General features: G+C 43.1%; 1 protein-coding gene across 1 annotated transcript; it reads right to left on the minus strand.

The window, feature by feature from the left end:
• Positions 1-10,562: 10,562 nt before the first annotated feature.
• On the minus strand, positions 10,563-76,601 carry FOXO1 (forkhead box O1). The gene is made up of 3 exons (XM_061994133.1): positions 75,934-76,601; positions 15,117-16,461; positions 10,563-14,728 (listed from the first exon to the last, which is right to left on the minus strand). Exons 1-2 carry the CDS (start codon positions 76,525-76,527, stop codon positions 15,130-15,132), a joined length of 1,926 nt encoding a protein of 641 aa, XP_061850117.1. The 5' UTR covers positions 76,528-76,601; the 3' UTR covers positions 10,563-14,728; positions 15,117-15,129.
• Between the last annotated feature and the right edge of the window lie 27,893 nt (positions 76,602-104,494).

The raw sequence follows: 104,494 nt of genomic DNA on the forward strand, positions 1-104,494 counted from the left end.
ACACAGGTTCCAAAAAATGTCACAGTGCTGCACAGTCTAAAGATGGGATGGATAAGGGGTAGGGGCAGCAAAAAGCCTCAGTCTTCTACTCCAAACAGACTTTTCTCTCCAAAGGAATTATGAGGAGCTGGGAGTGAATTTGTGCATCAGAATACATACAGATAATCTTATTTTGCACAGTTCCATCCTAAAAAAAGCTAAAGAACCTCCTGGAAGTCCCTCTGTACTGAAAATTATGCATATGTTGGTTTCTTCTAGTTTCCCTACAGTGTTAAACTATGGGCCAGAGCTGCCAGAGGGTGGGAGAGTGGGTGGAGAGAGTATGTCAATTGTCACGAATTCTCTCAAACAAATGGAAATGAGACCATAAACAGGGCTAGACTTCTCAAACCAGCATTGGAAGAACAAACACTGGGAATTTTCCATGCCAAGAGTAAGTTTAGACCCCAAGTCAGGCAGGACTGACTGCATTCACTGGAAAATTTAAACTGCTAAATCTTCAAGTGTGTTCCAGTTTTAAAGTTTCAGCTTCAGCACTTGTTTAGCTTCCAGTCAGCTCACTCTCAACTAAAATAGGTTGGTAAAAGGATAAAAAGAAGAAATTACTCCAAAGCTTCTAGACCAGGAGCACTCTTTGGAGTTCTCTTAATCGAACGGATATAGCTTTGCAGAGGAAAGAGATGCAGGAGGCATGGGCAGAGTAATATTTAATGTGCAGTCCTTCAGGTGTTTTGGGAACTGTTGCAGGCCTCAGCACCTGCCTTGGAGGCTGGATAGTAATGTCTGGCTTTTTCTATGCCTTGCTTTAGAGGAAGTACTGACATAGCATAGCTCCATCTCTTAGCCATGGCTGCTTTTCTCCAACTCCATAATGTCCAAGACCTCTTTTCTGGCAAGTCAATTTTTGGCTGAATCAGCTCCCTGAGCCAGTTGCCTGAGCAGCTCACTTGCGTGGTCAGCAAAAGGGCCACGACAAGCAGCCAGAATCACTCACACCCTGCAGTCACTAGTGCGTGGAGCCACAGACAGTGCTGGGTTTGGCCAGCACAGGAAGATGTAACTCAGCAGTTTGGTTTTGCAGGTGACTGACAATTTACACAGACCACTAATAGCCCCATCTCAAAACTCATCACTTGCCATATTAATCCCATTTCCAGTCTCCCTAAAGATGAGTAGAAAACCAATCCCACAACAGCCTTGACAACAGGTCTCTGAGGTGTGCTTGCATCCACCATTTTCTTGAGACCATCTACCTAAGCACCATAAATTCATTCTCTGATTCTGTGAGCAAATAGATACACATTAAAAGCTGATACAAAGAGCAAAGATGTGTTCAGGAAAATCTGAGATTAGATTTGATGCCTTGAAAACCAAACCCAAGATGTATCCTTGCTTGTAGCCCTAGGGATTCAGGCAACATTTTGTCTTTAAGTGCTGCTTTCAGTTCTAAATAATCTCAATTTCCTTGCCATCTGCCTCATTTCCACTGATACCACACTTGCACTGGAAACGCCTCTACCTGGCATCAGGCACTCCCAATGACTGAGAATGTGTTCATTTTCATGGTTCACACCTGACCAGTCACATGAATACTGCTAATGACTCTTCCAGGAGCTGGGAGTCCATGGTTCCCAGCAGCCCAGTGGCCAAACGCTCTCCATATGTAACCTAGACTATTCATTTTATACAGGACTGCTAATTTACACCGTATTACACAGTTGTTAATTCAGCAAGGAATACCTCTATTAAGCTCTTTGGTTTGGGTTACTTTATCAGCTTTAGCATTGAAAGTGTATACTCCAACATAGGATACACTGTCTAAGAAGCTGCACTGCCTGGCCATGTGTCTGAGATCACAGTTCTCAGGAATTTTTGCTGGTTCTCTGCATCAGAGTAACTCTCAGATCTCAGGTACATGTTGCCCAATCACTGATTTGAATGCCTGGTAACGTTCCCAGCAATATCTGTTCTACACTGATCAGCAACTGAGTCTGTTCTCTCCCATTTCTTTCTCCACCTGGCCCTCACCTCTCCTCTATAATCCCATTTTATTTACCTCCATTCCTTTCTGCAATTCATGTCCTTTTTGTTTTTCCCTCCCCTTAGCTTCTCTCTTTCTAAACGCACCAAAATCAAATATGAAAGACTTGGATCATAACACTGGTTGCCAGAATGCTACTCAATCCATTTCTTTGTTTTTCCTTTTCCCACCCTGCTTCCCTTTCCACAACAAAGACCATAAAGACTGCAAATCAGAGATGATTTCCTGAAGCAGGTTTTTCCAAAACCCAGCCTAGTGGGGCCCCATTCTGCCATATACATTGATAATAAGTAGGAATATAAATCACTTCAAAGAGATGAAGACCATAGCAACACATTTGCGACCTGATCTAGGTGAACCTGCTTCTGCAGGGGGGTTTGACTAGATGATCTCTAAAGGTCCCTTCAACCCCTACCATTCTGTGATTCTATGATTCTATGAACACAATAAAAAACAGGTACCCAGAAGCATGGCACCCCTTGATTTCCATCATCTGTCAAGATACAAGTTTATGTCTGTGCTTCACTTTCTTGGATATTGTTTGGACTGTGTCATACTGGAAGAAAGTCAACTATTTCTCCACACAAATCTAATAAATAAGATGTGCCTTGTTCAAATGTATATGTAAAATGTGGTTCAGAAATAACTATAACTCAAAATGGCACAAACAAGAAGTATTTCTTTTAATTTAAAGTCACCAGTTCACTATGGTTTTGCCTTGTCTTGAGAAAAATAAGTAAAAAAATTGCTTCCCCTCTCATTAAACTGTTCCTTTCAGTACATTAAACCGTTCCAATCTGATTTTCAAACATAGGAAAATGCAGCCATCAGCAGGGGCTCTGTGTGTGCAGCTCCCAAGAGCTGGCACTGCGATAGGGGCTGATCTCAGCTGAGAGCAGCCTTTGGAGCTGGGGAAAGCTGAGGGCATTAGCAGTAAGCTGGGCAAGCCTCCATTTGCCAGGGCTCCTGCTCTCCCCTCACACTGTGGGTAGGAGTCACGTTCCAGCAATTAGCACGGCATCAGAAGGGCAGCACGAGCAGGGCTGCCTGCCTGGGACCCTGCGCCAGCAGATCTGCCAGCTGGATTGCATCCCCTTGGCTGCCAGAAGCAGCTTCATATCATCACTCAGTTAACTACTGCACAAAAGGCAACTGTATTGTTGGTATGCAATTGCCTCTTAAATTAGGGGATTATGAGGCCTTTCTCAGTCTAACTATGAGGATGCATAGAAACGAATCAGGGACCTCTAACAGTCACAACTTCTGCTTGACAGAAGTTACCACTTCTCCAAAGAGATGCAATGTAAATATCACCAGACCATTGCATGAGAGACAAAAAAAACAAAAGTTCATACAAACCACCTCCAAATTAAATGCATTCAGAGTTAGTAGGTTCACATAGAATCACATAATGGTAGGGGTTGGAAGGGATCTTTAGAGATCATCTAGTCGAAAACCCCTGCCAAACAGTTCCACATAGATCAGGTCACACAGGAACATGTCCCAGTGGGTCTTAAAGTCCTCCATGGAAGGAGACTTCAAAACCCCTCTGGGCAGCCTGTGCCACTGCTCCGTCACCCTCGCAGTAAAATAGTTTTTCTTATGTTTAAATGGAACTTTTTGTGTTCCAGCTTCATCCCATTACCCCTTGTCCTGTTGCTAGATACAGTAGAAAAAAGGGATGTCCCAACCTCCTGACACCCACCATTTAGATATTTGTAAATATTAATGAGATTCCCCCCTCAGTCTCCTCTTCCTAGACTAAACAGCCCCATTTCCCACAGCCTTTCCTCATAAGGAAGATGCTCTAGTTCCCTGATCATCTTGCTGGCCCTGTGCTGGACTCTCTCCACAAGTTCCCTGTCCCTCTTGAGCTGAGGAGCCCAGAACTGGACACAGGACTCCAGATGAAGCCTCACCAGGACAGAGTAGATGGGGAGCACAACATCCCTCAACCTGCTGGCCACACTCTTCTTGATGTATCTCAGGATGCCATTGGCCTTCTTGGCCACGAGGGCACATTGCTCATGGCTCATGATCAGTTTATTATCATCAGGACTCCCAGGCCTCTCTCTGCAGAGCTGCTCTTCAGCAGGTCAACCCGCAGCCTGTACTGCTGTATGGGGTTGTTCCTCCACAGGTGCAGGACTCTGAACTTGCTCTTGTTGAACGTGTTTCACTTTGAAATAAAAAAAATACATGCACAGCTTTTCAAGTGGGTGGCAGTGCTTCCTGAAGCTCTTTTAATGACCTCAATACATCTTAACTTCACTAATGGCTAATGCAGCAAAAAAAAAACAAAAAAACCCCAGAGTTAAGGATAAACTAGTGGATTTTGAAGAGAGACATAGCTGCCCTCAAAACTGGTCATACTGAAAACATTGCTTACTGTAAACTGTCACTTGCAAGTTTCTTCAGAACAGGAATATTTTCATCATGTTTGAAAAAATGCTTCACATCTTGTGAACATTGCTAAGGAGAAGCTTCTAAATAATAACAGATCCCAATGAAAACACAAACAAGGTCTGGATACCGCACCTCTGGTTTAGGCATCTCCTGGCCAAACCTATTGGCAAGGAAAAGGTGGGTGAGCAAAGACAGAAGAGGGAATGGATAAATAAGCCTGCTTGATAAATAAGCCTAACCAAGCATTTGATAAAATGCATGGTTGTCTATTATTCAATTTTAAGTACATTAAAAAGTTCACATTCCAGTGAGTTGAGGTGCCAAGCATTAAGTTAATTTAAACATATGAGCTGCATTTGTGGCGCTTTAGGTACCTCCATTTTCTTTTAATGGTGGAAATTTAGAGAAAATAACTCCTTGCAGTTGAAGGGGAACATACAGAGGTGACAGCTTTCTTAAAAATTCTTTTTGAATGTTTTGAAAAGAGTCAGCATTCATCAGATTTCACATTTCAAAGTCTTGCAGAGGAAGCATCTTTGGACACAGATCTAAGGAAAGAAAGCTACGTTTGCAACGCATATGGTAGTCCATTAGCATTATGTTTTCTACACTTGAGTGAAGTCTGTGATTTCCTGCATGTTGACTGGTAAGCTAAAGCATAAATTCACTCTCACCCAGTATTTATAGCTGCCAGCATTTAAGACTCATTGTGATGTCTACTCAGTGTCTCTTCCCATGAAGTCCTATAATGGGCTGTCTCAGCTACAGGCAGGATAACAAGCCTTACCTTTCCTTCTATCTTTAGGTCAGCACTTCTTAATCACTTACAGTGAGTTAAGAAGCCTGGTGTCAGTCTGTTAACATATAAAGAAAAGAGCTCAGATGATGGATCCAGCAAGAAAATGCTGTTCTGTCCTCCACTACAACTCCATTCTACATCATTAAAATATTTAGAAAGAGACAAAACTGCATAGTTCATATCTTTTTTTTTCTGGCTGACCTCAACTGTCAGCACTGAGGAGGCTGCTACCACTGACACACCATAACTTCTAGACCAGTTCTGCTAGGCTCACTGTCCAGTACCACTGCACTGTTGACTATCTTTGAAAAGCTTTCATATTCCCACACAAATGACTTTAACTCCTTATCTGCCAACTAAAACAAAAACAATAGTGCTTTAGTCATGGCTGTGGAAGGGTGACTGGGATTTGTAACACACTATCCTATCCCTGCCCTGAGCTTAGCCTCCACAGAGATGCTTGGGAAGAGCTGCTTGAGGACAGAGATTTTAGTTCTCTCTGGTCTATCTTCATTTTGCATGTTTTTCTGCCCAGAAAGCTTACAAATCTAACCAGGTATTTTGCATTTGTTATATTGCAGCTTATTATGGCGAGAACATAATATCAATTGATACCGTCCAGTGAAAAATATCAAGACTCCCAACACAAGAGACAGTCAATCCATGACCACTGCCAGAGACCTGAAAAGGGACAAGTGGATGTTTGAAACCTCCTCACAGAAGACTGTCAGACAGCTCTTTCTGGTTGTACCTGTTACCATCTCAACTAAGAATCTGAAGACACCTTGTGAGGTCAGATTAAAGGTCCACTTACACTGATGTCCGGTCCCTGACAGTGGCCAGCGGCGGATGCGTGGGAGTAAAGAGCATACGGAACAGGCCATGGACTGAGTAATCCCCTCCCTGGTACATACTCCAAGCTTCCAGCAACTGGTCATTTAGAGACTTCCTGAGCTAGAGGCCGCATCCGGACCATTGTGTTTAATAGCCATTGATGGATCTATCTTATATTAATTTGTATAATCCTTTTTAAACCCATTCATACTTTTGGCCTCCACAACATCCCGTGGCAATGAGTTCAAAATTGTAATTATGTACTGTGCGAAAAACTATTTCCTTTTGTTTGTTTTAAACCTATTGCCTGATCATTACATTGGGTGTCTCCAGTTGTGTCACAAGAAACACTGATTAATTATTTCCTATTCACCTTCTCCACAGCATCCACAACTTTACAAACCTGTATCACCTCACCTATCCACATCTATCCTTACTGATCCCTTCTTCTATTTAGTTTCTGCCCCTAGCTCTTCGTAGCCCTGCAACACCCTCTTTGAAAACCAGAGTGTAATATTTATGATATAGGTACATTTTGTGTGCAAGAAGTAGCAGAACAGAGGTTTCCCATCCTCTTCTTCTACTCTTATTTCTACTTTGTCTTTTTGTCCACAGCTGCTTGTGAGCTGAGACTTGTAAGAAATCCTTCCAATGACTTCAAGATATTTCTCGTGGTGGTAGCATTTAATTCAGGGTTCATTACCCATCTGTATGCACTAGATTTACTTTTCCCTTCTCCCCTGTGCATTAAGGCACACTTACCAACACTTAATCATATCTGCTGGTTTATTAGCTAGTCAGAAAATATTCTGAAGCTGTTCCACAGCTCTTGGCACAGCCTGACATTTTACTGTGCGGTATAATGATGCACTCAGTGATTTAGGTCACCGACTGCTTCTACTGATCATTGTTCAAACTCATTGAGCAGCACAGCTCCTTAAGGGAAGGCAGCAGCAGCTTCCATAGTTTGGAAAAGCCAGTGTCCCACAACTCATCCTCAGGTGGCTAACCCTTTACAGCAATGTGGGCACTGAGAGTATCTTCACTACATCTGAGTTGTCTCAGGAACCTCAGTGTGGAAAATTTCTGAAGTCACTGAAAATCCAAACAGGTTACACTGCTCACCCGTGTCCACACGCTTGCTGACTTGACCAATTTTGTGAAACGCAGCTCCCTCCATCATTGTTCCCCTCATCACACCACACTGTTTCAAAGTCTGTGTTGCACCTTCTGAGAGGTTACCCTGCATCGAAGTCAAACCCAACTGCTTTGATTATGCTAGCACCTCATGCAAAAACCAGCATCACTTAATTTTTTTACTTCATTTATCTGTCCCTCAGTTGTATGTCAGCAATGGATCTCCCAGTCATTATATTGGAGTCCACCTTATTCAATACAACTGAATAATTGAATAAAATAGCATTATTTAATGTTGTTTTTGGAGTGAGTACTAGCCCCACGACCTGGCCTGGTGCTCAGTCATCAGCAGACCTACTGTACCGACTGCACCAGGAACACTGAGAAGAAGAGAGAGAGCTGCTCAAAGAGTTCGTAGGTGGGAGGGCTGCACTTTAAGAAGTTTATTAAAAAATAAACTTCCATATGCATAGGCTTACACTAGCAGAGGTTGTCCACATCAGAATGAGACATCTGGGCTGAGGAAACCCAGCTCAGAAATCCCTTACATGAAAGCCTTGCCTTGCAGACCAACAAAGCTCAGTGCAAGGGTTAAAGGACAGTGAGGCAGGGTGGCAGAGTGCCAGTGGTGGGGCAGCTGCACCATCCCCAGACAAGCCCCTTCCCCAGGACTTCCTTTACCATCAGGCTATTTTCCATTTAGAAGCCCCCCAGCAGGAGGCCACAGGCAGATGAAATGTCCCACCTCAAAAGGTTCCTGGAGTCATCCGTGGGCTGAATCAGCTTTGACTTTGGGGCTAATTTGGGTGTTAATTTAAGAAGTCTGTTGTATGGGCCGAGGGAGGAAGAGGCAGAGAACTTCTGTAACACAGCCATCACCATTGGGACTGAAAGAAGGACACAAGGCCTTGCTGAGCCCAGCTCCTCTGAGCTGGGTGGAAAGATTAAAAAAACTACCCAAACAGCAACCCAGTTCTCAAGTGCTGTGAACTGGGGGGGGTGAAGAGGGAAGAAAGGGAGGAGCAGGAAGTGGTAACATATTTGGACTCCTGAAATGAGACTCCAGCTCCCACAATGTTTCACAGCTCATTACTTGTTTTCACCTGGTCTAAAAGTCCAAAGCAACACATTGGCACGAGCTGTGTCGTCTGCAACTGCTATGCGGCATAACTTCAAAATACAACAGAAAGAAAGCTCTTTTCTTGCTACATTGAGCCCTTACCCCAGAGAAGTCCACCTTCCTTTGCCTTTCAAGCAGCCACTTTCCCTGCTTCATCATCCCAGATACAGCTCATTATATCTACAGAATTTCTCATCCTCCTCCCTTTCCAATGCATATGCACACACTTTTATAATGGGCTTTTCCATAAACTCCTCTAACATCAGCAAGATTCCAGTTGTTTGAATGTTTCAGAAACAAATTAGACATTCCTGAAAAACTCCATAGTTCTCTGAAAACCCAGCAGAGCTCTTTTCCAAGCTCTGGGCAGTTGACTGCTCAGGTAGTGTCACTCTAGGGTACTGAGAAGGAAATGCAACCACTCAGAAAGGGCTCTTATTTAAGGATGGCATAAGTACACAGAAAGGATGTAAAAGGATGTTGAGGTTCCAAGTTATGAACAAGCTCCTTGTCAGATTCTTCACTCCACAACCCTATTATACCCACCAGAAACTTCCTGCAGTGCTCCTCCAGTTGTACTGCATGAAGCTTTCATCCCTTTTCCCATCATCTCAGTGATAAACACCCACGCAAGAAGTTTACTCATGAAAAAAAAAATACATGCAAAATTTCTCAATGCCCCAGGGTCTAACAGCAAGCAGAAAAACACAAAATAAAATAAGATGGGGCGCTGTCCCTGCCTCCTCATTTTAGCTATCATTTTGGCACATGCCGGAACATTACCCCAGGCAAAACATCACCAGGTAATGAACAGGCATTTGCATGCGATTCCAGCAGTGGGCATGACCACAGGCACTGCTCAGTGCAAGTTTTTCCTTCTCAAAGTCTTCTCAAAACTCATCTTTACACACCAGCTGCACGACAACATCTAATGCTATTTGTACTTTTAACTGGATTATCAATTGATGTCACATAATAGCCGGTGTTTCTGCACAAAAACATGTTTATTACATTGATGCAGAACTGACTCAGAGAACAAGGATGCTTTGAGGTTTCTGTGCATGATCAGCAGATTCAAATCCCTTGCTGCCAGATTGGCATAAATTGCTAGCCAGTCCCTTCCCAAGAGACAAGCTTTGACTGTCTCTCCCGACAGCAGTAACTAGTCATGTACCAATTAGATGCGCATCCTTTCCAACGACAGCTTTGCAAACACCCAAAGAGAGTATCTTTGGATCTTAAAGCCCTCTCATTCCAGAAGTCAGGCTTTTCAAAACATGAGGAAAGATATCCTCAGCTTCTTCCTTTTGCCTAAATGTGCAAAACCCCCTTCCAAAATGAACACTGAAGAAAAGCTAAAATAAAGATGGACCTGCAAAGTACAAGGGAAAATTGTTTTTTAAAATGTCTTTCATGATTCCTATTTTTAGTGCAACAATATCCTTGTGTTCTTTCATGCACTTTAGGTCTACCTCTGCTCACTTTTAAGATCAAACTGGCATTTTTGCCAGCGATTCATTACAAGCTTGTTCTCTGCCACCCCTCTCCCTCCCCACCTGCAGGCAAGCAGGGATCTGGGCCTCACAAGACTACTGTGGTGTGGGTGTTTTTGGCTGTCTGTTTTGGCAGCCTCTTCTCCTTTCTTCCAACTCAGTTTTGAAATGCAATCTAAATTTAAAAACAAATCAAAACAAAGAAAAAATACAATTAAATTCTGCTTTAGAATCCAGACATTCCTGCTCTCTGCTCACATCAGCGTTCCTGCTGCTGCTTGGCTGAGAAAGAAGCAGCACCATGCAGGTTGGCCTACATAGCCCAAATGTAAGAGAAAACTTACTCTGAGAAAGGGTGCATACTTCAGGAAGGCAGGAGGGGCTGGGGGAGGCAAGAGGTGAAAACAAGGGAAAAGAGGACCAAGAGGACTTTGGGAACCATCTCGCTTTGGGAACCATCTCGCTTTGGGAACCATCTCATTTTAACAGGGCGAGCAGAAGGAAGAGAAAAATGCCTCTCCAGAGCCATCTCTCTCTCACATTTAATAGCATTAGGATCTAACATGTAATTTGGACTAAAAGACTAATCCTTTCCTGAGGTTTGATGGATGTTAGCGTCCCTTTTTTTCTTCTTCTTCTTCTTTCACAATGTATTACATAACATTCTGATACACTAATTACCATCTCATGTCATAGCAATTTTATTAAGAGATTATACTTACAAATACCCATTCTGAAAGGATTTCAGGACTTTTCTTTTTGTAATTTTCTCTGAACTAGGCTTGTTGAAGCACTGGCACATGGTCTGATGCTGCCTAATGCAGCTTCCAGTAACAAAGCATCTCTACACAAAGATCTCTCGCGAGCCCTAAGAGTCAGGCATGGATTCTTCTTGCGTTTAGTCTCAAAGACTTGTAAACAAGTTACTTTTAGCACACTATGTTGTGATAAAAACATTGGTAACACAGCCCTATTAGGTTCCTGTACCTGCTATGGTTCCAATTCGAGAAGCAATGCCAAGAGAGAGAAATTCCTTTATACCAAGTAATGGAAAATTTGTTAACTATTCTGCAGTTAGTGTTTGCTCGTTTATATGGTATCACCTTGCCAGGCAAGACTCGGTACCATGAGGTATTTTTCCTTATAAAATTGCTAATGTCATCAGGATTGTCCAAATGGGATCATCATCATCATTAAAAAGATTACGCGGGTTAAGGAAAGTGATTACGACAAGGTCTGAGTAGAAGGATTACTAATCACAAGTAGAATCCTGGTACAAATCTCATTCTGAGTATACAAGAAAGGACACAAAACCTTTTAAACATAATTTATATACATTTATGGCTTTATACAACAAACTGTCAGGGATTGTTCTCGTGTGTCTGTAGAAGTACATCAGGCACTTTTTTTCTGAAAATATCCACGTATGAATTTTAATTCTGCAACGTGACTAAGTCAGAGCAGTGAAGCGTTGAAGAGCTGTCACACCACTCGCAAGTAGAGCTAGCAGTATGTACACGCCAATCTCTCACGATATTGCTGGTTTGTGGAACACCCTCAAAAAGGAGGCCAGTTTTAATGCCGAGTAATTTGCTTTTTGCTTGCATAAACCATGCTGCTTTTTACATTGTGATTACCAAAATAACAATAATAATAACAATAATAATAATAATAAATGAGAATACCTTATTTAAAATCAGTCATAAATTAAGGATCCTAGCAATTGCCTAATGAAAATAGGAATTTCAAATCAGTAAAAAAATAAAAAAGTACTAACATACATCCAGTGGTTTAACAAGTGCAAATTTTATACTGTTTTATATAATTGGTCCAATTTTAACTTCTCTTCTTAGGGATGCTCTGTTGACTTAAGCCAATAATAAGCAATATGACTTTTGCTTTTAAGTGTAGACAAATTGTCAGTTTATCGAAGCAGAGCTTTCCAATTAATGCATCTACTACCTAAACATATATCATATAGCTATACTATGGAAACAATACATCTTTATATTTAAAATATCTGAACAGCTCTATAATACAATAAACTTTTAATAACAGTACAAACCAGAGAAAAGTCAAAAACAAGGCTGCATAGGTAAGATCATCTGCACAATTCACAAACCAATCATTTACAACAATTCTGACAAACTAGGTTACTCCAGAAACTTGGTACTTTTACTGAAAAAGGATTTATTACTAGAGGTCACATAATGTTTGCTTTCAAGACAGACAACATGCCCCTTCACCAGACTTCACAGTATTCCAGAACTGCAATCGCAAAATATTAGAATGGCACCACAAAAAGAAAAAACTTTAAAATTGACCACACAGCCCAAACCTCTGATTATCTACAACTGTTGCCTCACAATAATTAAAAGGGGGTTCCTACAGGCCGTTGTGATCAAGGAACGGCTACATTTACTTGATCCATTAGAAATGTAGAAAATATCTGTTTACAGGAAGATATACAGTAGCAGTAAATAATAAACAGGAGGTATATTGTTAAATGTCGCATGTTCAGCTGCAACTCCATGGAGTTTAGCATTCAGTACTGCTTTCTTTGCATGCAGAGGTGAATTTTGTGACTAGTTTGGCCTATGCATATCACCATTTGTGAGCAAACATTTTTGCACACACCGCAGAAAGAAGGATCTTCAGAAATCCATATGTGAGCCCTCGGCTTGCTCCACTGTCAGGATTTGCCATCATGTTTCAGAGATTGAATTTGGTGGCAAAGATGCTACTAAAGATATCTGTCTGTAAAAGCACATGGCTTCATTGAGGCTTCAGCGCTAAGGACATTTCATTTTGCTCAAGAAAAGTTCAAAGACCGATTTCACGCTGCGGGAGATCCTGTATCACAGGACAGCTTAACATCAGCCTCTGGAACTGCTGACAACTGTAATAGGATATCTAAAACAGTAGGACCAGCTGTAATTAGTAGTGATTTAAGCCCAACAGGGAGCTAAATGCTAGCACATCAATAAATCCATTGCAGAGCCTTAGGAAAGTCATAACAGGATCATTAAATATATGGCTTGTTACTAAATTTCATTTTCTTGCCACATTCCATGTCTTTCTCCACCATACACCGTCACTACAGGGAAGATAAGTTTCAAATAGAACATTTTCCAGTTACGGGCTAAGTAGACAAAGTAAAAAAAATAGGTGGAAAAATATTCACTTCTCCTCTTCTTCACAACAGCCATCCCTAGCACAAAAGATACTCATCCTGTCAGTGTATAAAAAGTCCCCAAGGCTTTCTGTAACAAAAATGACGTGTAGCAACCAGTGGAAAGACAGGTAAAGCCTGTTATCCACACATGCAAGAAAACCACAATGTGGCATTACAAAAACTCAGAAATCATCTACCCAAGACCCAATCCTGAAAATGATCATGGAAGATGCCTGGGCGCCTACTCCTCCAACAAGAGCAAGTTCTTCCACAGGAACAAGGCATCTGTCATTAATGCTTTCCCCTGACCTAAAGCTCATGTATTTGTATAACTTTGCCACTTTATCTTTCTTATTTCAAAAACCAGTAATGTTTTATCCTGCAATAGGGTGTCACACAAGCTTTAACCTCCCACTCAAAAACAGAACTTTTGCCTTTTCATATGTACTGCATGACAACAGAAACACAGACCCTAGAACAAGTGCTAATTAAGACAAACGACAGTTTTGTCATTAATTTTACTAAAATTACAAATTTTCTCCAAAAAGTCCAGCTCTTGAGTACCCAAACATTATGAGACCTCCATGAAATAAATATAAGTGTGAAGCATTGTACAAGCATCTAACAATGAATACTTAACACTTTGTGGTAGTCCGAGTTAAAACGATAGTAGAATCAGATGACATTTCTAAAAATGCATATATAAAACTGATTAAATATCTCCTAAACATAAAGTTGTCTATATTTATACATCACACAACAAAAAAAGGGACAGAAATGTTTTGTATTCAAGATCCTTATTACACTTTTCTTTTATTAGCGCTCCCAAGTGCTAGGGAAATTTATATTAAAAAAAAAAGTACTTAATCCAGTTAAAATACTGTACAAAACGAAGAGGTTATGAATGCTGCCAGATCTCAGATTTTTTTTTTTTTTATGTTGCCTATGTAACAAAAGTAGACTTTAATTATAAGAAAAATATCTTGGAAAGGTACTCCAAAAATTATCTTAAGTCTAACAACAAAGTCATTAGTTTGACAATGAAATCCAGATATATTCTTGCATAAATTTACATGAATACAGGTGGCATTCAACCTACTGTTTGCTTTGAATAGTCAATGAGTTTAGCAGGATCATATTTAACAGGCTATTCTGTTCCCATATGAAATGTGTGGCAATTTTGAGGAAAATAATGCAGTTTGTACTGCTGCAAGGCAAGTCCACAGTCATCTCAATTCATCAAAACACAGGTAACATCAACAAAGGTTAAACTTACTTAGATCATCACAGTATTCTTACAAAAGTTTATAAACTTTTCTTGGACCAAAACAGATAGTCTTAAAAAACAATTCTTCTTCTACAGATCATACTGTACAAAACCGAAAGCACAACATGATGTAAGTAAAGAGTCTTTGCTGTGATTATATGGTGTAGTGAATTTGGCACTTCTGAATAATGACATTTCCAATGGCACAGTTCTTATCTACAGCAGCACATAACCTGCAAACCTTGGGCAAACATCCTGTACAGGAAAATACTCTGTCTGCTGCCAACTCTGACGAAAGGAAGAAAAAAAGAAGACGAAAAAAAAAAATACCCCAAAAAAAAGGCTAGTGCATGCGCACAGCTTTATCAAGAAAATTAAAAAGGAAGGTGAAGGACATCTTTGTACTGCTTTTCTCAGTTCCTGCTGTCAGACAAGTCTGCAGAATTTAACCGTAGCCTAGGAAGAAAAAAAAAACAAAACAACAAAAAGAACAAATTAACATTCACACTAAAGGATTCAGTCTATTAAAATACACTCAAGCTAGCTTCAAGATACCTTAAATGAGTAAAAAAGTGTACTCCTCAATTGCCAGTTACCAGAGAGATTTTCGTTTAAAATACTAATGACAAAACGTTACTGTTCCACAGGAAGCAACAGAAGCTGGTACAAGGCAATCCCAACGCACCGGTGCAAACCTGATTTTCACACTAACAAAGGACTGAAAAGTTGACTGTAAGAGAGGCACTTCTCGTGCCAACACAGAAGACCACCCAGCTTCTAAGCATTTGCACATCTCTTTTCCCTTTAGCTGTTTTTCAGATTTATTATAAAAAGCACAGCTTACCTCCTACCACATCCTAGCCTGACACCCAACTGTGTGTGGTTGTCTTTACGCTGTGCTGAAAACTTTGGTTAGGCAATACACTGTCAAAGTTAAAATCTAACGTTTCGCCATCCATAAGGTCATTACGGATAATCGACTCCATGTCACAGTCCAACCGTTCTATTAACATGTCATCTAAGTCACTGGGAAGCTTCTCCTGGTGGAGGGAAACCCTTCCGTAGCCATTGCAACTGTTAACAGGGGCGTACGGGTTCATAGCGTTCATCTGCATCGGGTGACTCATAGGCACTTGTAACGAAGTCTTCACTGTCGACAAGCGATTTAGACCTGATGTATGTGACATGTTCACTGTGTGTGACAAGGCACGGCCGTTAACTGCAGGCGTTGGCTGGTTATGTCCTTGGTGAGGGCGGGCATTAGGGTTCATCATTTTGTTGTGGGGCGGCTGACTGCCATAAGTTGGCATCACCGAGTTGGCCACCATCAGCACACTTTGTCCCAGTGCCCTGCCACCAGCCTGGGAAACACCAGTGTCTACTGATGCCAAGATATCATTGTGCGGTGGAGAATCGGAGGTCAGTAACTCCTTCAGAAGTCCTGCAGGACAGTTATATTGGCTCATCGATCCATAGCTTGATTTACTGTCTTGAAGAGCCTGCATAGGAATCTGGGGCAAAGAGTTCATGCTAGCTTGAGCATACGTAAATTTCCTGTAGTCTGGATTTGGTGAACCTATACTGGTGGTCGAGGATGCAAAAGAGTAACCTGGTGTTTGCTGCATCAGAGTAGCAGACGAAGACTGGGTTGACACAGTCATTGATGTATTAGGCGACAAGAGATTAAGGTTATCCAAAAGATTTTCCATGTTCTCAGAATTACTCATCTCTGAAAGGCTGGGCAGAGTAGAAGTCATTTTGGTGGCCGATGACGGGTATACCATGGAGTGCACGTCCCCATCTCCAAGATCATCTTGCTCTGGCAAAATAGGAGAAAGTCTTCCACTAATCGTACTAGCGTTAGAGCTAGTTCTAGGTCGAAATGTACTCCAGTTATCAAAGTCATCATTACTGTGAGAACTGGGGCTTGCAGGCCACTTCGAGAACTGCGATCCGGGGCTGTCGCCGTTTCCCTCTTGACCAGACTGAAGGGAAGCTTTTTTCTTGGCAGCTCTGCCTCTGCTTTTGGCGAACTTGCTGTTGTTATCCATGGACGCCGCTCGCCTCCTAGGAGATTTGCCACTCTTTCCTCCTTCAGGGTTGAGCATCCACCAGGAACTCTTCCCTGTTCCCTCATTCTGAACTCTGATGAACTTGCTGTGCAGAGACAGGTTGTGACGGATTGAATTCTGAAAAAAACAAAATAAGGTGTAAGAAATGGAGGAAATATGCATCTTTTATGGCATGCTAGAATGTGTCTTTGAAAACATACTCTCATTTTGTTAGAAAACATAGGGATAAATCATGCCAATCTGGAAACCTCTTTTATCAGCTCACCACTCAGAACTGTCTGAAACGAGCATGGCAAAGAGTTGCCATGTGCCCAATCACAACTGATATTATAAAAAGTTAAATAAAATACTGAAGGAGCTCTTCTGAAATAGAAATTCTTCAGAAAGGATCAAAATATACTAGAAAATCAAAAGGATAACTGATGATCTCATCAGCTTCACTCTAATGAGTTGAATCTGATTTAATGATTCTCGTTTTTTAATTGTTTTACTCAAAGTTCAGTTCTATGGTCCTTTCAATGGGTTCTCACCCTGCACATCCCTAAACCCTGCAAACATTACAGCCTGAGAGTATTGCCACTGAGCATTAGTGAGGTTTTTGTTACTCGTGTTTTGTCAGAAAACACATATAGACAACCAGCTGAGGATTAAGTTCTAATTTTTATAAATAAACAGTACAAACCACCTAAGAACTCATAAGGCAGAAGGGAATGCAAACAGCATAGACAAATCTCAGTCTTAAAACTTCAAAATCAACATTATAAAATGCAAAATTGAGCTTTCAAATACCTGAGGGCACAAGATATCTAGAGTCAAGACTGACCAGAGGTACTGAAGATTTTCATAATCTCTGTACCACAAGTAATGTTTCATGTTTTGCTCTTAAATACACAAGAAAAAAAATCCAAAACTCCAAAATCCAAGCCTACAGGTTGACCTCTTAACAAGAGACTATCTTTTGCAATACCCAGCTGTAAATAAACATTTTTTCCCTCGTAATTTTCTGTTGAGCACATGTAAAGAACATTACATTGACAGAAGAGCTGACACATACTTTGATGCAATTGCTAAGAAAAGGCCACAAGTTCAAAGAGTTCTGAAACAGACAGCCATCAGAGCAGAGCAATCAGTGATACAGTAGCTGTCTTCCATTCACAGTCACTTTCAGCAAGTTGTCTAAAGAAAAGTTTAGGGGAGCAAAAATGGAAAGACAGTTTCTAGAAAGCAGCAGTAAGAGTGATCATGACCATCAGTTCAGTAGGCAAATTATCTCAAAACACTAAATGGCTGTCAGACCTACAAAAATGCCATGTTTTTCACAGTTTTCCACCTTTTTACTCTTATCTTTCTTACATTTTTTAATCTGACTCTCAAGACCCACTACAGCATCAAACCATGATGATGATTTAGCTCCTGGAGTCTTGTATGCCTTGTGAGGCAAACCAGAGGGTGATAGACCAGCCACTGCTCTGGTCTCTGGCTGTTTTTGCTGTAGTTCCCAACTCAGAGTGCTGCCTATGACAGCAACATCCCCAGAAATGTCTTGCTTCACCTCCTCTTTTCAATCTGTTCTCCTGTGTACACCTGCTTTCTCAAAAATGCACATCTTTCCCTATTGTCATCCTGCTGGCAGAAGAAAAGGAGCAAAGATCATAAGGAGGCACGTCAAGTGAGAACAGTCAACTCATGAGGCCTGGCTCAAATCAGAGACATCGGGCTCAAAGTCCCTGCCAGGGCCATGACACACTGGGGACCACAGAAAGCTCATCAGCCAAAGCAGGCCTAGCCACCTGCAGAGCTCAATAGAATGGTTATTCTGGGCTTGAAGATGAGGGCAGCAAGGAGGTGTTACACTCCTGTCACCTTACAAGCAGCAGTGTCCTGAGACTACCCCCACAGGTGTGCAGCTTCATCCCAAACAATCACAGAATGGGAGGGTTTGGAAAGGATCTCTAGAGATCATCTTGTCCAAACTTCTGCTAAAGTAGGTCCATCTCGATCAGGTCACTCAGGAGCATGTCCAGGTGAGTTTTGAAAACCTCCAGAGAAGGAGATTCCACACCCTCCCTGAGCAATCTGTGCCAAGGCTCCCTCACCTGAACAGTAAAACAGTTTTTCATTAAGTGGAAATTTATGTGTTCCAGCTTATCTCCATTACCCCTTGTCCTGTCACTGGACACTACAGAAAAAAAACTGCCATCCCATCGTCTTGACATCTGCCTTTCCAATACTTGTATTAATGAGGTCCTCAAACAGAGCACAAGGTACTCTTGGATAGCAGAAGATGGCAGAACACGGCCTCATGGCAGCTCACTGTTCAACCGGCACAGCCAGGATGCAAACCATGCACCTAAACCTCAGAAGCCTTTCCAAACTCTCCTTCTTCTCCAAGGAATCACCTGTAAGAAACTATCCCAGTTAAACACCAGCAGCAGTTTGAGCATTTCCTTACTCAATTTTGAAGGGAAGCCATTCGCACAGTAGCTAATTAATGTAGGAGCAATGAAAATATCATCCTTTATCTAGATCCAGGGCTTCAAGGAAGGCCTTGAAATTCTATTTTCACAAGGTGCAGCTAACACATCAGAGGGTAAGCCCGAAAATCCATCTGTAGACTTTCCCCCAAGGGCTGACCAAGAAGCCTTGTGAGGCCAGTCTGGCACAGTCTGTTGTTTTCACTCAAGGGCCACAGAGACGAATCTCCGGCTGACACAAGTCCAGCTCTAGAAATGTCGCAAGAAAGTTGTTCTGCATGTCTGTTGATTAAAAAACCTCCTGCACCAGTTCATTTTTTTTTTACTGTATTTTGTAAACATACACAGTTGGCTCAGGCTTACTGTTTACTATCAAAATAGTCATATCAAACACACAAAACATCAGGCAGAGAAAATACCGTGCTAAGGCTCAGTTCCCTCTTTTCTGCAACAGAAGTGTTAAATATTTAAGAAATTGCCGCTGTTCCTTAGTCATCAAAAATGTTATAATCTGGTATTATTGTACCGAGGACATCTGAGGTCGCTCTTTGAGTAACAGAGCTGTCTCCTAACTCTGCCAGCAATGAAAAAAAAATTTTCCTAACAGGAAAAGGCTTGCGGCCCAGAGCTTGTTACATAAATTCCTGTTTTTCACACAGCCAGCAGGACATTAAAGAAGCTCTGATTTACTAACTTGGAAAAAAGTATTGAAGAGGTAAATCTTGCAAAAATATGCACTGCTCTTAATGATGTTGTGTCTACAAATCTTTGCCAGACACAAACATGACCTGATAAAAAAGTACAGTTTCAGCAGTGCATCTTGGCAGCCAGAGGAGCTGCACGGCATGGCTGTCAGCGGTTAGGGCACTTGGTGGCACCGTCAGCCCCAGCACCCTGCAAGATGCTTTCAGCCACAGCTGTCGGCAGGACTTTGAAGAGAAGCCTCCCAAAACCTGGCCTGAATGATGCAAAAAGCAAGCAGCTGCATCGTGAGGCAGGTTTCCGCAAAGCCGTGACGCACGTCAGACTGCTCTGACAGCATCCACGGTGGAATCTCATCACAGTCTCATTAGGATGGCAGCAGGGCTGTTGCCACCTGTGGGGTCTTTCCTCAGATTGAGTTTCCACTTTTTGAGGTAAAGTGCAGAGAGCCCACTCGCCTCTTTGGTCTGAAACCAACTTTGTGTCGTAACTTCAACATATGGACTAGGAACTGTGGATACACTTATTTCTACTTTCTGATTTAAGTGCCAAAATATGCAAAATCAGTATCTACTAAATGCAGTGTGATGAGCGCATACCAGCTAATAAAACTTGCAAAGCCAAGAAAACAGCTCCTTTGAATCTACACATTTATATCATTCAGCTGCATTTCCAACATTCCCTACATCAGAACAGCACTTCTGTGAGAAAGTCCCACTTGCTGATCTTCTAAGCTACAAAAAACCTCCATCTGCTCTATGCTTTACAACAATTAAATAAATAAATGTCTCAAGACATTTAATCCCTGTATGCAAGTAGCTCTGCTGATATTTAATACTGCATTTAAACCCAAGATATTCCTACTAAAACATACAACTTTAGTTTAACTTGACTAGTTGTTGAATAAAACCATATTCCCGTTACAATTACAGTTGAGGTATTTATTTTTTCAATCAACTGTTTTGGTGTTTTACTAAAAAGAAATGCCTGAAAACACAGCAACTTTGTTAAACTTGACAATCCTGTAGGCCTGTTCTTAGAGAAGCGAGATCATACAGTCACGTTGGCCACTTTTCCCCAACCCTGGCCCTTGGAGCATGCAAGGGAGAAGAAAGCAGAGCACAGCTCCTGCTGCAGAGCTCCTGTTTAATCCCACTGCCAGGATCTAACTGTGGATCTATGAGTAACCAGAGAGCTGCAAGACTCAAACTTTGTAAAAGGACCCATAAGTGACCATGGTCTCTCCTACCCTCATACATTCACACATGGTACAGACAGCACCCACTGAGCCACACCGCTGCAACAACCACTGAAGAACCAAGGAACGAGTGCAATAGTCAATACACTTTACAAAAATGGGTGCATATGCAGTCAAGGTGCATATATATGTTGATGGTACTGCAATAAAGCACATCATGACATCTTGGAAGAGAGATGCACTAGTAACTAGTAACAAAGGCAGGAGGAGTTTGCCTCTAGAGGCAGATGCAGCCATGACAAAGTGGGAAGCCAAAGGAGGCTGTAAGAGCAAGACCACTTACATAATACACAGGTCATGCATTTCTGTTGAAATTAACAGCCTAATGACTGCCAACCAATTTTTCATTCAGAAGACAGCTCAACTGTCCACTGCTTCCTACATCTCATCCAACTGGACAGTCTACATATATTGCAAGTCAGTTTGTACTATCATCAGCTTAAATGTCTACAAAGATAGATGGGGGCACAGTATCTGACTGTAATTCTCAGATCTCTCCAAACAATGTGTGAAATGGATTTGGGAGTTGGAGAGAAACTTCCAGGGATTACAACACTCAAGACTGTATCTGCCGTGACCCTCAAAGGTAAACACAATTTTTTAAAAAAGACCAAAAAAAACCCCACACAAGAGGGTAGATTGATTTTTATTGATGAAAAACATTGCAATAGCAACATGCTTGTCAAAAAAGCCAGTGTTGAGGACTGGTAGGAGTGAAGTTCAGAGATCTATCAGCTAACATCACAATTGTTGAGAGGTGTCTGTTGTGATCAGTTGTGATTGGCATATGAGGCAGCTGTGTTACTGTGTCCTGCTACTGACAGTGCAACAGTAAGATTCAGAACCAGAAGAAGCCTTCTGTGGAGGCAACATGAAAGCAAAAGCTTTGCAGCTGAGAAAGGAAGACCTCAGTACTTCCATATGCTGCTACAGAGGACACCAGACCTGTCTCTCAAGGTGTGTGAATGGGGACTCTACAACAGGTCCAGATGTTCAAATCACCCTGCTCTTGGAGCCTCAGTGGCAATCACTATGCTAAAAAGAAGCCATAAAAAAAGCCCTCCTAGGAAAATATGCAAAGGACCAGAAGCCCACCAGTGCACTTGCTATGGGTTCCTTCAGCATTAATGGCCAGGCAGCAGCAGCAGGAGCTAACTGTGGCAAATGGCACCACGTAGTATCTATCCAAGGCTAAGTTAGACCATCCCTGGTGAAATAGGCAGGTCTGCCTGGAGTAATTACACTGCTTGTGCCTGCTTTGCTGTGGTTTCCAACCATCACCCCAAGCATGCAGTGACAGGGTGAGGAACATTCATCGCTCCAGATGTACCAAAATTTCCTTTAGTACAATAACCTGGTATAAGGCAACCCTTTGTCTTATCTAATGACCATGAGATACAAGAAAGCTCAGATGCAGACACTGCACATGGAGCTTGGATTTGCCTCAGAGCTAGTGTTGGCCACTCAAAAGCATTTTGTCAACAGATAGCACACTTGTTCATAAAAAAGCCTTAGCCATACCTCTCTCTCAAAATGGAGATAAATGAAAAACATATCCTAATGCCACAGTGTTTGCCAGTGCAGCCACACATCTGGCTGTAATGTCACAGGCTTCAAATGCTAACAAAATAGCTCTCTTTGCCACCCAATTGTAGCATTCCTTGATTAAAAACCTTCTCTATTTTCAGATAAGAGCACTGACAGAAAGCATGTCACTTAGCTTCAGGTCAAAGAGTCTTTTTTAGAAGATGCTGGCAATTTGCCACATGCAGCTGCATGAAGGTGGAAGGGCAGGATTTCCTCTCAAACAGGTCATGCTTTTTTGGGTCCTTTGTTCTTGAGGGTTGCTTTTGGTTTACTTCGTTTTTGTCCTGTGCTGTTAAGAAGTGCTAAGAAGTGTCAGCTGGAAAGAGTGCAGAAACCCTTCCATTTTACTAGAAGGACCTTGCACTGTTTCTCTGTGCTTTTCAGTACAGTGTCATAGTGAGAGTCTTTCCCAGACCATCACTCAGGAAACACCATGTCCAAACATGGAGATACTGTCATAGATAGTGTCATTTGATAAAATTGCAGCAATGCATCCTTTGTTCCAGGCATGAACGTACCAGAATAGGACAGACCGTATGTTATCGCTATATGGTCACTATACACATCTCCACAGAGTGGGGTCTGCTGTGACCACATATCAGTGACATTAATCTAAATGCTGCACATTCTACAGCTAAGCCCACTGATTTATACTTTCCTATGTTACTTTCTCACAGGTGCAGAAGATGAATAAACTTTTGTACACTAAAGAGGCTTGGCCATCCTCCAGATTGCATCCTGCTGCATGGGATTTCACAACCACTGGAACATAGTATGTCATAACAGAAATATATGCACAGCTCCAGACACTGATGTTGTTTATGGGACTTGGCTATGCATACTTACATGTCACAACTGGTAACTCTACTGACATGTATTTGAGTAATTCACAGTTGCAGTCCCCTGATACCCTTCTCTCCATTCTAAGCAAACTCCTTTGAAGCACTTTTCCATCATGGCTGTTTGGACATTTCTAATGAGAATATAACACCCGCCTACTTTCCCTACACAGGCATTTAGAAAGAATAAATGTAAAAACCATAAACAAGGTGAAGTATAGTATGAGAAGTATACAGGGCAAGCACACACCTGGATACTGTTTCGCATGTGATGACCCCAACAAAAACTTATGTCCACCCTTATGTTTTCTGTTCCTCTGAGAGAGAGACAGTCACAAGCAGGTTAAGGATCACCTACATCAATGTCAATACTCTGTTTTATAACTATATTTATCTCTGTAACCACAATACAGGCATGATATAATATCAACACAGCATACACCAAATATATAAACATTTGCTAGCACTTCAAAGCCAAGGAAACTAAGTGACACTGATTAGGAAAAACAACAGACGAAGATGCATATGAAAATTGTGAGATTTTTTTTAAAGGGATTTGTCAATTGGAACTTTTTCCCACTCTGGTAAAACTATCTGGGAAGCCGAGGCAGCCAACAGGTTTATCTAAAATCTATCGGTTTTCATGGGTGAAAGGCAAAAATCAGAAGGCAGCACAGTTGTATTATTTTAAAAAAAAAGCAAATCATCACCAAGATAAAACAAAAGTTGTGAAGTCTAGAAAATAGGGGAAGAAAGAAATACCAGATGAAAAAATTCAAAGCTAGCAGGGAAAACTATGCATTTGGTGGTCCAGACAAATCCTAATACTGCCTTTAAAAAACTCACACTGTAAGCTTTCCATTCCAACAGATGGAAAACAACTGTTTGACAAATATAAGGGTTCCACATTTGTACATAAGCATTTATGTTTTCCACAAATATGGAACATATATAGATATGCATATGTACATATACAGCTTATGATGAGGAAACATTTCACTAGTTACACAAGGAGACCAAGAGTGAGGCCTCAGTGAAGAGGAACACTTCAAACCCAAGTTTCCCTTATAACTGGGTTCTCTCCTCCTCCTTTAAGAGCCCTCAGACCTTTGGCCTTCACAAGCAACCTGTTCTGCCAAAGAGCAAAGCTGTGTGCCTTGACATCAGTCCCAGGTGCTACCGTAGAAAAGGTGATAAAGGATTCAGTTAATAAACCACCAGAGATCAGGGGTTTAATTAGTGTCTTTCAAAACTGTCCCACAGAATATGCACAAGAAAACTATATCTTTTGTTCAGGAAAGGTGAGAAAACACCTGCAGATATGCCAATGCCACACCAAATGACAGTGCAGGCAAGATTAGCACCATGCACCACTGCTAATGTGCGCTTATCAAAGTGATTAAAACCATTAAAATCATCTGTAGTGTAATAAGCTGTGAGGGAAGCTGCTGTGATTTGCGGTGGGCAGGTAGTCCTCTCAAAATTATTCACTGCATAGGCTCTAACACAGCAACCAGGAATGCAACAGCTTAGGGGACACGGGAACCACAGCAGAGGTAACAGTTAGAGGCAGTGCACAAGCAGGTTATTGTGAGGAGAATATGAATCACAGTTATAAGAAAAGTTTAGTAAAATAAATAAAAAATTGGAGTAATAAAGTAGCAGTTCTTCCATACAATGCCAGAATGACTAATAGCTCAAAATTTTATTCTGCAACTATAGTAATGAGGGACTATGAGGTGTTTATTTTTTTTTTTCAGCCAGTGGGAATAATTATGATCAGCAGGACAAAAAATGTTAATCACTCGTTTCCTGTTTAACAGACAGCCTGTTTCACCTCTGCCACCCTCCATGGTTACACCCAATTTATCACAAAGACTACAGCACTGTTTATAGAAAGCTTCCCCCTTTTTTCTTTCTAAAGCTGCCTTTTATAATGAAGAGGTGCAAATGTGTATACATGCTAAACATATTGATACCAGTTAGACCACCTTAAAAGGAGCACTAGAAACACGTTCCTATTGATAAGAAGCAATAAGGTGAAAAATAGGCCAAAGTCTTGGTGTAAACCACAGAAGTGAGAAATGTCATAGTCCGAAAACACGGCTCCTTCTTTCCATTGGCCTTTGTGGACAAGAAGAGAACTTCCATTATTTTAAAAACAAAACAAAAGGAGTGTGGTGAAAACCAGATATGATTACTCCAAAAGCTTTAATAAGTGAAACAATTGGAAAGATCCCTGTCTGAAAAGTCACATAAGCTTTACAAGCTAGAAGTTCTGCATAATCACTAAAGCGATCATTTGCCTCTTGCCTAGGAAAAGGCTCAAGCAGACCTGATCCTAAATGTTTGGATTTAGTTGGATGCTTTACTAAGGAGCCACACGTCTCTTCATCTTCATGGCTTAAGACTATTTAGCTTTCACAAAATCACTGATAACCCAGAGGGTTGGAATGATTATCACAACCTGATGGATTTACAAGTAATGGGTCACCCACAACAGTGAAAAATTAGTTAAAACCGAGGATGGTAAAGCAAAGCAGGATGCACTGGAGACATGGGCTAAGTCCACAGCATTTGCCCCATTCGCTGTGCTGGGCTAGTCATGACTGCAGAGACTTCAGGATTTATTTCACCCACAAAATCAATGCCCACAAGCCTTACCACAGGCAATTGCTTAGGGACACAGAGCCAGTTTGCAGCCATGAATCTACAGAGAAGAGAAGAGAAGAGAAGAGAAGAGAAGAGAAGAGAAGAGAAGAGAAGAGAAGAGAAGAGAAGAGAAGAGAAGAGAAGAGAAGAGAAGAGAAGAGAAGAGAAGAGAAGAGAATTGTCTTGTTACATTTATATCAGTATAGCAGAGGGAGCTTTTTCCTTCAGCATGCAAAGGACTCAAATTCTCCGGACATGGGTGTCACTGAATACTAGTTTTTCAGAAACAAAGAATCAATGAAAGCAGCAAGCTTCCTTTGCAGCAGGGCTAGCTGTGCCCCACAGGAAATCCCTGGCCAAAGGAAACTGCAAGTTTTGTAAAAAGAAGGGCAAAGCCTTCCATTTACAGGCTGAACACTATCTTACGCTACATCTCACTACGCATTTGATCTTTATTTTGACTACACCAAGTGCAAGAATAGGCTAGCAAGATTTTAGTATAGTCCTCAAAACTACAAAAAGGAAAATAAATCAGAGTTGACTGGGATTTTTTGTTTTACTTCATCTTCAGAGACTCTTTAATGCATTTAGTGGTAAAGATGCTGAAGGTTTCATGTTTGTGAGGGGGACAGTGTCAACTTAAAAATAACAACCACCCTCTGGATTTCACCTAATGTTATAAATATCTGATGTTGTCATAGTAACCAAGAGAAACTGAGGAAAGAAGACAGGATCATTTCTCTGCTTTAGTTGCTTTTGCACATGAGTAGTCCAGTGTGTAAAGTCACTGTTTTTACTACTTATTTTCCCACTAGATTTTTCTCCCTTTATCTGTCTCACATATAAAAATCAAGTAAAAGATAATGTTTTTGTTAACAAAGTATTATAAACAGATTTCTTAAGTTTTTATTAAAGTGGCTTAAACGAGATCAGATTTAAGTTCTCTTTAAACTATTGCATCACTTGCGATAGATAAAGGGTATTGCTTTGCACAGAAAGTATTTGTCTTTTTTTTTGCGTGTGTTCTGTTTTTCTTTGTTCTTTATTCCAAAGTTACAAGGAGCAAGTACCCATTTCCAATTACTCCTCTTTGCACATCCTAAGGAGGCAGCACATATACTAAGTATTGTGTTTCCACTCAGCTTCTCTGAACAGAATTTACCTTGGTAACTTTTTCCCCCACTACAGCAGCATGCCAGACCACCAGTGCACTCCCTTCACGACAGCTCCTTCAAATTCAAGCTTGCTCCCATAGCCTAGTAGGTTTTATATAACATGATTTACTACCACAATGCCCACAAAAAAAAAAAAAAAAGGCTCATCCAAGTTTCATTAAAGCCTTGAGCTATATTCCAGTGAGTATTGCCCCTCTCCACTATCTGATCAGTTGCAGTCACCCTCTTCCACGTAAGGTATGGTTTATACTCCAAGGGTTTTTTAGTTTATTTTCTCACAAGAGGGTCTCACAACTCAAAGACTCCTGACGGGTGGTTGTACTGTTCATGCCAGTGTCTTCTCAAATGCTGCTTTCCATGACGTTGTCCAGGCTGCAGTTTCAAGAAACGCTGGCACTTATCCCTGGGTTTTATGACATCTGTTCAGCATTATAAAGCCACAGTCACCCAATCTTGCAAAATGTGTAGCATTAACTCCAAACCAAGTTATCCCCAGACACGCTCACAATTTTCAGTAGGCTGTGGGAGGCAGAGCATTATTTCTCAGAGCAAGCTGGGTGCACAGAAGAGGGAAACCTAAAGGGTAATTTCTTCCCTCACTCTCGTTTTGGAAGCATTCCTATTTCCTCACTACTGTAGGCTGTGCTCGGTACTTAACAGACCCTTATTAAATCAAAGAACTATTTACAGTCTACATACTGGCAAGTTCACATTCCCATAGAATGTCATCTGGCAACACTGACTTAAACCATCAGCTCTGTATTTACTTGCTTTCCCTCTTCCCAAACAAGAAAAGTAAAAAGGACAAGAAAAAGCTATGTTTTTAATGACAGAAATGTAATGAACAGCATAAAGCCCAAGAGATCTGGTACATCAACATTCATCAAAACACCCAAACATCAATTTTTTTAAAAAACAGTAGAATATTACAATGAGGACAATAAAAAGGAACGTAAGCCATACCATTGTGGCTTGAGACTTTTGCATTACTCACCTGCTGCTAGAGAGGTGCAAGACCATGCTGTACACAAACTAAGACAGCTCCCAGAGTGGGATGCTGTCACTCAAAAATGGGCTTTGTTAGGCATTTTGGGTGCTGTTTTTCTCCTGTTAACTAGGTCTAATTAATCTCCCTATATTACTACTACTCTCTATCTGATTTATGGAAGGAGACTGGCCTCAGCACAGATGCTTAGAGCAGACCTCACCCATTCTTGCATTCCCCTGGACAGAGTCTGATACAGGGAGGCTCAGGGCATATCAGGGACTGCAGGTAAAACAGGAGGTGTCTCAGGAAGAACATTGCCATCACCCTCATCTGTTCATAGAAGAAAACACTGTTTTGAAAAGCCTTTCATACCCCTTAACCAATCCCTCAATCATTCAGAAAGCTCTTACCAACTTTCAGATCAGGTTCCCTCTTTCCAGAGGTCAGTCTTCACTTGGTGCAATTTTCACCATCACCACTCACATAACCCCTCAACGAAAATCCCACAGGTAACTAAGCAGCTGGAGTCTGCCTGGCTAGTTATTCAGATTTAAGGACTGCAACATCCAACTTCACAATCACAAAGGCTGCTATGACTCTCCCATCCCTGCCATGCCTTTGCCCAAAGATAAGGAAGGCAGAGGAGCTCTCCTCTAGCTTTCCCCAAACATGCACTAAAGTGCTGTGGCAAAAGTACAGCCAAGATGGGGAGTTAAAATGTCCTAACCAATTCAAAGGACTGCAACAAGGAAGTCTGGAGACACTCTACAGGGACTTGTTCAGTATTTGTCTCCTGACAACTTCTGCTTAAGTACCACAGTTTAGTTTTCCCTCTCGCAGATGTTCAGAGAGAGAGGCAACGCATATCCCTGTGCAACTCCAAAGATCTGCAAGCTCTTTTATTGAGTGAATTGGTTTGCTAGGTCAGAGCAGAGCACTCTTTTAAAAAAAATAAATAAATAAAAGTACCAGGACATAAACTTACATCAGATTAAAAATAGCAGGACTGTCAGCATTAGGAGCTGTCATTTGCAATAGTTACCAAGACACAGGAAGTTATTTATTCTGTGGATCACATAAAGGCCTCTTTAAAAACAAGGATGAAACAGAAAAAGGCAAGAATGTTTACTGAGGCATGTTTTCCAATATTATTTATCTGCCCAAGTTTGTTTATGAAGTTTTATAATAACTTGTCATTCATACATCTATGGGTTTATGTCCACAGATTCATAAAACTGCTGGCAAACTCCAGCAGACCCCGTTGCTTTTGTGTAATTTTTGGATTCTTTTCAGTTTTGAATATATTGCAGGGAATATCTCCACATTTTCATTTTGCTTTAAAAAGGACTCAAAGTCTTCCCCCAGAAAGTCAGGTGTTTTCAAGTATTTTGTTTGTTGATTATTCATGTAGTCATAAACTATGCAGAGTATTTGGCAGGCCATGTCTCTCTCTGTTAAAATGTTTGGGTTTACTTTTTCAAGTTATTGTTTAGATCTTGGTCATAACATGCTTCAGGTTGTTTTGAGCAGCCAAGAGGAAATAAGCAATATTTTAACTTATATCACACTGTGACAACCTTAAGTGCCTATGGAGCAATATGCTGCCTATTCAATATTTTCAACTTTCTTCCTGTCCACTGCTGACTTACAACAGCAAGAAGATAGTTCATAATTTTACAAGTTGCAGCTTTGGAACCTGTAAACACAGATATGATTTAGCTCACAAGCATGAACAGAAGGAAACACAAACAAAAAGGAACAAGAAACGACCTTAAAAAAAAAAAGGAGCTGAATATAAAGTAACCATATTTGCTGAAAGTTGGTTTTGAAATCATAGCAAAACCAACAGAGCTCTTCTGGGGTCAGCTCACATGCACCCAGGCAATGTAGGCAACATAGCTGGAAGAGGCAGAGCCCCAGCAAGGCAGTGTTTGCTTACATTCACCCTGACACTAAGGCAAAAAGTTAGAAAGGAGACTTTGAACTACATGCCATACCTGCAGTTCATCAGGATCGTGGTCTGCTGCAGACACGATTACTAACTTGGCCTGGTTCCTGAGAATATACCCTCTGGATTACAAAAAGAGAGATGTCAGTTCAGAGTTACACCATTCATACAAAACAGTCTCTGCACCAAAGCAGAAATTACTATATTTCAGGAATTTCTCAAGGATTTTTTTATATATAGGTTTAAATTGGACATTCAGTTCTCATTCAGCAGGGTTTCTGCTTCTCTTCCGTTACAGAAGTCTTAGGAATCCTGGTAATTAAGGGGGAAGAAACATGATTGTTTCATTATACATTTTTCTTTATCTTTTTATTTATTTTCTTTATGAAAAAAATATGTTCAAAAGTTAAGGGTTTGAGTTTTGACAAATTACCATATTCATGATTCAAGCCCTCCAAGCACACAAGCACAAAAAATAACTCTTTTTGTTCTCAAAACACAGAGTGAATGACTCCACCTAAAAACACTTTATTTTGGATCCCCCTAACATGAACTTTGAAAGACTCCAGTTTCTAGGAAAATACAGACTTCTGACTCAAAAATAAAGGTGCTCGCAAGATAACTCCCTCTCCTCACAGACACCTACAGTCTACTCAAGCAAACTCAGTGTGCTACAGCCATCCAAAAATATCCTTCTTTTGGAGGCGGAACACATTTACCAATTTACCTGAAGAACATTTCTTGGAAACCAGCAGCAACAAAAGAACTCCTCCCATCTCCAAATTTCAAGTGTGTAACTAAAGTACAAAGAGACACGCAAGAATGAGCAGATCTTCTTGTCTATAAATCAGAAGAGCTCATGGACCTTCTCAAGCTGTAAACTTCCAAAGTTGCTATGTCAGCCCCTGAAACATAGCAACTAGAGATGGGGCTGAGCCAAATTACTGCCAACTGGGGAAAAAATAGTTTTCCTAAAGATTCTTCTTCCCTTTCTCTCCCACCACCAGTTGTATGTATGCCAGGCTTGACACTAGGCATCACCATTCTCTACTTTTACTTTAAATTAAATTCAAGTAGGTCAGCTTGTCAAAGTTACAAAGGAGACTTTGCAATAGAGCAATGTTGTACTGGAGTCTCTGTCTGACAAAGTTGGTATCTGAAGCTTCATAAAAGCAGTGGTAGAAGAGTAAACATAAATATTTGCAGTTTATCTGCACTTACACTCAGGCAATATAGACGGTATTTACCTCACAGTACTTGGCCATATATAATAATAAGAAAGCTTACCAACCCTACCCCTTCACTGTCTTTCCATCTTCCCTTACTCCCTATTTCCCCCTAGGAATAAAATTAATGAAATCAGGGAAGATAACAATAGAATAATTATCTGCTCACAGAGTCTTGAGCTCAATGTTTACAAGCCGTTTGTTGTTTGCCACGAGATCAAGATTGTGTCTCTTACAAGGACTACAATTAACAACTTCTCTGATTTCACTACCTGTTGCTAGCAGGAAAGAAGAAAATTTCTTCCAAGACTAGCTTTGTAAAAAATGTACTTCCGAAACTCAGCTTTTAGAAAGGAGTGAAGGATCTGGACCTAGTACCTTGAGACATCTAGGCACTAATTACTATTTTAACAAAGCCTAGTACCCCCTTAGACACTCTTCTTAAACAAATGCTCAAGGCATCAGCCGAGTTCAGATTCTATCACTTAAAACACATTGCACACATCAGGGTCAAATAATGGAAAATGGCAAAACGTCCATGGGCTCAATCCTCCTTTTTCCTCCTCCATCAATAATTCAAGGACCCCTCATTCACTTCTCCACTGCTATCCGCTCCCCTCAGCTCCAGGCACCTCTGGGGCACCTGACAGGGAAGCTCCGAGTTATCTTGCTCAAAGTTTGTCTAACAACAGTTGCCACCCAACGCACACATACACATTCAACACATTTGACTGATTTTCCAAGGAGAGTAGTAGCTGAGTAATTTTGACCACAAAAATACAAATCTTTGTGTTCTATAGTTCTAAAAAAAAAAAATAAAGACATATTTTAACCACAAAAGATTACATTTTTATCAATTCGCACTTATTTACCTCTGTTTTTTCTGTTAAGTATTCAAATTTGAAAAAACATTCAGGATTGAGTGTGATCAACCAAAGCATCAAGATACACATTCATGCTTAAGGACAACTGTAGAGAAGTCTGTGATTCGTATAAATCCCCCAGCTGCAGCAATTTGTATGCAGCATGTCTGGCTAGCAAAAGCCACAGAAACACGTTTAAAGGCCTTTTGCCCTAAGAAAGAGCTTGCCAGAGAGCAGCAGTGATGGGGTGTTTGCTTCCTGGCACAGCTGAGGGCACCTCACAACTTCTGCATCAGCTTGCATGACTCCTCTGCAAGGGCACTCCACTGAGGCAGCCCACTTCTCAAATAGCCTTACCCACTCAGATCTTTAATTTTTTGAATCAAGGCTATTAGCAAATTCATATCCTTTCTACTGTAGCTTTTCTCAGCTTGAAGCCCAAAGGCTCTTAGGGCCTCCAAAATATTTTTTAAATCCTTCATAAGGCAGATAGGGGACACAGTGGCAGTCAAATGTCCTCTCTCTGATTACCCTGGCTTTCCAGTAATCCTGGCTTAAATACACCTGCGCCACAGGAAGAAAACAGACAATTTTAAGTTGCTGACTCTAGAAAAAGAGTAAAAACCACTTAAGATTAAACCCAGCCCTAAGACTTTGTCAAAGGCCAATTTAAATGATAAGGCCAAAGGAGATTAAAACAAGTACGATGTCAAAGTACACTCAAACAGCAACAGCTTCTTAACAAACCCTGAGGGGTCATAAAAACCAGAACATTTAAGAAATCAACACTGCAGAGTAGAATTCACAATCTTGCAGTCTGTACACAAAGGAAAGCTCTCTGAGACCAAGTTCTGGTGCCTGGTAAACTCCAGCAAATAGTTTTGATTGTAGTGAGGCAGCAGAAGTCACTGAAACTATAACCAGAAATGAAGGCAATCCAAATGACTTTGGAGCAAGAAAGTCCTCTCAATGGAGAAGGCGATACTGTCATTCTTCCATGCACTTTGAGAACTTGTGGTTCTCCTTGTAGCTTCCAGGAGCCAGGGAGAGATGGAGTAGCAGAAAAGTGCACAGTTTAGAAGGAGAGATCCACAAACCCATCAGTAATGTTAGTAAGGGACAGAGAAAGAGGTGGACTCATCTGCCCCCTCTCATTACTGCTATGAGGAGCAAGAAGCTTTGGGGATATTCCTACAGAAAGATCTGTTGGTCCCTCACATATGGGGAACAAACATAAGCAGGTTAGGAAGTTCTCCCAGTTTGTGGTCCTCTGCCTACAAGAGTGAAGACAGAGTGGAAATAACCCCCACTGACAGCATTAAAAACCATGACTTGTGTTGTACAGCAGTTTCCTCAGACTTGCTCTACTGATGAGTCACAGTAGATACCAGTCATGGGCTTACATGGTGGTAGGGGCAAAGGTTGCCACTCAAGTTAAGCTGTTTCTGTTTCATATGAAATCACAAACTCACAGTCTCAGCAGTAGGTTTAAAATAGGAAGGTTGCTTCTTCAAATAGATGCTTAGAGTGCATCCAAGGACTAGAGGTAATGGACAAAAGCTGGAACACAAAAAGTTCCACTTCAGGAAAAAATTCTTTCCTGTTCAGGTGAGAAAGCCCTGGCACAGGCTGCCCAGGGAGGATGTGGAGTCTCCTTCTCTGAAGGTTTTCAAAACCCGCCTGGACACGTATGCAACCCAATCTAGGTGGACCTGCCTGAGCAGGGCGGTTGGACTGGATGATCTTTAGAGTGCCTTTCAACCTCTACCATTCTGTGATCCCTATGAGAGCTTCATCTGAACACAATCCTGATCCCCAAGCACTGCTCACTAAGAAATGTGGTCAATGCAACAAGAGCTTCCATGTACATCTCCACACCTCAGCTGCCATCACTTGAATCTCCACGTTACGGGGCTCAAGACCATCACTGACCAAAATTTTCTTCCTTCTCATTCTCCTCCGGCCCACCTCAAGTTTACTTTATTTCTACTGAAATTATATTAAAAGGATTGTGGTTATTAGGTAGAGAGATGTTCTCCTCTCCTGCTACTCTGCCCTCATGAGACAGCATCTGGAATATTGTGTCCAGTTCCGAGCCCCTCAGTTCAGGAAGGACAGGGAGCTGCTGGAGAGAGTTCAGTGCAGGGTCACAAAGATGATGGAGTGGATCATCTCCCTTATGATGGAAGGCTGAGGGAGCTGGGGCTCTTTAGCTTGGAAAACAGGAGACTGAGGGGTGACATCACTAATGTTTATAAATATGTAAAGGGTGGGTGTCAGGAGGATGGAGCCAGGCTGTTCTCAGTGATGCCCAATGACAGGACAAGAGGCAATAGATATAAGCGGGAACATAAGAGGTTCCAAAGAAACACAAGGAAGAATTTCTTCACTGTGAAGGTGACAGAGCACTAGAACAGGCTGCCCAGATGGGTTGTGGAGTCTCCTTCTCTGGGGACATTCAAAACCCACCTGGATAAGTTCCTGTGGTCCTGCTCTGGCAACGAAATTGGACTAGATGATCTCTAAGGTCCCTTCCAGCCCTTGAGATTCTGTGATAACATCTCCAACACCGGAACTAAACACTGGTAATTTTCCCAACAAAGAAAACAATTCCCAGCAGCAAAAGCTGTCAGTAAATAAGTTTTAATGACTCAATATATGGACAGAACTTATGTTACTCAAGTCAACAGAAACATACCATTTATTTCTCTATGTCCAACACTTATTTTCTATTGAGAGCATTAAAATATTGCAATTAACATTGCTTGTTCTACCATATGAAGACTTGCTCTGCTTTGGTGCTGTTTTTTCTTTGCCTACATTTTGATACAATATGCTTGTATCTTTTTGTTTCTTTTTTTTTTTTTAAGATTATTTGTTATCCATTCTATGAGCTCCAAGATGAGACAAGGCAGTAAAGGCGGTATAAAGAGTGCTAGTGAAGATTAAAGACCATAATGACAATCGCAGGTCATAGACAGAGAAAGTTGAAACTCCCTCTGATATTTTGGTGGCTGACTCTCTTAATGACTTTGCAAAAGTCATTAAGAGCAATAACAAAGACCCATGAAGAATAAATTTCTTTCCCATATGCAGCTCTCCCCAATGAATCGAGGCACAAAAGCTTGCAACATAGCAGTAGGCTGCCCTCCCTTATCTAAGGCACCACTGGTAACAGGTGTTCCCACCAGCCTGGCACCTACTTGCATGTGGAAAGGCGGAGGGAGGAGGGAGACAAAAAGGTGCCTGGCACCTTTGTCAGGCGTTTGGAAAACACAATTTTCTGTAGCACAGAGAAGGAAGCAAACGGCAAGCGCCGCAAGCACCATCCCTCAGCCATGGCAGCATGCACGCACATGCTCACGCATTTCCTCCAGCCTCACAAAAACAATGAAGTGTGGGGAGGCCGGTTCTTATACAAAGTACGTACTAGCTATATATATAAAATTAGGAAAGCAGCTGCTTCAAGAGTTCAGTCACCCTTTTATCATCAACAGGGCTTTAATTAGTACCCATCTGCTTCCTGTTTTACACTACAGAACTAACTTTCACCTGTTTCAGCAAAAACACCCCTTCCCCCAAATGCAAGAGTGCATATACATACAAACACACGCAAAAAGTTAACAGACACTGTCACGCTTCAGTAATTAACATCAGAAGTCCTTGTTCTGAGTATCTGGGCTATTCATTTGGTTTTTAAAAAAAAATAAATACACTTTGCCAGAGTTATCAAATTTCACAGCCCACACCTTACAATCACACACATTATACTCTTCACCATTAATATCAATTCTTTAGCACTCAGGGACCCCAAAGGGGGACAGGAACCCTGTTGTACTGGCACTGTACTACAGGGAGCGTGCCCAGAGGACTCACAATGGAAGTGTGGGTTTTTCCTGAGGTCCGTCACACACATGAAAGGATTTATGAATAAACAATGGCAAGGCTGATAGTTAAGAATGGATTCAAACTCACCCCATTGTTTGAGGAGAAGAAACAACATGCAGAAGAAAAATATTACAGAGAGAGGAAATAGCTTCACCTTTGAATTTCCTGACATTTTTCCTCCCACGCTTTTCCCCTTCATGCATTGATTATTTATTTATTTTGCAAGGAGAAGACAAGTGAAAGTTAAGCACACCAGCAAGGCTACGTGCTGTCAGACCTGCCTACCTCCCTTGCATGAAGGAGCTACCAGTGCTTGAAAGCTTGCCAGGCATGTGCTATCCCAAAAGCAAAACAAGCAAAGCACCGGGAGAAAGAATTGCTCAGGAATGGCTGAGCAAGGAACACTGCTTGCCTGCTCCTAGGCCCAGCTACAGGAACAGGGGCAAGTGCCTAAATGAACAGTATTCTTAGGATTCTACACGAATTTTATGAGTATGCAAAGCTTTCTCAAACTTAAAGCCACTCATCATGGAAAGGAGCTTTTCTTAGCACACCTTTAGCATCAGTCACCACCTCCAATGCGGCTTCTGCCAAAATAAGCCTGGCAACGACTTGACTCATGCCCCACTTTTGGAGCGGGAGGAGATCATTCTCTCTTTACAGTTAGAAATCTCATCTGCAACAGCTTTCCCAGACATACAAAGCTGACCTAAATCTAATTAGAGTTTTCTCCCATAGCATCTTAAAGCTGCTTCCCAAGGTTTTGGACCTGCTTGTCTGCAAGTTCCATGAAATTCAGCTCCAGAAGGCTATTTTGAAAGACTTGAGAATTCTTTTTCATTCATTTGAAATCTTAAACCATTTGCCAGGTTGAGGATTTTACTTTTCAGAGACTTACAATTAAATAGGACAGCCATGAGAACATCTAAACAGGTCGGCTGTTAAGACTCAGAGTATTCAAACTAAGTTCCCTAAGAAATTTATTTGTAGCATACTGCCATTTGTTATTAAAACACGCCAAAGTACTATCTCTGTACGTATATATACCTGTGCAATGGAGAAACTTGTCCAGCATCACACAAGTCTAAATAAGAATTGTCGATCAAAAGTAATGACTGAACCTTGTTTTCAAACCTCCAACTTGTAAAAGTTCTCACCAGCTCTTCCGCTGTATCATTGTCTAGCAAAGGCAGGATTGTGTACATGAACTAAGGGAGATATTAGTGAAAGGAATGAGCTCTGTCTCTAGAGGAAAACAAATGAGATGAAAACAAAGGGCTTCCAGTCACAATGAATGCTCTGAGCATATGAAATCAGTGAGAAAGGATAGAGCAAAATGAGCACCAAATGTAAGAACTCGAAATATTCCTTTGAAAAGAAAAGGTTACTATTTTCCAACTCAACTGTTGCAATAAAGTATGGAAAGAATAGGTGCACTAGAGTCTTGGGTTTGTTGTTTTGGTTTATTTGTTTCTTTTTTTAAATATATTTTCTAGATTTTGTTCACCAATAAAATCAAATAATCAATGTTCTACTAAAAAAAATATATAACCTTGTATTTTCACCTAGAAGATTATACCACCACTTAGATATTTTTTCCATGATATCTCAAACAACATATTACAAAACTTCATCCAGGACTGAAACAACAGATTGTCTCAAGAGCAAATGACAAAATATTTGTACCAGAAATCCTGGCAGCCGTGCATGCAGATGGGTTTCTGAAAAATGGGGTTCCAAGAATAAGTCACCCATGGTTCCAAAAATAAGAGTTAAATTCAAACAAAAACTGGATGTTCATTTAGCAGGGCACTGCTGTCCCTCCCCAGGGTCCCACCCTCACCACACACACAAGACACTTGCTAACCACAAGCCTGTGAAGTCTGAGCTTCAGCTAAACACACACGAGCAGGGGAATGCAATCAAGTCCAACGTCCTGGCCACATAACCCAGAAAATGGCACGCTACAGTGCGGCCAGACATTTTACTGCCAACGGACTCGAACCTGCGCATTGGAGTGCCCCAAAATTGCATGGCTACCATCTACAGGGGCTCTGAGCTGCAGTAGGAGAGAGATCACCCCTAGCAAGCAGGAGCCCGGAACATCTCTGCCTGAGGTTGGAGATGTGGGGATGCTGGGTCAGATCTCTCAGCCTGCCAAGACACAGCTGGGACCACCTCCAAAATGTTTGCCCTCCACAAAACAGCGGGACAGGCACCATGTGAACTGAGGCACAGAGACATGTCACGCTTCGGTGGGGGAGCACCAGAGCATAACTGCACCACAGCAGAAATAGATGTCTGAGACAACTCTTATAAACAGGGATGGAGAAATTTAAAACATGCAGGTTATTTCTCCTCCTCCTCTTTTTTTTTAAGGGGAATCAGAAGCAAAGTTGGTTGGACAGTACTGACCTTTCTTTAAACGATTCGTGGGTTTTGAGTTGCTCTGCCTTCAAGACTCTGTTTGGTTTTGAGAACCTTACTCTGCCAGACAACAATGTTTACTGTATTGTTTTGTTTTGTTTTGTTTTCCTTCAATAGCTACTGATCTGATAGATAATTCCAGCATATTTTGAAGCAAGAGTGAAAAAATGAAACCATGTTTTAAAATATATTTAGTCAATATATTCCTGAACCCTATAATCCAGTGCCTTCAACAAACTACTCACCATTAGCTCGTCTTCCTTCACAACAGTCAGCTTCACGTATATAAATACTGTTCATAAAGGCTATGCAAAACTAGCAATGTTTGGTAGGAGACAGCCACACATCAACAGTTGTAGCCTGAGATGAAAAAGCTAACACAATTTTTTTTTAATTCAGCACTCAACCGAGACCAAACTTTTCCGTTAAGATGATTAAATAACTGGCTTGACATATTTTGCATATAAGACTTTAAAACATAATATGGATATAGGGGAAGGAGAAGTGAAACAAGAATGGGATAATGATATTACATGATAACAAAGAGCATTACAGTCTGCTGCACATAAGCAAACAGTGCCATTCCTTTCCTTTCTTCCCCTCCACATTTCTCTCTATATATGAAGTTAATGTAACTTTAAAAAAAAAAAAAAAAGCTTAGGAGATGACATAAAAAAGCTTAAACTAAAAGCTTGGTCATAATCAAGAGAGCCCAAAGGAATGTGATAAGCAGAACAGAAAACCACAGCACCTCATAACTTCAGCAGATACAGTATTTGCCTGTGCTTTTTGTTGTTATAATTACAAAGCCACACACTCATTCTCTGACATAGCCTAAGTTTCTATCTTACCATCCTGAGTTTTCAAGAAAACTGTTAGTGTTTCAAAAAAAGCTGTTAGTGTTACATCAGCAGCCATCTAGAGTAGATGCTATTCTCAACACACTATTATTTCAAATTAAAATTAGACCAAAACTTCGTTTCTGGCCCTCAAAAAGTCAAGAAGAATGCATCACACTGATGGCTTTTGAAACTCAACCGCTTTCTAGCATTTTACTGTCTTTCCATCATCTTCATCTTATTTCGACCAAACACATTTATTCGCATTGTATAGTTAAGTGCAGTGTTTGTTACTTCAATACGTTTAAGGTTTATTTAAATTGTAATTTCTCTTAAAAGAAGACGTGCATCCACACAAGTTAGTTTTAATTAACACTCATCCAATACAACTTTGTTTTGATCAAGTCAAATCACTGGACAGAATCTGCAAGTAACCATACAGATTACTGCTGTCATGAGCTATGTCTGAATTCACAGGTAGCATTTTCTGCCACAATGTTTTCCTGTATCTAAGTGTTCCTTTGTTTCTTTTAAACAATCTGCTTATTCAGGACCAGCAGTATTAAACACCAATTCAAAGTTTTATCAAACAGAAGTAGTCAAAACTTTCTAGCAGTTTTAAACAAAAAAGTTTACTTTAAAGATCTCCTCTTTTCTTTCTTGAAAATTAGGCTAAATGAGAAAAACAAAACATGCAGCTTTGCACGTTTCTAATAAGGAATAAGGGAGCTACCAACATGAGCACAAGAAAACCTGCAGGGACTCAAAGGCCGGTGACGAACAAAGAGCCAAACTCCACCTGATATTTTTAGAAGTATGAGAAAGGTCATTCAGTGACAAACCAAATGGTAAGTCTGCAGTCCTGCTGGACCCCATGGAAATGCAAACTCCGCTTCAGAAGCTCTAGATTTCATGGGAAGTGGAAAGAAGCTTCCCTGCTAAAGAGGAGAGATGGCAACATGATCAAGTAAGACTACATACTGCTCCATTCCTACTTCACCCAGGGTCAAAGTTCGGCAAAACTAGATAAGGTTAAAAACTGGCAAACTGAAGATGACCTCCCTTAACTTCCTTCCTGATGTGAGGAAGGGCAGAAGACAGACCCCTAAAGCATGCATATGCATGCAAATACCAGCTGTAGGAGGACATCGGCAGCTTCACATTCATCCTGAAACCTCCTGTCCATAGAGTGGCTAAAATAAGCAAGTGAGCTCCTGTATGTTTAACTTCTAACAGCAAAAGAATGACCTTCCACCACTTTTCTTAATTTTTGCATCTGTACATTGCAATAAGAATAAAACCAAAAAAAACCAAATCAATAACAAATATATTTCTTAGAAATTCCAATCTTTTAAAAATACCGAGTACATTAAAACTAGAGCCATCAGTGCAATAGCAATCTTAGTGATAAAGCACTGGTAACCCTCAGTTCAGTCACAAGTTATTTCTTAATGAAGACCAACCCTTTAAAAGGAGCTCAGATGTCCCAAGACGATATTTAACTGTCGCTGTGTCTCTATGACTGCTGATATACTCCAAAGTTTGATTTACTGCTAGTAAAACTCTTAAGCACAGCTGTGATGAGACATCTTTCTGGATACAATGATAAAAGTGACTTTTAAATTGATTAATTTAACTTCAGTGTCATTTACTTCTGTAGTATCTCAGCTACAGCAAGAAAACATTTCTGCTTCAGGCCTCAAGCAGATGATACGCTATAGAAAGGAAGAAAGAAATTCCTTTTCTATAGCGATGCAGAAGACACTCACTTTCTCTATCTAGTGATATTACATATGTTACACCTCTCAAAAAGGGGGAAAACATCTACAAACTTTGTTACAGCAGTCCTTGGATGCACAGCCTCTGAATCTTGACAACTGGTGGGTGCTTTGCATTACAAACACAACCACGGACAAGACGAGGCAGCACCTATGGTCCCCAAATTCAGCTGGTCATGACACTGAGTCCAGCGGGACCACCTCAATCCATCAGCAACTTCATTACCTTTCTCTGCCTCCAGTCCAAGCACAGGCAGATTACTGCCACCAGAAGTACAAGGATGATTTGGGCAGCACAATTGCCCAAAAGGCAGGGATGGAGTACATCAATGTACAGACACATCAAGTTACGCCTAAATGTCCAGCAAACAATCTTGCTCTATTTTATTTTCAGTGGGCTTCCTCTGTCTGATCTTCCTCAATAATCCTACCCAAACTGATACAGGGTGGCTTTGCAGAGATCAAATCACCTCACAGCTGCTCTGTTCCCACCACACCCAAGGCCAGACTGTAGCATTTCTCAGAGTTCAGATCTCTTCATCTGACAGAGGTCATCTTACAAGACTACTTAAGATTCTTCTGTTGTCCCCTTTTATATGCTTTCACTTTAATCCTTAAATCTGTCTGTACCCTTTGGAATAGAGAGCTCTCTACATAAGGGAACTGTTCATACAAGTTCACCTAGATAATAAATCAAGTCTCTACATCATAGATCTCCATCATTTTCTCGTGTTATCCCATCAACACAGGCATTGCATGTCATTCTACCGGGCCTTCTGCAGAGACAGAATTTAGCCACAGACAACCAGTGACATGACAGAAGCATAACATTGAATCGACAAGGGAATGTGCATCTGCAACAGAGTGGTAGGAGCACACCAGCAACCCAGCCTGTTACCAAGGTCTTTAAAACACTGCAAAGACTTGAAATGGGCTTTTGAATGAGGATAATGATGCAAGTTTTGGGGAGGTTTCTCTCCCAGCAAGAGACCACCAAAACAGGTTTTGTACAGACGCATCAAGTAGGCAATGGCGATGCATACTGCAGGCAAATTGGAGGCTGGTGTGAATATCTCAGCAGTGAGTAAAATGGAAGGGAAAACAACAGTAGGTTAAATGGGGCCCTGAAAGTGATGAGACACTCAGATTTGATGCGATAGACAGAGGAAGGGGGAGGAGGTGGCTGGGCAGGACCTGGCATGGCCCAGTAAGGGATATGGGGTGTGTCTTCATAACTGCACTGTGAATGGACATGAGCACGGCAAGAATGCTTGGCTCATGGTTAAAGACACAGTGCAAACACAGAGCAGCTTCTGGCTTCTCAACAGTGATCTCCAATGTATTTGAAATGTGCTTTCATAACAGCACCTCATCATGTCCCTGGCACTATCTCTCCTTTTCCCTAGGGGATCATAATTTCCCTATTTAAAGAAAAAACACCTTTTCTGTGATGGTTGTCAGACAGTGGCAAAAGTTGCTCAGAGAGGCTATGGACTGTCTACCCTTGGAGATAATTCAAAACTCAACTAGACCTGGTCTTGAGTACAGTCCCAGATGAGAGCAAGGGGCTGGACTTGATAATCTCCCAGAGATATCTTCATGTCTCAGCTACCTTGTGATTCTGTGATCACTTCCTTAGCCTGTCTCCACTGACGGTGGTCTTAAGTGCCCTGGGGACTCTAGTACTGCCATAGGAGGGATGGTCTTGTATCCTGTCTTAAATCGCACTTTGATCCACACCTCCTCTGTGCTCCTTCGACAACTTGGCCCACAGCAATTCCAAAGGAATTGCACTCTCTGTATTTTATGAAAAGCATAGAAGACTTTCAAATACCTAAATGGAAAATTACAAGGGACCTCATGTTCCTAAACCATCTTGGACACTGACTCATCAGTGTCCGAGCCTTCCAAAACCACATCACTGCAGCTCCAGCATACACTATTCACTCCTTAAAGGAGAGTGGAACAAGCAGAGCTTTGGTTTACACTGTTCTGGAGAAGATTTTGATGAGATGATGGACTTTCTCTGTGGAATGTAATCATGAAACAACAACTTCTCCATAGAGCACCGGACGGATTGAAGAGCAGATAGGTTGAGGAGATGTTACTATCTCTATACTTAGAAAAGAGCATTAAGATGCAGTAATTATAAGCTGTATTTCAGCTACTGTGAATAAAGTTTCAATCATCCTTAATAGGCACAGACACCTATGAGCATGCAGCAGAGGATCTCTGCTCAAAACAACAGTAAGCCTCTCCTTGCTCCCTCTATGCCCCCAGCAACATCCCTGAGCTGCAAAGCTCTTCTGAGAGGATCTGGGGTACTTTGTCAATGGGGTGTCCCGCTCTTCTATCTTCCACCTGCAAGGAAGATGTTAGGAGGTATGTGGGGTGCTTTGTTCCTGGTACTCTGGAGCCACAGGACAGCTTTACAGTCACAGGTTCTCATTCAGGCAAAATAAAGACTGCAGAGAAATTAACACACATGTCAAAAAGCTGATGAAGGCATTGGCAAAGCAACTAGTGCTTCAAGTAAGGGGAGTTCACCTAAAACAACATTGAAGACTGCAAGTATTAACATTCTTGTAGTTTATACTTATAAACTTTTTTTCAGCATGCTAAAGGTCCCTTCCAACCCCTACCATTCTATGATTTTATGCATGTGTCCCAAAGAAATTAGGCAGAAAAAAACAGAATTCTTACAAAGTAATATCCATCAATAAGCATGGTATGCATTAAGCATTCTGAAAGCATTTCTTTTTCTGAAGAAAATGTTCAGTATAAACTCTAATTCATTTTCAGTTCATTACTTCCCAATGCATTCAAATGCCACTAACAAATACAGACAAGAAAGAAGAAGTATTGTCTCACTCTTCCCTCATTCATCATTATGGAAAAAAAAACGGAAGGGGAATCAAATCCCAAGCTATAGCAGGCATCCAGAACAGAGTATAATTCTTAATGAAAGGCTTGCAAATAGCTGTCATAGATAGTTTTCACAATGGACTAATTTATTAATTTATTTTTAAAGCAAGATCATAGGAGAGGGAAAAAAATATCTTTGACACTGAAATCAATCAAAATATCATTTTGATTAACCACAGCCACAACTAAGACTGGGCAGTATTACTACAGATTTCTGAAAGAAAATTCCAAGCATGTTCACAAAAATCAGACTATTTTGATTTTTTGCCAGACAGGCTACCTTCCAAGAATAAAAGTGTGGGAAAAAATGCTAGTACAGTGACAGAACAACATCCCACTTCTCACTCCTAAAAAAAAGAGAGACAAACTGAAGATAAAATGAAAGGGTTGACAATTACTTGGTGGTTCTTAAAGCTCATGTATTCCAAGAACCAAGGTGTGATAGTAAGTGATGTCATCTGGAGAGAAAGGATGAAAAGATGGAAAAGAGTGTCTGAAAAGCACCAGCATTTTCCTCATCATTTATCCGTGGCAAATATTAGAACATTTATGGATAAAGACATTTTACTATTCAGTACTCCAAAAGAAAAAATACTATTAAACAACACTTTCATTGCCACAGGTGGGGGTTTTTTTTGTGGTGAGGACCTAATAAATTGACTTCTTCCATTTCTTTTCCATGGGCAACACAAAGACATCTTTAATAAGCAATCTATGTACGCTCCACTGACCTACACTTCATCTTTTAAGAGTAATCAAATTAACGCTGTCTCAATCATTACCAAGTCCATAAATTTTTAAGCTGCTATAAAGCAAGAGTCACTTAATGCAACTTTTTGTTTGTAAGGAACCAGGCAGTACTCAATGGTGTAAACATGGCCACCTGTCTCTCTCTGAGGCTTCACGTACTGCGCGAGAGCCAGCGTGAACATTTGTTCGCCTAAAACGCTCGGCATATGGTTGAACTGACAATTTAATAATATCTTGATAAGGACGTTGCCAGATTTTTGGCGGGAGATAAGCATGTTTTATCGTTAAATATTTGTACTGCAGTAGCACCCGGAGACCTTGAGCAGAAAGGGGCCTCGTTGTGCCAGGCACAGAGGTTTATCGAGTCAGTGACCCAAAGAGCTAACAGCCCAGGACAACCAGGCTGCAAAGAGAGACTGAGGAGTGTATGTACTACAGTGGAAAGGAGTCTTCCTCCCAGATACACCTACACCTACCCATTAAGGCTTCTCTTACAAGTCATAATTGATCTGGAGACAGAAATCAGAAGGACCTATGCCGCACCAACCTCCCACCGTGCTGAGAAACTATAGTGACTTTCACAGGGAAGAGGGCTGGTTTATCTTCAAGACATTTTCTTCTGAAGGCAAAATCAAAGTGAGCATTCTTTTCCTGGACATAACAGCTAGTGTCTTCCTTAACAACACCACACACTCAAGCTTTGTTTCGTACAAAGCTTCCTTTAAAACGCTGCATGTGAACATTCTATCTGATCATTCTATCCGCAAAATTTATAGCATACTGTTATTTACAGCCCATAAACCAGCAAAAATCTGTCTTCATCTACTTCCATGAATATAATTTTTTTGTTACTGGAATATCTTCTATCCTTAACAACTCAGTGAAAAGCGGCAAGGTGAAACATATTCATGGTGAAATTGGGCCTTGGGATGCTTTCGTTTCAATCACACTGCTAAAGCCAAGTCAGTTATGTAGACAATACTGAAAGCAGTTCTCCCAGGCTGTGCATTAAAATCTAATGGAAACCCTGTAAAAACAGGAAACCATCCCCCGTATAGCACAGCACCTAAAGTCTCACCCTTCCAACAACACTTTCTGCTCAGTGACTACCTATGAAAATGGGCTCTATTAAATCATGTGCCAGGAGATGGAAAATAACTATGATCCACAGTAAAGAGTAAAGATGAGAGTAACAAAAGTTTATATTCAAAAAGAAATTGTATGTGTGGAAACTTAGCAGCAAGACTACAAAAACAAAAGGCCTCATCACCAGTAGAAGTGTCTCAAATTTGAATCACCTTAATCTTTAGACAATGACACAACACATTTCCTCCACTTTTACATCCACAACACGGAAATAACTGCTGCAGAAACAGGATTTTAGCATACAGATGCTACATCTCCTAAAGGCTGCATGCAATTAAAGCATCTGTCTTTGCAAGCCACACATTATTTGTGTATTGGCCATTCTACACTGTTTTGGTTTAGTTTTGGTTTTTAATATAAACACATCATACTCAAATTACCAACAAAGTACTAATATTTTATACATATAAATATTATACAGAGAAATTATATATATATATATATGTTTCCTTATATGTGTGTATATATATCTCCTTAGATACTTAGATGAGGTATCCTGCTGACTTATATTGCACAACAGCTGGTAAACCCTCCTTTTCACCTTCTCCACTCCCAAAGGAATAAGCAGCAGCAGGCTCAGATAACTTTCAGCCAAGGTTCATGCCAAGGCACAAATTCTAGAATGTTATTTTTTGCCTGGCATGTGTTTTTAATTGCTTTTTGTGTATCACACTTGCTCTGACTTCGTATTTAACCAAAAGTTTAGCTTAAGTAAGCCATAGTATTTTATTTTGCACTGTTCACAGCTGGTAAGTGAACTCTGTCCTTATTGCTACTTGCAGACGTGTCTGCACACGCAAGTCAGTCTTACTCTGCCTTATTTCTTCTAGAATTTGAAGTAGTACACATATCATTTGTAAGAAAGTTATAATGATTTTAGTGACAGCTACTCTAAAAGACCCTGAACTATATCCTTTTGTTTTAACAGCCATCAGGACACACTATTTAATGACGTTTTTGTGATTTCTTCTTGTTAACAAGAAATACAAATGAAAGCTTCAGCAGCAGCAAGCACCTTCTCAAAGATTCTCATCTTATAAAGTTTAACAAGCATTTTATGTACACCAATGACAGTAACACCACATTGTATTTTAGGAGCCTAATGTGAAACAGTTAGCAATATCCACTATTCATTTCATCTAGCATGACAAATTAAGAAAATGAAAATATAATATCTATGAAGATACATGTGGAACTTGAAAATTCAGTGCGCTGCAGCTATCCATATACTTTAAGTTATAATTACAGGCATTCCACTAAAGAAATTCAAAGCCCTTGCTTAAATGTGAAGGTGTTTCACTGGATAGTTGCAAGCCTTGATCTTGAACTCTAAATACAACAGGCTTGAGCAGAGAGGGGATTGGAGTAGAAGGATCTTAGGCCTAATTTGCTAAAGGTCATTTTTATACTCTGAAATTCACTCTTAAAATGTAATTTGGCTGCAGTCAGGTAGCAAACAGAGCCTGCAGGCAGACAGTGGGAAGTGCACTCAAATGAATTGTTTCTAATCCTAACATTAGGCCTGATGAGATGAATGTTTCCTGTTCTCACCAGCTCCATCTCACAGATTCCCTGCCATGGACTATCTCCTGCCTCATCCCTGTATATCAGTCCTTCCCCTAGCGTGTGAGAAAGTCAGCCACAGCATCTCCGGGACAGACAGCAATACTAGGGCGGAGAAATCCTTTTACGACTGGAGATCCTTCCCGCTCCTTCCCACTCCTTCCTCCTTGCATTGACTATCACTGTGCTATAAAACAAACTGAAGGGGGGAGATGTCGGGATAACAATCGCAGGAAGAGAGCTTGTGACAGCCTGGCCATAGAGTTATGGTGTCCCGAGACAGGAGGGCAGAGGTTCCCGCAGGAAACGAGGCTGAGACCAGGACCCTGCCCTGGCTGGCAGTGGGCCTCTCAGGGCTACAGGTTTTCAGGGGGTGAAGGGAAGAGGAGGAAATGTTTTTTTGCTCTTTACCACTTTAAAGAAATCAAAGTACACGGTGGCGTAGAGTGGCTATACAGCACGGGCTGCAGGATGCTTACATTTCCAAAAGATCTGAAGGGTTCAGACAGAAAAGTCCACTTGGGCTGGCTCTGCGCTGCTGCAAAGCTCGCAGCAGGTTCTGACACACAGTTTTAGCACCACATCAGGAATTCAAGTATCTCTCCAGCTCTAGTCAGGAAAAACTGCAGCACCATCTCCTGTAAGGGAAGAACTTCTCTGGCTCCCAAGATGACTTCCAACAATGGCAACAAGTTAGCCCTTCAAAGCAAAGCATTTGCCAAAACAAAGCAGAGACTTGCGGCTTCCAAGGGACTAGGATGTCTTTGAGAGCTGATGTAGTCTCCAACACCACTAAACCTTGACTACAACAGAAATCATGGAGTAAAGGATGGACTAAAAAGGATCTGTGAAAAATAAATTTATTTTAGAAGATTCAGAGTACTGTGTGCTCTAGATTTAAAAAAAATATATATATATATCCTGGTGAAAGGATTTCGTGTTTTGTTAAACCAAGTTATTATGCTCACTCCTTTTTACCGACAATGCTCTCTCTCACCTTCTGCTGGAGGAGAAACAACAACATCACATGCTGCACTGCAGGTCTGGGACAGGATAGCTGTTCATAAACACTCGGTCATGTGTCTGTCCTGTTTTCCACATTTCTAACTTCACGCCATTTATTTATGCATCTTGAAATTCCAATATAAACATGAATTTAAAATCCTCTAAAAGCTGCCCATTCTGGCAATAGCAGAGTTTCTGATTTGTTTACCTATATATACTGGAATAAAAATACAACTTTCACTTGTGTTTCTCTACCCCATTCCAGTCTAAACTCTGTTTGCCCAGGCCATATACAGCAGAAACACTAATCTTTGGCTGTGCATACTCTCATACCTCTGGTAACAGCTTCCCTCACATTTTACAGCCCCTCCAGTGAGCTACTGCAGCCAGTTACTCCAGGATTGGTTTTAAACTCAACCTCCCCACATAAATGCCTCTTTGAGAAGCTCTAGCCTGGCACCACTTTCATGCTGATGCATGTGATAGGGGCCAAAGTCTCAAAGCTATAAAACCCAGCAAGTTCAATCACCCGCCGGAGCAGCAGGCACAGTATTCTGCCCACACACTGCAGTAGAAAAAAGCATACCCAGACTTCCTGATCCGATTAGCAATTCTGGCAACAAACCCTCACCCAGACAAAGCACGTGTGACTGATACTTGCCTAGGACCAGCTCAAGGTTTCTCAACAGCATCAGCAAAGTTGAATGTGGTGACAAGTGGGAAGCTGAGAACAGCCCCAAAAAGGTGTTTTCACTTCCCTGCCACCGTGACATCCTCCATCCATCTTCCTCATTCACATTCTCACTGCAGCATACCCATCCTCTGTCTTCTCAAGCCCAGACTCAAGTAACAACCTCTGACCAAGGACTATTCCTCTACAAAATCTATTCATCCTCATCTTTGCCTTGCTGCAATGCTTAATCATGGTCAGGAAATTTTCAGGCTACTGTGTCAGTGAAGGACACACCAGGCTGGGGGTGTGTCTCTGCCTTGGGTAGCGGATGCAGTAGGAGAGGGCAAAAGCACCAGGACTGAGAGAAGGGTTTTCCTCTTTTGCTACAGCCTTACAAAGCTGGAGTGATGACTGATGCTGCTGAAGAGGGCTTTCCTCCCAATGAGGCAGAGAGTTGTGCAAAGAAGTAGTAAAATAAGCCATCTGGGCATCAGGTTGGTCCTCCCAGCCTCTGGTTCAAGCAATGCTCACAGCCATCACCCTGCCAGCTTCACCCATGCCATAGCATACCCTGACACTCCCACATGACTTGCACAAGGTCTACAGAAACCATCATTAGAAGGTCCACTTTCTGATAGGTGTAAAGAAAAAGCTGCTAGCTGCAACGCAGAGTCTCCTGGGAGCAGCTTCTTCAGATGAGCATTTTATAAGAGAGGGAAGGTAACAGCAATGCTGTAGCAAGGAAGAACAAATCGGTTTTTAATTTTAAAAAAAGAAAAAAAAAGAAAAAGATGGGGCACAGTTGGACAAAGCAATGGAGCTCTCCATCCCAAGAAAAACACTGTATGCAGGCCATACACGTAAAAAGAGAAAAGGATTGTTTCCATGTCCCAGAAAGAAAGAAGATTCAAAAGCACACCTAAATACTTCCTACAATGCAACTGCTTAAGACCTTTTTGCTGTCTCCTCTGATTTTCCACGGATATCACCTTGAGGGGCAGAGTCTTCTTACCTGCACATTTAGTGGTGGGTTCACAGAGCAAATAGCAGTTCAAGGAAATGAGCCATCGCATCCTGGTTTCTGAAACATTATATTTATTATAGAATCACAGAATGGTAGGGGTTGGAAGGGACCTTTAGAGATCATCTAGTCCAACCCTCCTGCAGAAGCAGGCCCACCTAGATCATAGTTCTGGTTTTCTCTGCACTGTGAGCTCAGTGCTCTCACTGCAGTCTTTTTAAAGAAATAATATGCTTCCCAGAAAGACCCAGTGAGGGGTGTGGAAAACTATCACAATTAGGCTGTAGTAAAATACCACTCACAGAATTTTTTCATTCTCCATCTAGGATAAATCCAGAACTGGTCTAATTATAAATATTTGCTCTTAGACAGGAGAAAAATATTTTTTATTAATGAATGCACATAAGCTTTCCCCAGAAATATGTGATAAAATATACATATATCTTCAACTAGTTTCTCAACAAAAATTCTTGTCATAAAGCAAATGGCTTGAGAGATGCCCACACATTTGAGCTTAATACGAATCTAGCTTGATGAGTTGATAGGAATATGGGACTTGTAGGATTTAATTCATTCTTAGCCTTAAACCAGTCTTTCATAGTAAGTGTGAAACTAATAATATCAAATAACTGCAGTAGAAAAATGCTTGGGATGTGTAGAGTTAATCATCAGTGCATTCCTGCTTTACAATTTTAAAAGTTGTTCATTACCCAGCACTGTGCATCTAAAGGCAGATGTAACCCCTGTATGTCTCTCTACTAACTTGGATGTAAGTATCTAGAATTTAGTAGTGCAACTCTCATTTTCATCTTAATTTTTTTTCTCCCGAAACATGTGCAATAACATCTTTGATATTTCATAAATAATTATTTTTCATCAGTCTTTTGAAGTTTAAAAGAAAGCAGCAAGCAGAAAACTCCCTTAGCTTACCTAGAAAAAGGCTTGTGTTAACAAACATGCAATGCACTGCTACAGCCAGACAAAGTAACAACAGCAAAGAAAACACAAAGTATTTTGACAACACAACAATCTTACTTAAAAAAAACCACCTTGTAACTCCCAAGGAACGCCTACTTACACATTCTTTGTTGATGTACATACAAGGGTAACTTCTTACTCTGAATCAGACAGCTCTTCCTACTTACACACTCATCTGACCTCAAAGAAAGCACCTATCAACTACAATTCTTATCTCTAAACCTGCTACCTGTGTCCCATAGAGGAGCTTCAGTGCCATTTACATGTTAATCCTGTTCTGAGAGAAGCTCTCTGGCTCTGCACACAAAATAGGCAAAGTCTGTTGAAAACCTTCCAGTTTTCCCTTCAACTCTAGTTCAGGCCAAATTTAAAATAATAATAATAATAATAACTATTCATTAAAGTAACTGACAAATTACCAACGTGCTTCATATGATAAAGAGTTCATAATATAAATTTTCCCTTGGGCCCACATCACCTTTCAATATATGTATTTCGTATAACTTCTTCCCATATTGATTTTTCAGATTACATATGCTAATATTTTATCCTATAATCTGGTATTTCCTCTTCATCTTAGAAGATCTGTGCACTTCCATGGCACTGGAAGCTCACAAGCCTAAAGAAAACCAATTAAGACTTTGGACAATTTAAGAACTACACTGGTTGCATACTTTGGTTTCTTCTGCAAGCAAATATGCAGAGATTTTGCATTTATGAAGAAGCATCTTAAAAGACAAGACTTCATATATAGAGCTGCCTTTCCTCAAAAAACAAAAGTAGAAGGAAAGCAAGGAGATCAGTAACATTTACTTACTAAGAAAACTGCACGTGTCCACCATCAGATGTTTTTCTCAGAGTCTATGCCTTCAGCTGTCATACATCCTTACACACACTAGAGTTTCAAAACAGCTAGTGAAAACTCCCCAGTTACTGTGATGAGCTACTGGTATCTCCAATTTTGCCATTTCCAAGGAGCGTGAAGCTATCAGACTCCCTCTGCTAAGTTTTAATTCATATGCTTTATTGCATCCTGGTTTTGACAACACATTGACTACCACACACTCCCTAAAAAAATGATTTAAAAACAAACCACCAGGCAGAATTTACTATGGAAACCTAACAAGCAGTCTTTTTGATGCCTTGCTCAAGTTACCCTGGCACAGCTAAGCAGGCAACCTGCATTGGTTAAGCAATCAATTATTTTGACTCCCATAAAATACACAATTTTTCACATATCCCACATTGTGAGACAGAAATGCCACAACACTGATGCACTTTCTGACCACCCAGGGAGGAAAGAGACAAAGTATTAAAATATGAGTTGAACGGAGGATCTGATGTTAAGCGGCAGGCTTCAAGAAGACGTGAGTAGTCTCCGCATCGAGAAGAGATGAGATGAAACAATTAAAGGGCAGTTTGAGAGTAGACCATGCAAAGCCTAACTTGTCCAGGAGAACAAACATCAAAAAGATAGCTCTTATATACACAGGAAGTCTCATTGAATCTTGATCTAGTATTTGTACTCAAACATGGACTCAGTATCTGGCAAGCAAAAGATTATACAGGCTCTGTCAGATGAACTCAACAGCAAATCTCAGCATAATCTTAACTCTGAGGTTAACTTCTCATTCTTCCTCATAAGAAAGCAATTCAAGTCCCCATATATGCTGAAGAGCAGCTCTGCAGAGAGAGACCTGGGAGTCCTGATAATAAACTAAACATGAGCCACCAATGTGCCCTCATGGCCAAGAAGGCCAATGGCATCCTGGAATGCCTCAAGAAGAGTGTGGCCAGCAGGTCAAGGGAGGTTCTTCTCCCTCTCTACTCTGCCCTGGTGAGGCCTCACCTGGAGTCCTGTGTCCAGTTCTGGGAAGTGCTGGAGAGAGTCTAGCGCAGGGCCACCAAGATGATCAGGGGACTGGAACATCTTTCATATGAGGAAAAGCTGCAGGAACTGGGGCTGTTCAGGGGCAATCTTATTAACGTTTATAAATATCTAAATGGTTGGGACATCCATTTTTTCTATAGTATCTAACAACAGGACAAGGGGTAATGGGATGAAGCTGGAACACAAAAAGTTCCACTTAAACATAAGAAAAAACTATTTCACTGTTCAGGTGAGGGAGCCCTGGCACAGGCTGCCCAGAGGGGTTGTGGAGTCTCCTTCCTTGGAGGTCTTCCAGACCTTCCTGGACATGTTCCTATGTGACCTGATCTAGGTGGACCTGCTTCTGCAGGGGAGTTGGACTAGATGATCTCTAAAGGTCCCTTCCAACCCCTACCATTCCATGCTTCTATAAAATAAAGGGGACAAGTTCTTCAGCCATGTCAACCAGTTCTTCTACCTGCAGTTGTCTCTTCCAAGTAACTTTTGCATGTGTTAAATGTGTAAAGGTACATCTGAATTACACTCCATTCATCACTCACTGACAAAAAACAAGTTGATACCAGAGTCTTTCAGCTATGCAGCTCAGGGAACACATTAGCCAGGTACCAGATTAAACCAACTGACCAGCAAAAACCAATCTATTGAATCACTAGCCACCGTCTCTCTCGGAAACACCAAACCTCAAGTCTCTGCTGTTAGAAGAAAGATTAATGAAATCCTGGCAGAGGCCTCATGTGTGGCAGGGAGTACAGTACCCACCTGTACACAGAACTGGTCATCTCATTGAGTAAGCAGGTCTTCCTCTCAACATGGTGGGATCAGGTTGTCTGAACACGAAGGCCCAGAGTAGACAACATTCTCAAAGTAGACCTGACTTTCTGACATATCTTCCTACTCTCTGATTTACTATTTATGTGGAGCTACGAGTTTAAGTACTCTAGAGACATCCAGCCACAGGTTGTCCACTGTGATGCTTTTGAATGAGCAAGAGAGCACCTATTATGCTTAAATAGCTATGTGGGAAGAACCTTAGCTCATCCACTAATGAGCATATCAATATTCCTTTCCCAGTCATCTTTCAACATTTATCTGTCAAAAGGCTGTGGATTTCACAGATGTCCTCATTTATCAGTAAATGCAATAGTATCCTCAGGCTGTTACTGCAAAAGCAGAGTACAAGATGATGTCACAGATATCATAGTAGGAGGAGCATTTTAGGAGTTGGCCAGCCAAACACTCAGATTCAGGTTGTTTTTATTCCCAGGCCATATATTTTGAAGTTATTTATACAAGCACTAAATACGACAGGACAGATGCTTTCACAAATGCAAAGAATGAACACTAGGACTTACGATCCAGAAATGCACCAGAGCCTTCCTCAGGCTACACACAAGGATAAAGTCAGGATAAAGTCACTCATACCATGTCAAAATACAGTTACCTCTAAGGTGCAATGAAGGAGCCACTCCACTTGAACACTACAGGATTGTTTATAAGAAAGGAAATGAAGCTCAACTTCTCCAGCTGAAGCTGCAGAGGAATTTGAGGCAGGCAGAAAGTAATTATTCAGCTGGAGTTTGGCCAGGATGCTGGAGTTAGCACTGCTGTTCTTGCAGGCTGTGTCGGGGGACTATGCAATGACCACCAGCGCTGCCTACTGAGTCGTCAGCACTGCCTCCTGCAGAACCCGGGTTCTCCTTGGAAATCTCCTGTGTCTGGATAGAGCAAGCCCACTTTGGGAGCAACACAGGACAAAGAGGAAGGGTGAGAAGTATAACTATTAGCGTCACTTTCAAGAGTAGTAAAATTTACATGGATTAAAGGGATGAAATCTTTATATATAGTAAAAAGGATAATTATAATGAAGGCATCTGTCTAGCTGGCACCACCTACAGCAAGACCTGCAAGCAGTAATTGTACAATAACAACGTGGTGTTTAGTGTGAGGTTTGGGACATTCTGCCAGGAAACCTAAAGCATCCAGGTTGTAAAACACTGTAATAAGTAGGTAATCCCCAGCCTGGCGTCCAAGTTACTGCCCTAACCTGTTCTTTATGATTATAAAATGTCTCAGTGTCAGCAGGTTCACTGTGAGTCAGAGTTGAAATAATAAATGGCTTATTTTCCATCCTGATGGAGGAAATACATCACGGCTCATTGTGGCTCACTTACTGAGGCTTTTTTTTTTCTTAAACAGGAAAATGTAAAAATAACCAAGTCATTCTGCCTTATTGCACTTATTTTTGATTAACAAAGCCCTTATTACAATCAAATTAGAAAAGAAAAAAAAGCATGTTTTCAATACGGTCTGCAAAAACAATACCTTAGGAAAAAATACAGGAGAAAAAAAGACTGCACAAACAGCCAAATATGAAATTTGTGACAAATAGCCTCTTTGCCAAAGTCATTCCATCACTTTGCTCCTGTAAACAATGTGTTGCCTGAGTTGAGGTAACGGTCTAGGCTCTAATTTTGCCTGCACTTTTGCTCCCAAGAAGCTGTCTTTAATCAAGTTCCATGCTCACAACTGCTCAGTCATCCCTTTGCACACTTAGGACCTCTGACTATAAACTGCAGAGGAAAGGTGCTATTTGTTGCTTTGTGCATTGCTAGCAAGCAAACAGCACTCTACTTCTGGCAGATCTACCCGAACACTACACACAAACCACACAAACCGTCCCAGTGGAAAGCATTAAGAGACAGATGAAACACCAGCATCCTTAAAACGCTCATCCTCTACCTAACACAGGAATATATAACAGCGGGAGCATTGAAAGCAAGATGCAATCAGTCCTTATACTATTTGCAAGCTAAAAAAAAAAAAACCTGTAACAAGCAGAAGAAAATAAGCACCATTATTTTACTGATTTAGACAAAAAGCAGACTTATGAAGATGGCTATTTCAAGCTCAAACTTGGAGCACATGTACTTCTATACACACGCATGGTGTGTATTAAATATGGATATAGAGTATAGAAAATCTTGAAAAATCTGCATGCAAATTATTTATAAAGGTCTTATGTAGTCTCTCTTTTTTAAAAAAGAAAGAAAAAATACCTAAAACAATAGAAAAAACCCCCAATACATCAGTATTTCCACAAACTGTAAAAGGAAAAACTCTGGGGTAAATATCACAAAGACAGTCCTGCTTGTTTCCAGATAAATATCTGTCTCAACTGTAAGCTCTACAACTCTATGTATTTGAACTATACAGTAATTGACATTAGACACCCTAAGAATGTAAAGTCCTTTGAATTAAAATAACATGTACCGAGAATATAAAATTTCTCCAGTATTTCACTGTAGGGGAAAAGAAATAACAGTTTTCTGCATTATATGTAGAATAACAAGCTGGATACTAATGCTTTACACTAGGGTATGAAAAGCAAACATTAAATCCCGGACTGCTTCTTCTAATAACCTGGTAATCAATAATTACTAATTTATTTATGACCAAAAGTCTAATATTGTACCAAAAAATCCAGATTAAAGTGCAAAGTTGCTTTTAAAGTGGTGTCTCTTGACTGCATACAGTTTAAATGTACAAATGAACAATTCCCATTTCTTGCATATCCTTCCTGCAGTTTCTTATGCATGCTTCAGTAACTCAAATTTATTCTAACATTTAAAACTTCAAGATCCTTTGGCTAACAGTGGTCAGGACTCAGAGGTACAGTTACAGCGGGCCAGAGTTTTTCTTCCCCTTACACGTTCTACTGTGCCTGTGAGACACACTGCAGTACTGGTTGCCATTCCATTTCCAGTTGAAAATCCCAAATAATTCTAGTTCTGTTCTGGTGTTATCCATCAGCCCTAATTCTTGGCAGCTATTTAAAAGCACTAATGGTCTTGCAATGGAGTCATGGGACTTTGACTCACAGTTCCAGATTCAGCTCCAGGTTCCACCACCAGCCCCCACGCCACTCCAATCCTCTCCTTTGCCCCGTGCTTCTCCACAGCTATCCCACCACTTCTTGCAAGGACACTGAATTCTCTCTCTTCTTGAGCCTCTCTAGGCTTTAGACAATTTTGTGGAACTTTCTGATATATTCAAGGTTGTCTTCGCTTGCAATTTCTCCTCTCAGCTACCCTGAATGCCATCAGATGCCAAAGCAAGTGAAAATACTGGCATGTGAAAGGTTGATATACAGAAGTCATCCAGGCACAACAAGCTGTGCCACAGTTTCCTGCCTACCTACCCCCCACGCCATGTCCTATATAGCTTCTCTTGGGCATAACCTCAACCCCAAGATCTGCACTCCCTTTATAACTTAACTACTTTCACTCCTTTATCTATTTCAAGTCCCCAAATACTACAAGCCCACGGAACATGGGCCTTAAACTCCACAGTACCCATTACACCTTCCTAATCAACATCCCCTGGGAGGTCCACAGCTGACTTGGACTGCCCTACAAGTTGCTGCCTGCCAGGAGCAAAACCATAGATCCCAAGAAAGTCTACTTAATTCTCAAGATGAATCTTCTTTTTTTTTATTGTTTGTCATGTTAGCCATAATAATGACTATCACAGTGATGAGCACAGAAGCTGGATTCATTATTGCCCTGTGACTCATTTAAGGTTTTTTCTAAACTGAGTAAAGTTTCCATAATTTTAGGGCCACATTTCACATCAGAGCCACACTTCTGAAAATGTTACAAATCAAAACAATTTCCAGGACAACACTACAGAGAAGCACAAGGACCTGGCATTTGGAACAGCAAGACATTAGGAGTTTTAAATAGCCCACAGATACGTTTAGAATCTCTTAATCCCTTTCGTGCTTTGAATTTCAACCCTTAAAAATGCAGCAAGAATGGTTCATTTGAAGCTTCTGGATTTTTAAAAAACTTTCTTTTTGTTTTGGCTTGTGATGTGAACAGATTCATCCAATGACATTACACAACACTGCTCTGAAAGCAAAAGTCTGGTTTTTTCTGTCCTACACCACTAAGAGAAAAAAAAAAACAAAAAACCAAACAAAAAAAAAAACCCCAATCTCTTCTGTCTGACCCAAACACCATGGAAAAGAACACATCTGTCTAAAGACAAGACTTGCAGACAGACATCATGCCCTGTACTGGACAGCAAAGTCAGAAAAAGCACACAAGCTTTGAATTACACAGGCTCTTCCTTTAACTTTTTATTATGCTAATTTTTTAGACATTTTCTTAAATACCAATTCATAGCAAGTCATCTTCTTTATTAATTTCAGCTCGTTTACAACATTCACTTAATTCTGTGTCTTTTTATTTTATTCATTCCCATTGGCATTTACAATATTATTGAAGAGTTCATGCTTCTGTTTTTTTTAACTAATAGGAAATCCTGTAAGGTCTTAGTGTTGCATTTTTTCTCCACAACAAGCCCTTCCATTACATAGCAAATTACATACCTTTAAGATATTCGCTTTCTTTGTGACACACATCATCTTCCCTTTAGACAGTAACGTAAAATTTTCCTTACTAAGTCTCAGCAAGAGAAAGTGGGATTTTACAAGGCAAAAGATGAGAAAAACACAACAACTCAAGGCATTCATGATTTAACTCACATTTCAAAGTCTTCTCATTTCCTCTCTCACCTTTTTTATAAACACCGCAACCAAAACACATTTGTTTGCTTTGATTTTCAAAGCTCTACTACTCCCAAATATGAGGAAGTTTCTCTGCAACTCACTGAGGTTATTGACACATTATAGCCTTTGTTCCTGTATAGAAACCATCCAACCTTTGCAGACTTTCTAGGAAGCACAAAACAACTTGCAGTTTAGATATTTCTTATGTCTGTCCTGGGAGCAGGAAAGCTCAAGACTGACAGATGTCACACCCATCGCTGGATCAAAGAGGGTATTTCATCATTTGCAACTGGCATGCACAGCGTACTGCTATCTCCAGTCTTGCTTTCAAAATGGAAAAGGGAGAGAACCTGCCAGGAATGCATATGCAGAGAAGTTACACTATTTATCTGAGGAAAAAAAAAGAAAATAAAAAACCACCACTTACACTGTGTGTGAACTGTGTCGTGCTCAGTCTGTGAGAGACTAGAGTTAAGGCTTCCAAGTGCTGACAAGCAAGGAATCAGGTACTGATTAAACACCACGTAAGACTGTCACCTTTCCACCTCCTTGGAGGAGCAAACTCTTCTCGCTACTGAAAGAAACTCCCGTGACTTCTCTACAGGCTAAGACATTCTTGCTTTTTTAATCCTTAGAGAATCTTCTTCCCAATCCTTTATTGGGCACTGTGGTATGGACAAGAAGATGCCCAGAGCTTCCAAATCGGTTTGCCAAAATAAAACCTGTAGAGTGAGACGCCCAGAGGTTCCTAAATTCTACATATTGGCATAACAGGGCAAACTGGGCCAACTCTTCAAAGAGTCAAAATGCAAAGTCCTCACAATCTGGAGACAATATGGTCTAAGGTACCATCTTAGTCGCATTCTCTCAAAACTACAGACTTGAATGTGATTAAGGTTATTTTGTCAACAACTGAAACTGGTCCTTGGTCTTTTCCCTCAACTAACAGTGTCTCATAGTTTGAGCCTAAATGGCTACCTTATTTCTAGGGAGTCATTCACCATGGCTGATGAAGTTTCTCATGCCTGACACTTCTCCTTGCAAACAGTCAGTGTAGGAATCTATTCTACCTCACCAACTACCAATCCCAAACAGACCAGCCTCCTAAGCTAAAAACAGACTATATAACCCTCTTCATATCAAAGCTGTCCTCTTTCCCTTCTCCTGTTACTCAAGGGCTTTTCTTGCAACACCAAGAGGTACTTCAAATCACAGAAGTCAACATACAGTAAGGAACCACTAGGCTTAACTAAAGGCAACTACAAGGCTTTCTAACTGTAGTCAACCTCACACAGAGTTCAGCAGAGGACTGTGGTCTACACACCAACTATCTGGCCAGGGACAAAGAAGAAACCTCTGTTTCCTACTTTGAAGCGTCGATGCTGCAGAGGAACCCCAGATCCTCATAGGTCTCTCACACAATCGGTTCCCATCAGCAGTTACACACAAGATCTTTATGTTGCCAGTACAAGATGAAAAGTCAAAACTTAAATAATAAGCAAGATCTATCTTTTACTGGTGCTACCTATGTGAACATTAATGCCAGACTTACATAGCAGGGAAAAAAAGATATAAACACAGAGAGACAATATTCAGGTCAGCACAAATATATGTTTTACTACTCTATTTTTATTCCTCATGTAATAAAATTCAATGTAAGAGGCAGTTTAGCAAATCAGGAACACAAGCAATATACCCAGTCACAAATTTCTGACAATAAAAGCATATTCTGCTCTTTGACTTTTACTTGTTCTTAAATTTGGAAGGAAGTTTTATATTTCAGTATAATTCAGACTCTGTTAAAGACATTTCCAGGAAAGGCACATTTCCTACAGCAAAGCTCATTTAACAATCACTTAACAGCAACAAATTGAAAGCCTTGGTTGGCAATTTCAATTTCTCCTCGGCATGATTCATTTATCCCTGGGATAGGACCTAGCAAGGGAATGTCTCAGCAGAAGACAGACTAATCAAATTATTTCAAGTCATTCAGGTATCCACTTTATGCCATCCAGCCCTGATGGCAAAATCTCTTGTAAAGGCAGATCTCCCAACATTAATTAAAAAAAAAAAAGAAATTATTCACAGGCTAAGCACTGGCTTAATCAGAGCCAAGAGGCAAAGCTCCTATAGCCAGAAAGGCATAAATGTTACCACTGTCTCATTTTTTGTTCTTAATCCTTCACACTGCATTGGAAAGTAGCTTATAGAGTGCATGTATGGGGCTTGGGTTTTTTTCAGACATACACTTGACGGAGCACAAAATTATCCCCACATGCAAGGCAGCATTACTACATTGTGTCCCAGTGGCTGGCATGGAGAGGACAGAATTTTGCAAGATGCTGAAAGTTCCTGGCACAGTGGCCAAAGACTCAAATCAGCCACCCCAAAAGTGTTCAGAAGGTAGCACAGCAAACACTTGTCCCCAGGCTGGGGCACTACAGAGACAGAGTTGGCTTGCAAAAATGACACACCACGCTGGGTGACAGCTGCAAATTCAGCTGGTGTATTACCCTGTTGTTCAGCAGAACAGCTGGAGCAGTTTGGAAACTTTTACCTCAGCAGAAGTCTCCCCAGGCACTGCACTGCCCAGGGTCACAGGTGAGATAACGTAAAAGGCTTGGAGACCTTCCTATGAGTCATGTTTTATGTATGCATTGTTTGCTGCTATTTTTACACCTAACCCGGTAATTCATTTTGGTGTAAATATTTCTTACCTCTGTCTCAACCTGGATTATTAACTTGAAAATTAGGGCATTTGGTGCACTTTCAATTCAGTCTGGTTTCCAAAGGACATACTATGCATCAAATCAACTGCCGGCAACTGTCTGGCCATAGAAAAACACAGGAAATACCAGCTCTTGCCCCAGAAGTAGATGGGAAACATGGGGAAATGATCAGGCAATGACGCTGATAACCACAATGAGTATTCTCTTCCCTTTCTCCAAGCTCCAATAGCTTCCATTTTTCTCCCTTGAGAGAGCCACTCAGCCCTCCACATCCCCTGGTGTCCCTTCCCCACAGCTACCAATAACACTCTGGCTCCGATTGTCTTTGAAAATGAAAGTGTTTCTTCTCAGCTACACGTAGTTTTGAAGTTGACAGCTCTTATTTCACACACAAAGAACATTGTACACACCTGAAAGCTTGCCAGCCTTTCCCCCAGGGTGCCCTTGGCTCTAAGAAAAACCACTGCCTCCTTTAAGAACATCATGACAACACCGTCAACGCCACTATTCCCTACGTGCTCAAATCCAATGCAGAGGGCAGTCACATGCTCCTGTTTATACATCCCATAATACAAGGCCCCTATTTATCAAAAAATGCCTTGAGGTGCAGAGCTAAGACTAAGGTAATAAAAAACTGTAAGGATTATCTGCTGGTGTTTCACATGAGCAACAGCCATGGCCAGGGAAAAGTGAAGTGAGGATGCAGCAGAGAGAGTCCAAAGAGTAAAGAGCAAAAGGAACAGACTGCTACAGGTAGGTGAAGAGTTAGGGAATGAAGAGAGAAGAGAATGCAACAGAAGTGAAGACATAGCTTTTTTTTTCCATTTTTTTCTTTTAAAAAAATAATCTTTAATTCAAGGCATTGAAGAACGACTTTAAAAACACAGAGACAAATGCAATGTTTTGCTCGGTAAATAACTAACCATTGGAACCTATGGCTGCAGGATAACTACTGGAAAATAACTTGCAGTGATTAAAAAGGGATTAAATGGGTTTTATAAACAACAGTATCTGTTGTTAAACATGCTAAAATAAAATTACAAGAGTTAATAACCCATTTGCTTCAGGGCATAAACTAATCCTCATCTAAGGGTAGCAGAGATCTGCCTGCGTGTTAGCTTAATATCTGGTGCAACAACTCCTCTCCATAGGCAACCAATCTTTGCTTTTAATTCCTGGCATTTAAAAATTGTCTGTCTTGCCTGAAAAAGAGAGCACGCTATTGTTCAGGCCTTCAACTGACCTCACATAATTAATTCTGGAGTTCACCAGATATATCATTCCCTTGAGGGGCAGGGGGTGAAAGGCAAGAAATGGGAGGAAAACAGTTTAATTGCTCCACACTTTAATATTCTGCTCTCAATTTCTTCAAATATGGTTTGTCAGGGCATAAAAGCCGAGCACATCAGATAAAATTCTTGTAAAAAGCTTAAAGGCCTGAACAAAGCACAAAATCTATTAGTACTTTTCAGAGCAACAGTTCACCAGCCAAATAAGTTTATGAGCAAATTAGATCTTTAGGCAGCAAGGGAGGATTTTAAATATATTAGAACAGAAGAATTTACTCTGCCTGGTAATAATGAAAGCATTATCTATTATCATAGCCTGTTCTCAAAGTCAGGATAGGGTTGAAGTACAAACTCCTTGAGATTATGATTCCAGCCCTCTCCAGACCCAAATCCAAACCCGTGAACCTTACTAACAGATTGGCTAGTCTCCCAAATAATTGCACACATTCAGTGCTCCACTGTGGTTATGAATTTTTGGTTTCAAATGCCAGCTTGCTTGATCTTTCCCCCAGGTAAGATGGCCAGGTGCTGGGGACACTCCTCCCCTCCCGTCCCCTGGCTCAGGAGAGCTCCTGGAAGAACAGGACTTGAGCATCAGACTGCAGAACTCATTCAACAAGTGACCTTGCCCTCTAAACTGCCAGGTTACTTAGTCTAGTTTCATTTGTCTACAACTTTCTTAATTTATTGCTATTTTATTTTGGAGGGGGGAAAATTACAGCTTTCTCAGTCCGGTGTTGGTCACTTTTAAAAGTACTTTGCAGTGCTCCATTTTGACTCACTAACAGGTCAGATCAAGCACGCCCTGCAACTTGTGAGTCTCTACAAAGTTTGGCACTGACCACCCAACAGAGCAATATCAGTGCTGGAGTCACATGTTAAACTGATAATCAAAGCAAGGACTATAAAATGCCTGCTAGGAAAAAAAAAAAAAAAGCTCAAATTAAGTTTTACAGTGAATGCAAACATACTGTTTCAGACCACTGTATGTATACATTCCCTGTCCTCCCCTGCTGCTGAAACAGCAAAGCATCCATGGCAGATGCCATGATTCATCTGAAAATTACTCTAGCAGCATTCTCTCTATTAGCCTCCAAGGAGTAAACTAGGATAAAAATATTCGGGATATTAACTTAAACCAAGCAGTTGTCATACAGAGTCATCAGGTCAACTTACTTGCTCACTTTGCAGAATTTTTCTTTCAATTGTCAATAAGCAGTATATATGGAGTTAGTATCATTTACTTGTTCTGCCTACTAGGAACTAGTCCAGGAGCAAGAAAAGAAGCAGCTGATGAATAAAATGGCTTATTTTCCCACACAGAAGTTAAAAAAGTACCAGCCAAAGTCAAGAGCCACAGCAAGCACATCATGTTAACAACAGCATCAGCCATTTCTGTCAAGATGAGATAGGTTCATCTCCTGGAGATCTCTCACTGTACCTGAGAGAACAACTTCCCACAGGCCAAGTTGCTGAACATAAACCTGCTCAGACGAAAAGATGGAAGGTATCTCAGAAAGTCTAGCTCGCGTCCCAAGGCATCCGCAATTACATCCAAGACGTTTGTAAGAAATTGCCTGGTAATAACACCCACTGCAGAAGCCAGCCCCAGTTGCAGCCCCTAGTCCACTCACAGGTTCACAGAGGACACAGGTAGCCACCAAACATCTCTGAACGGGTGAGTGAACGCAGCAAGGCACATCATGCCTCTGCTCAGTGCAATCTCATGCCGGGCTCCCACAGCATGACGTGCAGGGCAACTCGCCAGAGAAGTGACAAAAGATATGCCTGCGTCACATTCAGGGTCAAGGTAGCCTGGCCCAAAAATGCAGTTGGAGCACCATGAAATCAGTCCCCTCTCTTCACACAAAAGGCAAGAGCCAGCGCTGCCATACAAGAAATAAAAAAAACATAGGAAGTAAGGAACTGAGTTCCCTGCTGCAAGAAATGCTGAACACTCACTCACGGACCTGTTGGACTAGCACACGATGCCTCCAACTGAAACTTCATCACTCACTTGGAAAAAAAAAACAGCAAAAACCAAACAACCCCAGACACACACTTCAGATTATGCTGACAGTACAAAAACTCACTGCAGTGCAGAACACTTCCACAGAACTAACTACTGTAACATTGAAGTGCCACAAGAACAAATTTCTTCTTTTTGCTCCATCAACAATAATCCTCAGTCAACAGAAAGTGAATGTTTGGTGTGCTTTAATACCCAGGTTAACAAAGCAGGGGGTGAAGGGCACAATTGCCCTTGTCCTTGGGGAGAAGGTGGTGAAATTATGCTTAACATCATCTCTTCAGAAAAGGCGTTTTCTACACATGTACACGCTACCACGTCAGTCTCATTGCATAACCAGATTGTGCAATCATTGCAAACTCATTTACATCTTCATTTTTGCTCCAGTGCTCCGGAAGGGTAAAGGAGGGATCATTGTCAAAGGATGGGGGGACTTTGCAGAACTGGTCTACTCAAGCCACAGAATGATGGTCTGAAGAGGCATTGGAAGCGGTGGGAGGGCACTGGGACTTCCTCACTAATGCCACTATCACTCACTCAGCACAAACATTTGGAGTCTTAGTTAGAAACCTCAAAGCAACAGATGACTTCACAGCATCAGGGAATGACTAGCGTTGGCTTGGACTGCCAGCAGAGATTATGGTTTCTAGTTTTAATACTTATTACTATGTCATTGCCACAGATTGTAAAGAAGAAATAGGCAAGAGTGCAGTATCAGGTTTTCATAGACTGAACAAACTGGATTATTCAAGAGCGACTCAAGTTTCCTAACAAGCATGGAAAGGTCTACATTAAGATAGCACCTCTTTATTTTCCCAGAATCAATTGCAATGGGCTAGGCTTTAAAATATTGCTTTGAACTCCTGTCCTCGTTTTTACGTGAATAAGGCATTTATTGAATTTACTACAATTGGACATAAAGCCACAACAGACCAACAGCACCAGGGACCAGGCCCTAGGCCAGTTTTAATCCAACGACAGGACAAGGGGCAATGGGTACAAATCGGAACATAAGAGGTTCTGAAGAAACATAGGGAAATACTTCTTCACTGTGAGGGTGAGGGAGCACTGGAACAGGCTGCCCAGATAGGTTGTCAAGTCTCCTTCTCTGAGGACATTCAAAACCCACCTGGACAAGTTCCTGTATGACCTACTCTAGGTGGTCCTGCTCTGGCAGAGGGGTTGGACTAGATGATCTCTAAAGGTCCCTTCCAACCCCTAAGATTCTATGTTTCTGTGATTAATAATTCACCAGCTAGAATATACACTCATGTGATCTTGGGAGAGACATTGTGCACTGGCAGCAAAGGCAAACCCTCAGCCATAAAGATGTGAAACATTGTTTTACTCAAAGGCTATGTATATATTCACCGAGGAAGAAGGAGAAATAAGGCAAAAAAAAAATCTAATGTCCCCCAAGAGAAAGCTCCTGGTTCAACCCTCTCCGTCACTCTCTGAAGTTTCCGAGCACCGTGACACACACGTTTAAAATGCAGAAGTGTCTTCCAGCTCTGCCTGATGCCATCCCAAGCATGGCAGGGCCAAGATCCCATGACAGCTATGAAAAAGTGAATCTGCACCAAGTGAGGCATGCAGCCACACTCATGTGTTTTCATGCTTTAAAAAAAATTACACCTTTTTTCTGGTATTGCTTCCTTGACGATAGATTTCCAGATATTAATCAAGTTCTAAAAATATCTGGGTAGATAAAAATATGTGGTGCATTTTTATTTATGTTTCAATTATATAACACAACTTGATCAGATCACACGTTAGGCTGTATCCTCACCCTGAATTTCAAATAGCTTGTAGTTTGAGCTGCAGATCTGTCAGCTGAGCAGAGTTCAGCTCAAAGAGGCAGGGATGAACTAGGACAAGCATAGCAGTGGCAACAGGCAAAGAGCAACTGCAAATACCTGAACCGGATCTGGCTCTGGCAACTTAATCTTCCCTAACATCATCACAAAGCTCATTAAAAAAACATAAATAACACAATCAGTAATACACCTAAAAGAATCTAATCAATAAACATTTATCTTGGAACAATACTTTCACTTTAGTACAAGCATTGCTTTCCTCACCTTGAACTTCTAGAAAGGCTGGAACACCTGAATGAGAAAGAAACACAGCAGCACGATATCCTCTAGAGAGACCAAGGGATGTACCTAAGTAGCAAGGAACCTGTATGATGATTCACTAAGAACTTCTCCCTGTAACCAGTAACAGTGACCATGATTCCTTTCCCTGAGCTCCTGCTCATTCCTGCTGTTAAGGGAAGTTGGGAGCAGCCTTCAGATTTGGCCCCACAGGACTTTGCTGCAGAGGAAAGGGGCAAAGATGCAAGAAAATAAGAGGGAGAGTAACAAAACAGTTACAAATTCTACATGCTCGTTTCATATTTTCTAGAGGGAAGACAATAGCAAGAATAATCTCTCTCCCCCCAGTGTGCCACCAGGATGCCTTCAGAGCCAGTTTTTCTGGAAGAAAGGGTTGTGGGGGTTGCAAACAATTACATTTCATTTTGAAGGTTCATATTTGAAGAGAATATTCTTGGAAGGAGAAATCAACGCGTTAACAGTGAGCAGGAGTGCAGAGAACATAATCTTTTCACATCCTGACAGGGGAGAACTGCGGAGGCCTGCTATGAAGCATCTCTGAATAACAGCATCTTCATTTTTTGAATATCTAATTAGGAGTTTCTATATATTGCAAAGCATTGCTATAAGATATAATTTAGTTGGCAAACACTACAGATTTCTCAGTCTGTAAGTATGCTTTCGGCAATCAAAATTTAAATCTGGATATATATCCAAAATATGTATGGCACAGGTACTCTTTATTATTATTATTATTCTAACAATTACATTCAAATTAGCAGATTAACTCGAATCAGTTTTAAGCAAATGCAAGCTTCAAGCAAATCAGCCTCCACCACCACAACAGTATATTTTTGGGTTGTTAGTATCCTTACTCCCATTAGCAGCTTCAAATACATTTAACATATATTACAAGGCAGCAGACGAAGTGAAACAAGTTTTGTCTAAATTTAAGAAGCCTACAGATGCCAGAACTTAGCTCCGACTCGGACTTGAAACTCACACACGCCAAAAAAACATTTGCAATTGCGCTAATTCCCACTGTGGGAACTGAAAGGCGGCTCCATGTAACACAATGGGCAACAAATCCATTCCTTTAATTTCAGTCGCCAAATTTTAATTAATTTCCATCCAGGCAAACATTAAGCCTTTCTGCTGATCTTGCAGGATGTAAGCTCATTTGCACAATAAATGCGGTCTAACAAGTCACCACATTTATAGCAAGTTGCTTCAGTCTTATCTAACTGCGTAGTTTGAAAAGTCAGTGACGGGTAAGTGAAACTCCATCCACGTCAGTTTCTGGAGTTAAGCATAAGAAAAATGAAGAAACTGCTACGTTCTCATTACCAGTGAGACTGCCAACAGTATTTGGACAATCAGAGTCCATGTTCTGGACTGTGTGTGTAGTCTTTATTCAGAAAGGGGAAAAAAAATAGCAGGCACTTTGCACTTTTATTTTCTCCTACCAAAATGAATGCCCATATTCCAACACTCTAGAGCTCGCCCCTCCCAAAAAAACCCAAGTCAAAGACCCTCTGCTGTCCACTCATGGTAGCTGCCAAAAAGGGGGGAGAAAATAAAAAGGAAAACAAACAAAACTCAAATTAAATTGTATACATTTAAATAGGTCAGCATCTAAACAAAACAGCCACAAGTTCAGCGGGCACATATCCCTGCAGTATTAAAGCAGAGACCATCGGCAAGAACAGGGCTTCCCCAGAAGGGGGACCCACCAGCAGAAAGGGCAGCAAGGGAATCGGCACATCGCAGCTGCTGCCCATCTGCACACAGCTAGCTCCACTCTGGACATTTAAGCCCAGCTCCGAGTAAACAGCAGTGGTGTAGGGCCCTCCCAGGTATAGCACTTGTGCTCACCCACTGCCCTCCTCCTCTGCAACATCAGCAGCGGATAGAGAGTGAGGTGCCCTGGCTGCTCAGCTACTGAGCTATGGAGCTGTGGATCAGCCTCACCAGCAAGCAACTACCCTCTGCATCCCCTGTCTTTATGAAGATTCAGCTTTCCCCAAAACTGCAGTTTCCATGGAGAGCACAAAGGCTGCTCACATGCAGAACTCCTCCATGTATGCACACTGATCATTTCATTAAAAAAAAAAAAGTTTTCCATTTCCTGAATTCTGCACATGATGAGAATTTCATTCTGGCACTAACTAAATTAAAAGCTGGGGTGTAGGTGTCTCTAACATTTTTAGAGGAAGATGTCACGATTCAAGAAGCAGAGAGTAGCCCGCTCCACTCCTTCACACTGTTACAGAGGAGAAGCATGGAGGCCTGGCACCAAGCGGCCTCTAAACGATGGATATTAAAAAAAAATCCAATAATTAAGATGTTCATTGAATAAAAGATTTTAACATACAACAAAGCACAGCTAGGAGACATAATTTAGCTGGTAAATACTATGAGTTAAGGGCATCTCTGCTTGCAAGCACTTTTTTGGCAGCCGATCCAAATTTAAATCTGAATACATACCACTTTTGAGACCATGTCCCACACATAGACAGTACATTCTCTCAAGTACACACATGCCAGACCCCAGAACTTACACACCCCTTAGACCTAGGCCACAAAAACAGCCTTGACAATATGAAAAACGAGTCCCACACACTCACACCGACGTGAGCCTGGGCTGCAGTTAACACACCAGCAAAGCGCTCAGGGAAACACGGGCTGCTTAGAAATGCAATCACAGCCATCCCTGGCACGCTGGCTCCAAGTGGCAATGGGACTGAATACTCTTCCAGCTGCGTGGATTCCTAGCATTCCCAAAAATTACGTTTCCAAGGCTAAAACAAGAGAAGACTTGTACCTTTAAGTTTAATTAACTCTAGAATAAGATGTATTTTCAAACAGAACTATAACATCATTGATACTGTGCAGTGATGCAAGATGCCTTTAACAACAGTGAACTATCTGAGCAAACCCAGCGCTGCCCTCCACTCCTCCAGCGAATCTCTAATCTCTGTATGATGCAGCAGCTGTCAGAGTCCCAGGAGGTTTTCACCGACTACAGTTTTAAAATCTAACCGCTTCTGGTCCCATGTACCACAAAAGCAAAGCACTGCTAAACCTTTACCATTTACTGCAGAAGTGTCTCAAAACTGGCTACGTTTGTCTCCTTAGCTATTATTTTGCATGCTTTGGTAAAGATCAGTATCTGCTCTCAAAATGTAGCACAAGAAGGAGGCCTAATGAAGTTCTTTGCAGATAATCATCAAGCCAGTAAAAGCAGATGACTTGGTTCTTTTCATTCCTCCACCTCCTCCATTAGGAACAGAGACCTACCAAGAAACTTCATGATACAGCTCATACACTGCTAACTTAAGACATCTGCATACCACAAACTACAGTACAGCAATGCAGCACCTTTTTTTGATGAATACAAGTGAATAAGTATATTTAGAAACAATACTTAAATATGAGTAGCACTTGTCCTCAGAGATCAATTTAATTCGTGCTGAAGCTCTCTATGGAGTAGCAGAGCTGCTGTTCTTCAACATGTGATTCTTCCCAGCGCACTTCATTTCTGAAGCACAGCCTTTCGTCATGAAGAATAGCGTTTCCCCAATACTTAAAACTCATTTTGGCAATCAGGCTTAAAAATAAAATGCTACAAAATCCATTCAATTATAATACAAAATATGCACCAGTTGTGTAAGTAAAGGATATTTATTTTGGTAGTACTATGCCTTGGAAACTGAAAAAGGGTCTCCACAGACATCTCAGGAGTACGTAGTTTCTGGAATCTTATAAAAAATGTATAAACAAAAAACATTGCCTATTTTATTGTTGATAATTATATTATTTTTAAAAGTAAATAAATAAAAAACCCAACCAAAACCATCACATACCTTATCTAAACATTTTTATCCTCTTGTACCACTCTGCTTCTCCTTTCCATCCCAGGCCAGAAAAGCTCCAGTTCCCTAAACTGCCACCTTCACTGACAACTTGTGAAATAGCATAAGTGATACTAAAATAATGACACTAAGCAAGGAGATGAGCATGTCAGAAGGAATATCGTGGCAAAGAGAGCAGTTACTTCATTTTTGTATTTAAGTTCTTTAAACTTGGGCACTCAAGGAAAATTTAGTTCATCGTGTGAGTATGCAAAGCCACTCAGATGTTTTGTTCGGGCACTTAATCTCACCTATAATTGTACAAGTAACTGAACAGACATCACAAGAAACAAAAAAAGGGTGAAGAAAATTAAGAGTATTTCCAACACAGAATTCAAGGCCCTGATGGGAAGCTCAAAACCACCAATGCTGGGACACATTACATCGGACAGCACAATCCACTGGCAGCAGGCCCACCTTAAGCATTCTGGCTACCGAGAGGCAGTTTCGTCCCTCCTGGCCACAACCTGCCTGCAGCATGGGGCCAGGGAAGCTGACATACCACCCCAAAACCAGAGTAGCAACATATAGGTTTGAGATCAGAATGGGTTTTCTTTTTTTTCTTCGGGAAAGGGCTGAGGTCAAAATGGCAAACATAAAAAGAAACAAAATGAAGTTTCAAAGGAACAAACAGTTAAGGGTGTGCATCACGACACAGCTTCGTCACAAGTTGTTCAGGCGCAGGCGAGGAGAGCACCTCTCACCTGCAAAGATCAAGCTGAACTTTCATACCTGAAACTAAGTGAAATGCATCTGGTGACTCACAGACTGACAATGAAGGCCTCTACAAAGGACTTTTTAGTGGCAGTGAGCAGGTATGCAGGATACTAAATAGTAAAACTCACAACAGGGTGGGCAGAGGCTGGAACTGGTCTGATCATTTCCTCAAGGGTGTTTCCACTGAGACAAGACATTGTGGCAGAGTAGATGCAGCTACAGCTTCCAGTTGTTGAGGTTATTACTTGTGCCACATGCAAAAAGGTAATATTGCAATATCATTTAACTTGGCAGAATCTATAAATAGGAAATCAAACATATATACTTCACATGTGTATATGTATAATAAAATGCTTGATCCATATATTGCCTTGGGAAGCACCTAAAGGGACAGACATAAATGCCTCCAGGTGTGTAACCAGAATCGAGAGAACACATAGCAATTCTCCAAGGCAATCTTCAATTGTTACATATCCATGAAGGAAAAGAAATGTGTGTTAAAAACCTCACAAATGCACTCATTTCACTTTAAATAAACTATATAAATTTCCACAATTGTTCGCTGATCTACACTCAAAAGCTCTGGACAACTTCTTGAAGATTATTCTTGGTGTCTCCAAGTCTTTCAAACACTTCATACTACATGTGGCTTTCAAATCCAATACACCACAACCAGAACTTATTTTGCATGGAAACTGATTCACTACAGAACAGAGCCACCGTCACAGAGTTCTTCTCTGGTAAGGCCACCCAAAGCACTCATCTCACGTCTGTTTTATGCTTAGGCTTTTGGGCTTACATCCATTCATCCTTCTGCAGATAAATATCATCCATTCTCATTCCTTTGCAAAGGCAACAAACAAATTTAGGTGATCAAGTTTCCTTGGGACTAGAAATCAAGGAAGTGTAAATACCCATGCAACCTTAACACCTGCTACAGTGAAAAATAAACACCACGTCCAGCTCGAGATGAGTACCACCAAACTGTTTTCTGTCTAAAAAAAATGATAGGTTTTGATTTGAAGCCATTTTCAAAAGCAGGCAAAAAGGAAGCTTAACTCTGATAGCTCCTTTATGATAAATCTCAACGATCTTGCCATAAAGCAAAGACATCATGAAATATAACACATCATAGAGACGTTTTATATAGAATGATTAGTCAAAAAACTATCAGATTTGAGTAAAGGAAGAGTTATCTACAGCAGTGGTAAAGTTCTTGGGGGACTACAGACTGTCTTAAGCTCTGTGTCTTCCACTAGCACAGGTCAAGGAAAATGTTACTTTCACTTGACTGCTCCTAGGAGAAAAATTTCCTTCCTCCATGCAACTTTCACAACAATTTCTTTGTTATCTGTGAAACAGATCTTGTTCTTGTTTCAGCTTTCTCTGAGCAAGGCGGGTTGCTACCAGCATTCGTTCACATTCAACCATACAGCAGCAGGTCTGGCAGAGCCCATCCCAAGTGCTTTATTCAAGGTCGCTGCTGCAGGGGGGGATCTTGTGGACTTTGTTCCCCCAGACTTCTAGGGGGCGCTTTGTTTATAAAGCTCAGTTTGTGCTAAGAAAGTCTGAAATTAACTACTTTGTATATGCAACTGAGAATAATTTAACCTACTTTAATACACTGTTGTTAATAATCTTATGTTACTACCTTTAGCTTCTACTCTTTCTTCAAAGGCCAGTTTTATTTGAATGTTTTTATTCAGAAGAACTTGGACGTTATTTTGAGCTCCTAGCAGATAATGTTGACACGGTTGAACTTTTCAATTCAGCAAAAAATAAGAAAGCAGCTCAGCATAAGTGAAGCATACATTCACAAGCATTAGAGCAGCTAGCCCTTGTCTTCTGGGTGAGCAACTCAGCCACGCCACTACACAGAAAGTGCACATTCTTTTTAATTTCTTGTGCACTTCATGGGGTGGGGGGTGTAAAATTTGAAACATGACTTTCAAATATGCAAACTCCAACGAGGCTAAGCGTTGGGGGGGAAGAGGAGAAAAATAACACCAAATCAACCAAAAAAAGCACCCTGTCTTTCTCACACTGCGGAACACCCTCGCACAACGTAGTCCAAGCCCCAAGCCAGTGCCAAGCTCTAGCAGGAACCCGTGCTCCCTCTGTCAGCAGAAAAGTCCGCCGTGAATCTGTGCTCGTGGCTGGAGCGATGCTCCTCCTCTGCCGGGACCCTCGGCTGACTCGAGCTTCACTCCCAGCCCTGCACCCGCACCTACGGCAGGTCCCCGGAGCCCAAGAGCACGGGCAAACCAGCAGCTCCCGAGCTGGAAAGTGGAAACAAACCCTCCTCGAGCTGAGCCGCGGGTAAGCGGTGATAAACAAGGCAAACGGGCTTCACGCCTCAAACAGATCAGTTTTAACATTGACACCCAGTGGCTGCCAGTAACTAAACCCGAAAAGGTGTTTAAGACACATTACATTTCTTTGGCTAAAGTGGTAAAACCTGCAAGCGTGCAATTTTACGAGCAGCCTGGCAGCGAGGCAGCCAAAGGAAGGGATTAGGACAATATGTATCCAACGCAGAACACAGTAACTATGCAATTACGATAGAAGAGTATATGTATATTCACCAGCTAGTAGTGGCAGGGTAGCTACTGCATCCTACCAGAGCCAATAAACGTACTGGTAATGGTTCTGACTGTCATAGCAGAGGTACATGGGCATAGGAAGAGCTCAGTTTGTCAGAGAGAGGAGCGTAAAACTTCTTATTTGCTGAAGCACCACAGGAAGAGCAGCAATAAAAAAGGAAGCACCTAATAAGTTACACAGCATAGTTTCTTATTCTCTCGCTTGAATTTGAGAATCTTTTGCTTTGGTTTGCTTTTGGTTTGGTTTTCAGTTTTCTTCTGCTCATGCTGAAATTGATGTATCTTGATTTTCTCTATGAGACTGAAATACCAGTGAAAAAAAAAAAGCAGCATTTTCAAGTGACAAGTTACCGTATTTAAACGTTGTCAACTATCAATCATTTCACTCCAGTTAAGGGTTTTCATGAAAGATGTCTTCAGACAATCATCCTTTAAATTTTGCTAGTCAAACATATCCATAGAAACAAATCAATTTGAAAGCCTTAGAAAGCCTTCAGCTAAAAATGAGCTTAAGAACAATCCCCACTTCCTTAGCAGGACGTTGCTTACTTTAAAACAAATTTAAAAATTAAAAATCTGATGTAATAAACATTTCCAGCTATGCAATTAAAACACAGAAACACACAATTTGAGCTGACACTTCTTTTGGTGTTTTGCAAATACTACAGGTACTGGAAAATGAAGTAATGGGTTTGGCTGGCCTCAACTGGACCAAAGTTCCAAACACATCAGAACACACTGATGCTGTGCTGGGTACACGCACCTCGCACACTGACTGCCATCATATAATCCCTCACAGGGCAGAGGAGGGTCTGCCTTTACACCAACAGCTGAAGCTCATTCTGACAATGCTCTCACACAACGGTGCCACGAAACAAGGCGCTAAGCCCCCCCGCTGTGAGCAGGGACACAGGTGGGAGACACTTTCTTGACTGAGGCCTTGGGAGTAAGAGGATTTGTTGGTCTTGGCAGCAGCACTAAGCGTTCACCACTCGTGGGGATGGAGGGTGGCACGGGACTCTGTAGGTGGCCAAGGGCTAGCATGGCTACACAGCACAACACAAAGTGATGCCAAGCTCAGGGCCACCTGTCTGGGAGGGCAGCTGGTGCCCACGGGGACCTCTGAGTGGGGCCCTCCAGGAGATGGGGGCAAGGCAGTGCTCCAGCAGCTGGCCTGACGGCCCAGCTCCGAGCAGCAGAGCTGAACACGAATTCCCTCCAACATTCTCCCTCCAACAGGTCTCAGCTACCAGCCTGCTACGGCCACAGCGACCGCGCTGCATCAGGAAACTGTCCCACAGCTTCACAGGAGAAAGACGCTCCCGCAACCCAAGTTTAACAAAGCCATCAAGACAAATGCAGCGGCTTACTTATTAAACACACGGTACTTTTGCAACCCTTGTCCCGCTCTTTCCCCATCCCTGTTTGCTTCTGCCCTCTCTCCGCCGCCCGACGGCAAACCCTGCCGCGCCGAAACGGCTGCCGGCACGGACCCCGACGCCCCCCGTCCCTCCCCGGGGCCAGGCTGGCCCAAGGGACGCGGCCACCCTCACGACACGGGTGTTCAACCCCGGTCCCGGAGGAGCAGGAGGCGGCGGGACTCCCGCCGGGTTTGCCCGGGGACAGCTCCATGACACGGCGTGAACTTTTGCTTTTGGCAGGACAGAGCACGGGGGGAGGGACGGGGGGGAGGCGGAGAGTGGCGAACAGAGGGGGTGGCCCCGGCCCCTCCTGCGCGCCACGGAGGGAAGGGCAAAAATGCTGTTTTCCCCCTTACGATTTTTCCCTTAAGAAGGATAAAAAAAGTAAAATTGTAAAGAGGAGGGGGAAAAAAAGCCAGAGCGCCGCAAAATGTGCGACGGGCAACTCAGGGCTGGGCAGCGGGCAGCCCCGGGGAAGGGCAGCGGGCGCAGCCGCTCGCAGCTCCCGGGGCTCCCCGCCCGAGCGGTAGCGTGTGCAGCGCCGAGCACGGCACCCGCAGCTCCGCAGCGGAGCCTGCCGTGACGCCCCTCCGACGGGGCTCTTCCCCACCACTGCCCCTCACCTTCCAGCCGGCCGAGCTGTTGCTGTCGCCCTTATCCTTGAAGTATGGGACGCTCTTGACCATCCACTCGTAGATCTGGGAGAGGGTGAGCCGCTTCTCGGGGGAGCTCTCGATGGCCTTGGTGATGAGGTCCGCGTAGGACAGGTTGCCCCAGGCATTGCGGCGCGATGAGCTGCTCTTGCGGGGCTGCCCGGCCACGGGGCCCGGCGATAGACCGGCCACGGGCTGCGGCACCGGCGGCACCGGCGGCGGTCCCGGCGGGTGGAGGCGGCAGCCAGCCTCGGGCGCCTGGAAGTCCCCGCAGAGGCAGGCGGCTGCCTCCGGGGGGGCGGCGGCGGGGGGCAGCGGCGCGAAGTCCTCGCTCTCCTCTAGCAGGCTGAGGTTGCTGATGAAGTCGGCGGTGAGCCCTCCCGAGGCAGCGGCCGCGGCCCCGGCCGCCCCCTCGGGCTGCCCGCCGCACGACGGCGCCGGGCTGGAAGTGGCCGAGCTGGGGGTGTTGAACTCCGGCCGCGGCAGGGGCCAGGTGCAAGAGCGGGGCCGCGGCAGCGGCTCGAAGTCGGGGTCGATGTCCACTAGCTGCGGTGCCTCGGCCATGGCGGGGCCGGGGCGGGAGCGCGGCGGCGGCGGCGGGGCGGCTGTGCTCAGCGCCGCCGCCCCATGCAGGCTCCGGCCGCGGATCGGCGCGGCCCCGACGGCGCGGCCGCCCACTCCCCTCGTAGCTCCGTCCCCGCCGCCCGCGCCCCTGCCCGCTTCCCGGCTCTCGCTTCCCGGCTCCCTGTCCTCCGCGGCGGCAGCAACAGCAGCGACCCGGCCGCCCGGCGCGCACCGACTGGAGCGACCGCCCCGCGCGGGCCCGCCTCCAGCCTTCCTCCTCCTCCTCCTCCCGGCGGGGAGGGCCGGCCTGCGCCGCGCCAATGGCAGCGCCGCGCCGCCCGCCCGCCTCCCGCCGCGGGGCCGCTTTGGCAGGAGGGTGCCGGTGCCCCCGTGCTGCTTCTGGGTGGTTTGTGTTTTTCCGGCAGCGGAGGGGGACGAGGAGCGGCGGTGCCCCCCGGAGCCGCTGCCGACGGGGCTGCGCGGGCCGTGCCGAAGCTCCCTTGCCCCGCCGCAGAGCGAGCGCTCCTCGGCCGCGGGATGAGAGGGAAGTGACTGCGGTGGCCCGACGGGGAGGGCGGGGATTAGCCGCGGAAAGTGCCTCCCGAGCGTTTCTGCCTCGGTCGCTGCGGGAGAGGTCCCGCAGCCCGCACCAGCGGCCGCGGTGCCAGCCGCCCCCGGGGACATCCCCCGGCTGCAGCGCGGCTGATGGGGGGGATGCGCGGGGGCGGAGGCCGGCGGCTCCCCGCTCCCACCGGCAGCCCGGCGCCACTGCCGCCTGTCTGCTCGCCCCCGGGGGCTGCGACAGCTGCCCTGCCTCCCGGGTCGGCTCCTCGCCAGCGAGTGTCCGCGCCTCACGAAGTGATAAACCTCCCCTTCAACTGAGCGTGTTTTCTTACCGTGAGCTGGTGTCTTACTTCGTGGGCAGTCACAGCCACTCGGTATAATTTAATTTTAAGTCAACTTAACATACATACTTGATGGGGTTTTTTCCCCAGCAAACCTCAAGGCCACGCAGTTTAGTATGGCTTGTATTCTCCCTTTCCAAAGAGGCAGCAGTTACAGAACCTGCCACCTCTGCCTCCGGAGCCCGTAAACATACGAAGAAATAGATGTTCGAGGCAACACAGAAGTGTCATTCTGATTAAAACTAAATGGAAGACGTTTGCTTAAGCTAGAAAAACGATCCCAGGGATAAGGCACAACTCAACACCTTGTTCAAGATGGCAAACTGTTCTTTTTAGAAAATCCAGTTTGTTTTCAGTAGCAGGAGTGCTTTGAGGAAACATACTTCAGGCATGGGTTAAATAAATCACAAAATTCACAGCCAGCTGTGGCATTTGATGTTGCCTGTCAAGGAACCGCTGGAGCCAGGTAACGGTCACCATTGAGCCAGCAAACCTGTTGCTCTTCCCTCCTTCCTGAATCAAGGCAGAAAGCTTTCATGTTCTTTAAATATGGTTCATTGTTCCTATAAAAATATTTCCTGAGAATGAGTAGCAATAATGGAGAGAGAGTATGAGACTGGATTTAGGCCCATAGCATGTAATTTAGTGACAGATCATACATCTACACACACACGTCGTCTATTATGGAAACTCTTTTTAAGACACCTGACTGCATAGTTAGTGCAACATATGCATAAATGCATGGTAACTGATCCCATTTTAAAGCACAGTTTTTGGCATGTTTCTCTTCCCAAATGCCAGAAGTTATTATGCCTTATCCTAGGTTAGCTGATCGACAAATCTCAGAATTGCTTTGCCTTGAAGTCCTTCCTGCGTTTTCCAAATCCTGCGAAAGATTCAACCCACAAATCTATATTGTTTAACCCATGTGTTTTAGAAACACACACATATCCTTCCTCTTTTTTTTCCAGGTTTTTTATTTTTTTTAAAAAAAAAAAAAGAAGAAAGAAAGAAAAAAGGCAAAATAGTCCCAGTTCAACCTAATAACTTGCATGCCACGTTTCAGCTTGGAACAGCTTTATCCGGCAGCGTTACACAACTCGGCTATAGTGGTTGCCCTGCAATAAGGGAGAGCACCCTGCCTTGGAGAAGCAGGGGTTATATAATGGTGAGAGGCAGCCAGAGACACACAGCAAATGGACATGTTTAAATGGGAGCCAAAACAAAAGAAGTGCCCAAGAACACTGAAACTTTTTTCTTTCCTTGGCGTCTGAAAAAAAAACCAAAACAAAAAACTAAGAGCCAGGCTGGCACCCATCCTGCTAAAGGAAACGGATTTATTACCCAGGCTTTCTTCTAAGGATCATTTTAAAATCTTGCACTCTGCTTTTTTTTTGGTTTCAACAAAAGTAGAGATGTTATTCCCTGACCTCTGTTGGTATACGCAGATGTTGGAAAAAAAATAGCCTTCCTCTGTCAGCTGCCAACTGTGAAAACTGTAGAGAAAGCCACTGCTAGGGAGTTTGGGGAAGCCCGGTGTGTTCGCAGTTCAGCCTGTCCTTTTCTGCAGGATAAGGGTTGTGTTGCCCTTTCTTGGCCCCACATGTCATTGCCATCACTCACCTCACCTTCTTGCCAGGGCTCTGCCCCATTTATGCCCCATGTTGCTGAAGTTCTTGCAGCTCAAAACTTAGCAGTGAATGTAGACAGCAGTTTGCATTGAGGGGTGAGGGACGTGAAGGCAGGAGAGCAATAAAAGCACAGCCTTCAAAATGCCACATTTGCTTGGCAAGCATGACCCCACAACGCAACAGGCAGTTTTGAGTGTTGCCTATCATTGTCTAGGCTAGAGTCTGCTGAGGGTTGGAGGAAGCATAAAGGCCTATGAGATGATGCTGTGTGCTTTCCTTAGAAGAATAACCCAGGCAGCCTGTTCTGGCCTTAGCAGAACAGACTAGGGGAGTGAGGTCTGTCTAAATATATGCAGTCCTCTGCTTTCCTCGTGGGATTTCTTCTGTCCGTCGAGTATTTGGGGACTGAATCCTTTCAGGTTGACCAATTTTACTCAAAGCAACAAAGTGACACACATGTCATGCACACTTTGAGGGTCACATGCTCTAACCCAGCCTGCATCACTCTCCCAGTGCACCTCAACATTATTGACCACCCTTGGGACACGCTGCTGTGAACAAAACATCCATTCAGCTGCTGAAAAGGAGGCTTCCTCCTCCTTCTCCTAAAACAGCTCAGCACAGCGATGGCTCAGTACAGGAAATTTTACTGCATCTACAAATGACAGTGTTAAGTTCCCTCGGTGCTGAAATGCGGGTGGATGCACCACAATTCATTTTCTACTCCCACGGTCCTCCTCCTACACTCCACCTTTTCATTTCTCTACTCCTACTCCTGCTCCCATTTTCCACTCCTCCACAATAAAACATCTCCTATCATCCTTAGCATCAATTTGTATTTTTTTTTTCAAACTAAAGACTTTTAGATTGCCTTTTATCGTCACTGGAATAAAGCAGAGCCTTCTATTCATATTTTGAGTTTTGGGGCAGCCAAAATAATGGATCTGTACTGTCTTTTTACTATTGTCTGTGTAAGTCACTTTATGAGGTTTTTTTATCAACTTCATCAGGAGATTACATGAAGTTGAGAGCACTTGTACTCTGCGTACAGCTCATTTTTTCTACATGTATGTGTGCAGTGAGACAGTACAAATGTTTCAACAGAACAAAAAGCAACAGTGAAACACCAGTTTGCATCTGGTATCATAAGAGCCGGCAAGAAAGCTTATTTTCTGAGGAAGGACAGGGGAGTTCAGCACCTCTAGTTTCCTCCTGTGTCTCTCAGAAGGGATTGACTTTGGTTTGCAGTCTGTGTTTCGGAGGAGCCTGAGTGGCTGGCATCTCAATCCCAAGGCCTCCCAGCCCAGCGTGGCTTGGGGCCTCCCCACACAGCAGGGCTCAGACATGTCCTAAGGGACAGGGCATTTGCACTGCCCAGCCAAGGGAGTTCAAGGCATCTGAAGCTCTCCCAATTGGTCTGAGTCTTCTTACACACAGCTGCCAGAGAAAGGCAGTCCCTCTGCAGTGTGTTTCCAAGCAGGACCTGAACTTCACTGCCATGAGTAACTTCTTGGAGGTGCACATCTTTCCTCACCCACCACACAAACCACAGAAGGAATTTAAGGATCTGCTAATTCCTCACCACAACTTGGTGGTGCTAATGCCTACACTCCCTTTCCATCCTGCCCTTGACTTCACACCTTACACAGCAGCATTCACAGGTAGGTTGGGGTCTGGCTGGCCCAGGGAGAGGTGGGTGCCACATTTAGGGTCACTCCTGACCAATGGAGGGAAATATATCTCCACTGCAGGTGATTCACTGCTCCAGATGGCAGAGCAGTCCAGCCACAGGGATGCCAACCTCTCGCTCTGAGTAGTTCACGCTTGCTTTCAGGCAGCTGCCTTCAGGCCAGCAAATCAGACCCATCCGGCTTCATAGTGTGTAGAAAATGTAGAATGTCCAATTTCCTTGCCATTGCATCGTCAGGATTTTCGGGGCTCCAGAAGTGTCCAGTGCCTCGGTGCAAGCCAGAGGTCATGGGCAGGACGTCACTGATCTCAAGGGACCACTTGCACGAGCAAAACAGGTGGCACTCGGCCTTGCCTGGCACCACCTTTTACGTTGTTTCTTGTTATTCAATGTATTCTGTCATCAATACACCCCAGAGGGCTGCAGCCCTCTTGAGCTCAACAATGAGAAAAAATTCATGTCACTGAAGAGTCGTCAGGGTAATTGCTGGTGAGGGGTTTGAAGTTGCCGTGTCTCAGGTCCAATTCCTGCTACACAGAGGGGAAAACCCTGCATTATCTCCATAGAGGCAGAAAGGTCCTCCAGGATTTAGGTCTATATGGCTGAAATTAGGGCCAGACACAGGCTATGCTGGCTGCTCACCTCATTGGGCATACCTCAGGGTTAGAGCTTGCACAGTCTGGTGTAGCTCCAATCTCCAGGCAGGCTACTCCTTCTTGTCAGAGGAAATGGGGAACCATGGTTGATGATGGGAGAGCTGCCCAAACAGCTAAACACTGTCTCTTTCACTTCCTCACAGCCTGATACAGGGAGCTGGGCTGCTGTGAGCAGGACCTCCTCCTCCTCCTCGTCCTCTTCTCCACCACCAGCAATTAACAGCTAGTCTTCAAACTGGACAGCAAACACCCTCCTTCTTCCCCAGTTTCTCTATAGCAGCTTTGGTGGTAGAGAGGGGGCAGAGAGCTGAGTGGGCACTGCTGCCAGAAGGAAGGATGAAAGGGGGATATCAAGAGGGGCAAAAGTGGAATTATGCTCCCCAGACTGGGAGATGGAAGGGCTGGGCTACCAAACTCTTGGTGTGGACATAGTGGCTGCTGAAGCTGGACCACTCTGGCTTAAAAGAAATGATGCAATAAATATTTAATTACATAAATTTAAAAAATAATTCAGTATTACATTTTTTAAAATTAAAAATAGCTAGTAAAAATATTTACTGTGTATTTTTGGACAGTTTCCTTTCATGTTGTTCATAGCTCATTTGTACTCAGTATCTGCAAAAATGTAAACAAGATTTGAGGGTAAGGTTTGATGGAAACCATTTCTAAGTTACACTATTTGAAGGAATCAGAATGTAGTTTTAAATTTACTTGTGTGTGAGTTTATGTCAGAAGCACTCTCGTGTTTTTCCAGTTGAAGACAGAATAATACTACCTTGCTGGTCGATGCAATTAGTGGGGCTCAAATTTCTAGTAAGCGTGGCTCTTAGCATTTGGACAAAGCCATGTTCACTGGATGTGCTCAGAGGAGACAGCCCTTCCTGGAAACCACCGTCTGCTGCCACACTTTGTAAACAGAAGAAGGTAAGCTGAAGAAAATATTGGACATAAACTCATCTCTCGATCCCCTCACATTCTAGGCTCGAGACATCCCATTTAAACATGTAACCTCTCACACCCACATATATACATCCACGAGTGAGGGACCAAAGAAACAATCTGCACTGAGATCGATACAACAAATACCAAAGGTAGCTTCTACGTAGTGATATCTGTTTTTAATGTGTCACGTGCAATCACTGGCTGTGATGTAAAAACAGAAGGCAAGAGTTTATCAGGTTTCAGATTCAGCTGAATCACCCGGCCCACCCCTATGCAAAGGCCAGTGTGCCTGGAAGTAAACACAAGTTCAAGTGGTGTGTGTGTTTTCCAGGGTGTTGAGTTTCTGTTTTGTCGTAAATACGATCTGTTACAATATTCTCCCACAACCTAGGACAATGTTTCGACATTTTCAGGTGCGTTTCTCATTTCTTGTTTTCCTTGGTATATTGCTGGAGGAAAAACTGACTGGCTTCGCATGATAGCTTTTGTATATTAAATAATTTTATTGTGTTTGAGCAACAAACTAAAAACAGGACGCTTGACAGTTATGGTATAATTCAGTGGTTTCTTTTCAGCCTGTAGGAAGGAAAAATCATGGCATGGTACAATGCAGTGCTTGACAACTATTTCATCTCCTTTCCCTTTTGTTTCGCTGGAAAACTGACAGCTACCTGTCATCATCAAGAAAAATAACGTATAGCCAGAACCAGCACAAAGGCTGTAGTGTAATAAAGGCTTGCTTTTGAAAACAAATACATTTTCCCATTGTTGAATTCGTACTTGAAAAGGATATTTATATATGTATACATATGCATTTGCATTCAAATGAGTTCATGGTGTGCGTGCTACACAAATGCATATGCATGGTATACTGTTATGTACATTTTACGCTAGGTTTATATAGATGGACACGTGGTTAGACAATAATAGTAAGACAGTATTTTGACATCTATGCATATATTCCTACGCTGCTGGTGACTAACACACACCAGAAGGCAGCGTTTGGGCAGGATGATCAAGAGGTAAGGTTTGTGGTGTACTTATACTGTCCTCAGAGTAAATGTCCACAGCAGAAGGACAACAACCCGGACAATCTGCCCTCTCTTTCTCCTGAAACATAGTAACTCTGTGCTTTGGTTTTTTACCTCCCTCTCTAAAAAAAATGTCTGCCCATTGCAAGCCAGTTGGTTAATAGTTTAAGTGCTTAGAAATCCGGTGCTGCAAGTGCAAACCCAGCTTACGCCTGGCCTGAGAGGAGAAGGTACTGATGAAACTGAAACCAGCAAGGTCCCAGCAGCAGAGGCACACCACGTACCAACCTGAAAACAGATAAGAAGAGCAACCATCAGTTTCAATTTTGCATTTGCATCTGCCAAGCCCTGCGTAGTGAACCTCAACCGAGGTCAGATGAGCTTGTGCCACATGATCAGTAATAGGCAGGCACATGGAGAGTGGCAGCTTACTGTTTTCTCTTTTTAGTCCAAGAAGATGGAGATCAACGATGAGATTTAGGGAGGGGGGTTGAGGCAGTGAAAAGCACCGGGTGTGAAGGGGTAAGTGGTGGAGCTGTTCAGATCTGACCACCCACACATTACAGAAATGCTGCTGCAGCTGCAAAGAAATCAGCAGTGGCTCCCCGAGAGCCACCCACTTTCACTCTTTGCTCCAGTTGTGGCTACCAACCTCACTGAATCTTGCTGAAGTAGCTTGCAGCAAAAAAAAAACAACTCCCCCCAAAAACAACCCCAAGCAAACAAAAAACAAAGTAGAGCTTTAGACTGCAACTGGACTCTCTGCTGTCACCTCTTTGCTGGGACAGATGTTGTTTCATTGAGGCACATACTCACACACCTAGTCCTCTCTAGTGGTACCCAGAGCCACTGGAGAATGGGAAATGCAATGAGGAGGCAGAAAGGAAAGGATGAGAAGAGAGAAAAAAGAGAATAGGGGAAGGCTGGGAGGAGATAAGGAAATTGCAAAATGAAATCACAACAACGGAAAGAAACGCAAGAAAGGAAAGGGGAAAAAATACAAAGGAGGAAAAGCAGCACAAACCAAAGGCAGGCACAAACAAGGAGAAAAGTGAGACTTGGCCAGTGTATGAAGAAAAAGGATGTCCTTCAAAAGGGCCTGAGTTGGAGCTTTTGCAAAACAAGGAACCCGCAAGAACATTTAAAAGGCACTGAAGGGCTGCCATCCCAGAGCTGTGCCTCCAAGGGAAAACAGGCCACCTCCACAGGTGTCCAGGGCAGGTCTGCACTGGTGTCTCCCAGAGGGCTCACCCTGGCCACGCTCACATCCCCAGCACAGCGTGCCTTGTAAAGATTGAATGTATGAACAGATCTTAAGCTCCTGCCTCTGGTACAGTCAAAAGTAATTTTGCATTTCCCGAGTTTACACTGCAGTCACGTTCACCGGGCTGAGTGCGTGCTGCAAAGCTGCCCTGCACCTCGCTTTCTGCCACGCATCAGCCAGTCAGCGTTTCCTTTCCCTTTAATCCTGGGCCACGGCTGACGTTGCCCAGCAGCACCCACACGTCTGGAGTAAGCAACCCCAGACTGTGCTTCCCTGCAGCATTTCCAGCAAAGCCAGGTGCTGCTGCAAAAAAGACACAAGATTTGGAGCTGGGAAAGGAGCTTTCGCCCAGCAGCGCTCTGCCCTCAACAGCCGGGCACGGCTGATGGGCTCAGGGATGCCAGGGACTGACAGCACTTGATGAAGTGGTGTATCAGGCAGCCAGTTGCTCTCTCCTTGACCCACCTGAATAAATGCCAAGGCCAGCTCAGCATTTCTTGCTAGCGTTCTGCCCAGGAGGACTCCGCAGTGATGGCTGCCGAGTGCTTGGATACACTCTTGAAAGAGTGACTCAGGGGTCAAAATAAAATGGGCAAGGGACAAAGATGAATTTTTAACAATTCCTTAACACATGTTGATCTGTTTAGAGATTTGAGCTTAGTATACTTTTTTGTTGTAAAACTGCATTTTTATGTTAGAGGAAACTCAGTGCAGAAAAGTAGACGTGCTTGTTACTTTTCCAGATCTGCCAGATGTGTCTTCCTTTCAGTTCATATCTTCCCTTCTTTGTTTTTTAGTGAAACCTTTACTTACAGCTCTTTTCTTTTTCTTCTTCTACATAATACACCTAGTTGTACTCTTTGAAAAAAGCATTGTGGTGCCTTTGAGAAGTCACTTTGAAAACATGCAAGGAGAACACTTTTCTCACAAGACTCCAAAAGCATTATCCTCTCTGCACGTGAAACTTCCTGCAAAATAAGACTTCTGTCACGAAAGACAAGAAATGCAATTCCAAGTGCTGAAAGTGTTAAGTGCTTAAACACAACCAGGAAGAGCTGCCTTCTCTGTTTTTCCTCAACAAGCCTTTCCAGCCACTTGTGATGTCAGAGGTACCGTTCAGAAAAATGACAGCATCCCACATCTCTGAGGATTATCTTCAGCCTCCACACATAGACACTTTCATTGCTGCTCCATCATGTGAATCTGAGGAGTCTTCTTTTTTAACATTGGAACTAAACCGATAGTGTAAAAACAAGCATTGGCCTGACCCTGCCTAGAGCCTTCTTTTTCAACCCCCTGTTAGTAGAGGAATTCCAGCACAGTAGTGTGCAACCTGTTCGAAGTCAGTTCCCCAAAGCAGAGAGGCTCCATGGCTCAGCCTGCCAAAGAGGAAAGGACATACTCTCCCAGGGGCTGTGGAGATTACTTGGTTTGATACAAACAGTCTCCAGCTTTGTCACCCTGGAGAATGACCAATGGACAATAACTGCATCTTACACATCTTACAGTGTTGGCATCTCCATCATTCAGATCCCTCCAGGGCACCAATTTTAACCAGTACTGAGCATCTGGCAGTTTGAAGAGACAGAGTGAAGAAGGCAATGTTTAGCCATCTTATGGAGGTCTCTGTGAAGGCTGGGAAGGTAGCTCAAGAATAGGCCTAACAGCTGAGATAAGAAAAGGAGGAAAAAAGAAAGAGGAAAAGAGCAAAGAAGCCCACAAAATTGGAATAATGTTCCTAAAAAGCTTTTAATATCTTAAAGCTGAGAAGAGAGTTAGTCACAAAATGCACCGTTGAGTGTGTCTAATTTTGCAGTAGCTGACTGGTTACCAAAGGTTGTAGTTTGTAGGCAGCGATGGCCAAATATTCCCTGCTCATCAGAACAGTTCTTATTTTTGTTTGCTTTTCTGACAGATCTTAAGGAACATGCATTTATCCAGCTGCAGTGGGTTTGCATTATAATCTTTCCCCTTGATTCTTATTTCTCATGTTTCACACTGTTGTGTGGCCTAACAGAGTCTGGAGGAGAGTCCCTGCAGAAATAATTGCTCAGATCACCTTAATCTACTCCTTGGTTTTTAGCTCGATCCAGCTGCAGGTGAGGAAGAACGCTCAGTGGTTGCTGGTGCTGTGAAATCAGGCAGTCCGAGCAGCTCAGCCGCTACATGAGTGGTTTGCAAAACATAGCTGTGGAGCACTGGCACGTCAATTACACAACTCTTCATCCCAAGCACCACTGTTAATGGCATGGGTAGCTACTCCTTTTCCACCATCAAACTCGAGACTTTCTTGGTGATCAGAAAAAACATGTAACGTCTGCGAAGTCGTGCGAATGGGTCGTCAACAGCACCTACGTCAATGGATTCTTACTTTGATATTTTAATCAAATTCATGTGCCAATGTCAGATGAAATCAGCACATCTCTTCCTCAGTGGGGTTACTGCCTAAGATGACAGATTGCTGCATGTGCGGCGATGTCTGAGACAGACGACGAGATCTGCAGTGGAGCGAGGAAGTGGGTAAGGGCCATGGAGGTAAAGGCAAGGTCAAGAAAATGGCTATCACGAGTGCAAAGGTAAATGCTAAGCAGAGCAGTGACAGGCACCCAGAAGGAATTTTTCACAGGCATGCTGGCAGGCTGTGTGGCACAGCTTGCTCTGCTCCCGTAGGTTTCAAGCAAAAGCAGTCTGTGACAAATATTTTGAGTGCCTTGCGGGAATGGAAGCTGCAAGATGTTGAATGTGCACTGGCAGAGACAAGCACAAAAAGCGTCGAGTGAACTTTTTTCTGCACAGATTGCATCACAGAATAAGTCTCCTGGTTTGCAGAGGCTTTTTACACTCCTTGTCACAGGCAGCCCCGCTAATAAAAGATTGCCTGAAAATCTCTTCTGCAAAACCTCGGTGGCACATCTTGTTTGAATCAATCAGGGAGGATAAAAAGGACAAGAACTTTGAACAAGTCATATGAATGACCCTGGGAAGCTGTTGAATGCTCATGTTGGGTATCATGTCGAAGCAGAAGAGGAGAGCAGCCTGGCAGCTGCTGCGCTCAGCACGGTAGCGGCACCGTGCCGTTCCCTCGAGGATGATTCACGAGGGCTCGGTGAGGGAAGCAGGCAATTCGTGACGGGGATTTCCTCTAATGCTGCGAGTTTTAGTTGGAAACCAAAAGAGCAACCCAGGCCATTGGAAACAATTCAGAAATATGCTTTTCCTTTGAGAAGACAGCAGCTTTTATTAGCCATATCACTGTGGGCACAGCAAGAACATAGGAGAAAAGCCCTGTTTCTCAATATAGCACATGTGGCTTGCACAAAAGCTTTTCTCAGCTTAGTTGGGGGAAAATTGAGTTAATTAACTAGTTATGGTGGTAAAACAAGCCTCCCCTGCCTTCTAACAATACCTCCAGGCAAAGGGGAAAGTACTCGCAATCTTCTCAGTCATGAGGTGGTAGAGCGGCTTTCAAGTCATTTTTGTGCTTCTGGGGAGATGGCATTTAAGATCCTGTGTGTGCCTCCATTTAACAGTTTAACATGTGGGTGAGATTCACCTGCCATGACCCAGGCACCTTAAACTCAACGTTAGGTCTTTGCCAACCACCTTCAGCTCCATTTGTAGTAGAGGAAGGAAAACAGGGAGAGAAAATCCACTTAACCAAAGTCTGCTGAGAGCCAGGAGAGCTGAGCCATCCTCTGGTTTGTCTTGATGGGATCTACAGAGAGGAACTAGTGCTGAAGAGGACACAACTTACCTTCAAACTTCTACAGCTGGGTGCAAGGCTCTCTCTTCCTGCAGGCTGCTAGAGGTATGTGCAGCTGCTTCAATAGCCCAAGCTCGTTCTTCAGGGGTAATCCCAGCTCTCACAAAATCAGACATCAGAGCTCATCAATAAGCAAAAGAGTTGGTCAGTTTTGGCATTGGCTAAAAATTTACAGTCACACAACTCACAGGACATTGACCAAGAAAGTCCTCCTTCAAAGCAGTATTGAAAAAAAAGTATTATGCCTTCACAGTTGTCAACAGAATGCCTTTTTTTTTTGGTTGAGGCCTGTCAAATGTTTGATCCAATCTACATCAACTATCAACTGATACTTTTGAGGCAATTTCTGTGTTTGAAGACAACGTGTTTTCTGTGTGGAAAACCTTCACATATTGTTTTTAGATGATTTACAGATGCCCAAAGGCAGTGAAGGCCGAGAGAGTGCGTATTTTCCTTATACAAAGGTGAATTGCATCACTACAGACAAGAAATGGAAGGCGGCAGCCATACTATATACACTATTTGACAACCAAGAAGATCTTCAGCTGGAACTGAAAATCATGTTCTTTTCTGTAAAATTAGCTTGAAGCTAAAAGTAAAATTGTGTGTTTGAGAGTACAGTGTAATAAGAGTATTGATGGTATTAATAAAAGACTATCATTTAAAAGTATCTCTGTACTTTGCTTTGATAAAAGCTATGCAACTGGCTGAATGACAGAGCCCAGAGGGTGGTGATCAACAGCACAGGATCGAGTTGGAGGCCTGTGGCCAGTGGAGTTCCACAGGGTCAGTTCTAGGGCCAGTCTTGTTCAACATCTTCATCAACAACCTGGATGAGGGGACAGAGTGTACCCTCAGCAAGGTTCCTGATGACACCAAACTGGGAGGACTGGGTGATTCCCCAGAGAGGAATCTCATGAGGTTCAACAAGGACAAGTGCAGAATCCTGCACCTGGGAAGGAACAACCTCGTGCACCAGGACAGGCTGGGGATTGAGCTGCTGGAGAGCAGCTCTGCAGAGAGAGTCCTGTTTGATAACAAACTGAACCTGAGCCAGCAATGTGCCCTCGTGGCCAAGAAGGCCAATGGCATCCTGAGATGCGTCAAGAAGAGTGTGGCCAGCAGGTCAAGGGAGGTTCTGCTCCACCTCTACTCGGCCCTGGTGAGGCCTCATCTGGATTCCTGCGTCCAGTTCTGGGCTCCCCAGTTCAAGAGGGACAGTGAACTCTTGGAGAGAGTCCAGCACAGGGCCACCAAGACGATCAGGGAACTGGAGCATCTTCCTTATGAGGAAAGGCTGCAGGAACCGGGGCTGTTTAGTTTGAAGGAGACTGAGGGGAGATCTCATTAATATTTACAAATATCTAAAGGGTGGATGTCAGGAGGCTGGGGCATTATTTCTTTCTATTTTATCTAGCAACAGGACAACAGGTAATGAGATGAAGCTGGAACACAAAAAGTTCCATTTAAACACAAGATAAAACTATTTCACTGTTCAGGTGAGGGAGCCCTGGCACAGGCTGCCCAGGGAGGGTGTGGAGTCTCCTTCTCTTGAAATCTTCAAGGCCCACCTGGACACATTCCTGTGTCACCTGATCTGGATGGACCTGCTTTGGCAGTGGGGTTGGACTAGATGATCTCTAAAGGTCTCTTCCAGCCCCTACCATTCTATGATTCAATTTAGTAATCTGTGAGAGTTGTTCAACCTCTGCTACTGAACTTACTTTGTAACGCCATGCCAATGTTGTAGACATAATAACAGCTTTAAAAAAGAATGTGTTGACTTGCAAATGGGCTGGTGTCAGTGGGAAGGGAGAAAAGATTGACCAGGACTTTAAAATCTGATCCACCTGCATGGATTATAGTCAAAATGACCAATGGCCTTTAGAGACCGGTGCAAAAGGCGATGGTCTTTAGAGACCGAGTTCAGAAGAGCTGGGAATCGACACAGCTGGTACTAGTACTACAAGGTAGGGCATATTTCCCCCTCTCAGATTGCTCCCTTCCCCTGTCAACCTGTTCTTATTACCAAGACTCATCTTTATTAGCCACTCTGCCACAGGGCTTACCTTATCTAACAGCAGAGAATGCTGATTTCATATCAGAAGGGGAGGCAGGGGGAAGAGCGGTGGGAAGGAGGAGTGACCAGGGATGAGAGGGTATCAAAGCATCCCAGGAATGCACTGAACAGAGGCATTTTTGTTTGTCTTTTCATGAAGGTAGGAAGAACTACTTTCAAGTAATGTACACTAAAAGGGGATGAAAACTGAGAGTTCAGGGAGCCACTAACAAGAAGCATCAAGAATAAACTTACAGAAGACTGTCTAAAGCATGGAAAGAAATACACACTAGCAGTGTCCAGCTCTCCAAAGTTCTGTTTCGCTTTAAAGAAGCAAAACAATTTTGGAAGAGTCTTCAGGCAGGGGCTTCTAGTACCTACTGAGAAGTGGAGCAAGTACAATCCATACAGTTAAAAAAGGAAAAACTAAAGAGGGGCAGCAGAGACTTTTCAGAAGACAGCTATGTTCCGTGCCAGAAACATCATCTTGACCATGAATGGGACTCTTCATCATTAGAAGTGAGACACTGATTCATTAAGCTTTGCTGCAGCAGGAGGTAACAGGAAAGGTTTTGAAGAGCAAGCCTGCTTTCGCTGAACACGGCATCTCGTGGTCAGCTCAGAGTTAGAGGATTGCTTCAGCAGTGAGTATTTGTGAACCAGACAGATAGAAAAGAAGCACACAGCCTCAAGCATGCAAAACATAAAACTGTCCACAGGAATGGAGCCATGCTAGGAATTAAATGCCAGGTTTCTACAAGAGAAGCTAATACCACAGGACACGGGCTCATGAAAGTAACAACAAACATGAAGGCTGTCAGGCAGCCATCCTGGTAACCTGGGATGTATGGCAGGGATGAACATCCTCTGCAAGTGCATCTCTAACTCAGTAACAGCTGAAGGTGAAAATAAGGAATTCCTACAAAGATGATGAAAAAAAAAAATGGAGAAAGAGCTCTGTGATGCCCCATGAGCTGAAACTCTTGCACACTCAGAAGCGTGTGCATATTTGTAGGGATGGACTGTAGGCTCATAGAGGCATTAGGTACTTGTGGAGACGCTCCTGGTTCTTTTAGCGTGAGTATTAAATCAAAGCAGACATACTGGGGAGATGGTTCTTTGACTTTTGCAAAAGGAGGAAGACGATCAGCCTCCGAGACTAACTGGCCCTTTTGCTCTGTTAAAACATTGGCTTGAAACAGCCCCAGCTGGCGTTGGCCTATTAGCCAGGCCCTAGTATCCTGATACTATTAGAAATACAGGTTCTTTGTTTCCCCTTACTAGTTTCTTCCTCTAATGTTTGCTTATATGTTGTTCTACAGAACACACAATTATCAGTCTAGCTCATCGCCTCCTTCATCAACACCAGTATCACCAGCAAGGAGAGATTTCAAGTGACTTTTGGCCAGAGCTAGAGGAGTGACCCTGCAGCCCCTGGGGCCAGGAGCAGAGTGAACCCACCCACAGTGCTGACCCACAGCAGAGCAATCCTCCCACACAGGGACTCACAGTGAAGCTACAGCCACTCTTCATTAAAACACACCTACCTCATTCCTGTCACTGAGAAGCAATTGCATCAAGAAGCACCGCTTTGCAGCAACGCCCTTTGGGGACATGCAGTGCACCAGATCTAGGTCACCTCTCCCAGCTTTTGAGGGACATCTGTACTGGAACAGGGGAGCATCCCCAAGCAGCTGGTGACATCTCTTCGCAGCAGTGCCTCTTCCAGCAGCTGCAAAAGACCGCTGAGCTGAAGGTGCTGTCAGTGTTGTGGACGTGGTGTCAACACAGCTGCTGCTCAGTGCCTGGGGAAGATGAGTTCAAAAGGATACTCAGCAGCTCAGCACAGGTCCTGTCTGGTACACGTTGGGCATCTTCACTGCTCCCTCTGCCACATGGAGGAGAGCTGCACAAAGCTATCTCGCCACACGGGTGTTTATGGGCTGAGATAATCTCCCCTCTAAACGGGAAAGAAGCAACTAAAGTGGATGTTTGTGGGGAAGGACGCCAGCACATGGTAGACTGGTAGTCACCACTCAGCAATTACGCTGCTGCTCTCCCAGGCCCATGCACTGATGTCTGCTGGCACGTCATCTGCCTCCTGGCTGGAGCAGGCAGCAGACACTCGTGTCTGTCTCCCAGGGGGCACAGATGCTGGGTATCTATTTTTTATTTTGTCTGGTTTGGATGAGGATAAAACACAAGGGCATTACAAAGGGCTTCTGTCTTGCAGGCCAAGTTCACACCAGTGCAGTAGGCACAGAGTCTCTATCATCCTGTTCTGTCTTTTGAAGGGCGCAAATTCACACGTCCCACCAACGGCATCAGTCTTTCCAGGCTCCTGAGGAGACAGATTAAGGATTAGACTTTGCAGGGCTTTCCTCAGATGCTGCCAGCCATGAACATACCCGGGGGCAACCATCGCCCTCCACTGCCAGGCAGCACTGGCGACGGCGGGCCTCTGGCACGGCCACATCCTGTCGCCCTGCTCTGCAGTCCTAGGGGACAGGGCTTCATCCTCTGTTCCAGAAGCATCCTCTGGGCTGTGATTCCTCATTTTCTCCCAGCACAGACAGCAAGTGGCCTCTGGAAATGATGCATTTCAATGCTGTGGTTTTATGGCCCTGATAATCAGCATGAAGCAAACATTGAGCTGGAATAAGTAAATCATCATGGACCAGAAAGAAGAATAAACTTTTGCAAGCATTTTCACAGGAGGTTGTTGAAACACCGGACAAACACAATCCAAGAGACTCCTTAAGCTTCAGAATATCTCTGGGAAGTATGAAGAAAAAAGGGGGTTAATATATGGTGGAGCTTTCTGTTCACATCTGGGGTGGAAAAGCGTAGCTTGTTGGCCATGTATAGCAACCATAGCACCAGCAGTTAGGCACAGGAAGTTAAGAAGAATACCACAGACATTTTGCATGAGAAGAGATAAGTTAGCTAGTCTGAAAATATTTTACCTGAGCAAGGATGTGACTAATCTATAGGGGTTAACATCTTTTCAGGGTGTAACAAGCTGCAACGTTCCTTCCTTCTCAGGGATAGATGTCCCTAGTTCTCCCACGGAAATTTCACCAGGGATAGAAAAGCCATTTTTGGGGGCATTTGCTCAAGGAGAAACCTTCCAATGCAATGAGTGAGAGGGGGTACAAGAGGCACAACACCTGGCTGGGACTGAGAACTGCAGTACCATTTGCATGCAATTTCTCATTCATTAATGCAACTTCAGGAGAGATTTCAGAGTTTTAATAACTCTTATTGATTGTGATTAGTAATGATTTGTTGCAGTGGCTGTCAGTGAATTTCCCTATAATCTAGTTTAAGCATAAATCTGCCATGGCAGTTTCTGGATAATTCAGATAGCCTGTAAGAATTGTTCCTGCCAGAGCAAAAGCCTAGATATTGTTACACCAATTTCCATCTTAAAGATGCTTTTTAAATAAATCAAAACAACTGTTTCCTCTTGAGTCTTTGCACTGAAGTGGGAACTCTTTCTTCCCCCGGCTGCTGCAAAACTCTGACCCCATTTTTTAGAAAGCCTATTGTGACAATGAAATTGCTACATAAGCTTTAGAGGAATGAGTGTCGACCAGCTTGTCATACCACAACATTCATAACACCTTCAGGGAGCAGAACAAACGGTTAAAAGGAAAGTTAGCTGACTCATTTCACGAGTAGTTGGTGTTAGTCGCAGTAGCTTGGAAGTTAACAGATAAAAATGTTATCACAGCCGGCAGCAATATAGCCCTAACAACAACAGACAGACTTATGTATAAGTCCAATTAACTGTCTTAAACATGAGTGCAATTTAGATTTGGTATTAATATTCCAGTGGAGTGCTGGAGACAATTGACTGCTGTAGTGTGCTTCAGATGAAAAGTCTTGCATGTCCACATCCTCTACTGGAGAATAATTTTATTTAAAGACATGCAGAGACTTCAAAGTGCTGCTCCTTTCAGGTAACTAGGCCAAATTTTGTATTGTCACACTCGAGTTTACAGTAACTCCATTGATTTCAGTGGGATCATTATCCCACTGCTGCAACAACTTACCAAGCAATGCTGTGGACTCTCCACTGCCAGAAATTATCAGGTCCCAAATGTTTGGCTTGTTTGCTTGTTTTTTCTAGGGAGGGTAAGGGGGAAAAGGAGGAATGAAAAAGCTCTAGTTGAGATTAATAAAGCACCCAGCTTGCGATGCACACTGTATTGGATTAGATGGTTATGTTGCCTCATTTTGGCTGCATGATCCACGAACAACAGGTCTGTTTTACATGGGGGATTCAGGAGATCTAGAGTACCATGGGCTGGCATGGACAGCCTCACCACCCTGCAAGGGCACCTACATCTCCATGGAGGGCCATTTTAATAGGGAGTGAAGCACATTCCCCCCAGAGACAAACCTTTGTCAGGAACCTTTGAACTGACTTAGCCTTGGATGTCCCACACTCAAATCTTTATATATAAAAAAAAAATGTTGATGTGTTGCTTAGGGACATGGTTTAGTGGTGAACATGGCAGTGCTGGGTTAGTGGTTGGACTCAATGACCTTAAAGGTCTTTTCCAACCTAAACAATTCTGTGATTCTATGATTCCTGCAAAAAGCCAGAACATACAACCTGATACTCACAGTTCATTTGTCACCATCAAAAAAAACCAGCATTCAAGTGTCTTCCTGTAAGTTTCTAGGCAATTATTCACCTACGTCACTTGGATTGTCAGATACCATGAGTTATTTGTTGATTTGTTGTGTTTGGCTTCTGTGCAGTAAAATCTGTGGGGGTGAGCAGGTCTAGCAAATGGTTCAGAAAAGGGTAATATCTTTCCATAGTCCAATTAAAATCAGAGGCTGCTGCTGCAAAAGTTGTCTGAGGGGAGCCACAGAAACTATTCAAATTAGTAGCTGCTTTATCTGGCCTAATTATGAGAATCAGAGTGAGGAGAGGCGTGTTAACAGCAGCATTTAATTTTTATTGTAATTGCTTGCCAGCCGCTGCAGTCATTTACTCCCGGGCAGAGCCCCACTGTCAGGGCAGAGGTGGCACTGCTCATCCCACACAACACTGTTACACCAGACTGCAGCAGAGCAGGGAGATTATGCTCAAACTAAAATAGGTTTGGAGCCGACAGCCCGAGATAGATGCTTGTTGAGAGCCCCAAGACCCTCAGCTTCTCTTTTTAATGCATAGGGAGAGCAAAAAAAAAAACAGGGGAAATTTGCCACAGGATTTTAATTTCTTCTCACAGTCTACTTGTCATGACTGATTCTGCCTCCTCTTGCAACATTATCACCTTTTCCCAACTCAGGTGCATGACAATGGTGTCAGGCCATGCATAGGTTGAACACGTGGGCTGCTATTTCAATGCCTGAGACCACACAGGCACACCACAGACATAACCCTAGAGCTGCTTCCAGACCTGCTGCCACAGCTGACCTTGTCCAGGACCAGTACATCCCATCTGGTACCCAGACTCATGCTGTCTGGGTGGAAGGGCTGTTTTTCCTTCTCTGAGAAGCTCTCACCCCACTCCAGGCATCACGCAGAAATAGGCTGGGGCAGGCAGGAGATGCATTCCCCCTGCCAGCTTCCCCCTTGCCCAGCTGCCCACTCCTTTGGCAGCCCCAGTGCTCACCACCCTGGCACACACCCCTGATGTTGCCAAGAAATTAGTCTAGGTTTTTGAGGGGTTTGTTTTGGCAAGCATTAACACAGACTCACCTCCATATGTCTGTGCCACTCCACCCTTCCTTGTCTTCTTAACTGCCACTCTCAGCTCAGCTCTTGTTGAGGTGAGGTGTGTGAGAAATCTCGGTGCCTTCCGAAGCGAGAATGGCAAAATTATGACAAGAAAAACCAAACCCAGAGGAGTTTTTCTCTTTTATACCCACTTAATGCCATTTTCTTTCCTGAGCAATGGCTTGAGCGACCTTCTCTGTCTGAGAAGAACTGGGACAAGTAAAAATAACAATTAAATGTTACAAACAGCATCCATCAACACCCCTGACACAACTACAGATGGGACAGCTTTTTCCTCTGGGTTGTCTTCCCAGTTTGCTCTGTGCTGTTACTGTACAAGTCCACAAATGTTCTCTCTACAAGTGGGAGTATCATACCACAGACTGCTCAGCCTGTGTGTCCATTTCAGGTTTCAGCAGATCCCAATGTGGTCATTGATGGGGATTCCCAAGCCCTGAGTCTTGTCTTTCTCTCTTCCCACATCCTCTCTTCTCCTCCTCCCAGTTATGAGGCAGCGGGAAATACACACAGCTTCTCTTTCCCATCCTGGCTAGGAGAGAAGGGGACTGGATTTTTCCTTCCTTGTTTCCATATTGTGGGAGGAGGCAGATCTGATTAACAGGTCTCAATTCTTTTCCCAGAGCTGGGTGAGAGGGAAAAGTGTAGAGCTCACCCCTCAGGTCCAGCTGATGGCCAGAGGCAATGCTGCTGGAGATCCTGGAGATGAGCAGAGACCTCCCCTATAGCCCCCTGAGCAAGGAATAGCTCCAGATTTGGTCTCCTTGGCCATGCCCAAGCCTGCTTCTGTTGCTGACACGGGAATTTAGCAAGATAAGGAGACCAGAGATGGCTCAGGGAGTGATGCAGAATCCCTTCCACACCACATAATGTTTTAAATGCTTCAGCAATGGTGTTAGGAGGGGTGAAAGGTGTCTGCTTCCTACATTAGCATCTGATTAAACACCCATTTGGGGAATGTGCTGCAGAAGAAGAGACAAACAGCCATGAAGAAGTGGGAACGAGCCTCCCACAGCCCTTTCCAACCTCCAGCTAATGCCACTGTCAAGACAGATGTCTGTGTTCTTTCCAAAATGTGTGAAATCTGAGGCTCAAGGAGCCATGGGAGCTACAGCCCTGAGCCAGTGGGCACGCAGGCTGGTACACTGTGGCTCAGGGACTGGAGGGCTGTGGGCTGGGCATCAGCCAGTCCAAGCCCACCTCACTTATTTCTCAGTGCACTCCTTCAAAAGCAGAAGGCCCACTCCCATTCCCTCTTTGTCATCACTTTCTCATGCAGAAAAGGAACCACCATGCAACCCAGCACAGGGTGACACTGAGGAAAGGTTCCCATTCCCAGCCCCTCAGCTCACAGCAGCAAAAACATCAAGCTTGTGTGTCTTAGCTATAGTTTTGGTCAGTCCTATTATCATCAAGCTGCAGAAAAACTGCCTCTGCTGGCAGTTATGCTCAGATCTAAGTATTACGTGGTGTACGTGTACCTGAGGAGTCGATGCAGCCTGGAAGAAGATGTATCCTCTTCAACATCTCTTCTCAGCAGATGCACAGCCACAAAGTTCCCTCCAGCAGGAAACGGGTGGTGAGTGGCCTCAGCCTGACCTCCTCTCCCAAACAAGGGTGCCAGCCTTGTCCTGCGCAGCAATTGATGCTAGGAGCAATAACACTGACAGCAAAGTTCCCATGGATGTCAACGCACGTGTGCAGGACTCCACAGCTTCCAGAAGTGACAGTCAGCAGCCCAGGGCTCTGGGCAAGCAGCAGAGGTGTGGCAGGCACCTGGAAAGACCACCAAGGTTGCTTTACCTAATCTAAAAATTATTAGACAGGGAAAGGATCCTTAGCTTAGTTGTTCACCCTTGCAAATCCTTCTCAGATTAGGGTCTTTTCTCTATGCAGAGGGAGGATAGAAGCAGGGAAGCTTTCCAGTCACTTTCAAAACATCTGCAAAAGACAGTTACAATCGAGTAGGAGAGGTTTCAGGTCTGGGACAGTGGAAAATTAACAGCAGGTGGGACATCTGTCCTCTGCACAGTGCTGGGAAGCCGCTCTCCTCTCTGCTGCATCCCAGCAGGACCCACAGCAGCCCCACCAGCAATGGGTGTGCCTTAAGCAACTTCAGGCAGCCTTCATCCCTCTCTACTGCCCTGGTTAGTAAATCATGCATCTTGCAGTGACAGAGAAACTGATTTGACTGCAGCCCTGAATTCAGACAACCAACCTTTCAGGCTTCTGGCAGCTGACTCTGATTTTGAGCAATCATAAACTCAAACTTACACCCCCACGATACCGGCACAATCTGGACCTGGATATTGCCAATCTGATATAGCTCTGCCACACTCAGGCCTGTGTATCTTCTGACAGCCCTAAAACAACTCTTTTCCAAAAATTAACTTCCAGTTAATTTCCAGGGGGAAAAGAATTAACTTCCAGTAATGTCATTAGAGCAACATTTCCCAGGGTTCACAAGCAATCCGTGATCAATCAGTGATCACTCAGTGAGCACAAGGCCTTTTTAAGCAATACACAGCTGCTGATCAGGTTGAGAGCAATGCTGCTGAAATGTTCATTTTCAACCTAAAATTAGACTAAACTTTAAGTATTCCCTTTATTATATTCTCCTCCTTTTTCCTTTTGCCATGTGTCTTATGGCCTGTGAGTTTACAAATGCAGCTTTAAAACAGAAAATCCAGTTTTATTCAACAATTTTGTGTTTGCTGCTGTTATGACTATCATGTTTTATTAACAAATATACATAGAATGGAAGAAAGCTTGGTCTAAGGGACAGGGCTGTTTTTAGGAGCAGCTGTTGATATGTGCCTCTAGTTCCATTTTTCTCCCCGGAAAGCACTAAGCAAACATCCCCTCGCCAGGGAGGCTCAGGACGAGTTCACAGCAAAGTCATCTTACGCCCAAAATGGCAATAGCTTGAGCAATCCCATTGATTTCAGGGGGTAATCGCTAACCTGAGGAACAAGCTCACAGCTTTGCCCTTAAATCCAGGCAGCTGTTTTGTTTGCACCTTTTCCCTTATCCAATGCGGCTGTAAGTGTGCTGAGCATCAGGATTCATTCTATTTAAAAATCAACTCTAAAGATAAGATTAACCCTTATCCTTGAAAACTGCCTGGCTTTGCAGAGCATCCGCTGTCTCACACAGCCCAAGAGCATATCTCAGCCACTGGCCCATACCAGGGTATGCAGGCAGAGCATAGCCCTTGAGTGGGCAAAATCCCTTTGCTAGGAGAAAAATAACGCTTCCGTGCAGCCATCAGTCAAGTGGAGCCCAGGGGAAGGCAAGAAAACACAAGTGCCTCTTGGGGAACTCCTTGACCCCAGAAAGTCATCTCAGCTGTCCCCAGGGTGAGCTGGTACATCAGGAACTGTGGAGGGGAGAGTTTGTGTCTTGGTCTCTAGTCTTTTGTCCCTGGACAGGCCTAAACCACGACAATCTGCACAATGCAAACGCCGAGGAGTGTCTGTCATCCTTGCAGGCAAATTTAGGCGGACGAACGGTTGCCGTGAGGGAAGCAGGGTGCTGCCTTTCCCTCCCACCTGCGAGGCAGGCCTGAGAGCGGAGTACCGCGTTGGTCTTGCTCTCTCTCCCTGCCTCCCCACTTCCCCAGTGAAATCTGAAAGGTGGCTATTTCTGCCACCGCTGACAAATACCGTCACCTTTCGCTCCCTCCCTCCCTCGCGGGTGAGAGGGTGCAGCGCTGGGACCGTAAATGAATCATCACAGCTCCCGTCGCCTTTGAGCATGGCGAGGCCACCCACGCAAGGCCAGCGCCCTGGGGACGGGGGGGGCCTGCACTGCATTTGGCTTTTATTGGGAAAATGGGAATAAATACCAAGGGCTGCCAGGAGAAGACAGGAAAACCAGCTCTGAAACATCCCTAGGGCTGCTGGGCATGTTGCAGTGGGAAATGGCAGTGGTCCCGGCTGCGCTCAGGGCAGGGTGGTCCCAGGAGAGACTGGGCAGACCAAGGAACATGGAGAAGCCCAGCATGACTGGGGAAGCTCCCTCCCACATGGGGCCATGCCTGAACTTGGGTCAGCATCACCACCACCACTTCAGAGAATCTTCTTCCAAGGAAAAACGGCTCCATTGCTGACACCCCTCTGCATTCACCTTGACAGGCGTTAGAAAGTTTCTCTGACAGGCAGGGGCTGCTTGCTATGCAAAAAAACTAAAAGGTGAAGGGGAACTCCCTGGGGTCAGATGATCCCTCCTGGTTTCTTTGCAGAGTCACAGTTCATTGTTCTACATTGCAAGATCACTTTTTCTGTAAAGAAACAAAGCAAGCTTTGGATACCACATGCTGGCAGTTAAGCTTCTCCAATAGAAGACTTGACCCAATTGCCCTCAGATCCTTCCTGCCACCCAGGCTGGCCCTTCTAGCTTTTGTTCAGGCTTCCAGCTTTTCCTTTGAGTAAAATACAGAGGCTTCATTTGCACAAGCGCAGTATTAGACATTACACTCATCCCCAAGGGAGTAACGACACCTCAATAGGAGCAAAGCGCTGCCCTTCTGGCCCAGGAGCTCAGCTCCCATGTCGGGGTGCCACTCACACCCCTCCCCGTAAAACAGCGCTCCACACATGGCTCCTCCACAGCCAATACATTCCAGAGCACAATCAAATCTATTGTGCCGCTCTCAGTTTTTGCTTTAATCTGCCAGGGAGAGGGGAACAGTAGCAGGACTTTTAGAACTGAATCCCATAAATCTACACTGACATCTTGTGGAGATGAGGCCGGGGTGGGATTTACACCCTTGCTGGGTCCTGCAGTGGCAGCCGAACTTCCCAACGCATCTGCAGGTGCATCCGCAGGGAAAACCCGGCCCTGCCATCTCAGAAGTTACCGTTCTCTGTCCATAAGCATCATCTTGTTGAGCGAGCCTCACAAACCCGACTGAAATGAGACTATCAGCTTTTAAATCCTCTCTGAAAGCAACACCATGCGACACTTTGGGCCTCTCACCAAAGCACCAGCTTCAGATGAGCAGCTGTTTTCACGCTGGAATTTTATAATCGCTGTGAGCACTGGAAGAAAATGGACCTGAGTAGCACTCCAGGGCTCCTTTCATGCTCCTCTTCATCTAAAAATACATAGTGTAAGTATAAACTGCCTGCAGCTTGGGAACACATGCAACATTTTCTTCCCCATTCACATCACTCATTTCAGCTCCTCTGCCAAGCCAGAAGGGTTGAATTAAGCCACTGCCATCGTTCTTCCAGCACTCAGGTCAAGGAGCACAACCCCTCTGTTAGGCACAAGTCTCATCAATGCCACAGCTTCATTGCTTGGTAGGGGCTAACACCAAGAGCTGAAATCCCAGCACAGATAATCTTATAACCATCCTGCACAATCATTCCTCCAGCTTCTTCCTAATACCATGCTGGGAAGCAAATGCTCACTTGCTCCACAGGAAGGGAAAAAGTGCTTGGTCAAGTCTGATTCCTAGCAAACCATCTATCAAAGAGATTTGACAAGATGAAGGGTGCCATCAGATGTCAGAGACTGGTGTATAACCCCAAGGGCTGGCATTTACACCTCACTATGCTCCCAAGCGCTAATACAACAAACTAGTCAGCTCTTCACAGCTTTTTCACCCTGCTCACTCTTATCTCTCCCTTTGGGCAAGGGACTATCCTCAAGGACTGTGGCTTTCTCCAGCCCAATTTCTGACCTGTCCAGTTCAGGGGGTGAGACACAGAGCTGAGTTCAAAAGGGTTTGTAAACAAGTGCTTAGGATTTCACTCCACTTTGATCATCAGTTCAACCATTGACAGGGCAGGACAAGATAGACCTTTGGGAAGAAGAAATAGGAAGTTACAGGGACAGGCAGGTAATAAATGTTATGCCTTGAACTTCTGTATTATACCTCTACAAACTATTCTTTCCCCTCTTTCTTCCCTTGCTCTGCCAACACAGAGCTGCTGCCCTCTGCCAGGTTTTCTACCTGTGCCAGTGCCCTTGTCTCCTCCAAGATGGCCAGAGACCCTCTGCAGTTGCACTAGATGAGTGTGAAACAGAGACTGCCCAGGTGTGATGGAAAGCAGGGGGAAAACGCTTGGTCTTCCTCATAGTGTAGCAGCCAACACAGAGAACCCATGACCATCATTTACAGTGCCACCAACAGCAATATCACATCTCTACACCTTTGCATGCAACTTTGCAGTAGCTCAGCAATCTGCACTCAACAGGACGTTCTCCTTCTGCTACATACCCACTAAAGCTATGCCTGGGGAAAAAAAAATCACCTAAAGATTGCATCTAGGCAACATTCTCTGCAATTACAGCTGCAGGTCAGTCTGCTCTGTCTTCTCACTCTTCTCAGGGCAGTACCAAGTGCCCCAGCCCTCCCAAAGCCAGACAGCTTTCCAGGGTGGATGTCAGGGAGGTAGAGCAAGACTTCAGCTTCACGCATAAAGGACATGTAAGACCATGGAACATAACAAAACACTGTTTGGCTTTGGACAGACTCTGCATCCATGAAGTCACACGTCACACCCCCTAACCAGTTACAAGAGAGGGAAAGCCAACCATCACAAGAAAGGCTGAATGACTCCAGTGTGGGACTCATTGGCTCTGCTCTGAACAACGGCAGTCAGCTTCAGGCTACAAAAGAAAAGAGGCAACTTTTATGCTCCTAAGTGACTAATGTGTAAGTAATGCCTTAACTTCCTGCAGACCTACTCCTTTGGGACTACCAAGAAGCGTTCACCCCAAAAAACCCAAAAAGCCCTGCGACTTCAGCTCTCTGAACGTGCCTGGAGCAGCCCCAGTAAGCATCCACACATACATGCAGCTAGCAGCGATTATTCAAATCCTGTTGCGTAGTATTAACTCTCAAATCTATATTTAAGCACCTAAGTAGGAATTACTACTGCTTCCCAAAGATCCTAAGCACCAAGAGCTCTTGTCCAAGTACTGACCTCCTCATGAATCTGTTTAAATTATAACATTCACCTCGCTCCCAGGGCTGTGCAATTCAGTACTTCCACACACAGCTAATGCTCCCAAACCTCTCCCAACACAGGTTAGATGCAAATGCACCATGGAGCCATCTCAAAAAACCCACAGTGAATTCAAAGGCACTGTACCTTGCTTTAGAAAAGTCTTGAAATACAGCAGAACGCAGGGTATGCTTCAGAGTCTGGCAGAAAACTGGGGAAAATGGTTATTTCTGAAGAAAAACATGGGCACTGAAACAGAAATTAAAACTATCCTAGTATTAGATAGAGATACTTTGATACTATTCTCTCTCTCCCTTCCAAAGCCAGGAAGTCTCTGAAAAATTTCTATAGAATTTGAAGCTTGCTGTTTTTACACCTAGAAAGTCAAAAAACTGCTTTTCCTTTCCATAGCCCGAGCCCAAGCCTTGCCCTTCATCAGACAGGCAAACTCATGTCCTGCAGCTGAGTAGCACACAGCAAGTTACTCCAACTCACAGAAAAAGGTCAACTCTTTATTTTTTTCATTTGCTTTCTTGTAATTCTGATTTAAAATCAGTTTTCACACGAAGCCAGTGGTTTACCTTCATTCCACAACTTCCTCCTTCTTGCTTGAGTTATGAGGAAAGGTGAGGAAAAGATCAGAACTTAATTTATAGAGTCAACAGCTGCTGAAATGGTTGGAGTGAAGGTGAGAGAACAAGGAATAACACCGTGTGTGAGGCTGGAAATGCTCTGGGATGTTAAGGAGTGAGATATAATCCAGGATTCCAAATGACTGAGTGAAGAATCCTGGATGAAAATTTATCAAACAATAATTGAAGTAAAATATATTGAAGTTGCTTCATAGATATGAAGGACCAGACACATTTAATCAGAATAAAGGATCCTTCATAGATATGAAGGACCAGACACATTTAATTAGAATAAAGGATCATCTAGAAAATAAGACGTTACTTCACTGACATCAGAGGACTAAGCAGAAATCAGCAGTGGCAACACATGGCAGCAATCTGTAAACACCACCTCCACTAGTCAGCAATGTCAAGCCCTCTTCCAAGTCCTACAGGTTCAGAAGACATGGCCCCAGCCTCAAACCTTGTAGTAATCACAAAACTGCTTACTCTAACGAAACAGAACTTGATGGATTACTCAACAAACAGGCCCATTTTTCAACAACAAATACTAGTGGGCAGTTGGTCAAAAGCTTCAGAAGAGATGGATGGTAGGACAGACTTTGATGTAACTCACCAGTGCTATGCTGTGCACACAGCTCAGCAATACAATAGCTTTTCATTGAGCAGATCAC

This window comes from Colius striatus, chromosome 1 (assembly GCF_028858725.1).
Source record: "Colius striatus isolate bColStr4 chromosome 1, bColStr4.1.hap1, whole genome shotgun sequence".
Taxonomy (NCBI): Eukaryota; Metazoa; Chordata; class Aves; order Coliiformes; family Coliidae; genus Colius; species Colius striatus.

What these genes read in the sequence shown, in the direction of transcription:
- FOXO1 (XM_061994133.1), bottom strand. Translation starts at nt 76,527, where the DNA reads ATGGCCGAGGCACCGCAGCTAGTGGACATCGACCCCGACTTCGAGCCG. An exon ending in ACAGCTCGGCCGGCTGGAAG is followed by an intron (nt 16,462 to 75,933) that starts GTGAGGGGCAGT and finishes TGTTTTTTTCAG; the next exon opens with AATTCAATCCGTCACAACCT.